Source organism: Trachypithecus francoisi, unplaced genomic scaffold, assembly GCF_009764315.1.
Source record: "Trachypithecus francoisi isolate TF-2019V2 unplaced genomic scaffold, Tfra_2.0 Lachesis_group6, whole genome shotgun sequence".
NCBI classification, from domain to species: Eukaryota; Metazoa; Chordata; class Mammalia; order Primates; family Cercopithecidae; genus Trachypithecus; species Trachypithecus francoisi.
In genome coordinates, this window is record NW_022681471.1 from 25,538,331 (window position 1) to 25,682,509 (window position 144,179).

Below are 144,179 nucleotides of genomic sequence, written 5' to 3' on the forward strand. Positions count from 1 at the left end.
GCAGATTCCCATCTTCTCCACCAGTTGCTAGAATGTACTTAGACTGTTCTGTAGCAATCAGACCTGCTGGGCTAGATATCCCCCAACTCCCGCATAATGCAGTACCCAAACTGGCTGTTACTGGTAAGAAATGGAAAGATGGGTAATGAATGAGGGGGAGTGAGGGAGGATTAATGAGGAAACAAGAGGATAAAAGACAGAGTGTGGAGGGGATGGTGTAGAGAGGAGACATTGGAAAGTCAGAAAGCAACAAGGAGTATGGATTTTACAGGATCCAATAACTGAGGAGACTGAGGAAAGTTATAGTAGTATGGATATAAGAAGTTGAGTGTGGAGCTGGGTGTGGTGGCTCACGCCTGTAATCCCAGTACTTTGGTAGGCTGAGGCTGGTGGATCACTTGAGGTTGGGAGTTCAAAACCAGCGTGGCGAAAATGGTGAACTCCCATCTCTACCAAAAAAAAAACAAAACGGTGGGACATTGTAGTGCTTGCCTGTAATCCCAGTTACTCTGGAGGCTGAGGCAGGAGAATCACTTGAACCCAGGAGGCCGAGGTTGCAGTGAGCTGAGATTGCACCACTGCACTGCAGCCTGGGTGACAGAGCAAAACTCCATCTAAAAAAAAGAAAAAAGAAGAAGAAATTCAGTATGCATATTACAGAACCCAAGAAGTGGGCCTCTGGGAAGGCCTGGAGGGGCGGGACTTCTTGCTAGACCATGCTTACCACCCAAGTATCTCCATCCAAAACACACACATATGCAGAAATGTCATGATGAGGGAGTTTCCAGATCCTCCCACCTGTCCAGAGTTTCCAGATCCTTCCCTCTGCACCCCTCACCAACACCCCCAGCCAATGCTGAGCTGCTACCTCGGCTTAAACATGAGTTCCTCAGGCTAGTTAGGTCCTTTGGATTGAAAGGGACAGAGAGTCTCATTCAGGCTGCATTTCGAAAGTGTCCACCTCATGAATGAAAGAATCTAGTCAATGATGCCCAGTAGCTGCTAACATCACAAAAAGAGAGACAACCAGACATCATGCATCTCCTGATGACACTGTTGCACATAACTCCGTTTCTGAAGGAGTCTTGCCAGAAGGCAAATGTGAATCTCATCAAGCCTTAACCCAACTACCAATTTACAGGAAATGCAACGGACAGAGGAACACAGTAAAAGACATCACAGAGATGCAATTAGCAAGATCCAGACTATGGGAAACTCTACAGAACAAATGGTCTCATTTCTTCAACAAATAGATTGGATAGAGAGAGAGAGAGAGATGGAGGAAGGGGAACATATAGATTTTAAAAAATGCTTAAAATACATATCAACCAATCACAATATGTACAGCTTATTTTGATCCTGATTCTAACCAACTGTAAAACAATCTTAAATCCTACACCATTTAAGAGATAATTGGAAATTTTAACATTCATTGGATCATTTATGACATTAAGGATTTATTGTTAATTATTTCACATGTCATAATGGTGTTGTGTTTGTCTTTTTAAAAGACTGCTGTGTTTAATGTAAAGGTACACACCGCAGTATTCACAGATGAAATGATATGATATCAGGCGTTTGCTTCAAACTGCTCTAGAAGTGAATATTTATAATAACATTGTTCATAAGAGCCAAAAAGTAGAAACAACATAAATGTTCATCAACTGGTGAATGGATAGACAAAATGTGGTATATCCATACAGTGAATTATTCAGCCACAAAAAGGATTGAAGGGTTGATACATTCTATAATGTGGATGTACCCTGAAAACATTATGCTAAGTGTAAGAAGCTAGATGCACAAGATTACATGTTGTATTATTCCATTTCATATAAAATGCCCAGAAAAGGCAAATCTGTAGAGACAGAGAACAGATAAGTGGTTGCCAGGGGCTCAGGATGGGAAGGGGAGTGAAGGAAAATGGACATAGGGAATCTTTTCAACACGATAAAAATATTCCAAAACTGAATTGTGGTGATATTTGTGCAACTCTGTAAAGTTACTAAAAGACACTTAGAAGGGGTGAATTTTATAGTATGTAAATTATGTCTCAATAAAGCTGTTTTGATTTTAGTGCTCCAGAGATAGGAGGAGTGGGTGGGAATTAAATGAAACAAGATTGCCCATGAGTCAGTAATCACTTAAGCAGGGTGATGAGAACATGGGGTTTATTAAGCTATTGTCTTTAATTTTGCATATGCTTGAAAATTTCCACAATAAAAAATAAAAATTAAAAACTGAGATGAGGGGCTTGGAAGTTGAAAGTCATCGGGAACTAAGTGTTCTCTGGAGGCCTGCTTCTCTGTTTCTCTGCCTCATATGCCTCTCACGGTATCTCTACATCTCCTGCCTATTGCCTTCCCACAACCAACTGACCAAGCCTCTTGGCATTCTCTAGCCCAAATGGCAAGGCCACTGTTAAGCAAAACCCTTGGTGCCAGCCTAGGTAGGAATCAGATGTCCATTTCTGATCCAAGCAACCCACACCAAAATCAAAAACAAAACTCACAAACACAATGATGTGACCCCAGTTTCCTGAGTAGGTGGCTATGGAATAGGCTATTTCATCTAAAACCAAAAGTTAAGCACAGAAGACACTAGTATGCCCCATATAGCCCCTATTCCTAGCATCCCTAGCATCCATGGATCATAAAATGAGCGATATCATTTCTAGAAATGCCTCTGCTGGACATGGCTCCAGCAGTTGAATCTGAGACTGAGAGCATCACGTGCAAAACAAGAGTGAACAAAAGTCATGGAAAGTGTCCCCAGCCAGTATTGGAGAGCAAAGATGCGAAGAGAGGTCTAAGAAGAAAGAAAGGAAAAATAAAAAACTTCTAGGCTGGACATGGTGGCTCACACCTGCAATCCTAGCACTTTGAGAGGCCAAGGCGGGAGGATTGCTTGAGTCCAGGAGTTCAAGACCAACCTGACCAACATAGCGAGATCCCATCCCATAAAAAGAAAAAAAGACATTTAATTTTTTAAAAAACAAAAACTTCGAAAGGAGCAGGCCTGTCTCTGCTTACTTGTGGAGTGGCAAGTAAGCAATAGTGAGTGGATCATTAGCAGCAGTTCACCCCCGCCACCTCCAAAGTGATTGATTTTAAACCGTTCCCGCGGTTATTTCCCCATGAGCGCATCCACAGCCACCCACAGAAACAGCATGTTGCCCTAGGCAAAGAAAAAGCTACATTTGAGCAAGGAAAGCTATTCAGCCTCCAAGCCCCATTGGTGTGTCCCACCTGAATACACGACTGGAAAAGCAGCACTCCTTCTGTCACAATTACACTACAGCTGTCACTCCTGCTCTTGGGATGGGCCAATACCAAGAGTAAATTCATGATGCAAAGTGGATGCCCAAGGCTGACACAATTAATTTCAATTAGCTGACCCCCTTTTCCTCTGCCTACTGTCTCCAAAGGAGCCTTTCTGTAATGGTACCAGACTAGCCAAAGCTCTTTCACAAACTTCTTGTCTTAGATCGTCACTCTCCATAATTGTTCACCACAGTGGTGTGTCCATCCAGCAGTCAACTCAGCTCAGCCTTTAGAAAGGACATTCTGTTGCAAAATGGACCAAGCCCAGTTATATTAAAGATGATCTGCCTACACACACAACACCTCAGTGCTTTTTGCCCAGCTCCTTCAAATTTCCACTCTCTGGATCCCAACATCCCTCTCACATTTCTCCCACAGCTCCATGACACCCACAGAAAATCATGACATCTCCATCAAGAAATAAGACACCAGGGTGAGAGAGGTTCCCCCTAAGAACATTCCCTCTCCTCTATTGTTTACTTTTTCTTAGGCTCGCTTCTTTTGTAGGCCACTGGCTTTCTAAGTCTATTCATTTCACCCTCATTCAGACTGCCACTTTGCATTTCAACATACTTCCCCCTCAAATGAGCATTTATCTCACTGTTCACTTGGCTGTTTTTTAATAGATTTTGGTGGTTATAATGGAAAGAAGTGGAATCTCCTTCCAATTTGCCAATGACAAAAGCACTTGCCAGCCATTCCATGTCCACCAGGAATGCTTCCACCAGAGAAAGCTCCTTGACCTAAGAGGCTGTGAGAATCTACTCGTTTGGACCTCATTCTCTCTCCTTTTTAATTGTTGGCATGGCTTAGCATAACTTTTCAGCTATAGAATTACAGTCCAAGAGCCAATGACTCCTTCAAGAAACAATCAAGGCTCTGGATCAATTCTAGTGGTTTGTTGATCAACCACACTTGTTCTAGTCCATGAAGTCAGAGTATAACCAAGCTGCAGGGGAGGCCACTGAGATCAGTACAGGCTAGGAGCCATATTCTAGAGCAAAGGTTTCTAGCCAGGGTCCCTGGACTCCAGACTTCATAGGTCCATGAACCCCTTGCAATTGAGTGTGTGTGTGTGTGTGTGTGTCCGCATGCACATACGCTATGCCCACTTTTCTATAGCTAGAGTTCCTAGCTTTTATCATCCTCCCAAAAAAGTCCCTAATCCAAACATAAACTAAAAAGGCAAAAATCACTATTCTCAAGAAACTCTAAGCTTGGTCAGCAGTGCTTCCCAGCGCATTGTGGCAAGGTTAGAGAGCCAGAGTACAGGGCTGGCCTGGTGGAAATGGGAATTTTAGGACCCTTTTCTCCAGAGCCAGATAGTCCCATCCACCAACCCAGATATGAATCCAGCGCTCAGGTTTCCGATACTGGAGGGGTCCAAAAATTTTGCCCAGGGCTGAGTCAGTCTGAACCTAACTCCTTAGTTATGGGCACTAATGAACATTAACAAGGCGGTGATGCAAACTGAAGCACTGAGACCACATTTATATTTCCCCTTCCCTCCTGTAAGCCCGACCCCTCAATAAAATGAGGAAACTGAATCCAGAGAAGGAAAAGGACCTACCTTCTATCGTACAGACTGAATGTTTGTGTTTTCCCGAAGTTCATGTGTTGAAATCCTAATCCCCAATGTGATGATATGAGAAGGTCATTAGGAGGTCCTTTGGAGGTCATTAGGTTACGAGGGTTAGGCCCTCATGAATAGGTTTAGTGTTCTTATAAAAGAGAACCCAGAAAGCTCTCTATCTCTCTTTCCACGATGTAAGGATACAAAAAGAAGACAGCAGTCTGCAACCCAGAAGAGAATCCTCCCCAGAGTTCTGTCATGCTGGCACTGGGATCTCAGACTTCTAGCCTCCAGAACTGTGAGAAATGGATTTCTGTTGTTTATAAGTCTCCCACTCTATGGTGCTTTTTAATAACAGCCTAAACTGACTAAGACAGTGACTGAGACAGGCTAAAAGCCAGATTTTCGAACACCATACATGATCTCAAAGCACCCACTGGCTTTATCCATCCTCTTCCTGGGCTCCTATGAAATACGGAGGCCTATGATCAGTAATAGGTACTCATCAGGTTAATTGTGAATAAAGTCCTCAAAAATGCTGATCCCAGCACAACCAGGGCGAGCAACCCAGTGGGAAAGGGAAAGTCAAAGAAATCCACCATATGCTTATTTACTTCATTCTAGCAAATAGAACCTTGACCAAATGTAAACATTAGGAAAGAATTGGAGTTAAACAAACAAGTCAATAACCACAAGAGGTCTGTAGACAGTTTTTTAAAAAGCATCTTACTGACAATCCAGGGTATGCCAAGAGTCCAAAATCCCAGAAACCTGGAAACAACCATCTTTGAGCAACTAAATAGCCAACTGAGACAGATGAGCATTGTGAAAAAGCTCATATAGAAATGTGGCTCAAGCAGAGGGAACGTAGACACTCCCCACAAGTAGAAAGTCAAAGGCAAACTAAAAATCAGGGAACACCAGTGGAACTGGAGAAGAACCAGGCAAGGTACCTGAAAGCCAAAGCCTAGAGCCCACTGAGGTAGTCTAGGGAGAATGCCAGCAAGGCACTCCATCAGTGGGAAAAATCAACAGCTGGGAAAGCGGCTATGCTTGGCAGGCCAGGAAGTGACGGATACCAAACTGGATATCACTGGGATGTCCATTTCTCATAGCTCATTGGAACTGTCCATGCACTGAACCAGATAGGGGCAAATGCTGTGGATGTCCAAGACCTAAAGAATAGCCTAAATATGCACCCTTCACTAGGACTGAGGGCTAAAATGTTCTCATGAAATTAGGTCAATAGGTACAGCTTGTCCTTACTGAGGGCCCACATGACAAAGACTGGAACCTTGCCAATATGAGTTCCATTCATAAGATAGATTTCTAAAGAGATTCCAGGGTACAATCTGGCAAACGTGTGATTTTTGTAACAAAAGATGGGCTCAATGACCACTTGGACAACATTTTACACAAGTGGTAGTCATGCCTGACCTATCTATCGAAAGTTTTAAATGGTGAAAACACACATAGATAAAAAAGGGAACATGAAAACATAGTGCCAAATCATTATGGGATTGAGGTGTGGTTGTATCATGAATAAGCAACGGGCATAGGGACAGGGAACAGAGGAATAAATCTGATCTTCTCTAGGGAGAGAAGTGTAGACACTATGGCCTCCCATCAAAGACTGGTGGAGAGATGTGTCTTATTTGATTTACTCAAAAATTATGTGGAAGATAATCAGCCTAGTAAAAATTTCAGGTTTCCAGGCAACACTCAACCTTTCTGGGTAGTAACATGTTAAGCTCTTTAGATTAAACTGCAGGAAGATGCTGAGAGGCTGTGAGTGGGCTGGAGAGTAGCAGGTGAGCATCAGTGTAGGCAAGTGTAACATAACGCACTGAGAAAAAGAATCCCATTAACCACTCAAAATAACACACCAGGCAATCAAGCCTCCTTTATACAAATCCTCAGGAAATCTGCATCAAAAATGAAAGGGCCAATTTTTCTGTTAGACAAATTGAGTAATACAGAGGTCATCCAGCTCAGACTCCTCCCTTGAGAGACGAGGATATGAAGACCTAGAGCAAGAGCCAGGATTAGAACCCAGGCCAGAACACTTTGCTCAAGACCACAGTCCCTGGAGGAGATTATCAGCCTTTAAGCATCAGCAGACAGATTAAGGGTCTTGGAAACAGTGGATGTAATGGAGGGATCATGGGTTGCCATGTCAGATAAATTCAAATCCCAGCCCCTTTTCTAGCTATGTACGAGTTAAGCAAGTGCCTTCATCTCTGTGTCTCAGTTGCCTCAACTGTAAGATGGGAATCATGACACACACTTTGCAAGGTTGCTATGAAGATGAGAGATATTTTTAAAGTGCTCTACCAAAGGATCTGAATAGATATTTCTCCAGAGAAGATACACAAATGGCAACATGCACCTGAAAAAATGCTTGGCATCATTGGTCAGTAGGGAAATGAAAATCAAAACCACAATGTGACTCCATTACACATCCATTAGGATAGCTATAATATTAAAAAGTGGAAACCAACAAGTGTTGGTGAGGCTGTGTGGAGAAGCTGGAACCCCCATACATTGCAGGTGGGCATATAAAATGTGGGAAACAATTTGGCAGATCCTCAATAAGTTAAACAGAATCACCGTATGAGCAAGCAATTCCACTCTTAGGCATATACTCAGAAGAATTGGAAGCAGGTGCTCAAGCAAAAACTCATATATGAATGTTCAAAGCAGCACTATTCACAATAGCCAAAAGGTAGAAATATCCCAATGTTCATCAATTGATGAATACATAAGAAAAAGGAGGCATATCTGTACAATGAGGCAGGGTGTGGTGGCTCAGGTCTATAATCCTAGCATTTTGGGAGGCCAAGGCAGACAGATCGCTTTGAGCTCAGAAGTTCAAGACTGGCCTGGGAAACATGGTGAAATCCCATCTCTAAAAAAAAAAAAAAAAAAAAATTAGCCGGGCATGGCGGCACACACCTGTAATCCCAACTACTCAGGAAGCTGAGGTAGGAGGATCTTTTGAACCCAGGAGATGGTGGTTGTGGTGAGCTGAGACTGCACCATTGCACTCCAGCCTGGGTGACAGTGAGACTCTGTCTCAAAAAAAAAAAAAAAAAAAAAGAATAAAGTAATAAAGTAAAGTAAGGAATAAGGGACCACATGCTGTGGGTTCCATTTCTATAAAATGGCCAGAAAAAGAAAATCCATGGAGACAGAAAGGATTAGTGATTGCTGGGGGCTGATGGGTGTGGGATGATGGGGGCCATTAGCTGAAGGGTACAGGGTTTTTTTTTGAGATTGTGAAAATGTTCTAAAATTGACTTTAGTGATGATTCCACCTATCTGTGATTATACTAAAGTCAGTTGAATTGTACAGTTTAAATGGATGAATTGTATGGCATGTGGATGATGTCTCAATACCGTATATAAACAAAATGAAGTGCTCTACAGAGAGCGATGTGTTGGTAAATGTTTAACATCTGGCTCTCAGATGACAAAAAGTCCTGATTGTAGTGTTGGATGCTTTTCATGGTGAAAATATTACCATGGCCAATGTCAAGCAACCAATGTGCCATTGGTGAATGTGGAGCTGGGAAGAAATGTATAGAAGCTCACTGTTGTAGATTATTTGCATCACAAGATCACAGATAATAATAAAAGGTGATAAAAATATTAATTAAGAAGTGATATGTTTTGAGTATTTATTACCTTTGTTTTAATGTAATTTATTTAACTGCAATTTTGTCTAATTCACATTTTAACAATCGCTTGCAAAATTCCTGAAAATTAACTTATCTAACCAAAATGTAACAATCAGCTCTACCAACTGGTATGGCAGGTTCAGGCCATTCTCCTGCCTCAGTCTCCTGAGTAGCTGGAATTACAGGTGCCCGCCACCATGCCCAGCTAATTTTTTGTATTTTTAGCAGAGATAGGGTTTCGCCATGTTGACCAGACTGGTCTCGAACTCCTGACCTCAGGTGATCCGCCCACCTCAGCCACCCCAGTAGTGTGTGGTTAACCTCAGAGCCCACTCCTTGTAGCTGCTTTGCTTACTGTCACCTCCAGGTCCATGGCAAGAAAGTCAAACGCGCTCATCTCAGAACCATGCTTGATCTTCTCCCATCTACTTGCCCAGAGGCTCAAGAATTTCACAACATAACTTTGGTGTGGTATCAGGTGCTGGGAGCATTGGAATGGCCTACCTTGTTCTACAACATGTATTTCTTGAATGAGGGACTGGATGGTTAGAACTGACATATTGCTAATCGATATTAAATATTCAAAGTATCAAACACTGCAAACCTCCCATGGCTCTATGTTAAATAACAGGGACTGCGGGGCTTTAGAAGGCTCGTTTATATATTGTTTGTCATTGAATTAGGATGTTCGGAAGTTTCACTTCATAAAACAGTACAAGAACTGAGATTGATGGCAGTTATGAATCAGGAGAATGCCCTGGAGCGAGTGAGTTAACCAGGGAAAGGTGATCCATCAAGTGTGCTCAGGTGCTTTGCTTGAACTGTTGGTGTTGTTTGTTGGCTGTAGAGATCTTGCCAAAATGCCTCAAAATGGAGACTACAGAAAATAGGATTATGTTTCCACATTTAGGCAAATATTTCTGCCATGCTCAGATATTAGCATTAGAGGTGGAAAAATCAATCTGTCTAAGCCAAACTAGAATGGCCACATAAGTTTTGAGTTTTCGCTCAGAGGAATGCAAAGGGTGGCACTTTTCTAGAAGATGCTCATGTGAAATTCTTCAGAAAGACTGGTCTGTGGTCACAGCAGCATTGTGCCTGGAGACAGTCCATACCAGTTGGTGAGAGCTGATTGTTACATTTTCAGGAATTTTGCGAGCGATTGTTAAAATGTGAATTATACAAAATTGCAGTTAAATAAATTACATTAAAACAAAGGTAATAAATACTCAAAACATATCACTTCTTAATTAATATTTTTATCACCTTTTATTACTATCTGTGGTCTTGTGGTGCAAATAATCTACAACGGTGAGCTTCTATACATTTCTTCCCAGCTCCACATTCACCAATGGCACATTGGTTGCTTGACATTGGCCATGGTAATATTTTCACCATGAAAAGCATCCAGCACTACAAATCAGGACTTTCTGTCATCTGAGAGCCAAATGTTAAACATTTACCAACCTCTTAGGAGGTGGAAGTTGTAGTGAGCCGAGATTGTGTCATTGCACTCCAGCTTGGGCAACAAGAGCAAAACTCTGTCTCAAAAATAAATAAATAAATAAACAAACAGACAAACAAAAAAATCCCTAGGATAGGAAAGCAAAATAGAGTAGCAGCTAAGCATCCAGGATTTAAAGTCAATGTCAGTCCTAACTTCAAAATCTAGCCTGTGTGTTCCTGAGTGACTCTATGTAAACCATTACGCCATTCTGATCCTTGGTCCCCCATTCATAAAACAAGGCTAATGATGACAGCATCTATCTCACAGCAGTCATTAAATGAGCTGGGAGAGGTCAGGTACTAGGTGAAGGGTAAATACTGAGTAACTGGGAGCGATTATCTGCCATGAGGGGATGACCAAAATTTTGCAAGCATTCGGGATGAGCTCACATTGCATTCCCGTCACAGAATGAAAATGGAAAAAGGATGCTGATTACTACAACACAGCAGTACTGTACTAGAACACAGAGTAGACTGATGAGAGCCAAGACAGATGTGATCGGTGGCCTATGGTCCTCTCAGGGAAAAGCCAGTGTTCTAATACCAGGAATAGGATCCTGGACATGCGAATCATTGGCTTCAGGATATTTTTCCCCCAGTGATTTTTTTCTTTCAGTTTTATTTGGGTTTAATACAAGCAGATTAAACTGAACACATCTAAAGAGTGCAGTTTGATGAGTTTTGAAATAGGTATACACTAACACAGCCATCATCACAATCAAGATAATGAATGTTTTTAACCACCCTAAGAAGATTCTTTATGACCCCCTGTAATTTATCTTCCTCCCTCTCTCTCTTCCCTCATCTCAAGGCAACTACTGATTTGCCTTATGTCACATTAGATTAGTTTGAATTTCTGCAATTTTACATAAATAGAATCATACAGTATGTACTCTTTTTTGTCTGGTTTCTCTCATTCTGCATAATTATTTTGAGATTCATCCTTGTTGTGTACATTAATAACTTATTTTATTTTTTGGCTGAATATTATCCCAACATGTGGATATTCCATTCACTTGTTGATGGACATTAGGGTGATTTCTAGTTTTTATTTGTTACAAATGAAACTGTTATAAACATTCATGTACATCTTCACATGGACAGAGTCATATGGTAGGTAGATGATTACCACTTTTTAAAACTGGCCAAACTTTTTAGTGTGGTTAGTTATACTATTTTCCATTTCAAAATCAGTGTATGAGAGTTATAGTTTCTCCAAATGCTTTCCAAAATGTAGTGAGGATTTACAGAGAAACTACAAGCATTATGATGTGGCCTGGTATGGTTTTCTTCATATTTCTTGTGCTTGAGTTTTGTTGAGGTTTTCGGATCTGTGGGTTTATATTCTTACTATATTTGGAAATGTTTCAGTCATTGTTTCTTCAAATAATGTTTCTGCCTCCCTACTTATTTCTGGGACTCCAATTAACATATATTAGGATACTTGAAGTTATCCCACTACTCACTGTTGCTCTTCTTATTTACTTCTATCTTTGTTCTTTCTGTTTCATTTTGCACAATTTCTACTACTGTGTCTTCAACTTCACTAATCTTCTCCTCTGCAGTGTCTATCATGCTAATAATGTCGTCATCCAGTGTATTTTCTATACTAAACGTATTTTTTACCTCTAAAAGTAAGATTTGAGTCTGTTTTATGTTTTTATATTTTCCATGTCTCGCTTTTACATGCCCATACTTTCCTCTACATTCTTGAACATATGAATTATAATTTAAAATCCATTTTAATATCCGTGTTTAGCAATTCTATCATCTGTGTCTGTTTCTATTTAAAAATTTATCTTCTCATTGTGAGTATATTTTCTTACCTTGCATGCCTTATAATCTTTTATTTGATTTCACATTTTGCAAATTTTAGTTTATTGGGTGCTCCATTAAATATTGTTGTATTTAAATTCCTTTATGTATTGTTGAATCTTGCTCTCAGTGCACTAAAGCCACTTGGAAACAGTTCGATATTTTCAAAACTTGTTTTTAAGCTTTCATATGTGGGACCAGAGCATACTTGACACTAAGGCTAGTTTGGCTCCACTACTGAGACAATCCTCCTCTGAGCACTTAGTCTGATGCACTGTATATTATGAAGTCTCTTCTCTCTGACTACTGGGAAACTGAGCTATTCCCAGTCTTGTGTGAGCTCTACAAATCACTCCACCTACTTCTTTTGAGTGGTTCTATCCCAACCTTGCATACCTTACATGCATGCACTGATCAGTATTCAGCCTTGAGGGAAATCTTTTACAGAGTTCCGGAGTACTCTTTCTGTGCCATGCCCCTCTGGTACCTTGCTCTGCAAATTCTGCCCACCCTCACCTCCTTGAATTCTGAACTCTGTCTCCTAAATTTAGGCAGACTTCCAGGCTCAGCCTGGGTTCCTTCTTCCTGCACAGAGGTCTGGAAATTCTCTCTAGGTAGTAAACGGAGGCAATTGTAGGGCTCACCTCATTTGTTTCTCTTCTCTTGAAGATCACTGTGCTGTACTGTCTATTTTCCAATGTCCAACAACTATTATTTTATGTATGTTGTCCACTTTTTTAGTTGTTTATGATAAAAAGGTAAATCCTGTCACTTATCCTTTCATGGCCAGAAGGAGAGTCCAGCTTTCAGTTTTTTAATATTTGGGTCAGATTAGTTTGGGGGTTCTTAAATAACACTCAGATAGAAAGTAGATGACATCAAAGCTCATAAACTGACAGGATCCTTAGAGACTACCTAACATCCAATCCCTAGCCCCACGACACACACACATTCATTTGGTGGATTACAGAAGTGAAATCAGAGAGAGGAAGGGGATCTTCCCAAAGTTACATGCAAGTTAGCCACAGAATTAGGGCTAGAATTCAAGTCTTCTGCTCTCTAGTTTTAATCCATCGAGTTATTTTCTGCTGATTTTCTCTTCCAAATCAATTTATTTGGATAGACATAGCTTTGAAATCCAGAACTTCTGTACTGCCCAAGCCCACAGAATGTGCAATATTAGCTCACACCCAGATGGTACTTGATTTTGTTTGAGTTTTGCAAACACAACTTCTAGGAGTTGGCCTGAAGTGAATTCCAGAGTAACACATAACACTGAAAAATTTAAAACACCCCCATGGGTAGGCACTCCTGAACAAAACCATATATTTTTCCCCATTGACTTATTACGAACTAGCTAAGCAAAAAGGAGTGTGACTTAGAATTTAGATCAACTGATTTAGTCGTTTTACCACCTATGGGAACCATGTGTCTGTCCAACAAAAAGGAAGCATTACCATTGCAAATACACTTGTCTTTTCACAGTTCTAGCAATTCCTAGTACCCTTTCACCTAGATTCAAAAATTTTATCTGGTTTGGGTCTCGGAGCCCTTCTGTCTTGTCTCTGCACTCTTCCTTGATGTAGCCTAGGAAATGCCCCTGCTTTGGAGTCAGAGCAGGCTTTAACTCTCAGCTCCAAAACGTATTTGCTGTGTGACCTTGGATAAGTTACTTAGCCTCTCTCTAAAGACAGGGATGGTGCTGTCTTACATTAATTCTAAAGCACAGTTTTTTTTTCACATTCTAGCATCTTTGAAATCAAGATGTATCTTGTTAGCCATGGTATGATGGTTAAATTTTCAGCATTTTTTCCATTTTCTAGTAGTATATACGGTGTCAGGCTTTCAGAAAATACAGTATTGATTCCTAACTTGCCCAGCTTCCTCAAGGATTTAACACAATACAGCAAGCATAATGTAGGCACTCAAGTACTCTTGCACCCATTATTACTAGAATGAATGACTAGAACTAATACCTGGCTGAGTCTTGGGTCTCCCAACTTTCCTCATCTAGCTATTGGTACAGCAATTGGGGCAATTGTTCTGACAGGGTGAACAAGCCTGAGGCCGGCACACTACTGACCAGTGTTGCAACATGTGGTTGTCATTGGGCCTTTGGGCCCTTTCTTGTTGGTAGCTTCTTGCCCTCTAGCCCTGGCCTATTAATATCATCAGCTTGATCGTACCTCTGCTGCTACTGAATTATGAAGGTAAGGAAATGGACTAGGTGACTTCTTAAGCCATCATCCCAAACTCTCCCTCTTTCATCCCAAAGAACCTTCCCAGAATGTAATGAGGCTTGTCAGTTGAAGGGTTCCTTCAAGGCTATCAGAATCAGAGCCTGAAGGGCTAGAAGCCAAATCCACATTCCCCAAAGCTCTACCACATACTTCCAGTTGGGGAGCTGATATTTGGATGTCTTTGAAATCCCAGGATACCTACTCTGCTCACATCTGGAGGGAAAGAGAAGACACTTGAAGATTAACCACCCTCAAACATCTCTCTGTACAGAAAAATAGCTGGTATTTATTTTCTAGCACTTCTCTGGCTTTTTTCCTATCTCTAGCTGGCAGGCTCATCTCAGTTGCAGAGGCCTCATCCCACCCAACCTCTTCCACTCCCTATCATCCCCCTTTGTGCCCAAAAGTGCAGCTGCAGACTCCATGAGCCCATCCCTCTGAGGCACCCATCTTTAACATGTGTCTAGAGGGTCCCCTGTTGGAACCTAGCAGTCTCGGGCATGCTCACAACCACAGTAAAAATAGGAAAGGTCAAGAAAGACTTGCCTTTGTCTCTGGCCACTCCTAGCAGCTTCACTGCTAGCACAATGTAGGCACTTAAGTACTCTTGCACCCATTATTACTAGAATGAATGACTAGAACTAATACCTGGCTGAGTCTTGGGTTTCCCAACTTCCCTCATCTAGCTATTGGTACAGCAATTGGGGCAATTGGTCTGACAAGGTGAACAAGCCTGAGGCCGGCACACTACTGACCAGTGTTGCAACGTGTGATTGTCATTGGGCCTCCCAAGTGATTGTAAAATCATTGAGTCTGAACAAACTGCCGCTTGACAGTGCATGCCACCCAGGATTCTGTATCATGGCCAGCACAAAGCTAGGAATTAATAATTGTGAGTGATTATCATGGAAACTGTCTCTAGGAAAAATGACCAGGTTTTTACCATTCAACCTTGGGGAGATAAAATCAGGCCTAGCAGAAAAAAGACAAATGATCTAAGAGCAAATGCAGGACTCCAGATCCAAAGAGCATTCTGAGGCCTGATTATACACCTGTCTCATCTCCCTGTCTCAGAGGCAGGTGATGAGAAGGGGAGGGGGTGTCTCCATCCAGCCCATCAACCAACTCCAAACCCTGTGCTCATTCTAGACCCTCCCCAACACCTCCTTGTACTTATTCCCTGTCAATTTTGCCTCTCTGTAGGTCTCTGTTTGCCCCACTCTGTGGGACCTGTCAAGACCCTCCTTGTCTCCTGCCACAACCTCCCTTCAGCGTTCTCCATCCAACACCAGCCCTGATTCTAGAGCATCGCCCTACCTAAAACCCACCAATGAACAAGAATGGCTAACTATTTACCCTTGTGAAGTCTGGGTAATGGGAACATGGAGGATTATTTTATTATTCTCATTACGTTTGTGTATGCTTGAAATCTTTCATAATAAAACGACTCTCCAACGGCCTCCAGGGATCTCAGGGTAAAGTCCGAAGTCCGCAGACTGACATTCAAGACCCCTCAAGATCTGCCTCTACCCAATTTAACCAGTTAACCTCCTGGCACTCACCATGCTGCAGCTTCTTTATTTTCCCAACCTTTGGAACCCAACTCTCTCTTGCAGCCCTGGTTTTACCCCATGCATCTTCTTCTTACAGAACACATTTCCCCTTGTGCCCTGCCTAGAAAACACCTCCTAATCCCTTGGAAATCTAATGCAAATGATCCCTGGTCTGGGTCACCTTCCCTACCCTCTGGGGGCAGGGAAGAGGGTGCCTCCTCAGGCCTGATATACAACAAATACCCAATATGTGTTTAAGAGAGACCAGAATGTCTTGGTTAATAGAATGTGTGCAATATTTACTTGAACTTAGGCAAGTAGGGTAATCTTTCTTGGCTTCTGCTTCTGTCTCTATAAAATGAAGACAATAGCGGTACTTACCTCACAAGGCTGGGGTAACGATTCAGCGGTATTCTCTGTGTAAACAGTTTAACACAGTACCGGACAGAGAGAAGGGAAGAAAGAGGGAGAGAGAGAGGGAGAGATGCTGACTGACTTACAGACAGACATACTTCAATCAAAGAATATAGTGGATAATTATGCAGCTTGTCTTAAATGAAATGCTTCCAAATCCTACAGGGAAAGCATTGCCACTTAGCTCTTCCTGGGAGCTAGAGAAATTCGTGGAAAACCGTTGATATTAAAGTCACGATTCCTTTATCGGGCTCAGGGGCTATTCATACTTTGGAGGCTTTTCAGAATTCGAGGGGAGTCCTGGGCCCTCCTATTTGGAAGAATCTACTATTTGGAAGGATAGTGCAGGGTCTGTGCCTGGGAGCTGGCTCGAAATCCGGGAGGTTAGGAGGGCACGGGGTTTGCACGAAAATCAGCCCCGGTGACAATCCCCAGTCTGTGAGGTCTCCGTGGGCTCGGGGCCCCAGGGGTGGGAACCTGGAGTGAGAAAATCTGAGTGGGGTCTGGTGCAGGGCCCCCCACCTGCCAGCCCCCTCCCCTGGGCCACCGTGGCCTCGTGCGTCACCGGCGCGGGCGGGGACCGAGGGGAGGGCGGTACCGCAAGGTGAGGGCACCGCGCTGCCTTAAGACGCCGCGCGCCCCCGCTGCCTCTTCAGAGCTTGCAGCGCGGCGCGCTGGCCGGACGTGCGGGCACAGACGCTGTGCCCCGCTCCTGCTGCGCCCGCAGAGCCCGCTGCCCGGTGCCAGCTCGCAGCCGCCCGCGCCCGGAGAGGCGGCCGGGACAAGCGCGGGGAGCCCCGAAGGACCCGCACGCGGCGCCAGCGACGCCACGTCCGCAGCAGCAACAGGTAAGCGGCCCGGCCCTACTCCGGGCTCCGTGGCCCCCAGCACCCGGCCGGGCCCCTAGCCTGGGATCCCACGACGCCCCCTCTGCAGCGGCCGGACGGCTGCTGAGTAACCAGGCTTGGTGGCCCGCGGTGCGGCCCCTTCTCGCCTTTCCCTAGCCATCCTCCCGCCCTCGCGTTTTCCCTCGCACTTTTTCTCGTGCGTTCTTCCCCCCATCCCTCCCCATTCTCTCGTTTTTTCCTCATCCTTTCCCTCTTCCTCAGCTTGTTCTCTTTTCTTATTCTCTTTTTTGCTTTTTCTGTCTGCGTCTCTCCCAGTCTGTCTTGCTCTCTCATTCTCTCTCACTCTCACGCTCCCATTTCTTCTTTTTTCTTTCTGTCTCTCTCCCTCTCTGTTGCTCACTTTCTCTCTGTCTCTCTGTATGTATCTCATTCTTTCGCTGTCTCTGATTTTCTTTTTGTCTCTCTGCCTCTCAATCTCTCTGTCCCAGCCTTTCTGACTCTCCCCACCACCCTGCACCCCTGCCTCTTTTCCCTTTCTCCCCAGCTCCTCCCCCCACTCCCCTCGGCTGCCACCAATACCGAGCAGACCGGAGAAAGCAAAGAGGATGCTGAATTGGGGATGGGGATGGGGATGTGGAGAGTGAGGGTAGGGGAACTCAATGGGCATCCTCCCTGCATTTTCTAGTCGCCATTGCACTGCTGAGAAACTAAGGGTTTTATAAGCCAAAGTCCGCGGTGGCCAGGGCGGCAGGTGGTTTCCACGGCAAAATAAAGTCTACAGGGAGACAGAGATCCAAAGAGACAGAGATTCAGCCAGAGAAAAACCGAGGTGAGGGGCCGTGAGAAAAAGATGTAGAGAAATAGAGATGCGCACACACTCAAAGATATAAAGCAAGTGTTTAGCCAGAGTTCTGGGGTGACAGGAAAGTGAAGGACAGAGAAACCAACTAGAGAGTGCACACACTAAAGAGATAGCTTGAGAGACAGGTGAGACAAGCAGTAGAGTGTTAGAGATCAATGGAGAGAGAGGCAGAGCAATGCAGAGAGAACTTAGGCAGGGAGAGACAGAAACCACATGGAGAGACACAGAGACAAGAGGGTCTGAGAAAGACAGAGCAAGCGCACACGTGCCAGGGAGAGATAGAAGGAGACACCTAGAGAATCCGAGGGAGACGCGGAAACAAGAGAGTTGGAGAGACACGGAGAGGGCAGAGACACAGAGGGCGACATTGAACAGGTGCGCTAGGGACCCACAAAGATGAACTGCTAGGGAAATAGAGAGAAATGAAGAGACAAGAGAGCATTAGGGAAAGACGGAGACACACACCAACTAGCCAGCGACACAGTGACAAGCAGAGACACAGAGAGACAGAACTGATCAGAAAGAGACGGAGCGAGAGACAAGGGCAAGACTGTGAGAAAGACAGGGAACGAGAACGCGAGCCCTGCAGAGAAAGTGCGCTAGCAAAAGAGACACACACAGACAGACTGAGAGACAAACAGAGTGGAAGAGAGAAATGAGAGTAACAGAAAGGAAAGAGACAGCATAGCATGCACGTGCTATCGAGAGACGGAGAAACAGAGACAGACATGAGTGAGAGACAGAGATGAGAAAGAATCAGGAAACGGTGAGACACATAGAGACACACACCCCGAGAGATACGGGAAAAAAGTGCGCTAGCGAGAGACACTGGAGAGAGACAGAAACTGACTATCGTAAACAGACAGAAACAGAGAGCGCACGCGCATGCGCTAGCGCTAGCGACCAAAACTCCCGAGAGCCAGAGACAGCTTGAGAGACAAGCAGAGAAAGCGCGCGCACGCACGCGCCAGCAGGAGAAACAGATGAGAGAAAATCAGAGCCCCGGAGAGAGACAGGCAGACAGATCTAAGAGTGCGGAAAGGAGCCATAGAAGCTGCCTGTACTGCGGATGGGGTTGTGCGGGAACCCGGGGTAGCGGGTCCTGCAGCACCCTTGCTGGGCGCGGAGGCTTCTCCCCTTGACGGGTGACTAACCCTTCCTGCGTGTTTCTTTTGTCACCAGCATAGGCACTGAGTGCGGTCTGTGCACCCCTTTGCCACCCACCAGTGCCGGCGCTGAGCCTGCACCCTGTCTCACGCCCTCTGGCTGTTGCCATGACATCCACCTGCACCAACAGCACGCGCGAGAGTAACAGCAGCCACACGTGCATGCCCCTCTCCAAAATGCCCATCAGCCTGGCTCACGGCATCATCCGCTCAACCGTGCTGGTTATCTTCCTCGCTGCCTCTTTCGTCGGCAACATAGTGCTGGCGCTAGTGTTGCAGCGCAAACCGCAGCTGCTACAGGTGACCAATCGTTTTATCTTTAACCTCCTCGTCACCGACCTGCTGCAGGTTTCGCTCGTGGCACCCTGGGTGGTAGCCACTTCTGTGCCTTTCTTCTGGCCCCTTAACAGCCACTTCTGCACGGCCCTGGTTAGCCTCACCCACCTGTTCGCCTTCGCCAGCGTCAACACCATTGTCGTGGTGTCAGTGGATCGCTACATGTCCATTATCCACCCTCTCTCCTACCCGTCCAAGATGACCCAGCGCCGTGGTTACTTGCTCCTCTATGGCACCTGGATTGTGGCCATCCTGCAGAGCACTCCTCCACTCTACGGCTGGGGCCAGGCTGCCTTTGATGAGCGCAATGCCCTCTGCTCCATGATCTGGGGGTCCAGCCCCAGCTACACTATTCTCAGCGTGGTGTCCTTCATCGTCATTCCACTGATTGTCATGATTGCCTGCTACTCGGTGGTGTTTGGTGCAGCCCGGAGGCAGCATGCTCTGCTGTACAATGTCAAGAGACACAGCTTGGAAGTGCGAGTCAAGGACTGTGTGGAGAATGAGGATGAACAGGGAGCAGAGAAGGAGGAGTTCCAGGATGAGAGTGAGTTTCGCTGCCAGCATGAAGGTGAGGTCAAGGCCAAAGAGGGCAGAATGGAAGTCAAGGACGGCAGCCTGAAGGCCAAGGAAGGAAGCACGGGGACCAGTGAGGGTAGTGCAAAGGCCAGGGACAGCGAGGAGGTCAGAGAGAGCGGCACGGTGGCCAGCGACGGCAGCGTGGATGGTAAGGAAGGCGGCACCAAAGTTGAGAACAGCATGAAGGCAGACAAGGGTGGCACAGAGGTCAACCAGTGCAGCATTGACTTGGGTGAGTACGACATGGAGTTTGGTGAAGACGACATCAATTTCAGTGAGGATGATGTGGAGGCAGTGAACATCCCGGAGAGCCTCCCACCCAGTCGTCGTAACAGCAACAGCGACCCTCCTCTGCCCAGGTGCTACCAGTGCAAAGCTGCTAAAGTGATCTTCATCATCATTTTCTCCTATGTGCTATCCCTGGGGCCCTACTGCTTTTTAGCAGTCTTGGCTGTGTGGGTGGATGTCGAAACCAAGGTACCCCAGTGGGTGATCACCGTAATCATCTGGCTTTTCTTCCTGCAGTGCTGCATCCACCCCTACATCTATGGCTACATGCACAAGACCATTAAGAAGGAAATCCAGGATATGCTGAAGAAGTTCTTCTGCAAGGAAAAGCCCCCGAAAGAAGATAGCCACCCAGACCTGCCTGGAACCGAAGCCGGCACAGAGGGTGGGACTGAAGGCAAGATTGTCCCTTCCTACGATTCTGCTGCTTTTCCTTGAAGTTAGTTCTAAGGCAAACCTTGAACTGTCCGTAACACGAGAAACAAGAGCAGATTTCTTTTCAATGGACCCACAATCCATTAATGCCAAACCATACCATTTCAGGCAAAGGTGTTGCACACACATGCTCTTCATCACGAGGTAGATAAATATATAGAAGAGGCAGGAACTGGGGTCTTTCCTTAAAAGCATGGACTTGAGGATTCTGACTGAAATTTTCCCCCCAAAGATTATTAGGCTCTAAATTTCTTAAAGCAACAAGGGCTATCCATTTTGGACCTGTACTTGGTGTTCTGTCTTTCCAGAGCTACAACATGCCAACTTTAGCTCTGAAGGAAAGGAAGATGATGCTTGTGAACTTAAGGACTTTTCCGCCCTTGGGTCGGGAGCTCATGGGCCAGAGCTACAGCTTATGTTCAACTGAAAGAAAGGCAATGGACCAAATCATTCATGGAGCCCAAGAAACAGAACCTAATGGACTGATCAACATACAAGCCAAATTCTGAACTGAACAGCCCCACAGCCGGGTGCAAGGACTGTTATGCGAACTAAAACAAAGGGCCTCCTGCAGTTAGAATCTCCAGAATGTTTCTAGATCCCGTAAAGGGATCCAGAAAAGTAGAAGGACATGTATGAAATGGGAAGCTAGTCCAAGGGAAAAGATCGAGAAATAACACACATTCGGGGGGCTAAACAGTTGATTTTTTTATATATATAAAATCTTGGGTTTATGCATGGGCTGGGACTAAGGTCATTAAGTGTAAATTGCCAATTGACACAAATATTTTCTGTCTCCTGTTTGAATAATAGTGGGGCAAAAATCATGCAACTGTTTTACAACTTCCCTTATGTGACTGAATTGAGATGCTGGTAGGAATTCTTCAGATCTCTGCCAACCTTGTGTTTTCTTTTGGTTTGTTTTTGTCAAATAAGCCTTTTTATTCAAACAGTATTTATAGAAAAAAAGAAATTCAACTAAAAGTGGCCTAAATCCTACAAAATTCATAATGTCACTGAGGAACGATTTGTTCATCAGAAATATATTTTGTGTCCATGAGATCATAGACAATAAATGTGATCTCCACATGGGGAGCAAGGAAGGCAGAATGAACATTTCTCTTCCTTCAGGCACACCCATGTGTCTTTTCCACCTGTGGCTCTCTTTAAAGCTTTTAAGCTCTCTGTAGATGTGAGAGAGAAATATCAGAGAGTCAGAAATGACAAAGAGGATGGTTTCACAATACCTGGAAAACATCTAATCTATTCCAAACAGTCCTAAAATCAAAGCATTCAGGTCAGACATATCCTAATTAATGCTGTTGAAATAAATCACTTTGGGAAAACTTTAACAATATCTAAATTATCCCTAGGGTCAATTCACAGGAATATTCCTCAAATCCCAAACTGCAAAATAACTTTGGACAGGGATATACGTACATATCTCTGAGGGCATGGGCCGTATGTATGTGACCAAGTAACATGGAACCAAAAAAAACAGTCAAGCTAGTGTTTTTTTCCTCCTATAGAACAAGTTAAAGCAACTCTAAAGTCAACCAACTGTTCATGCAGAAATCCACTGTCAGTATGGGTGGAGGGAGTGTTTGGTTGAAAATGGTTAATCAGGTAGTTGTATGATGTAAGATGACCATCTTGAGAGTTTAACCTCATTCTTGTGTGATTGTCATGCTTTTATTAGAACTCATTCCATTTAAATAAATGCCCAGCTCATTTATATTTTTTATCTCTTCCTCCTCACAGATTTCAACATGAACTTCTCAAGGGGGAGAGGTAAACAGCAATGTATTTGGACTGTGGATAACTCCGCATGGGAATTTGGGATTGCCATGTTCAGAATTTAGGAAAGGAGAGGGAATAGAAACAAATAATATAGAGCTGACCCTTCAAATAAAAATACCACGATAACCTTATTAATTCCAACTCCATTAATTTGGAACTTGTAGTTAATCAGACAAGGCATGGGGGCTGAAGTTTACCCTTACACTATCATTTATTTTTCTATCAAAATGCATAAAGTGAATTAACAGTCATAAATTTTTTCTACCAATTTATCACCAAACTCTTGTATTGACCTGTCCTTAAAGGATATCTGGGTAAAGAAATGGCCTATGTGATCAATCTTCCTATGGGGGAGGGGTAGTGCCTTGCGGTCTGTTCAAATGGTCAAAGGAGTTCAAGGTAGCTATAGCTTATCCTTTGAGTAGAAATGCTTACTTGGGTAGGAAACAGGATTTCAAATATAAGTGTCTCAAAACATTGTGTTAAAACTGAACTTCTTGTTTTATTTTTAAAGTTCACCCCCTTCAAAGTGTATCAGAGAAAATTGTTTGCCAAAATCCCAAATCAAAATGGAACCACAACCTGTACAAGTATGGTAAGTCCATTTAACAGCACACACAACATTCTCAAGGGCACCGAGATTCCCTGATTTCCTTTTTGAAGTTCCTCTTCTCCGTATTTTAGTAGTTGTCCATTATTTTGGTAAATTGGATCCTCAAAAGTGAAGACCTTTTGAAAATATGAACCTGGAAAAGAGGACCTTTTAATTAAGAGTGTTCTGCTTTGATGACATTTTCTTCTAAATGAACAGTAAGGCCCATGGTTAGCTTGGAGATAGCAAGTACTTGAAATTTTTTGCTATTTTGAATAAAGCACTATCAACTTAATGAGGTTTTACTGCACATACTGTTTTGTCATTTGAAAATCTGAAAGCACACAAAAAAAGTCATCATTAGCCTCACAGATCCTCATGTGCAATAGCTTTCCCTGAATGTTTTTAAAGGACGTATTCTTTTGCCAAGGCCACTTCATATGTGCAGTAAAAAAAATCCCATTAAAGTACAGGGGCCAGACAAACCAGACTATGAAATGATGTGATTTTAAATTTAATGATTTTCCTTATTTACGAATAATAGAGCATCTAGTTTGCCAAGAAGTCGCAGGTGCTTTAACTAACACACCAATTTCCACAAGCTTGGGAAGGCAGTAATAAGGAACAAGCCCTGGGCTTCCATGATTTCTATGATGCTAGGATCCCTCTTCTCTGAGACACCACAAGTACCAGCTGCTTAGAAGGCCTCTGCACTTCTAGCTCCCTGCCTACCTCTTGCCATCAGCCCACTGCCTTCACCTGCCTCACTCCCTCTCCCTCTGCTGCACTGGCCCTTCAGGAATAGTCCACGCTTGAAGCTCTGCATGTTCACCTACTCCCCATTCATCCCTTCCCAACCCAGAGCTGACAGATTCACAGGGACCTGGGGGCCTGCGGAAGCAGGGAAGGAGAGAAGTGAGCCATAGGAGTGACCAGCAGTGAAAGGTATTTTTCTGTCTCCTACCCAACTCCACACCAATTTAGAGATGACGGGATACCTACTTCAAATTCAACAGGTAAGGAAAAGTGCCAGTTATTATTTAGTAGAAGGTAGGCGCCTCATTTTTTACCAAAAAAGCACCCGATATTACGCATCAGTGGGGGAATAGTCAATCCTGTAGATACTGTCCAATTATTTCAGCAAAAATAAAACACTAAAAAATCTTTTACCTACAAAATTATAAGATGCCTAACATTGCCTTATTTTATACATAATTAATCAATTAAGCCAGGTAAAGTTACTTCAAAAAGATTTTTTCATACTACCTGAAGGATAATTTACATGATTAAACTAGGCTTACTTAGACTTTGCCAAAAAGCTTTTAAAAGTGTCTGAAGCACATCATTTGGAAGAAAAAATAATAATACACATCATCTGGTAATTTGAACTCTCAAGATAAAACTCTCATGAGTTGTTGGGATAAAAAAAAAAGAGTAACAATTTAAACTACTGGACTGTATTTTTCTCTCATAACCACCCTGCCCAATATTTTGAGAAGAAAAAAACAATAACGTGTTTTCCCCTCATAATGTCTCTTCTGTTGTATTCCTCTTTGAGGCAGACCTCATGCTGTCAGGAGAGGTTTCTCTAAGCAAAATGCCGTTTCCTTCTAGAGCAGACAAAAGATTACAAGAACAGTTGGCTGTTAGCCAGTGGCCAAGATAAGGAGAGAAAATCTGGCCAGTCAATGGCTTTTAACCCTCTCCCTCCTTATCTCTTTCTCTTACTTTCCGTGGGCTGGACTAGTGATCTCGGCCCTCAAAGCCCCTCTAAACTAAGGCATGAGGAGACAGAAGCAATGAGCTGGAAACAGCAAATGTGATAGTCTAAAATCCAAAAAGAAGAGAAATCCTTGTCATAAATTCTTTCCAATTACTTAGCCATGATCTCTTCCTCTACGGCAAATGCCCAGCTTGCTTATAGCTGTCTTTTGCCATAAGCAACAAAACTGGCTAGAGGAAGAAACAGGGAAGCTAAAATCCACTGAAAGAGGAAGAAACAGGAAAGCTAAAATCCACTGAACCTGGCCACAGATTGCCAGGTCACTGACAAGTTCACTGCTCTTTGGTAAATAGAATAAGAATCCTCAAGGTAAATGAAGGTTGCTAATAGGTGTCAAGTGTTTCCATCATTGCCTCCCAAAGCCTCCATATCTCAGAGTACACACACCAAGGGAAAACCACAGTGACTTAGACACTCAGCAGGAGGTTTACTGTGTCTGAGGAATAATTACTCTATCTGTCTTGTTCTAAAATGTAGAGAAAAACAAGATTGGTTTTAGTTTGATGTTTCAAACGTAAGGTGGATTTTCCCCCCTCTTCATCTATGCTACAACTTTGATGTTAAAAGTTTGGTATTTTCGTCTTGTTTTAGTGACGTAGTATTTTTTGTAGTAATTCTCCTAAATGTAAACTATAACTGTATATAAAATGTAAGTGTTCTTGGAGATACGGTGCTAGATATTAGATTGTATGTGTTTGTAGATAGTGTCGTCCTCAAAGGTAGTATGTACATGTAAAGTTAGTTAATAAAATGCATGCCAAATTCTATGTGTGACCTACACTTTGGTCAGTTTCTGATGTAGAACATAGTACACTTGTTTTTTAAATTTATTTTTAAAGTGTATACTACAGGATATGTAAAATGGCGCCAAGGTGGGGTGGCAGGAAGTGGTGCCTTTCATTCCTTAAATCCCTAATATGATATATGACAGGTGAGAACTTATTCTGGTACAATTGGTCATTAGTGTGAACTAATCATCTTGGCTGAAGTCCTTGCTGACAGTTTTTCACAACACACTTGGCACTGGTATGCCTGTTTTCTATTCACTGAATATATAGAATGCAAACTCAAAGAAGATCATCCTTCTCCATTAAAAAGGAAGGACTCCAGGATAAGCAAGTAGAGTCCAGTCAGCAGGACGAAAGAATACTGCACTCTGAAGACCCAACCAACACCTGACCGTGAACTGACAGGTTTTGTGCTTGGCAGATCCATAATGTGACCATCCATGCCCTCCTAAAGCAGTAACAAAACCCAGAAAAAGGCTGCTCTGTTTTTCCCCCTTTGGTTGATTGTCTGAGAGACAAGATAGAGATAGCATGGATGGCTAGATAGAGAGGTAGTGGGACTCCTCTATGAGGTCACAGCTATGGTGTTTGATGGTTACAGTACTATATCAATGGAATTTGTGTCAGACAAGAAAGGAAAACTATAAGATGATTTTGCTGTATTTTCAGAATAAATATTACAACTTAAAAAACTATATATACTCTCATTAAATTGTTTCTAAAACTGCCTTTAATACCAAATTTTGTGTACTGCTTTGAAACTGAAAACGGAAAAATGTATTTAATCAATAAACAGTTCTCTTTAATATTTTAACGTTTGAATTTAAAAGTTTCATTTTTCTTTAAAAAAAAAAAGAATTTGTAATTGAAAAGTGCCTTTTCAAAGGATTGTCAAACTACAGTCCTGGGGCCAAGTTCCGATTGGCACGACTTATCTTCAGGTGCACAAAAGGGGTAGGCTTTATCCTCCTCCCCTCAGCAAGAAGAGAACCCCACTCACACCCCAATCAAATTCATAAATCAACACTGTTACATGGGCCAGTAGTCCCAGAGACTCTGCCCAAGGCCAAGGTTTCACATATTGGTTGACTTTAATTGGATCCTTTCTAAAATGGTTACAATGCCTTTTTTTTTTTTTTTTTTTTTTTTTTTGCTTTTGCTGGAAAAGAATAACGGACTCCTGCTTGGAAATGTGGAGAAATTGATGTTTGTGATTTAACTAAGTATTATTAAGTGATGTTTGTGTTTCTTAAATAGGTGCTGTTATTCTATCCTTGGTATATTCCTCTTAAATATTCTAAATAAAGTCAATTTTATGTGTGTATCTGGTTTTTATGCCAAGATCCTTGAGGAAACAGTGAGAGAGACACATACCTTGGTCTCCATCCCTTCTCTTTTGCTTGAATGGAGGAGACAGGGATGAACAACTAACTGCATTACAAAGTAGAATGAAATATATGGGCTCTAATATTTCATATTCCAGTATTCTAATATAAGGAATATGCAAGGGATGGAGGGGGTTCAGCAGGAAGGGCTTGCTGGAAGAGCATAAGCCTGGTCTTCTACGAATGGAAAGGATTTCAAAAGGAGGGAGGGGGTGGGCAGAGAGAAAATCTGGGGGCCCAATGGTTTGTGGGACTCTCAAATGCCCAACTTTATTCTGAAGACAATGAAGTCTAGGGGCGATGGATCGGGGAAGAACAGTGAGTAACCTTTGTCTTTAGGAAACAGTACTGCCTAGCACCCAGGTCACCGCCACTGGGCTCCAGCCCCTGCTGTCCTACCACTCTGGCACAGGCCACTTCCCTCCACACAACTCAGCCCAGCCTGGCCTAGTTCCCACACACACCTTGGTTCAGCCCCAACTCACCAGGGTTTATGAAACAGGAGGGCAAGAGCACGTTCCCTCAAACCCTCCTTTCAGAAAATGGTTATACCTCTATTGCAACCATTACATGTGAAACTACTGTACACAGATGAGATAGGCAAATATGTCTAAAATCTAAGAGCCCCTAGTTCCTATTGAGTTGAAGTGCTTGACCTACTAGCAGCTCCTCTTCTGATACTCTCATTGGTAGCAGAGCAAGGAACTGCATGCCTCCTGCCTCCAAAGTGGTATTGGTGGGCCCACACTGGGAGGCTCAGGGAGCTATTCAGCCCCATTGCAATCCAAGTAAAGTGTTCTTCTCCATTTTTCACTCCAAAATCAAGCTAAATGCTGACTTACTATTTCAAGATGTTCAAAGATGGTTGCCATGAGACCTGCAGGTGACTCCCTTCACTTTACTCTGTGAACGCCATCTAGGCAATCACATTTTCCTGCTGCAGAAATAAATGTGCCTTTCTAGCAAACTACTACCATCAATGCAAATAAGTGGGCTTGGGAGCTCAGATAAAACAATTAAGCGGCCAAGCTGGTGGGAAAAGAGGTCCCTGAAGCTCAGTATACCACTACTTAGTTCAGAGTATTTACAGGAGAATAGAATTGGCTCCAATAGGCCTCATAACAGCAGTTTCTCCTGTCAAGCAGGGCTAAGGGCTCAGCCCTAGGTTATGAGACTGAATAGGAGAGGATTTAGAGGAGGTGAAAATTCCACTGTCGAGAAACCTTCTGTAGTCTTCTGTAGCCATTCCCTGCCCCACTAGGCTGCTCTAGGCCCCAGGCCCATTTGCCACCAGTCATAGCCCTGACCCTTCCAATACAGACACATTACTGGCTAGTGAATTATTTTCTTCTTCCATGAGGTAACTAGTAAACTCCTTCTCCTCGTTTCACTCTCTTTCAGAATGCAACTCTCTGACCCTGTCCCTCCTCATTCCAATCTCCCATCCAGGGGCAACATAAACTCTTTGATCCCTGCACAGACAAACAAGTACTCCTCAGCTTAAGGATGGCTTTGAGAATAACCTTTAATTGAAGGGTATATGTAGACATTTTTCAAACATTTTCCTAAATGAGACCCATATTTATCAATACAATTTGATATAGAAAATGTGTGATTTTCATGGCTGCTCCCCCAAAACTACAAGCTAGAAGAATATTTGCAATACAAATTCCCAGCATTTTAGGAGATGTGATACCTGACTATTGTTTAGGCAAAGCAAATAAACCCAAGAAAACTGACTCCAAAGATTTATTATTTAAACACAGCTAAGTCAAATTTGAACATTCTCAGCCCCCCAAGGAACAGCAAATAGAAATAGACAACTAACAACTAGAAATGTGCAGATTTCACTAAGGAATAAGAGCATTATCTGGCATTTCATAAACTCTATGTGCTAAGCCAATATGCATTTTTAAATGGTCACTCAGATACAAAGGTGTAATACAGTTTGTATAATCAACCCCCATTAGAAAAATACACATTTTACATAAAATTTATTTGACAATAGTTCTGATGGAATTAGATGCTCTGAACAATATGAAGGAGAAAAAGGAAAAGAAAGAAAACTTCATCTGAAAAACCAGTGTGGTACTCAACTTTAATTTTTTTAAAGAAATATGCCTCCCTTCCTCTAACTGCTTTAATTTAAATCTTTTTATTGTAGCTTTTCAGGAAAATATGATGTAGAATAAATCTGTTTCCCAACCTGTTTTCTTCCATACAATCAGTATTTTGTGTCATACAAACTGAGGCCAAACAATGAGATTTTATATTTACATATATATGCTTAAAATTATGTAATTAGAAGCACACACATATATATCTCAATTGATGTTCATATAGATATACAGATATTCAAGGGCAAGGGAGATGTGCTTGGAACCCTTTGGGGAAATACTTTACTCCACCTTCAGCACACTGTAGATTTTAGCAATTAACCAGAAACAGGAAAAAAATCCAACTGTCCCTGAAACAAAATGAAAAAGATCTTTGTTAGCCAGACATCATAGCAAATGAAGGTAGCTTTCTCAAAAATACAAAGCATGTCAGTTTTGAGGTGGGCTACTGATTCTCCAACTCTCAAGATTTGTACATTTATCAAGTAAAAACCAACAGGCTCTCTTGCTGAGCAAACAGGATGAGCAACAGGGCCGAGGCAGTCACCTGCAAACAGGTGTGAGAATCCATCTGATTGAATTCTGCAGGTCTCTAACCAAAGCAAGAAAACAAAATTAGTAGCTTAACTTCTCCATTTCAAAACGAATAAAAGAGGTCCAAGCCTATTTCTGATACAAAAATCTTCTTATAACTTGCTTCAATTTAGAAAACGTAAATAACCATTATCACTACAGATAGACAAAGGGGGTAATAATCTTATGTATTTGCATATCCAGAGCATACATTCGTTTTATAAATCAAAGTTTTGTATCATTAAACTTTAAAAACTTTATTAAACTTTTTTTTGGAGACAGTCTTACTCTGTCACCCAGGCTGGAGTGCAGTGGTGTAATCTCGGCTCACTGAAACCTCCACCTCCAGGGTTCAAGCAATTCTCCTGCCTCAGCCTCCTGAGTAGCTGAGATTACAGGAGGCTGCCACCATGCCCAGCTAATTTTTGTATTTTTTGTAGAGATGGGGTTTTGCCATATTGGTCAGGCTGGTCTCAAACTCCTGACCTCAAGTGATCTGCCCGCCTCGGCCTCCTCAATGCTGGGATTACAGGCATAAGCCACTGTGCCTGGCCTTAAGCTTTATTTAAACTCTAAAACCATCTTGGAGTCAGGTGCACTGGCACGTGCCTGTGGTCCCAGCTGAGGAGGCTGTGACGGGAGATCACTCGAGCTCACGAATTCAAATGCAGCCTGGGCAACACAGCGAGCCCCATCTCAATAAACAAATGAATAAAGAAATACATGAGAAAAAAATCTCATTTGGAAGGATTTATCCTAAAGAAATGGCCCCATATTCAAAAAAATTACATGCAAAATGGTGATCATAATACTATGATTTATAATATTGAAAATTAAAAACAAACCAAATGCCCCCCAAATAGGCAATTAGCTAAATTATGTCCCAAGTGCTCAATGAAATAATACAAAAATGACAAATGTAAAGACTATATAGCAGCAAGAGGCAATCTTTATAATATGGTGTCAGGTGATAAAAGGCCTTAAATGATTCCTGGGTATCATACCAGTGTGAACATAATATAAGCATAAATATGTGGATCAGATAGAGCAGAGCATAGATAAAAGAAGGCATCTTTATATCTCAGGATGATATAATTATGAGCAAATTTTTCTTTAATACATGATTTCATTGATTTTTATATCATTAAAAACAATTTTCAGATGATATTATGGTTCAATGACTTAATCAAAGAAAATTCCAGATTCTACAGTCTAATGGTGCACCCCAGGACAATTCATCTAGGAAAACATCTTACTCAATAACAAGATTGCGGAAAGTTTTAGGCAGCGGTTGGTACCTTTTTCCTTGCCAGATTCCAAACTTAGGATAACTTTCCATCCAATATATCATCATACCCTTCCTTCTACTCTTCATTGCTCATCAGGAATCAGTATGGTATAGTGATTAAGACCATGGGCATAGAGTAACACAGATCTACTCTGTTGGTTTACTAGATGTCTGATCTTGGGCAAGTAACAATCTTGCCAAGCGTCAGTTTTCTCATCTGGAAAATGGGGATGATAATACCTATTCTTACTCTAAGCTTCCTTCTTTGAATCCAACATCAAAGGTTCAGGAGATGGCAGGTGTATAGCTAACACATGTCTCAGAATCTAAAACATCTCTGATTTTGATTTGCTGCCTATTTTCCCCATAAACCATTGAAATGTTTATGAATTCTCAACTTTTTGATGCTTTACATAAAATACACAATTGTCTCCTACCTAAAACACAAAAATCCACCAACCCTCACACTATTTTGGTAGTCAGCTGAGCTACAGAATCTGGACTTTGGAGTCAAGCAGACACTTAGCTATGTGACGTAGAACAAGCTACCTACCTCCTCTGTTTCTCAAATCTGAAAAGGAATTACACCCTCACGCAACTAAGGCTTTTCCTGAGAGAAAAAGGACAAGTTATATTAGAGTGCCTGTCAGAGTAGGCACTCAAGAAATGATAGCTATTATTAATGTTCTGATTTGGGGCTTGAAATTTATGATCACATGGGGTTTACCTGATTAGTGTGATCATTCTCAACATTGGCCGCACGTTGAAATTACCTGGGGAGATTTAAATACTACCACCTGGGTGACACCCCCAGCGATTCTGATTTAATTGATCTGGGATGCAGCCTGAGAGTCAAGATTTCAAAAAGCTCCCCTCTCAGCTAGTCTGCCCCTCCCTCTCTCTCTTCCTTCCTTCCTTCCATCTTCCACTGAACCAAAGGGCCACTGAACCTCACAAGTTAAAAGCAACTTAAAGGATCTGGAGAAATTAATTTTTTTCTACAGCTGAATGCTTGTATCACAATTTAAGAGTAGAAAACAGGAGATGAAACAAAAATGGGGAGAATTATCACCCTGATATCTTTGCTTACTTTTGTTTCAGGTCAGAGAAAGCACTAAAGCAATATTAAAAATGCCCTAGCTTCTTTCTCTTTCTTTCTTTCTTTCTTCCTTCCTTCCTTTCTTTCTTTCGCTTGTTTGACAGAGTCTCCCTCTTTCGCCAGGCTGGAGTGCAGTGGCATGATCTCAGCTCACTGCAACCTCTGCCTCCTGGGTTCAAGTAATTCTCCTACCTCAGCCTCCTGAGTAGCTGGGACTACAGACGCGTGCCACCACACCTGGCTAATTTTTGTATTTTTAGTAGAGACGGGGTTTCACCATGTTGGCCAGGATGGTCTCGATCTCCCGACCTCATGATCCACCTGCCTTGACCTCCCAAAGTGCTGGCATTACAGGCGTGAGCCACCACGCCCAGCCGCCCTAGCTTCTTTCTAAGCTTCAGAACCTTTTATAATGATACATAACCAAAAGACAATCCAACCACAGGATCTTGAATGAGACAGTCCAAGAAAAGCAGAGAAACCCATTTTTCCCCTTTCCCTTCCCTAATTGCAATTCTATAATGAAAAGGATTCTGTCTGATCCTGGGCTAGGTATCCAATGTATGTTTCTTCTAAGGGTTTCCCAATGTGATCATATAACTACACTAAAAAAAGAAAAAGAAACTAGTTAAATAAAACATTTTGAAAGTCTACTACTTTCTATTCAACATAAACAAATCTTTTGATGGGGATGTGGTGGTGCAGACCTGTAGTCCTAGCTACTAGGGAGGCTGAGGCCAGCCTGGGCAATGTAGTGAGATCTCATCTCAAAAAAAAATCTCTAAAGAGTCTTTCCACAGCCACTGTGGAAACTAAATTCCAAGAACTTGCAGCAGTGAATAAGACGTGCAGGAAAAAGATTGTCCATAAAGCTGGAATTTCAGCCATTGTACAAAATAATAAAGGGAAAGCTTACTTGGGAATAAGGGTCCTGAGGGTCTTAACTCCCTTTAGCCACATTTGATTTTGTGTTCACTAAGCACTTTCTCTGGACCTGGCACTTGCCAGGTAGTGTGAGGGATAGAAAAGGAGTTCTTGTAGAAAATAATCTCAGTTGGTGGCTGTGCTACACATCACTATTGATGTAGAGGTCAAAGTCGGAGACCTGGAAATCACCCTTAACTCCTCTCTCTTTTGCACCCACATATTGTCAGTTACCAAGTCCTGCAAATTGCAACTCCTTAATAGCCTTCGAATCCCTCTCCTCCATATCCCTCTGTCTATCTCCACAGCCATGGGATATTAAGCCATTCCCTCTTCATCTCTCACTTAATCAACTGTTTGTTGACTTCTCTCCCTACCTCCAGTCTTCCTATCAAATCCATTCTCTACTCTGTCAGTGTGATTGTGATATTTCCAAGCCACAAAATTTGATTGTCATGCCCTTAAAAACCTGGCCAGGCATGGTGGCGCAAGCCTGTAATCCTAGCACTTGGGGAGGCCAAGGTGGGTGAATCATCTGAGGTCAGGAGTTCAAGACCAGTCTGGCCAATATGGTGAAACCTTGTCTCTACTAAAAATACAAAACAAAAATGGCTGGGCATGGTGTGGGGGCGCCTATAATCCCAGCTACTTGGGAGACTGAGGCAGGAGAATCACTTGAGCCCGGGAAGCAGAGGTTGCAGTGAGCCGAGATCATGCCACTGCACTCCAGCCTGGATGACAGAGCCAGACTCTGTCTAAAAAAAAAAAAAAAAAAATACTTCCCCATAGCAAAAGTACTCAAGCTCTGGAGTGTATTAGGAACTGGTTAAGCCATTAGAAATACAGATCAACAGGGGTTCTGACCCAGAGGCTCTTGGATGGTCCCTGGACATCAGATTTGTTGGTTTTAGTTAATGTTAAATAATTGCCACAAGTGACTTTGATGCACATCCAAGCTTTATCTGGCAAAAATTCCAACTCCTGGCCAGGTGTCATGACTCCTGCCTATAATCCCAGTGCTTTGTGAAGCTCAGGTGGGAGGATTAACTGAGGCCAGAAGTTTGAGACCAGCCTGAGCAACATAGCAAGATCCTGTCTCTACAAAAAATAAATAAATTAATTAATTAATTAGCTGGGCATGGTGGTACATGCCTGTAGTCCTAGCTACTCTGGAGGCTGAGATGGGAGGATCACTTGAGCCCAGGAGTTCAAGGTTACAGTGAGCTATGATGGCACCCATGCACTCAAGCCTGGGTGACAGAGTGAGACCCTGCCTCTAAAAAATAAAATAAATAATTACAACTCCTTAGTGTTGGCACACAAGGTCCCCCAGAGTCAGGTCATGACCTACTCCTTCAAGCCTTGTTCCTGCCAGTTTACACCTTAAATTTTAAACTCCAGCAACCCCAAGTTATCTAGAGACATCTGTATGCCATGCCTTGCTCAGTTGTCAACTTTACTTTCTACTTTTAAGATTAAGTCTTCCCTCAAAACATAAGACACATCTCTATCATTTTCTACAGAAAAGTCTTTCCTTCCCTCTTTCCCTCTCCCCAAGTGAGCTAAGTGCTCTCCTCTGTGCTTTCACAAAACCCTGGGCTTCACTGTATCAGGCTCTGTGCCACCATGCATGGAGATGATCCATTTAGGGGTCTTCACTCTTAAGACTATAGCCTTGAGGCTAGGGATTAAGTCTTAATCTTATGCCCCCAGTGCTTAGCATAGTGTTGGGCACATTGTAGGTGGACAATGCATATTTGTTAAACTGAACTATTTAAATTAACTGCTTAGCAATGTAAGCTCCATGAGGATCAGGATTTTTATCCCTTTATAGTTTTGCTCACCACTAAAACCCCAGCCCCTAAAGCAGAGCCTGGCACACAGTTGTCGTTCAATATGTACTTACTAAATGAATGAATGGTGGGATTTGGAGAAGGCATCATAGGGAAAAGTCCTATAAAGCTGGGTTCAAACACATTTGAGGATGGGAGACAGCTATTCCAGAGAGGAATAAAGTTCCCATAAAGGCTTAAAAAAACACTCAAAGCCCTGGCAGTTTTAAGGAACAGTAAGAACCATGATAGAGAGATTGGAGCATTAAAAGTGTAAGATAGAGAATTAAGGGAGCATTAAAGAGGGCATATATGCCTCTACTCCTAGGCACTTGGGAGGCTGCAGTGGGAGGATTATCTGAACCCAGGAGTTCCAGGCTGCAGTGAGCTATGATAGCACCACTGCATTCCAGCCTGGGTGACAGAGTGAGATCCTGTCTCTAATTTATTTATTTATTTATTTATTTTTTTTGAGAGAAATCTCGCTCTTGTCCCCCAGGTTTGAGTGCAATGGCTTGATCTCGACTCACTGCAACCTCTGCCTCCTGGGTTCAAACGATTCTCCTGCCTCTGCCTCCCAAGTAGCTGGGATTAAGGCGCCTGCCACCACACCCGGCTGATTTTTGTATTTTTTAGTAGAGACAGGGTTTCACCATGTTGGCCAGGCTGGTCTCGAACTCCTGACCTCAGGTGATCCGCCTCGGCCTCCCAAAATGCTGGGATTACAGGCATGAGCCACCGTGCCCAGCCTAATTTTTTTTTAATAGAAGAAAAGACTGCAAGAGTAGATAAGGGGCCAGATATTGCATGCCAAGTTAAGAAGTTTGGATTTGACCATGTGGGCAACTGGGAGCCAGTGAAGATACATAAGCCATAGAAAGACAATCAATTTGTATTTCATGAAGATAATGAAGATGATAATAATAATTAGCTTTTACTAAATTATTATATGCCCATCTCTGAGTTACAGGCTTCACATGTGTGATGACATTCAGTTGTGTTTTTCTGAGGCAAGTACTATTATTCCTCCATTCCACAAGGAAATGGAGGCTCAAAGAGGTGAAGTGACTTGCCTTACAATACACAGCCAATAAATAGCACAGATAGGAGTCAAAGCCTATTCTGCCCTTGACTGTTCTAGGAAAGATATCAATATGGGCTGAGGTGACCAGAAACCACTTTGTGCAGAAAGACCTCAAAAAACAAGCAGCAGTTAGACAGGAAAAGGTAGAGAGACCAACCCAGGCATGAGATGCCAGAGGATGTAAAATGCACAACACAAGAATGCCAGAGAATACAGCTTCTGATTACCTCTGAGGGAATAGAACGCCTCTTTAAGAGGAGACTTTCTGTTGAAACTTTTTAGTATGATACTCAAAATTCGAAGAATACTGACCACCACAAGGCCCATAGTTAGTCTACAGCTACTTGCACTGAGTAAAAGAATAGGACCCAGAGGTTTTCTGTATCCTTGAGAATAGGGATGACTGTGTCCTGTTCTCCTACAGAACCTACCGCTTTCTTTGGTCCATAAGTGTAAACTGAGATCAAAATAAGCTGGAATTGAGGATGTAATGGCATTATTCCAGAGGTTACACTAGTCTTGACTCCGTGTATCCCAGAATCATGTAGTAAAACAGAAAGGGTTGTTTTTTTAAAGAAGGGCTGAAGGGTCATAGGAAAGACCAGAGATATTCTATTGTCATCCTATATTCCTGAGGGTGATATTGTATTGCTTTACATGCACCAGTCTTAGTTCCCCCAGTTAAGAGCAGTCCACTTGGTCAAATAGAGGACTACAGAGCAGATTTTGGAGGCACCCGTTAGTTGTTGGTTTGGCTCTAGCTCGAGAAAGTGCCTCTTTCTTGAGGAGGACATACAGAGTTGTACTTTGAAAGAATGAGCTTTGAGGTCAGGCCAATCTGGGTTTGAATGAATCATGGCTCTACCACTTACTGGCTGACTGGCCATGAACAAGTCCATCTCTCTGGGCTTCAGTTGCCTTATCCATGCAATGGAATAAGGTGACCTACAGCTCATGGCAATTCTGAAAATTAAGTGAGATAAATGTGTGCAAATAGCTGGCATATAATCAACTCAATAAAAATAGTATTATATCTTAATGTTTCCATATTCTCAATTAATATGCTACCAAGCCCAAAGAAGACACTTAATAAATGCTTACTTGTTGGTTAACAATCAGCATTAATATATTTTTATCTCTTTTTGATCTTTCAGCCTTTAAAACTGAAGATTTTAATAAGGTAGAGCTAGCAACAACTAGGTATAATAAAATACAAAATGGCCATTATAGCTAACATTTGTGTGTTAAGATAATTAGACATTTCCTTCAGTATACTATATTTCATCTTGCTCTGTGTGAAAACATGAAATCTTCACTTTAATTTAGTGATAAAATGTTACACAGTAGACTGTCTCAAAATTGCTGAACTTCATTAGCTTCTTTTAATGAATAAAAATATATTCAAAGCACAGACAGTGAGAAAGCCAACAGAAAAGCACTCTTCCTTTGGCTAATACTTCTTCTGGGTCTTAAAAGCTCTTTGTAACACACTGGCTTCAATCACCACCCAGTGATTGGTGGTGCAGAGTCTCAGACTCTAAACAAATCTCTCAAAATGATCAAAAATGTATTCTGAAAATAGCATTAACTCCCAAGTAAATGTAAGGTTCAAAAATAGTTCACTCTAGAGCAGGATTTATTGACAGTAGCACTATTGACGTTTTAGGCCAGATAATTCTTTGTTGTGGAAGCTGTCCGGCACACTGTGGCATATTTGGTGGTGTCCCTGACGTCTATTCACTAGATCTCATTAGTATCCTCCCGTTATGACAATCAAAAATGTCTCTATACACTGCTAATGTTTCCTGGGGGAGTGGGCAAATTGTCCTGGTTGAGAACCACTGCTCTAGAATAAGAGACTGTAGCTAAATGCAAACATTTTTAACTACTTCCGTAAAATATAGATAATTGTATAAAATATTAAATTTACTACCCAATGGCAATGGCAGCCAATTTTTTTTTTTTTTTTTTTTTTTTTTTGAGACAGAGTCTCGCTCTGTCACCCAGGCTGCAGTGCAGTGGCACAGTCTCAGCTCACTGAAACCTGTCTCCCAGGTCCAAGCGATTCTCTGTCTCAGCCTCCCAAGTAGCTGGGACTACAGGTGTGTGCCACCACACCCAGCTAATTTTTATATTTTTAGTAGAGACAGGATTTTGCCATGCTGGCCAGGCTAGTCTTGAACTCCTGGCCTCAAGTCTTGAACACCTTGGCCTCTCAAAGTGCTGGGATTACAGGCATGAGACACCACACCCAGCCCAAAGTTGATAATTAACTACAAATTCCATTATTATAGTACTAGACAGCTTTTAGGCTTTAAGACGAGGAAACCCAAGTGTTAGATCTTATTTGATTATTGATCTTAAGTCCATTACATCAAAATAGAAATACATTATTTTAATTCACTTTCTTAAGATTTTAACTCATTTGTTGATATCTAAAAATCCTGAATCAAATAAAAAATCACTAACTATCCTCTAAATCCAAGCACTTTGGGAGGCTGAGGAGGGCAGATCACCTGAGGTCAGGAGTTCAAGACCAGCCTGGCCAACATGGTGAAATCCCGCCTCTACTAAAAATACAAAAAATAGCCAGGCATGGTGGTGGGCACCTGTAATTCCAGCTACTCTGGACGCTGAGGCAGGAGAATTACTTGAACCTGGGAGGCAGAGGTTGCAGTGAGCCGAGATTGTACCACTGCACTCCATCCTGGGTGACAGAGTGAGACTCCGTCAAAAGAAGAGGAAAGGAAGAAGGAAAGACAGAAAGACAAGGAAGGAAGGAGGAAGGAAGAAGGAAGAAGAAGGAAGGAAGGAAGGAGGGGAGGGAGGGATAGGGAGGAAGGAAGGAGGAAGGAAGGAAGGAAGGAAGGAAGGAAGGAGAGAGAGGAAGGAAGGAAAGAAGGAAGGAAGGAAACTAATTAGGATTTGGGGCAAGTCATCCAACCTTAATTGAAATCCATTTTCATTTATCTATAAAAATATAAAATTTTATTCCTGGTACTCTTCTTGGTTGGTTGTGTTTATCCCCCTATTCCTGTCCCTTGAGTCATATTTCGACTTTTCTTTACACATCTGTAAGTGTGCTCTAAATAAAATTGGGTAGAGTAACACCAGCCAGAATACATACCACTTCCTTTTGCTCCAAAACTGAGAGGAAGAAAACAATGGGGTGCCATTTTAGACACACCTCATGAACAAAAAAGAAACTGCTTTTTCTTGTTTCTTTTTAAAATATACCAGTGCCAGTCAAGCTCAGCAGAAAGGCATTTTAAAACCATAAAAATATTCATGTTTTTTTGACCCTGTCATCCCGCTCACAAACTATCTTGAGGAAATAATCCAAATGGGGAAAAAAACAAGTTCAATAGTAAAGAAATAGTTCAGCAAAGTAATCTGCCCGATCAATTAAGTAGTCATAAATATGATAAATATGAAGGATATTGCACATGGAAAAGTACTTAGTATATAACAAAGTGTCTTCCTACAGTAACAATACTCAATATTGAAAGGTGACAGATATCAATAGTACAGTGCAGTGGCTCACGCCTGTAATCCCAGCACTTTGGGAGGCCGAGGCGGGCAGATCACCTGACATCAGGAGTTCAAGATCAGGCTGACCAAAATGGTGAAACCCTGTCTCTACTAAACATATGAAAATTAGCTGGGCGTGGTGACAGAAAGACAAGAAGAAGGAAGGAAGGGAAGGAAGGAAGGAAGGAGGGAAGGAGGGGAGGGAGGGAAGGCAGGGAAGGAGGGAAGGAAGGAGGGAAGGAAGGAAGGAAGGAAGGAAGGAAGGAAGGAAGGAAGGAAGGAAGGAAATGAAGAAAGAAAGAAAGAAAGAAAGAAAGGAGAAAGAAAGAAAGAAAGAAAGAAGAAAGAAGAAAGAAAGAAGAAAGAAAGAAAGGTGATAGCTATAAAGTCTGTACTTCTGCTGTGATGCTATGGATGAATTCAAGCACCAAAGGGGAATGTGGTGACCACAAGGAAGAGCTTCGAATGAATGCACAATTATTCTAAATAAGTTTGAATCAATAAGCATGAATAAGTGTGAAGCTCCTCAGCATGTTTTAAATGAGTAAGTATGCTAATTTTAAAAATGTCATTTTATTAAAAAATCACTTTCAGAAATGTTTGTCCACAGGAAGAAAGGGTAATCACAAATTAATAATTGTACTTTTGTACATCTATAGTCTCAAGGCTAGTTATTAAGGACTTCTTCTACACAAGTGAAACAACATGAAAATAGGTAATAAGCCTTGCTTCCTGCTATTAACCTCAACATATAATGATAAAATATAAAGAAATGCCATTTAGAGTCTGTAAGAAGACAGCTTCTTAAAGACAGTTCTAGAGAACAGATGTTAAAATCACAGTTCTTTATTTGTGTGTGTGATATGACAGTACCCAGAATTTACTTTGGAGGTTTCTCACACCCATGATTTAATTTTAAAACTGATATGCAAACATGATCCCATGATGGTATCCCTCTCTTCCATACGCTATGAAGTCAAGAAGAATATGGGCTTAGCTCTCTGAAGGACACAAAATAGGCATACAGTGTAGTCCCTGCTCTCAAGGAGATGCCAATCTAGTTGGGGAGACTGCTAAAAAAGTCAGGAGACAAGCTTGAACTTAGTGAGTAGTTTAGCTTTCAGAGGCTTAGAAAACACACTGAATAACGAGCAAGACCACATTATGGAAGCTCCCAACACCAGGTGAGCTTAGACCTTGACGGAGGAGGAAGTATGATGCTATTACAATTTTTGAATAGGGAAAGTGGCATTATCACCCTGTTTATTTTGTTTTATTTTATTTTCATTTTATTTTTGAGGCAGGGTCTTGCTCTGTCACCCAGGCTGCAATTGCAGTGGCACTATCTTGGCTCACTACACCCTGATCTCCTGGGCTCAAGTGATCCACCACTTCCTGGGTAGCTGGGACCACAGGCACACACCACCATTCCTCGTTATGTCTTTTAAAATATTTTTTGTAGAGACAAGATTTCATCATGTTGCCCAAGCTGTTTTCGAACTCCTGGGCTTAAGTGATCTGCCTGCCCTGGCCTCCCAAAGTGCTGGGGCTATAGACATGAGCCACTGTGCCCGGCCTATTACACTGTTTAAACCCTTCAACTTCCCATCACTCCCACAATAAAACAAAGTCCTTAATATCATTTACAAGATCTCATAAGATCTTACTGTTCCTTTCCTTTCCTTCCTGCCTGCCTGCTTCCCTCCCACCCTCCCTCTTTCTTTCCTCTTTTCTTCTCCTTTCTTTTCTTCTCTTCTCTTCTTCTTTGAGACAGGGTCTCACTCTGTCACCCAGGCTGGAGTGCAGCGGTTCAATGATCATGGCTTACTGCTGCCTCAACCTCCCTGGTCTCAGGTGATCCTCCCAAACTCAGTGTCCCAAGCAGCTAGATTACAGGCATGTGCCACCACACCCAGCTAATTTTTTGTAGAGACAGGGTCTCACTATGTTGCCCAGACTGGTCTCAAACTCCTGGGTGCAAGGGATCCTCACCTTGGCCTCCCAAACTGCTGGGATTATAGGCATAAGTCACTGCATCCGTCCTATTCCATACCTTTCTAACTTCACTATTGCCACCTAGTACCACCCTCCCTCCCTTGCCATGCTGGACTTTCTTTGAAGATGTCAAACTACTTCCCACTCAGGACTTTCAAACATGCTGCCACCTCTGCTTGGAACACTTGACCATCCACCTCTTGCTCAACATCACTTATTTCACAAAGCTCACCAAACCCGTAATTTTTCTTTAATATGTCTCCCTTCCACTAGAATAGAAGGGTCCATAAAAACAGGGAACCTTATCTGTCTTCTTTACCACTGTGTTCCCAGCACTCAGCACAGTGTCCAGCACAGTGCAAGCATTCTGTAAATATGAGTTGACCTGTTAAAAGTAATCTTGGGGCCAGACGCGGTGGCTCACACTTGTAATCCCAGCACTTTGGGAGGCTGAGGTGGGTGGATCACGAGGTCAGGGAATCGAGACTATCCTGGCCAACAAGGTGAAACCCCGTTTCTACTAAAAATACAAAAATTAGTTGGGTGTGGTGGTGTGCGCCTGTAGTCCCAGCTACTGAGGAGGCTGACTCAGGAGAATCGCTTGAACCTGGGAGGCGGAGGTTGCAGTGAGCTGAGATCACGCCACTGCACTCCAGCCTGGGTGACAGAGCAAGATTCCGTCTCAAAAAAAAAAAGAAAAAAAGTAACCTTGGACTGAATTGCACTATTTCGTTCTCTTTTTTTTTTTTTTTAATTATCCTTAAGTTCTGGCAGACATGTGCAGGTTTGTTACATAGGTATACATGTGCCATAGTGGTTTGCTGCACCCATCACCCATCGTCTACATTAGGTATTTCTCCTAATGCTACCCCTCCCCTTGCCTCCCACCCCACAACAGGCCCCAGTGTGTGATGTTCCCCTCCCTGTGCCCATATGTTCTCATTGTTCAACTCCCACTTATGAGTGAGAACATGCGGTGTTTGATTTTCTGTTCCTGTGTTAGTTTGCTGAGAATAATGGCTCCCAGCTTCATCCGTGTACCTGCAAAGGATATTAATTCATCCTGTTTTATGGTTGCATAGTATTCCGTGGTATATATGTGCCCCATCCTCTTTATCCAGTCTAACATTGATTGGTATTTGGATTGGTTCCAAGTCTTTGCTATTGTGAATAGTGCTGCAATTAACATATGTGTGCATGTGTCTTTATAGTAGAATGATTTATAATCCTTTGGCTATATACCCAGTAATGGGATTGCTAGGTTAAATGGCATTTCTGGTTCTAGATCTTTGAAGAATTGCCACATTGTCTTCCACAATGGTTGAACTAATTTACACTCCACCAATGGTGTAAAAGCATTCCTATTTCTCCACATCCTCTCCAGTATCTGTTGTTTCCTGACTTTTTAATGATCACCATTCTAACTGGTGTGAGATTGTACCTCATTGTGGTTTTGATTTACATTTATCCAATAACTAGTGATGATGAGCTTTTTTTCATATGTTTGTTGGCTGCATAAATGTCTTCTCTTGAAAAGTGTCTGTTCATATACTTCACCCACTTTTTGATGAGGTTGTTTGTTTTCTTTTGGTAAATTTGTTTAAGTCCCTTGTAGATTCTGGATATTAGACCTTTGTCAGATGGATTGATTGCAAAAATTTTCCCCCATTCTGTAGGTTGCCTGTTCATTCTGATGACAGTTTCTTTTGCTGTGCAGAAGCTCTTTAGTTTAATTAGATCCCATTTGTCAATTTTGGCTTTTGTTGCATTGCATTTGGTATTTTAGTCATGAAGTCTTTGCCCATGCCTTTGTCCTGAATGGTATTGCCTAGGTTTTCTTCTAAGGTTTTTATGGTTTTAGGTCTTACATTTAAATCTTATACCATCTTGAGTTAATTTTTGTATAGGGTGTAAAGAGGGGTCCAGTTTCAGTTTTCTACATATGGCTAGCCAGTTTTCCCAACACCATTTATTAAATAGGGAATCCTTTCCCCATTGCTTGTTTTTGTCAGGTTTGTCAAAGATCAGATGGTTGTAGATGTGTGGTATTATTTCTGAGGCCTCTGTTCTGTTCCATTGGTCTATATGTCTGGTTTAGTACCAGTACCATGCTGTTTTGGTTACTGTAGCCTTGTAGTATAGTTTGAAGTCAGGTAGTGTGATGCCTCCAGCTTTGTTCTTTTTGCTTAGGATTGTCTTGGTTATACGGGCTCATTTTTGGTTCCATATGAAATTTAAAGTAGTTTTTTCTAATTCTGTGAAGAAAGTCAATGGTAGCTTGATGATAGGAATAGCACTGAATCTATAAACTACTTTGGGCTGTATGGCCATTTTCACAATATTGATTCTTCCTATCTATGAGCATGGAATGTTTTTCCATTTGTTGGTGTCTTCTCTTATTTCCTTGAGCAGTGGTTTCTAGTTCTCCTTGAAGAGGTCCTTCACATCCCTTGTAGGTTGTATTCCTAGGTATTTTATTCTCTTTGTAGCAGTTGTGAATGGGAGTTCACTCATGATTTGGCTCTCTGTTTGTCTATTATTGGTGTATAAGAATGCTTGTGATTTTCGCACATTGATTTTGTATCCTGAGACTTTGCTGAAGTTGCTTAACAGCTTAAGGAGTTTTTGGGCTGAGACGAGGGGGTTTTCTAAATATACAATCATGTCATCTGCAAAGAGAAACAATTTGACTTCCTCTCTTCCTATTTGAATACGCTTTATTTCTTTCTCTTGCCTGATTTCCCTGGCCAGAACTTCCAATACTATGTTGAATAGGAGTGGTGAGAGAGGGCATCCTTGCCTTGTCCCGGTTTTTAAAGGGAATGCTTCCAGCTTTGCCCGTTCAGTATGATATTGGCTGTGGGTTTGTCATAATAGTTCTTAATATTTTGAGATACATTCCATCAATACCTAGTTTATTGAGTGTTTTTAGCATGAAGCGGTGTTGAATTTTATCGAAGACCTTTTCTGCATCTATTGAAATAATCGTGTGGTTTTTGTCATTGGTTCTGTTTATGTGATGGATTGCATTTATTGATTTGCATATGTTGAACCCGCCTTGCATCCCTGGGGTGAAGCTGACTTGATCGTGGTGGATAAGCTTTTTAATGTGCTGTTGGATTCGGTTTGCCAGTATTTTATTGAAGATTTGTGCATCGATGTTCATCAGGGATATTGGCCTGAAATTCTCTTTTTTGTTGTGTCTCTGCCAGGTTATGATATCAGGATGATGCTGGCCTCATAAAATTGGTTTGGGAGGAGTCCCTCTTTCTCTATTGTTTGGAATAGTTTCAGAAGGAATGGTACCAGTTCCTCTTTGTACCTCTGGTAGAATTTGGCTGTGAATCCGTCTGGTCCTGGGCTTTTTTTGGTTGGTGGGCTATTACTTACTGCCTCAATTTCAGAACTTGTTATTGTTTATTCAGTGATTCAACTCCTTCCTGGTTTAGTCTTGGGAGGGGTGTGTGTCCAGGAATTTGTCCATTTCTTCTAGGTTTTCTACTTTATTTGCATAGAGGTGTTTATAGTATTCTCTGATGGTAGTTTGTATTTCTGTGGGATCAGTGGTGATCTCCCATTTAACATTTTTTATTGTGTCTATTTGATCCTTCTCCCTTTTCTTCTTTATTATTCTGGCTAGTGGTCTATGTATTTTGTTAATCTTTTCAAAAAACCAGCTCCTGGATTCACTGACTTTTTTGGAAGGGTTTTTTGTGTCTCTATCTCCTTCAGTTCTGCTCTGATCTTAGTTATTTCTTGTCTTCTGCTAGCTTTTGAATGTGTTTGCTTTTGCTTCTCTAGTTCTTTTAATTGTGATGTTAGGGTGTCGATGATCTTTCCCGCTTTCTCTTGTGGGCATTTAGTGCTATAAATTTCCCTCTAAATACTAGCTGTGTCCTAGAGATTCTGGTACATTATGTCTTTGTTCTTATTGGTTTCAAATAACTTATTTATTTCTGCCTTAATTTTGTCATTTACCCAGAAGTCACTCAGGAGCAGGTTGTTCAGTTTCCAAGTAGTGGTGCAGTTTTGAGTGAGTTTCTAATCCCGAGTTCTAATTTGATTGCACTGTGGTCTGAGAGACTATTTGCTATGATTGTCGATCTTTTGCATTTGCTGAGGAGTGTTTTATTTCCAATTATGTGGTCGATTTTAGAATAAGTGTGATGTGGTGCTGAGAAGAATGGTATTCTGTTGATTGGGGTGGAGAGTTCTATAGATATCTATCAGGTCTGCTGGGTCCAGAGCTGAATTCAAGTCCTGAATATCCTTGTTAATTTTCTGTCTCGTTGATCTGTCTAATATTGACAGTATGGGGTTAAAGTCTCCCACTATTATAGTGTGGGAGTCTAAGTCTCTTTGTAGGTCTCTAAGAACTTGCTTTATGAATCTGGGTGCTCCTGCATTGAGTGCATATGTATTTAGGATAGTAGCTCTTCTTCTTGCACTGATCCCTTTACCATTATGTAATGCCCTTCTTTCTCTTTTTTGACCTTTGTTGGTTTAAAGTCTGTTTTACCAGATACTAGTATTGCAACCCCTGCTTTTTTTGTTTTGTTTTGTTTTGCTTTCCATTTGCTTAGTAAATCTTCCTCTATCCCTTTATTTTGAGCCTATGTGTGTCTTTGCACATGAGATGGTTCTCCTAAATATAGCACACCAATGAGTCCTGACTCTTTATCCAATTTGCCAGTCTGGGCCTTTCAATTGGGGCATTTAGCCTGTTTACCTTTAAGGTTAATATTGTTATGTGTGAATTTGATCCTGTCATTATTATGCTAGCTGGTTATTTTGCCCATTAGTTGATGCAGTTTCTTCATAGTGTCGATGGTCTTTACATTTTGATATGTTTTTGCAGTGGCTGGTACCAGTTTTTCCTTTCCATATTTAGTGCTTCCTTCAGGACCTCTTGTAAGGCAGGCCTGGTGGTGACAAAATCCCTCAGCATTTGCTTGTCTGTAAAGGATTTTATTTCTCCTTCACTTATGAAGCTTAGTTTGGCTGGATATGACATTCTGGGTGAGAAATCTTTTCTTTAAGATGTTGAATATTGGCCCACTCTCTTCTGGCTTGTAGGGTTTCTGCAGAGAGATCCACTGTTAGTCTGATGGGCTTCCCTTTGTGGGTAACTCGACCTTTCCCTCTGGCTGCCCTTAACATTTTTTTCCTTCATTTCAACCTTGGTGAATCTGACAATTATGTGTCTTGGGGTTGCTCTTCTTGACAAGTATCTTTGTGGTGTTCTCTGTATTTCCTGAATTTGAATGTTGGGCCTGTCTTGTTGGGTTGGGAAAGTTCTCTTGAATAATATCTTGAAGTGTGTTTTCCAACTTGGTTCCATTCTCCCCATCACTTTCAGGTACACCAATCAAACGTGGGTTTGGTCTTTTCACATAGTCCCATGTTTCTTGGAGGCTCTGTTTGCTCCTTTTCATTCTTTTTTCTCTAATCTTGTCTTCACGCTTTATTTCATTAAGTTGATCTTCAATCTCTGATATCCTTTCTTCTGCTTGATTGATTTGGCTATTGATACTTGTGTATGCTTCATGAAGTTCTTGTGCTGTGTTTTTCAGCTCCATCAGGTCATTTATGTTCTTCTCTAAATTGGTTATTTTAGTTAGAAATTTCTCTAACCTTTTATCGAGGTTCTTAGCTTCTTTGAATTGGGTTAGAACCGCTCCTTTAGCTCAGAGGAGTTTTTATTACCCACCTTCTGAAGCCTACTTCTGTCAATTCATCAAACTCATTCTCCATCCAGTTTTGTTCCCTTGCTGGCGAGGAGTTGTGATCCTTTGGAGGACAAGAGGCATTCTGGTTTTTGGAATTTTCAGCCTTTTTGTGCTGGGTTTTCCTCATCTTCGTGGATTTATTTACCTTCGGTCTTTGATGTTGGTGACCTTCGGATCGTTTTATTTTGTGGATGTCCTTTTACTTGATGTTGATGCTATTGTTTTCTGTTTGTTAGTTTTTCTTCTAACAGTCAGGCCCTTCTTCTTCAGATCTGCTGGCGTTTGCTGGGGGTCCACTCCAGACCGTTTGCCTGGGTATCACCAGTGGAGGCTGCAGAACAGCAAAGACTGCTGGCCTGCTCCTTCCTCTGGAAGCTTCATCCCAGAGAGGCACTCGCCAGATGCCAACTGGAGCTCTCCTGTATGAGGTGTCTGTCGACCTCTGCTGGGCAGTGTCTCCCTGTCAGGAGGCTCGGAGGTCAGGGACCCACTTGAGGCAGTCTGTCCCTTAGCAGAGCTCCAGCACTGTGCTAGGAGATCCGCTGCTCTCTTCAGAGCCAACAGGCAGGAACGTTTAAGTCTGCTGAAGCTGTGCCCATAGCCACCCCTTTCCCCCGGTGCTCTGTCCCAGGGAGATGGGAGTTTTATCCAGAAGCCCCTAACAGGGGCTGCTGCCTTTCTTTCAGAGATTCCCTGCCCAGAGATGAGGAATCTAGAGAAAGTCTGGCTACTGGGGCTTTGCAGCACTGCGGTGGACTCCACCCAGTCTGAACTTCCCAGCAGCTTTGTTTACACTGTGAGGGGAAAACCGACTACTCAAGCCTCAGTAATGGTGGACACTGCTCCCCCCAGCAAGCCTGAGCTTCCCAGGTCGACTTCAGATTGCTGTGCTGGCAGCAAGAATTTCAAGCCAGTGAATCTTAGCTTGCTGGACTCCATGGGGGTGACATCTGCTGAGCAAGACCACTTGGCTCCCTGGCTTCGGTCCCCTTTCCAGGGCAGTGAACATTTCTGTCTTGCTATTGTTCCAGGAGCCACTGGGGTATGAAAAAAAAAAAAAAAACTCCTGCAGCTAGCTTGGTGTCTGCCCAAATGGCCACCAAGTTTTGTGCTTGAAACCCAGGGCCCTTGTGGTGTAGGCACCCGAGGGAATCTCCCGGTCTGTGGGTTGGAAAGACCATGGGAAAAGCATAGTATCTAGGCCATAAAGCACCATTCCTCAGGCAAGGTCCCTCACAGCTTCCCTTGGCTATGGGAGGGAGTTCCCCAACCCCTTGTGCTTCCTGGGTGAGATGATGCCCCACCCTGCTTCTCCTTGCCCTCCGTGGGTTGCACCCACTGTCTAACCAGTCCCAGTGAGATGAGCCGAGTACCTCAGTTGGAAATGCAGAAATCACTCGCCTTCTGCGTTGATCTCGCTGGTTGCTGCAGACTGGAGCTGTTCCTATTCGACCATCTTGCCCAGGAACTCGAATTGCACTATTATAATAAGAAAAAAATAAGTTCACCTGAAAGCAGGTAGCATGAAAAGTATATTAGAAAAAGACAGACTAGAGTCCAGCAAATCAAATAAGAGGCTATTGCAATGATCCAAGGACAAAGAAATAAAGGCCTGGATTAAGACTGTAGGAGTATATACTGAAAAAAAGGAATAGATGGCAACAAGAGGTTTCTAAGAAGAATAAATAGGGAAGTTATGATTGATTAGCTATAAATCATGAAAGGTGATATGGTTTGGTTGTGTCCCACCCAAATCTCATCTTGAATTGTAGTTCCCATAATCTCCATGTGCTCCATGTGTCATGGGAGGGACTCGGTGGGAGGTAATTGAATCATGGAGGTGGTTACCTCCATGTTGTTCTCCTGATAGTGAGTTCTCACGAGATCTGATGATTTTATAAGGGGCTTTTCTCCCATTTCACTTTGCATTTCTCCTTGCTGCTGCCAAGTGAAGAACGTGTTTGCTTCCCTTTCCACCGTGATTGTATGTTTCCTGGGGCCTCCCTAGCTATGCAGAACTGTGAGTCAATTAAACCTCTTTCCCTTATAAATTACCCAGTCTCTGGTACGTCTTTATTAGCAGCATGAGAATGGGCTAATATAGAAAGGCTATATTAAGAATTTATTCAAAATAGGTCAAGGAGATCAGAGATTAGTGACGATGGTCAAAGAGGGAAAGAAATTAAGATAAGTCAGTTTGTAGAGCAGGAGGTGCTAACTTCATTTTGGGGGCGTGGTGACTTTGCAGTACCAGTGGGACATGGAAATGTTCAGAATTCAGCCAGATAGAGACTATGGTTAGAAATAGAGGTTGGGGAGCAGTCAGCATTGAGGAGATAAGTGAAGCCATGGGACTGAATGAGCTCTAAAAGGGAGAGTGTAGAAAGGAAGGATTGAAATACTGATAAAAGCTAGAGTTAAGTGACAGGAAGAGGAGGGAAAACAAGAAAAGGCACAGAGTGGTACAAGGAGAATCATCCAAATGATGTTGAAATGACTTCACAAAATAGATGTTGAGTGGTGTTAAATAAAGAAACCAAAGAAGACAAAGACTAGGAAAAGTCATTTAATTTGGCAAGAGATCACCCTTTGAGAGGCAGTGTTCAATGTGGTGTGGTGACAGAATCTAGAATGCAGGTGCTGGAGCCAAGGAACAGAAAAAGATTTTTGTGGGCAATATGACAATTCAAGAGTACATCTGTTTTAAAAGAAGCTGTTGTAATATAAGACTCCCAGAAAAAGGCAACCTGAGTCAAAGTGTTAGACAATGAGGAAAACAGAAGTCTGAAATTATTGTGCTGCATACATCCAACCTGCATACTACAAAATATAAAAGCTAGTAACTCACTGGGCAGGGTAGAAGGAGGATCTAAAACAAAAGACATGAGGGACACAGACTGCATCTACACACAGTGATGTAGAGGACTCTCACAAGCAATATGAAGGGCAAGAAACCAGCCACAAAAGAAATCAGACAGAAAAGAGTGTTATTATGTGGTGTTTGTAAATCTATTAACATACAATTCAAAGATGGGCCAAATTAATCTATACTGTTATGGGCTGAGGTGACCAGGAATCACTTTGTGCAGAAAGACCTCAAAAAACAAGAAGCAGCAGTTCACGCCACATTGAATACTGCCTCTCAAAGGGTGATTCTTGCAAAATTGAATGGCCTTTCCCTAGTCTTCACCCTCTTTGGCATCTTTGTTTAACACCACTCAACACCTATCCTGTGAAATCATTTCAACATCATTTGGATGATTCTCTTTATACCACTCTGTGCTTTTTCTTATTTATCCTCCTCTTCCTGTCACTTAACTCTAGTTTTTATCAGCATATCAATCTTTCCTTCCTACACTCTCCCTTTTAGAGCTAAGTCAAGATAGTGGGTGCCTGTGGAAAGCAAGTGGAAGTAGGCCCAACAGTGGCTTCAGGGCTGCTAATCATGTACTGGTTATTGGTGGAGGTGCTAGTTACAAAGGTGTGTTCACTTTGTGATAACTCATCAAGCTGTACACTTATAATGCATGCGCTTTTCCGTCCACAGGTTTCAATTAAAAGTTTAAAAAAAAAAATAAGCAAAAGGAGTCTACTTGGACTAGAATGGTGAGCTCTCAGACCTTCAGTTTTAAATAGAACTGCTGGTGGCTGAGAGATTAGAGTAAGACTACGTGGTCTCTTCTTTACTGAGTAGTTAAGACCAGTAGTACATAAGAGGTAATATATATGTTAGATATTACGTAGAAAAGGAACTACCACCAAGATGCCGGGTTTCTCAGATAATGTTTACATTTGTCTGAATGTCTTGATTTTTAACAAATTTCATTTTTTATTTTTATATTTGTTGAACCTGAGAGTTAAAATCAGAGAAAATCCTTGAACTTTTCCAATCTGACCTACACAAGTGATATGACTTGAGTTAAAGCCAGAATTTGACATGACACAGGCAGAAATGCTACTTTGTTTGTGTTCAGAAGGTCCCAGAGCTCTCCAACTTCATTATTTCTCCAAGTGGAGCATTTTATAAAACATTCCATTTTTTCCACCTGCTTCAAGCATTAATCTAGACAAAAGTTCCCATCACATATGAATCCAAATAACAACCCCAAATGAGTAATTCTGAGAAGTATACATCTTGTCCTTCACATATAATTGCTTATATGATGACATATTTAATTAATCTAATTTTACTAATTTAAAAGTTATCCAAGTAGGTTATTTTTTATGCTTGGAGGCTGTTCAAAGGTGATTACACATAACCCTTTCTGTGCTTTGGAACATATCCCTGTTTTAAAACATTCACAAGGGACAGTCTTGTAGCTAAGTACATAAGGTCCCTCCAGGTCCCTCGGCTTTGCAATCTTTTATCTCCAACGCATAAAAATGAACATGATGACTTTGTTCCCTTTTCCTTCCACTAATTGTTAATTGATGTTTATTACATTACGGCTATCTCCAAGACTCTTAAGAGAGTCTGAAATATTCTGAGTAATTCTGTAGTTACCTATGAAAAGGAAGAAAATCAACACAATGATCATCGTGTACCCAGAGTACAAAATAGAGCTCGCAATTTCTGTGATTTGGAGTTTGGCAGAGAAGTAATGAACTGCATATGTAAAAAGATAAACAGCTATAAAGCTTCTGGTTAAAAAGGATCGCCACCACCAATGATGATCCTGTAAAAAGAAGTAGAAAAAAAAATGACTTTTCAGATGAAATTTTAACCATAAATGGGTTAGCAGTTATAACAAGAACAAAAGATAAACTTCATAAAATAATGGATTAAAAGGAATAAAAGAGAAATTTGTATAAGAAATTTAATAAAATATGTAACGTATGTCCTGCTTGGGGTGTCCTAACAATTGTCAACTCTTTGTTTCCAGGGATACCACATGTGCCCTCTGGGATTGGACTTTTAATTTGTGCAGGCTGACTATCATAACATTGCCTCAGCCCTGGAAGGCATTCAGTTCAGCTTCTACATACTGGCCAGAGTTGTGCTATGCCTATTGATGCCTCAGGCCAGGCATTTTTTTAAAAGGGGGATAATATAGAATTTAGGCTAGACCTTGGGGTTAATAAGATTTGCTTTAACTGGCTCAATTCAGGACCCACGGATGGCATAACTGAGGTCAATGCTGCAGGTTGGTCTCACCCTGTTCCATGGACTCCTACTGATGATAATATATTTATTATTGCAAAGACACTGTGGCCAAGGACCATGGGGAAAGACAGTGGAGAAAAGAATTAACAGCAGATCTGAGGCTACTATCTTTAGAAAGTCTGCTTGCAAGGTTGGCCCTTGGCTTGCATCTGGGAATTTGGCATTTAGTCATTCCCTGATGATGTAGACTGGTTTGCTATGCCTAGACTGTACAGACAATGTGATTTATGGTGAATACTTGCTTTCCTTTGGGGAGTCTGGAATTTTGTAGTTGCTAGGCAGAGAGTGCCTATGTGACTACTCCCAATAAAAACCTCGGATGCTGAATCTCTAATGGGCTTCCCTGGGCAGAACATCGCACATTTATTACTGCATTTCTCACTGCTGGAGAAAGAAGCAAACTCAGTGTGCTCTCTAACGGGAGGGAGACAACATAGGAAGGCTGTGCCTGGATTTCTCCAGGATCCACCTGTCTTTTTCCTCACTGATCCTGTGGGCATCCTTTCGGTAGCCTACCCATGTATGCATCTGTATGCCTAGTCCCACGAGTCCTTCTAGTGAGTTACCAAACATGTGGGTAGTCTTCGGGACCCCCCAAAACATTTTCTTAGGAATAAAAACATATCTATTATATGCTTATTATTGTGTGCCTCATTAATGATTGCTGCAGATTCTCTACGGCAAAATGTACATAGAATTAATGACCAGATGATATGGTTTGGCTGTGTCCCCACTGAAATCTCAACTTGAATTGTATCTCCCAGAATTCCCGCGTGTTGTGGGAGGGACCCAGGGGGAGGTAACTGAATCATGGCAGCCTGTCTTTCCCATGCTATTCTCGTGATAGTGAATAAGTCTCATGAAATCTGATGGGTTTATCAGGGCTTTCCGCTTTTGCTTCCTCCTCATTCTTCTCTTGCTGCCATGTGAGAAACGCCTTTCCTCTCCCGCCATGATTCTGAGGCCTCCCCAGCCATGTGGAACTGTAAGTCCAGTTAAACTTCTTTTTGTTCCCAGTTTTGGGTATGTCTTTATCAGCAGTGTGAAAATGAACTAATACACCGGCTAAGTATACTACATAAGCATATTTAAATATACATACAGTTATATTTTGTACCTCTATACCAATAGCACAAGAAGAAAATGTCTAAGACAACATGTATATAAGAATCATTCCCCGAACTCTCCATTGTCTGTCATCCTTGAAGAGTCATATTTAACTACCAAAATGAAATGGATTTAGGGGATTTAAGAGAACAATGGACACTAACAGCTCAGTCATCCAGAATGATAGCGGGGAAAAATGGGACTGGGGTAAAAAGAACTATTTATGTCTGTGGTAACCAAAAGGCAATAAACTGAAAGAAGAGAAAGGACCCTTAGTCACAATCTCAAACCAACAAACCAGAATCTTGGCTTAAGCTGCAAAGAAAAAATTTAATTGTTAAAAAGAAAACATCGGCCGGGCGTGGTGGTTCATGCCTGTAATCTCAGCTCTTTGGAAAGCCAAGGTGAGCGGATCACTTGAGCCCAGGAGTTCGAGACCAGCCTAGGCAACATGGCAAAACCCCGTCTCTACTAAAAACACAAAAATTAGCTGGGTGTGGTGGCGGTCACCTGTAATCCCAGCTACTAGAGAGGCTGAGGCAGGAGAATCGCTTGAACCCTGGAGGCAGACATTGCAATGAGCCGAGATAGTGCCACTGCACTCCAGCCTGGGCAACAGAGTGAAACCCTGTCTCAAAAAAAAAAAAAAAAAGAAAAGAAAAGGGAAAAAAAAGAAATATCATTGAACTGATAAATATTAAATCAGTCCCTTATATTTTTCTGTTAACTGAATATCATGCAGCAATTACAATAACCAGCCAAAGAGAAATCACTTTCTATTTAAATTTTCCATCAAAGCAGCCTTAACTTGATAGCCACATTAAAGTCAAAATGTGTTAATAGGAAAACACAATGTAATACTGATCCCAAGTTGTAGAAACATGCAGTTATCATGTATTTCAATTCTTTTCTAAACACAGACTTCCAATTCCAGTAATGCAAGTATAGAAAATGTAAGATGCATTAGTTTCTTGTGGCTTCACCTCAGCACATAAATGAAAATAATACAGCAAAACTGTAACTTCTGAGCAAGTAATCACAAGACTTATAAAGACTAAGAAAAGGAAGTCAAACATGTAGTACAGCTAATGAGACCTGAAAATAAAAAGAGGTTTAAATAAACTTTAACTCAACAGTGCACACAGAAAGATCAATCCAAACCTATAAAACAGGCAGTCACACATTTCTCTAAACCTTTTTTTTCTTTTTTTTCCCCCCTAAACATTCAACTCTGTATTCCAAACCTTCACCTATCCATTAAGTACCAAAAAATAGTCCCTTACCTATGCAGTTTCAGAGTTTGGCCATATCTTCTCTAGTCAGAACCAGTGCTGCTACTTACTCATGTTTCTCTGTTCATATAAGTTAGTTCTCACTTGAGACTCATCAATATCACCATAATTTTCTCCATACATATTTAAAAACATTCTCTTTAGAAATGGAAGGCTGCAAGTGTCATAAATACCAACAACTACATCATAAAACAGAAAACCACAGATTCAAATACCACTTTTGCCTTAGAAGGCCTATTGACATTCAGCTTTTCCAAATATGTCTTTATAGCACAGCACACATAATTCTATTAAATATACTTTCAAACATGCATTTAAAAAAAAATCTGTGTGTAGATTACATCTAGGTGAAACTTTGAAAGAATGAAGTTAATTCTCTTGATTATTATAGACCTGAGCTAAGTTGGGATGATCAATGCCCATTCCAATTAATTAATTAATACTTTAGAGACAGGGTCTTACTGTGTCACCCAGGCTAGAGTGCAGTGGTGCGATCACAGCTCACTGCAGTCTCAACCTCCTGAGTTCAAGTGATCCTCCTGCCTCAGCCTCTCAAGTAGCTGGAACTTACAGGCCACCATGCTTGGCTAATTTTTTAGCCAAGCACGTGCCACCATGCAGCTAATTTTTTATTTTATTTTATTTCATTTGTAGAGACAGGATCTTGCTATGTTGCCCAAGGCTGGCCTTGAACTCCTGGCCTCAAGTGATTCCCCAGCTTCCCAAAATGCTGGGATTAAAGGCGTGAGCCACTACACCCAACCACAACATCCATTTTTAAAAGCCTTCTAGAAATAAAAAGAAACTGATGAACTGATCAATACCCCACCTAAAAATCTCATGTAAAATATATACCTGAGTATGAGAGTGAGGGATGAGGGTTGAGGAGAAGCACCTCTCTAGATAATAAATATATACAAATATATACAAAGTTGTATGCAACAAACACGTTGCTTCAAGACCAGCCTGGCCAACATGTTGAAACCCTGTCTCTACTAAAAATACAAAAATCAGCTGGGCCTAGTGGTACACGCCTGTAGTCCCAGCTACTCAAGAGGCTGAGACACGAGAATTGCTTGAACCCGGGAGGCAGGTAGAGGTTGCAGTGAACTGACATCACACCACTGCACTCCAGCCTGGGTGACAGAGTGAGATCCTGTCTCAAAAAAACAAAAATCAAAAATAAAATAAAAAACAAGCACACTGTTTTTCATTGAAATGAAAATTAATTGTCTGAAAAACCTTTTAGTTTTCATTGTAAAACTACTTTCCCATCAAGAACATCTGGAAAATATGGTTACTATAACCTATTTTGCAGCTTGTTTTTTTTTTGTATTTGTTTTTGTTTTTGTTTTTGTTTTTTTTAGATGGAGTCTCACTCTGTCACCCAAGCTGGAATGCAGTGGCATGATCTCAGGTCACTGCAACGCCCACCTCCCGGGTTCAAGTGATTCTCATGCCTCAGCCTCCCGAGTAGCTGGGATTACAGGCAGTCACCACCACGCCCAGCTAATTTTTGTATTTTTAGTAGAGATAGGGTTTCACCATGTTGGCCAGGCTGGTCTCAAACGCCCGACCTCAAGTGATCCACCTGCTTCGGCCTCCCAAAGTGCTAGAATTACAGGTGTGAGCCACCGTGCCCAGCCAAAAAGTAAATCTTTATAAATATTTCCATCAAAAAGTACCCGTTAAAAGTTGTGAATTCAAAAGGGTGACTATACTCAATAATAATTTAATTGTACATTTTAAAATAACTAAAAGAGTATAATTGTATTGTTTGAAACACAAAGGATAAATGCTTGAGGGGATAGATACCTCATTCTCCATAGATGTGATTATTATGTACTGCATGCCTGTATCGAAACATCTCATGTACCCCATAAATATACACACCTACTGTGTACCCACAAAAATTAAAAATAAATTTTTTTAAGTCATGAATTCAGTCTCAGTTCTCTAGGAAATTCTTCTAGGTCAGATTGTTATTTACTGGATAAAGTGGAGGTAAATGAAGTATTATCATACCAGAATTTAACCTCCTTAAAATATAGGAATGTTAATTTACTAAAAACTAACACTTTTAAGATTATGAAGATGTAACACTCACCAAATACTGTTCAGAATGAAAAAGAGTTGAATAAAAATACAACTGAAGGGTAAAATGCCACCAATTATGATACCAAGAAGTGGTTTTGTAAAGAAGTTCTATGGAGGAATCTGACAGGGGATCTGGTTTGTGTGAACTGGACAAGTAATCTGCTCGGAAAAAAATGAAGTGAGAATCAGAATGAAATGAAACTGAAAAACATCTATACAGATATTATCACAAAACAGAATCTTGAATCTGAAGAGGGCATGGAATATTTTACAGGAGCATTTTTCTCAAAGGCAGCTTTAAGAAAACAACAATTGTTTAAGAAAACAACAAAAAGCAGTCGTGTGGGCAGGAGCTAGGCCAGTGCTGTGCAATGGAAGTATAATGCAAGCTACATGTGTAGTTTTAAATTTTTTATTAGCCCCCTTAAAAAATTAAAAATAAACAGATGGAATTAATTTCAACATCGTATTTTATTTAGTCTAACATGTCCAAATATTATGATTTATACTTGTGTTAATATAAAATTATTGAGCAAATATTTTATATTATCTTTGTTATTGCTCTAAGTGTTCAAAATCTGGTATGTATTTTCCACATAGAGCCCATCTCAATTCAGACAGCCACATTTCAGGTGCTCAACAGCCACATGTGGCCAGTGGCACCATACTAAATGATACACAGCTAAACAATCAATAAGGATATTTATCCTTTTTTATAATTTCCAAGGGAGAGACTGGAAAGATTTACCAGTGACTATTCTAATGCAAAATAATCTAAAATGTCCAAAAGTTCTCTCTTAGAATTTGTCTGAGAATGTGTCAATAGTTTTCAGAAAATTTTCTTTTTGCTGCTCTCTGTGGAACTCCACCTCCCATTTTGACTTTTCCAACGTTTCTTCTGCAATCTCATGCTATATCCTTGAATAGTTTTTTGGTTGTGTGGCCTCATTGAGACTTTTCGGTATCCTATACCTTTTTCTGATATGTGGAATAGGCTAACTTCAAATCTGTAAACTGAATAGCCCCATTTCTTGGACTATATCTTGACTGTCTTCTCCCACTGTATAATCCTATTAGTTTTCTGAGTTGGCTGATGTCGGCCTTTCTACAATATGTCCTTTTAATTTGTTCATCAGAAGTAAAAGGAAATATAACAATTGATAATGTAGGAAATGCATTAATATCTTTGAAAGTGTTACTGTCTTTTACTTAATTTTTTAAAATATATTTTACTCCAAAATGATTATTCTCTGTAATTTTCTCCAGTGGGACTTTTTGTATTTCATGTGCAATATATACACCGAGGTATTATTTCAGCTATCGCTCAGTGGCCAAAAGCAGTATTTTAAAAGTTTACCTTTTCCTTATTTCCAATATATGCACCAAAAAATGTTAGTGGTACTGAAATTCCAAACCAAATTGTAAGGATATCTAGCAGAGTAGCAAAGGAGATGGTAGCTGATGACCCTTCCATCCAGAGAATTTTAGTCCTGATAAAGAGATCAGCAAAGACAATTCTGAATGGAGAAAAAAGTCATTAGAAAACAAGGGGTAGGGAGAGATTTGTTAAAGGCCACAAAATTACAGCCAGATAAGAAAAATAAGTTCTAGCATTCTATAACGCTGTAGGATGACAGGAATTAATAATAATATGGGCCGGGCACGGTGGCTCAAGCCTGTAATCCCAGCACTTTGGGAGGCCGAGCTGGGAGGATCACGAGGTCAGGAGATCGAGACCATCCTGGCTAACACGGTGAAACCCCTTCTCTACTAAAAAATACAAAAAACTAGCAGGGCGAGGCGGCAGGCGCCTGTAGTCCCAGCTACTTGGGAGGCTGAGGCAGGAGAATGGCGTGAACCCGGGAGGCGGAGCTTGCAGTGAGCCGAGATCGCGCCACTGCACTCCAGCCTGGGCGACAGAGCGAGACTCCGTCTCAAAAAAAAATAATAATAGTAATAATAATATGTTATATAGTCTCGAGTAGCTAGCTAGAAGGAGGATATTAAATGTTCCCAACACAAAGAAATAATAAATTTTGACATGATGGGTATGCTAATTATCCTGATTTGATCACTACACATTATATGCATTGAAACATCACTATGTGCCCCAAGAATATGTACAAATATTATATGTCCATTAAATTTTAAAATTTTTAATTTAAAAATGTATAGTGTACAACAAAAGAAAACAATATACCTTCAGGAAAATGTTATAAACATAACTTTTTTTGAGACAATGTCTTGCTCTGTCACCCAGGTTGGAGTGCAGCAGCGCAATCATAGCTTACATTTAGCTTCAACCTCCTGGACTGAAGCAACCATCCCACCAAAGTCTCCTGAGCAGCTAGGACTACGAGTGTGTGCCGCCAGGACTGGCTAACATTTTTTGTAGAGAGGAAGTCTCACTACCTTGCCCAAATTGTTCTCAAATTCCTGGGCTCAAGTGATCCTCCCATCTCAGTCGCCCAAACCACTGGAGTGGTGGGCAAGAGCCACCACACCTATGAATATCCAGACATTCTTTTGGTAAGAAGGATATCATAAATCACAATGTTAAATCCTAGAAGAATATTAAATCACAATTTGTAAACCCAGTCATTGAGCTATGACTTAAACTTGATACCATATAAGAAAGAAGATGGAAGTTTCTTATAGGATATAATTTCCACAGCCTACTCATTCTTGTACCTGCAAACTCTAGTAGAAGGTAAATAAGGTGTGAAGCAGTAGACCATGGAAAAAAACTCAATATGCTATATAGTGAACACAATCAAGAAATAGCATACATGGAAAACAGATTTTCAAATCCTAGGCTGAAAGGGGCCATAAGATGCCTTCAAGTTAGACAGGTATTCACTTAAGGAGTTTTAAACTGATTGCTCAACATCAACAGGCCAACTTTTAAGTCTACTGGATACATCACCAGGCAAGCCTAGCTGCTGTGTCCCTACTTATTTGGTACACCAGACAAGTTTCACCAAAGCTACAAGTGGGGATGGGTATGGATATGGATATGAGTGTTTCAGAAAGCCTAAAAAATAAGGTTGAAACAGTAGACAGAGGCTAGACTGTGGAAGACTTTGATTTTCTCCTTTTGGCATTAGGAAGCAACAGAAGAGTTTTTACAATCAAAACTCTGATACACAGTGCAGTTGTTTGGGAAGATGAACCCACAACATTGTGGAAAACAGACCTAAGGGACAAGATGATAGAAGAAAGGAGCCCAGATAGGAAGTAGTAAGAAGCTGTATAATGTGGTGATAGTTAAAATGAAAAGAGATGGATATACAAGACATGAAGAGTTAAGAATACCCATGAAACAAATGTGCACGTGTACCCCTGAATGTAAAATAAAATAATTTAAAAAAACAAAAAAGAATTAAGAGACTTTTGGTTAAAGATGGCAGATTTAACTCACACATTTTGCTCTGCTCCTTCCTCAAAACCGTGATAAAATTACAGTAAAGGAATTCTAAAAGGGCATAAACACACAAGATAGGAGAATAGAGGAGAAAAGATATAAGCAACAAATTTTGGAAACTAGATAGCAGCTGAACAATAGTAACTGAATTACCAGAACTGAGAAACCTGCATCCTAAGTCATCAGTAGGGAAAGCTGAAACACAAATCCATTTATACCACAGAATTCCAAAAGGGCTCAGGAACTTGTAGTACCAGGTATCCCTATAAGTAGGCATGAAAGAGAGGTAATAACCAGGAGGACTGCTTGAAAGTCAGCCTAGGTAGCTGACTTGCAGATTCCTTGCCCTGTTCTGCAGGGCCAAATAATTTCCCTTCCCAACACCAGCAGAATACGGAGGTCTGTTCTCTTGGGGAAGATCCCTGAAGCTCAGAAGGAAACTTTTAAAAAGAAAACCTATCATTGACATCCTTGGAGAGATTAGAGGAGATATTGCGACCATAAAGCAAGAAAAAGAAATTTTAAAGACTATTGAGAAAACAAAGGAGCCCTTGGGAATTAAAAATATGACAAGAGGAATTAAAACCTCAATAAAAGGTTGGAAGATAGAGATGATAAAATGTCTTAGAAAGCAGCATTTAAAAAAATTGAAAACAGGCAAAAATATAGGAAAATTAGATGAACAAGCCAGACATCCGAAAAACAGGAGTTATGGAAGGGGACAGAGTTCCTTATTAATGTCTTTTAGGGATATTAAGTACTTTGCTCAAGGTCAAACCACTAAAAGAGGCAGAGCTGGGATTCTAAGTCAGGTGTGTCTGATTTGTTAAGTGCAAGCTTTTTCTCATTCCACTATGCTATATAAAGCCTCTATGATGAGGCCTCTATGATGATAACTCTAGAATGTTAATACGTGTGCAACAAATCTGTAACTATCCTCCAACTTCATGTTTTTACATTCTAAATATTTCTTCCTGGGTGCAGTAGCTCATGCCTATAATACTGGCATTTTGGGAAGCCAAGTGGGCAGATCACATGAGATTAGGAGTTCAAGACCAGACTGGCCAAGATGGCAAACCCAATCTCTACTAAAAATGCAAAAATTAGCCAGGAGTGGTGGCGCGTACCTGTAATCCCAGCTACTCAGGAGGCTGAGGCTAGAGAATCACTTGAACCCAGGAGACGGAGTTTGGAGTGAGCAGAGATCGTGCCACTGCACTCCAGCTTGGGCAACAGAGAGAGATTCTGTCTCAAAAATAATAATAATAATAATAATAAGCCTCTATGATTAGAAAATTATCCCTGAACCCACTCCACCCATTACATCTGTCTTCTCCCCTCCTAGACATTTTGTCAGAGACCAGAGAGAGGGAATGTGTTAATAGCCACTCGATGATATTACCAGTTTAGGCTTTGAGGTCTACTGTTCAGGGAATCTCTGGTTAGCTCTTTAGTTGTACGTTCTCCCAAGGTCCATTCCAAGTCTATCATTTTAATTATGCCATCATATTTGTCATCTCTTCTCAATTTCTTATTTAGGATCATTGCTTTGGATGCTTTTTCATCTCTCATTACAAGTGATTTGGCCTTTACTCAATCAACTTCAGTCATCTGTTCTTTCATTTTACTATTTCTACTTCACTTTTCCCCCTTGTGTTTACAATTTCTTCTGTCTACTAACAACTTTTTCAGTAGGTATAGCTATTCTGTTCTCCAAAGGCTCATACTTTGCTCCTGTTGGAGATGTAGCTTCAAGCTCTTTCAAACAAAACCAAACCTCCACCTTATGTCCCATCAGTTTCTGGCATCTTAATAAGGAAGCCTGGTTTTCCATGATTTAACTCCACTTCTCAAAATGTTTTTAATACCTTTCTGCTCTAATGAATTTGTTTAGCCACAATATTCCTCTGCCAAATTTCCTAGCTTTTGAGAGATTCATTTCAGCTGTTATCATTCCTTGGCCAGAAAAATTACTTCTCACTTGACAAATCATAACCTCCCTTTTTATATATAAACTCAATTAACCCGTCTCAACAATTTCCTTTTGAAAGTACACTCTAGAATGTTAATATGTGTTTAACAAATCTGTAACTGTCCTCCAAGTTCATGTTTTCACATTCTAAATATTTCTTCCTATGTCAATCTCTAATTATTTCTAGACCTTTTCATGGAATCTTAAACAACAAAACTAGAAGGAAACTTAATAGGTCACCTGAGTTCATCTCCGACCTGAAACATTTATTCACACATTCATCAAACATTTATTGAGTACCAGTGTGTTAGGTCCTGGTATCCAAAGATAAATAAAACAAAACCCTTAGCTCTGAAAAAAACTCAATCTAGTGGGAGACAGATATAAACAAATAAATTACAATACAACATGGGAAGTGCTATAGCAGAATGATGAACACAGAGCACTAAGAACCCAGAAAAAAGGAGTGACCAAAAATGCTTTGTAACTCACAAAACAGTTTCACAATCCATTAGTTCATTTACTTCTCTAAACGCCTCTGTGACATAGGCATTACAGGCAAGGAAATGGACAATCAGAAATGTTATAGGACATTCCCAAAGTCACTCACCTAATATTGAGTGCTGAAATTCAAACTTTCTTCTTTCTATTTTAAAGTTTCAGTGCATACTCATCAAACTCTGCTGCCTCTTCCCTTCCCTACCTACCACTTTGGGGGTTACATGGAGGAAAAGTACATTGTTTAATAAACTTTACTGTCTCCACATTCTTTTAGGGAATATATATGTTCATTAATCGCTTCTCCATCTATAAGTTGGTGCAAAAGTAATTGCGATTTTGTAGTCAAAAGGAATTGCAAAAACCACAATTACTTTTGCACCAACCTAATAAATCCAGATCCATTTGTATGCTGTGAGGCACTGAAATTCTCTTTCAGTCTACCACATTTTGAGAAATAAGAATCCCAGTATCTTCTGACTCTCCTATTCACCTGAGAAAGTCCATAAAACCACTTAAGGGAAGTGTATCATGCTTGGTTTATTGCTTTAAAATGGCATTCAGATCTACTAACAGAACTAGGAAATTCAATCTGTTTTGCATTTTTAAATTATTCACGTTATTCAGTGATACAGTAAACATTTACTGAGCACTTACTCCATTATAAGGCACTGAGTTACACACTGTGAAAAATACTGAGATGAAGAAGACATAGTATTCACCCTCGTGAGTTTTAAAATATAGAATGAGAGATAAGACATATTACAAATAACTACAATCTAAGGAAGACTGTGATAAGTGTTGTAATAGTGATAATAGATACTGTACAAGTTAAGAGCATGGAAGTGGTGGTATTTGAGAATGAAAAAAAATTGTCATAGGGAAATTGGAAAGAAGAAATTACAAATAGGCCAGGCACCATGGCTCACGCCTGTAATCCCAGCACTTTGGGAGGCCGAGGCAGGTGGATCACTTGAGGTCAGGAATTTGAGACCAGCCTGGCCAACATGGTGAAACCTCATCTCTACTAAAAATACAAAAATTAGCAGGGCATGGTGGCAAACGCCTGTAATCCCAGCTACTCAGAATACTGAGGCATGAGAATCGCTTGAACCCAGGAGCTGGAGGTTGCAGTGAACTGCGATCACGCCAGTGCACTCCAGCCTGGGCAATAGAGTGAGACTCTGTCAAAAAGAAAAGAAAACAAAACAAACAAACAGAAAAACAACGAAATTACAAATAGATGGAACATCATGAGCAAAGCACGATGGTAAAATAAAATAGTAACTAATAACCACAGCTACCATTTATGGAGTACTTATTCTGTGTTAGGCACTGTTCTAAATGCTTTACATACATTATCCCACTTAATCCTTGAAGCAACCATACAAGGTAAATAATATCATTATATCCATACTGCAGATGAGGACATCTAAGTTTAGAGAAATTAAAGAACTTGCCCAAAGTTCCATGATTAGCAAATATTATTTGTTTGAAACTCCTTTGTTGTATATCTAATTTAAAAGACAACTGCATAATGCAATAATTATACATCCATATTGATGGACATGTGAAGTATAAAGGTATCATTTGTATGACAATAACAGCACAAAGGAGGGGGAGGGAAAGAGCTGTAGAGGAGCAAAGCTTTTAATACTGAAATCAAGTTGGTATTAATATGAGCTACATTGTTATAAATTAAGATATTAGCAATCCATGAAACAACCACTAAGAAAATAACTAAAAAGAAAAACAGTAAAAGAAATGACAAGGGAATAAAAATGGTACGCTAGAAAATACCTACTTAACACACAAAAAAAGGCAGTAATGAAGGAATAAAGGAACAGAAAAGACATAAAATATATAGAAAAAATAACAAAATGACAGATGTAAATTCTACTTTATCGATAACTACATTAAATGTAAATTGATGAAAATTAAAAAGAGATTGGAAAAAGTGTTCAAAAAATTATCCAAATATATGATGTCTACAAGAGGTATAATTTTGATTCAAAGGCACAAATTAAGTTGAAAGTAAAAGTATAAAATGTATGTGTGTGTGTGTGTGTGTGTGTGTGTGTAGCAAACAGTAACCAAAAGAGAGCTGGAGTAACTACACTTCTATCAGGTAAAATAGACTTAAAGACAAAAAGTGTTATGAGAGATAAAGGACATTCTGTGACAATGTAAAAGTCAATACATCAAGAATAAATAGCAGCCGGGTGCGGTGGCTCACGCCTGTAATCCCAGCACTTTGGGAGGCCAAGGCAGGTGGATCACAAGGTCAGGAGATCGAGACCATCCTGGCTAACATGGTGAAACCCTGTCTCTACTAAAAATACAAAAAAAATTAGCCAGGTGTGGTGGCAGGTGCCTGTAGGCCCAGCTACTTGGGAGGCTGAGGCAGGAGAATGGTGGGAACCCAGGAGGCGGAGCTTGCAGTGAGCCAAGATCACGCCACTGCACTCCAGCCTGGGCGACTGATCAAGACTCCGTCTCAGAAAAAAAAAAAAAAAAATAGCAATTATAAACATATATGTACCTAACCACAGAGCCCCCAAATTATATGAAGCAAAACCTGACAGAATTGAAGGAAGAAATAGACAACTCAACAATAATAGTTGGCAACTTCAGTACCCCACTTTCAATAATGGATACAACAACTAGACAGAAGATCAACAAGAGAATGAAAGACTTGAACAGCACTACGAACCTACTAGATCTAACAGACATCTACAGAACACTCCACCAAACAAGAGCAGAATATACATTCTGCTCAAGTATATATGGAACATTCTCCAGGGTAGACCACATGTTGGGCCACAAAAACGTCCCAATAAATTGAAAAGAACTGAAATCATACAAAGTATAATGTCATTGAAATAAATTAAACAAGGCCAAACAAATGGAAAGATATCCTGTGTGCATGAACTAGAAGACTTAATATTGCTAAGATGGCAATATTCTCCAAATTAATCCACAGATTCCATGCAATATCTATCAAAATCACAGCTGGCTTTTTTGTTTTATTCTGTTTGGATTTTATTTTTTGAGGTGGGGTCTTGCTGTTTTGCCCAGGCTTGCCTTGAACTTCCTGGGCTCAAGGGATTCTCCTGCCTCAGCCTTCTATGTAGTTGGGACTATAGGCACGTACCACTGCACCCAGCTTACAGTTGACTTTCTGAAGAAATTGAAAAGTTTTTCCTAAAATATATATGAAAATGCAAACATCTAGCCAAAACAATCTTGAAAAAGAAGAATGTTGGAGAACTCACACTTCCTAATTTGAAAATGTAATACAAAGCCACAGTAATCAAGATGCTGTGGTACTGGCATAAGGATTAACATATAAGGATAGACCAATAACATAGGATTGAGAGTCCAGGAAGAAACCCATAGATTTATGATCATTTGATTTTCACCAAGGAACTCCAGACAATTAAATAGGGGAAGAACAGTCTTTTTAACGAATGGTGGCAAGACAAACTGGATATCCACATGCAAAGAATGAAATTAGACTCCTATCTTGTGCCATATACAAAAGTTAACTTGAAATGGATCAAAGACTTAAATTTAAGACATAAAAATATAAAACTGTAAAACATAAAATAAATGTTAGTGACCTTAGATTAGGCAATGGTTTCTTAAATGTGACACGAAAACCACAAGCAAACAAAGACAGACTTTATCAAAACTTAAATTTTGTGCTTCAAAGAACTCAATCAAGAAACTGAGGCTGGGCACGGTGGCTCACGCCTGTAATCCCAGCATTTTGGGAGGCCAACGAGGGTGGATCACAAGGTCAGGAGATCGAGACTATCTGGGCTAACACGGTGAAACCCTGTCTCTACTAAAAATACAAAAGAAAAAAAAAATTAGCCGGGCGTGGTGGCAGGCGCCTGTAGTCCCAGCTACTCAGGAGGCTGAGGCAGGAGAATGGCGTGAACCCAAGAGGTGGAGCTTGCAGTTGGTGGAGATGGCGCCACTGCAGTCCAGCCTGGGCAAGATTGCGAGACTCAGTCTCAAAAAAAATTAAAAAAGAAAGAAAGAAAGAAACTGAGAAGACAGTCCATGGGATGGAAAAAAAACATTTGCAAGTCACATAACTGATAAGGATTTAGAATCCAGAATATATTTTTAAAACTCTTAAAACTCAACAATAAAAAGAAAAATAATTCAATGCTAAAATGGGCATTTTAATAGACATACTTCCAAAGAAGATATGCAAATGGTCAATAAGCACATGAAAAGATGCTCAATATCATTAGTCATCAGGGAAATGCAAATTAAAACTATAAAATAGGCCGTGCACCCTGGCATAGGGAGCGATCTCTGAGCGAGAAGGCAAGATGCATGTGGGATTCTTCCACCGATCAAGTGGAGAACAGGATAATCAGTTCTGCAACAAACAGAAGAAGCTACTGAAGCAGCTGAAATTTGCAGAATGCCTAGAAAAAAAGGGGGACACGAGCAAAGTAAATTTGGAAGTTATAAAGCCTTGGATAACAAAAAGAGTAATGGAAATCCTTGGGATGAAGATGATGTTGTGATTGAATTTATATTCAACCAGTTGTAAGTGAAGAACCCAGACTCCAAAATGATGCAAATCAACCTGACTGGATTTTCGAATGGAAAAAATGCTCGAGAATTTGTGGGAGAACTGTGGCCCCTGCTGCTAAGTGCACAAGGAAACATCATGGGAATTCCTTCTGCTTTCCTAGAACTGAAGAAAGAAGAAATAAAACAAAGACAGATTGAACAAGAAAAATTGGCATCTATGAAAAAGCAAGACAAAGACAAAGATAAAAGGCATAGGGAAGAAAAAGAAAGCAGCAGAGAAAAAAGGGAGAGGTCTGGTAGCCCAGGAAGATGTAAATCTCCTTCCCCTAGAAGACAATCTTCCCCTGTTAGAAGAGACAAAGCGCAGTCATTATCGATCTCCCGGTCACAGAACCAAGAGCCAGAGTCCTTTTGCTCCAGAAAAGAAGGAAAAAACTCCAGAGCTCCCAGAACCTTCAGTGAAGGTAAAAGAACCTTCAGTAGAACAGGCCATTTCTACTAGTGACATTCTGAAAGTTCCCAAACCTGAACCTGTACCAGAGCCTAAAGAACCTTCTCCGGAAAAAAAAAAAAAAAATCCAAAAAAGAAACGCAGAAGGAAAAGACCTGACCACGATCTCGGACACGCTCCAAATCAAGATCCCAGATGCGGTCCCACTCTCTTTCTCATACTCCACCTAGACGGTGCCATAGATCCTGATCAAGATCGTATTCACCTAGAAGGCGGCCAAGCCCAAGAAGGCAGCCATCTCCTCGAAGAAGAACTCCACCGAGAAGAATGCCTCCTCCACCAAGGCATAGAAGTAGTAGATCTCCAGTAAGATGAAGACGACGTTCGTCAGCATCCTTGTCTAGGAGTAGCTCATCATCCTCTTCATCTCGTTCCCGGTCACCACCAAAGAAGCCTCCCAAGAGGACATCCAGCCCCCTCGAAAAACGTGTAGGTTATCTCCTTCAGCAAGTCCTCCAAGGCGAAGGCACAGGCCATTTCCTCCTGCAACTCCACCACCCAAAACTCGGCATTCCCCAACACCCCAGCAGTCAAACCGTACAAGAAAAAGTCGTGTTTCCGTATCTCCAGGGAGAACTTCAGGTAGTGACAAAACATAAAGGTACTGAGAAAAGGGAATCCGCTTCACCAGCGCCGAAGCCTAGAAAGGTAGGGTTATCTGAATCGGGAGAAGATAAAGGTGGTAAAATGGCTGCAGCAGATTCTGTGCAGCAGAGATGCCCATACAGACGACAAAACCAGCAGTCTTCATCTGACTCTGGCTCCTCCTCCTCCAAAGAAGATGAAAGACCCAAGAGATCCCATGTGAAGAATGGTGAGGTTGGCAGGCGGCGGAGACATTCCCCTTCCCGGAGTGCCTCTCCATTACCACGAAAGCGCCAAAAAGAGACTTCCCCTCGTGGTAGATGGAGAAGAACTCCATCCCCACCACCCACCAGAAGGTGACGGTCTCCTTCTCCTGCCCCTCTTCCTCGACAGCGCAGTTCTCCACCACCACCACCACGAAAAAGAACTCCTTCTCCTCCCCCACATCGGCGCTCACCTTCTCCTAGAAGATACTCTCCTCCAACAGAGAGGAGATACTCTCCTTCTCCAACTCCAAAGAGAAGAACAGCTTCTCCTCCTCCGCTTCCTAAACAAAGAGCATCACCATCTCCACCACCAAAGCATTGGGTCTCCCATTCTCCACCTCCCAAACAAAGAAGCTCCTCAGTCACCAAGAGATGTTCACCTTCATTATCATCCAAGCACAGGAAAGGGTCTTCCCCAAGCCGTTCTACCCACCAGGCCCGATCACCACAATCTAACAAATGGCATTCGCCCTCACCACAGCCTCGAGCTCCTCAGACCTCCTCAGGTCTTCCACCCATTCGAATAGGAGGGTCATCATCACCCCAAAGAAGGCAGTCCCTGTCTCCAAATACTAGGCCCTTTAGGAGAGTCTCCAGGACTCCGGAACCTAAAAAGATAAAAAAGGCTGCTTCACCAAGCCCACAGTCTATAAGGAGGGTCTCATCCTCCTGATCTGTCTCCGGGTCTCCTAAGCCAGCAGCTTAAAAGCCCCCAGCACCTCCATCCCCTGTCTGGTCTCAGTCACCATCTACAAACTGGACACCAGCTGTACCGGTCAAAAAGGCCAAAAGCCCAACACCAAGAGCATCACCACCAGGAAATTCCGGTCAAGAAGGAGGTGGGAAGAAAAAGAAAAAGGACAAGAAACACAAACAGGATAAGAAGCACAAGAAGCACAAAAAACACAAGAAGGAAAAGGCTGTGGCTGCAACTGCTGCAGCTGCTGTGACCCCTGCAGTCATTGCAGCTGCCACAACCACATTAGCACAGGAAGAACCAGTGGCAGTGCCAGAGCCGAAGGAGACTGAAAGTGAAGCTGAGGATAACCTTGATGACTTAGAAAAGCACCTGCGTTGGCCAGGCGCGGTGGCTCACGCCTGTAATCCCAGCACTTTGGGAGGCCAAGGGGGGCGGATCACGAGGTCAGGAGATCGAGAGCATCCTGGCTAACACGGTGAAACCCCGTCTCTACTAAAAATACAAAAAACTAGCCGGGCGAGGTGGCAGCGCCTGTAGTCCCAGCTACTCGGGAGGCTGAGGCAGGAGAATGGCGTGAATCCGGGAGGCGGAGCTTGCAGTGAGCTGAGATCTGGCCACTGCACTCCAGCCTGGGTGACAGAGCGAGACTCCGTCTCAAAAAAAAAAAAGAAAAGAAAAGCACCTGCGTTGGCCAGGCACGGTGGCTCACGCCTGTAATCCCAGCACTTTGGGAGGCCGAGGGGGGCGGATCACAAGGTCAGGAGATCCACACCATCCTGGCTAACATGGTGAAACCCTGTTTCTACTAAAAATACAAATAAAATTAGCCAAGCGTGGTGGTGGGCGCCTGTAGTCCCAGCTACTCAGGAGGCTGAGGCAGGAGAATGGTGTGAACCCGAGAGGTGGAGGCTGCAGTAAGCTGAGATCGCGCCACTGGCCTCCAGCCTGGGCGACAGAGTGAGACTCCATCTCGGAAAAATAAAAAGAAAAAAGAAAAGCACCTGCGTGAAAAGGCCCTGAGATCAATGAGGAAGGTCCAAGTGTCCCCACAGTCTTAGGCGGAAATGTTTGTTATGATGTAAATTTTATTTGGTTTGTATGCAGTTCAATTTCAAAATTGCTAAAATGTGTTTGAGCTTTAGACTATAACATTTGTTGTAATAATTGCTAGGTTGAAGTTCACCATGTAAAACAAGGGGCATGGATTTACATTGCAAAAGTTGTCCACACTGTATTAGTGACATTCTTTCACTGACAGCTGACATAATTCATTTAGAGTGAAATATTTTAAGCCAAAAAAAATCCCCTTTTTAAAAAGGGGGGTTTAAATACTATTAGCATTTTCATGGTTCCTTTAAATGCCCTGGCTATTCCCAGAGCATTTTTTGTTTGTTTGTTTGGTTGGTTGGTTGGTTGTTTGTGGTTTTCTTTTTGTTTTTCTTTTTCTTTACATTTTTTTCGTTTGAGTCTTAGCACCCATTTAACTTATGCTTCTGACCTTGTATGTTCTGTAAGCTTGCCCAGAAATAAGACCACTGTTTTGAACTATCACAAAAGTATAAATGAATATCTTAATGCCATAGTCTTTCCTGTTGCCTGTGGAGTCTCTGCTGAAATGAATCAGGATTCAAGCTCTAGGATGAGACAGAAAATGAAAGCATGCTGTTTGCCAGGACACTGTGGATTTATATTGATGTGTAACAAGTTGATTTGGAACACTGGACCCTCATTCTGTTCTTCTGGTTTTGTGTTTTTGTTTTGCTTTTTCTTTTGTAAAGGCAATGAGCTAGTCCCAGGAAGGATCCTTCAGTTACATACAATTTTGTTTAATGAAATGTCATGGCTCTGTTCATATTTTTCTCTTGTTCTTCCAATCAGTATATAAAACTTTCCGAGCTCTTGTATTTGGAAGGCTGGAAGGGCCTAGACTTTGGAACAGTGTCTTGGTTTCACTGTTTTTGTTTTGATTTTTTTTTCAGTTTTTTTTTTTTTAATTAAAGCTATGTAAAGCTTGTGGATTAAACAGAATAAATTTCTAAATTTAAAAAAAACTAAAATAACACTTCATACCCACTAGGTGGCTATAATAAAAAAAAGAAAGAAAGAAAAGAAAGGATAGTAACAAGTGTTGGTGAGGGTACGGAGAAACTGGAACCCTAAAACATTACTGATAGGGATGTAAATGGTGCAGCCAGGTTTGAAAACAGTCTGACAGTTTCTCAAAATAATAAACATAAAGTTACCATATGACCCAGTGATTTCACTTGTAGGTATACATGCAGTAGAATTGAAAGCATATGTTCACTCAAAACATTGTACAAATATGTTTATAGGCTAGGCACGGTGGCTCACTCCTGTAATCCCAGCACTTTGGGAGGACAAGGCAGGCAGATCACGAGGTCAGGAGTTCAAGATCAGCCTGGCCAACATAGTGAAACCCTGTCTCTACTAAAAATACAAAAATTAGCCAGACATGGTGGCATGTGCCTATAGTCCCAGCTATTCAGGAGACTGAGGCAGGAGAATCACTTGAACCCAGGAAGCAGAGGTTGTGGTGAGCCGAGATTGCACCACTGCACTCCAGCCTAGGCAACAGAGCAAGACTCCGTCTCAAAAAAAAAAAAAAAATGTTTATAGCAGTGTAATTCAAAATATCCAAAAGGTAAAAATAGCCCAGATGTCCATCAAACGAAAGGTGGTACATCCATACAAAGGAATATTATTCAATCATAAAAAGGAATGAAATACTGATACATGATACAATATGAATGAACTTTGAAAACATTATCCTAAGTGAAAGAAGTCAGACACAAAATGTCACATGCTTCGTGATTCATTTATATTAAGTGCCCAGAATAGGCAAGTCCATAGAGATAGAAAATAGATTAGTAAATTCACAGCCAAGGGGATGGGAGAACGGGGAGTGTCTGCTAATAAGAACAGGACTTTTTTTTATTTTTATTTCAAGTTCCAGGGTACATGTGCAGGTTTGTTACATGGTAAACATGTGCCATGGTGGTTTGATGCACCTATCAACCCATCACCTAGGTATTAAACCCAGCATGCATTAGCTATTTTTCCTAATGCTCTCTGTCCCCACAACCCACCCCCCAAAAGGCCCCAGTGTGTGTTATACCTTTCCCTGTGTCCATGTGTTCTCATGAAGAGGGTTTCTTTTGAGGGTCATGAAATGTTCTGGAATTAGGATAGTGGTGACAGTTTTATAACTTTGTGACTATACTAAAAACCACTGAATTGTAGGCTTTAAAAGGGTGAATTTTATGATATGTGAATTGTACATAAACATTTTAGAAGAAAGAATAAAGGGTAATGGTAAAACTAAGAATGAATACGGTTTTTAGCCTATGTGACCAAAACAGTGGTGATAATATAAACAAAAATAAGAATTTCATGTGGGACAATTTGTTTGATAAAGAGAAATAAATAAATTCAGTTCTAAAGACATAGTACTTGAAACTGATCGTGAAAATGGATGCCATCACTCAAGGAGAGAGCCTGCAAAAATCAAGAAAAAGAGGAAGAGGAGAGAAGAAGAATGGGGAGGAAGAGAAGGAGAAAGAGAGGGAGAGAGAGGAAAGAGAAGAACCAAGAGGCGAGGATATAACTAGGAAGAAAGTCCACATTTGATAGTCAGGAGGATGACAGAAGGGAGTTAAGAGAAGGGAAAAAGAGGTGGAAGAACTAGAAGAGTACAATGACAAGAATAGTGAAAGGGAAGAACTTTTCATAAAGATGAGTGTAGCTGACCAGGCACGGTGGCTCACGCCTGTAATCCCAGCACTTTGGGAGGCCGAGGCAGGCAGATCACCTGAGGTCAGAATTCAAGATCAGCCTGACAAACATGGTGAAACCTCATCTCTACTAAAAATACAAAATTAGCCGGGCGTGGTGACGCATGGCTGTAATCCCAGCTACTCGGGAGACTGAGGCAGGAGAATCTCTTGAACCTGAGAGGCGGAGGTTGCAGTGAACCGAGATCCCACCATTGCACTCCAGCCTGGGCAACAAGAGCAAAACTCCGTGTCAAAAGAAACAAACAAACAAAAAAAAAAGAGTGTAGCTAATAGTCTGTCAAATGTTACATACTGATCAAGGAGACTAAGAACAAATGCAATGAATTTGACAAGAAGAAAGGTCATCTGTCAACTTTCAGGAATGCTTTTCAAAAGAGATCCAAACTGCCAGTATTAAGAAGAATGGGTCATAAATATAAAGAGAGATGATTGAGAAAGGAAGAGAAATGGGACAGGAACATGAAAGGATGTAGAAGGACAATAGCAGATAAACTGAAGTGCACAAAACCTGACACAAAAAGACATTTGTACAAGCATAATCTATAATTAACATAAAATACAAACAACCTAAATTATCTAACAATGTGTAAAAAATAAATGATTGCACAAATATAGAAGCATTGTCTGGTATCATGATTAAGAGAACAGACTCTCAAGCCAGACTGCTTAAATTTGAATTCTTATTTATTTATTTATTTATTTAAGACAAGGTCTCGCTCTTTCACCCAGGCTGGAGTGCAGTGGCACAGTCTCAGCTCACTGCAACCTCCCCCTCCTGTGCTCAAGTGACTGTCTTGCCTCAGCCTCTCAAGCAGCTGGGACTGTAGGCGCATGCCACCACACTTGGCTAACTTTTTTGTATTTTTTGTAAAGACAGGGCTTTGCCATGTTTCCCAGGCTGGTTTCAAACTTCTGGGCTCAATCCCTGATCCACCCACCTCGGTCTACCAGACTGCTGGGATTACAGGTGTCAGCCACCACGCCTGGCCGAATTTGAATTCTGACTCTACCACTTACTAGCTGAGTGACCATGGGCACTACTCTGTGCCTTATTTCCTCATTGCAAAATGGGATAATAACAATAATATCTACCTCATAGTGTGATGGGAAGATTAAATGAGTTAGTATTTGCAAAGCATTTAGAAGAATATCTGACATATAGTTAAGTACTATATAAGGGTGAATTATTATTATTAATACAATAGAATACCTGTGGTTGTTAAAAATGATATCAGAGAATTTCCAATGATTACCCAAAATATTGAGACTTAACATTTAACAACACATTGTTAAGTGAATACAGCTGGAAAAAATTGTATACATTATGTGATCATAATTTACACGCACAGAAAAAGACTAGAAACATAACAGGTCAACACGAGTTCACTCAAAAAGATGGGACTGTAGGGGATTATTATTTTAATCTTTATGCTTTTCTGTATCTATAAATGTTCTATCACAATAATTTATTATAGGTGGAAAAAATAAACATGAAAATAGAGAATTCTAGGCTAAAATGGCTGACTGAATATATATATATCTTTAATCTTTCTTCTGAAACCACAGGAAAATTATAAAAAAGTATTTTTAAAAAAATCTTCACAGACAGGGAGAACAGGAGAGCAGATAGCAGAAAAAAATAAAAGGAACCCAGAAACTATTGCAGGCAGTGGAGAAAGCTGAGAGGCAACCCAATTTACACTACAGGATCCACAAAAGCTCAGAAACCAGCAGCAACAGGTAATCTGTGAGTAAAGTGTGGTGGGGTGACTAATGGAAGAGAATTTTGTGAAAGCTTTTTGAGAAGCAGATACATCTATCATCTCCCTCACTCTAACTATAGCATATATCTGGAGGTTATTCTCCAGGTTGGAGAACATCAGACATGATTAAGGGCTTGGGTACTATATGCAGCTACATGGCACATGTCAAGACACCTGGCTCCTTTCCCCTAGACACCTCCCAGAATGCTGGCAGCCAGACGTTAACCCTTCAGCCAGGAGATTAGAATTTCCAGGTTTTCTTTGAGAAAAGTTACTATCCCAAGGCTTAAACCGTAAAGATATTGACAGAAGAGGGTCCACTAAAAACAGTGCACCTAGATCAGCAAACAGTGAAGTTCCAAGTCTATAAGCTTCCTACACACTCATAACATTCATTTAGTATTTTATTCTTACACTTTTAATCATATGCATACATACAACCAGCCATTGCCAGACCTTTGAGGAAATCTTGTAGCATGAAAGATAGAAATGAAAACAAAAAGGGAAAGTCAGCCTGAAGAAAATGATTCATTGAGAAAAAAATACTTATCATTAGTAACCCAAGAGAGGTATAATATGATACTGCACTCATGAAACACTGACAAGATGCTTTTTCAAAGGAACATTAAGAAAACAAGGCCAGGTGCAGTGGCTCATGCCTGTAATCCCAGCACTTTGGGAGGCCGAGGTGGGCAGATCACTGGAGGCCAAGAGTTCGAGATCAGCCTGGGCAACATAGTGAGACCCCGTCTCTATTAGAAATACAAAAAAATTAGCCAGACGTGGTGGCACAAGCCTGTAATCCCAGCTACTCCGAGGCTGAGGCACAAGAATATCTTGAACCTGGAGGTGGAGGTTTCAGTGAGCAGAAATCGCACCACTGCACTCCAGCCTGGGTGATGGGGCCAGATTCTGAAAAAAAAGAAAGAAAGAGAGAGAGGGAGGGAGGGAGGGAGGAAGGAAGGAAGGAAGGAAGGAAGGAAGGAAAAAAAGAGCTCTAGGGAGCTAAAATCTAACAGCAATAATGACAAAAATCAATATAAAATTCAAAATCTAGAAAGTAGAGCAAAAATACAGAGATAAAAATTACAAGAGAAAAAAATGAGAAATTTAGAGACAGTCCAGGAGTCCTCAACAAATACAGATGCTCCTTGATTTACAACTGTGTTACATCCCAGTAAACCCACTGTCAGTCGAAAATATTGTAAGTTGAAAATGCATCTAATACACCTAACCTACCAAACATCATAGCTTAGACTAGCATGGGCATTTTGTAGACATGGTGGAATGCAAAAACATAAAACACAACATCCAAAAATGCTAGCAACACAGTACACTGTAGAGTGTCTGTTGCTTGCCCTCATGTTGTGTGGCTGACTGGAAGCTGCAGCTTGCTGCTATTGCCCAGCATTACAAGAGAGTATCATACAGCTTATTGCTAGCCCGGGAAAAGATCAAAATTCAAAACTCAAAGTACAATTTCTACTGTAAGTATATTGCTTTCACACCATCATAATATCAAAAAACCATAAGTCAAACCATCATAAGTCAGGGACTATGTGTATTAGCAAACCAAATCCAGCCATATATAAAAAGAATAAAAGCCATGACAAGGCTACTCAGAGCATTTTACTTGTATTTATATTATATTACATACCCTCAAGTACCACTTCTTATAATATTAACTTTAGAGTTTTCTTGAAAATTTAATGATAACAAGCATTGAAATTAATCCTGGGAATGCACAACTGGTCAAAAATAGAAATCAAATCAATGTAATTCACCATATTAATAAACTAAAAAAAAAAGAAAACCATATGATCATCTCAATAAATGCAGAAAAAGCATCTGACAAAATCCAAAATCTATTACTGATAAAAAGTTCTCAGCAAAGGAAGAATAGAAAGAAAACTCCTCAACCTGACAGAGTTCATATATGAAAAATCCTCAGCTAACATACTTAGTTGTAAAAGACTAGATGCTTTCCCTCTGAGATCAGGAACAAGGCAAAGATATCCATTCTTACCACTTTTCAACATCATATTAGAGGTCTAGCCAGTGCTATACAGCAACATCAACACAAGCATCCAGATTGGAAAGGATGAAATACAACAGTCTCCATTCACAGCTGACATAATTACATACACAGAAAATCACAAAGACTCTATAACAAATCAGTGAGTTTAGCAAGGTGAGAAGATACAAGGGCAATATGTTGACACCAATCATATTTCTATACGCCTGCAATGAATAACTGGAACTTGGTTTGCAAAATGCCACTTATAGCACCAAAAAAAAGAAAAGAATGAAAAGGAAGAAAAAAATATGTAGGTATAAATCTAACAAAATATGTGCTGGAGCTACAAAATGCTGATGAAAGGCACTAAAGAGGACCTAAATAAATGGAGAGAAATACTGTATTCATTGACTGGAAGGTTTCATATTATGAAGCTACCAATAGTCCACAAATTAATCTATAGATTCAATGCAATCATAATCAAAATCTCAGCAGGACTTTTTGTACATATTAGCAAGCTGATGCTAGAATTTATATGGAAAGGAAAATAAACAAGAATAGCCAAAACAATCTTAAAGAAAGAACAACAAAGTTAGAGGACTCACATCACCTAATTTCAAATTTTGTTACAAAAATTTAGTAATCAGTCTGTGTGCAGTGGCTCCTACCTGTAATCCCAGCACTTCGGGAGGCCAAGGCAGGCGGATCACTTGAGGTCAGGAGTTTGAGACCAGCCTGGACAACATGGTGAAACCTCGTCTCTACTAAAAATACAAAAATTAGCCAGGTGTAGTAGTGGGTGCCTGTAATCCCAGCTACTTGGGAGGCTGAGGCAGGAGAATCGCTTGAATCCAGGAGGTGGAGGTTGCAGTGAGCTGAGATCATGGCACTGCACTCCAGCCTGGGTGACAGAGTGAGACTCTGTCTCAAAAAAAAAAAAAAATACAGCAATCAAGACCATATATTTGTGAGCTGATAGACACATAGATCGATGCAAAAGAACAGAGTCCAGAAACTGGCCAAACATATATGGGCAATTGATTTTGACAATGGTGCCAAGGTAATTAATGGAAAAAGAGCAGTCTTTTCTACAATTAGTACTGAAACCACAGGGTACCAATAAACAAAATAGAAAAAAAAAAAACTTTGAGCCACAACTCACATATACCCAAAAATTAAGTCAAAATGGATCACAGGCCTAGAGATAAACATAAAACTATGCATCTTTTACCAGAAAACGTAGAAGAAAATTTTGTGATCTTGGATTAGGCAGACTTCTTAAATACAATACAAAAAGCATATCCATAAATGAAAAAAAAAATGATAAATAGGACTCATCCAAATTAAATCCTTTCATTCTGCAAAAGACTCTGTTAAGATATTAAGAAGATAAGCACCGAGAAAATATTTGCAAATCACATATCTCACAAAGGACTTGTTTCCAGAATATATAAAGAACTCTCAAAACTCAACAATAAGAAAACAAACTAGCCAATTAAAAAACAAGCAAAAGATCTGAACAAATAAAAACATGCAAAGATGTTAAACATCATTAGTCATTATAGAATACAAATTCGAACCACAATGAAATACCAGTACACACCTATTCAAACGAGTAAAGATAAAGAAAACTGACAATACCAAGTGCTGACAATGATGTGAACAAACTAGCATTCTCATACATTGCTGGTAGAAATGTAAAATGGTAACAACCACTTTGAAAAATAATTGGACAGTTTCCTCCCTTCCTTCCTTCCTTCCTTCCTTCCTTCCTTCCTTCCTTCCCTTCTTCCTTCCTTCCTTTCTTCCTTCCTTCCTTTCTTTTTCCTTTCTTTCTTTCTTTTCTTTTTTTTAGATGGAGTTTTGCTCTTGTCACCCAGGCTGGAGTTCCGTGACACAATCTCAGTTCACTGCAACCTCCACCTCTTGGATTCAAGCGATTCTCCTGCCACGGCCTCCTGCGTAGCTGGGATTACAGGCATGAGCCACCACGCCCAGCTAGTTTTTGTATTTTTAGTAGAGATGGGGTTTCACCATGTTGGCCAGGTTGGTCTCAAACTCCTGACCTCAGGTGATTCACCCGCCTCGGCCTCCCAAAGTGCTGGGATTACAGGCATAAGCCACCACGTTTGGCCTAGGCAGTTTCTTATAAAGTTAAACATACTTTACTTTTTTTTTTTTTTTTTTTTTTGAGACAGAGTCTCGCTCTGTCGCCTGGGCTGGAGTGCAGTGGCCGGTTCTCAGCTCACTGCAAGCTCCGCCTCCCGGGTTTATGCCATTCTCCTGCCTCAGCCTCCGAGTAGCTGGGACTACAGGCACCCGCCACCTCGCCCGGCTAGTTTTTGTATTTTTAGTAGAGACGGGGTTTCATCGTGTTAGCCAGGATGGTCTCGATCTCCTGACCTCGTGATCCGCCCGTCTCGGCCTCCCAAAGTGCTGGGATTACAAGCTTGAGCCACCGCACCCGGCCAAGTTAAACATACTTTTCATATGACCTAGCAATTCCACTCCTAAGTATTTACCCAAGAGAAATGAAAACTTATGTTCACATAACAACCTGTTTTATGAATGTTTTACAGCAGTTTTGGCAACATTTATTCATAACCACCAAAAACTGGAAATAACCTAAATGTTCTTCATCTGCTGAATATATAAACTATGGCGCATCCCATACAATGGAATACTACTCAGTAATAAAAAGTAAGAAGTGAAATAAAACAGATCCAAAGGGCTCTATTTGACTCACTCTATGGCTTATTTATATGACATACTGAAAAAGGCAAAACTCCAGGGGTCGAGAACAGATCCACGGCTACCAGGGTTTCAGGTCAGGGAAGGGGTTGACTACAAAGGGATAGCATGAGGGAAGTGTTAGACTGATGGAATCTTTCTGCATCCGGATTGTGGTAGTGCTTCCACAACTCTATACATTTGTCAAAACTCAAAAGCATTGTACACCAAAAAGAATGAATTGTTGAAACAAATATATATTTAAATAGCATGCCTGCATGCGGTTCTTTGCATTATGTGATAACTGCAACATTATCTCAGGAATAAAATATATAATTATTTTTAAATTTACAAAAAAATTCTAAAAAGCGTTAGTGGTGGGCCCAAGGGGTATAAAGGGAAGAGCAGAATATATTTATAAGCAGAAAAAAGGGGCCTCAGTGGAGAAATAAAGTAGATATGCAAGAAAGGAGCAGTAATGAATTGAACAAAGCTGTGAAAGAAATGGAAGGGAACAGAATCAAGCACAGAAGCGGCCAAGTTCTAACTATCTTTCAAATCATAAATTAAGCATCATTACCTCCACAAAGCCTTCCCAGGAGCCCCAAAGTGGAAATTACCTTTTCCTCCTCTGAAACTCCACATCATTTTAAACATACTGTCTGATAACTCTTCCTAATTACTGTGAGATAGAATTATTAATACTTTACATGTCTTATCTCCTGTTCCTGCCCCAACAACCCACTAGATTATAAATTATTTGAAAGCAAAGTTTCAGGAGCAATTTATACTTCTTTCCTCCACAGTGCCTTGCATTGTGCTTTAAATATAGTAAAAACAAAACTGCAAAACCCACAATAAGGATGTTGAGTAAATCATGCAGAGAGTAGTAGTAGATGGTTTACTGATTGATTCTTGCATGTGATATTCCTTGTATTACAATCCAGTATAATGACTTTTGCACAATGGCACTTTTGTTATCAAACGTATTCAGTTATGGATTCATCTGAGTCTTGAATTTGAAGCAATAAATGTTCGAAAAAATATCAAGGACATCAGTTACTTACAAAAATATATTTAAAAGTTCACCTTGGCCAGGCGCAGTGGCTCACGCCTGTAATCCCAGCACTTTGGGAGGCTGAGGCGAGTGGATCACCTGAGGTCAGGAGTTCAAGACCAGCCCGGCCAACATGGCAAAACCCCGCCTCTACTAAAAATACAAAAATTAGCCTGGCATGGTGACACATGCCTGTAATCCCAGCTACTCGGGAGGCTGAGGCAGAAGAATCACTTGAACCTGGGAGGCAAAGGTTGCAGTGAGTCAAGATTGCACCATTGCACTCCAGCCTGGGTGACAGAGCAAGAGTCCGTCTCAAAAAAAAAAAAAAAAAAATCACCTCAGGAAAGACCACCCATTCTAATTCCCTTGAAAAGTTATAGAAAAAGCAGATGGCTCTACAAGATTGGAGGTGGGGGGTGCAGGGGGTGCATTAGGCTCATTTTAAGTAAGTCAAAAGTATAATTTAAAAAAAAAATTCTGGCCAGGCATGGTGGTCTCATGCCTGTAATCCCAATATTTTGGAAGGCCAAGGCAGGAGGAGTGCTTGAGGCCAGGAGTTTAAGACCAGCCTGGGCAACACTGCAAGACACTTTCTCTACAAAAACTTAAAAAATTAGCCAGGCATGGTGGTGCATACCTGTAGTCTCAGCTACTTGGAAGGTTGAGATGGGAGGATCGCTTGAGCCCAGGAGGTCGAGGCTGCAGTGAGCCATGGTTGGGCCACTGCCCTTCAGCCTGGGCGACAGTGAGACCCTGTCTCAAAAAAAAAAAAATTCTGAGGTACATGTATTTAATGTGCAAGTTTGTAATGTTCAATTATATCAATGACCTGTTTTTTCTTTCTGTACATATGCTTACTCATCTTTCAATGACCTTATTTATTTCCATGGAGTTTAGGGATAATAAGCCATATGTAGATAAAATATTATCAGTCTACTGAATATATCACTGAATTGCATCATCGATGGCATACTCAGTTACAGAGCATTATGAATTCATCTACTCTCATTTTGTCACTGATATACTCATTTTGGATATGATATACTCAATCAGTATATCACGCACATGTAAGTGAATTTACTCTGTAAAACTTTTAGTGTAGGACCTCTTTTCCTATGATGATACACTTCCAGCGTTAAAAACGTGGAAATTTTGTTACAAATAGTAAGTTAAGTACCACATAACAATTAAGATATAATTCATTAGTACTTCCTTAAAAACAAAACAAAAAGACTGTCCTTCAGAACATGCCAAGGAAAGAATTTTTTTCTTTCTATGAATGAATGAAACATGATATGGGAATGAGTTGTGCACATCCCACCCCCCAAATTCATATGTAGAAGCCCTAACCTCCAATGTGATGATATTTGGAGACAGGGCTTTTCAAACCCAAGTAGGTCCCTATGATGGGATAGTGCCCTTATAAGTAGAGACAGTGGCCGGGCGCGGTGGCTCACGCCTGTAATCCCAGCACTCTGGGAGGCCAAGGTGGGCGGATCATGAGGTCAGGAGATCGAGACCATCTTGGCTAACACGGTGAAACCCCGTCTCTACTAAAAATACAAAAAATTAGCTGGGCGTGGTGGCGGGCACCTGTAGACACAGCTACTTGGGAGGCTGAGGGAGGAGAATGGTGTGAACCCGGGAGGCAGAGCTTGCAGTGAGTCGAGATTGCACCACTGCACTCCAGCCTGGGCGACAGAGCGAGACTCTGCCTCAAAAAAAAAAAAAAAAGTAGAGACAGCACTCTCCGTCTCTCTGTGTGTATCAGTCTCTCTCTCTATCAGTCTCTCTCTCTCTCCCCACCCCCAGCCCTGCCATGTGAGGACACAGGGATAAAGGCAACCATCTGCAAGCCAAGAAGAGAGCTCTGACCAGAAGCCAACTACGCTAGCACCCTGTTTTTAAGCCACTCTGTCTACGGTGTTTTGTTATGGCAGTCCAAGCTGACTAAGACAAAAACATATCAAGGAATTTGGAGACAAAACCCTAAGCAATTCAGCACTTTATCAGTGAAGTACTGCAGGAAGAGGAATAGATAGGATGCAGGAGAGGGGACACTGAGGTATATACAGCCTGGCCCTTTTACTGACTTCAGGTGAGACCCAGAACAAGTTGGTCTTTACTTTGTAGTTTGGCTACAGATTCTGCATCTATATAATTACAGGACTGGATAAGCTACTCTGACAGCCACTGCACAGCACCACTCCCACCCTCACTTTAACTATGACTGTACCTTGAAACTGCAGTCACTAACGACGCTGCAGTGACTAGGTGAGACAGGAAGAAATAATCACTGAAGGGAGCAACAAGGAGAATAACAAAATGTCGTGCATAAATTGCAACTCTAGCATGACAGAATGCAAAATGTATAACTGAGATAAACATTTATGAAATCTGCTTCAAAAACAAAGATCAAAATTGAATACTGGCCGGGAGTGGTGGCTCATGCCTGTAATCCCAGCACTTTGAGAGGCCAAGGCAAGTGAATCACCTGAGGTCAAGAGTTCGAGATCAGCCTGGCCAACATGGCAAAATCACATCTCTACTAAAAATACAAAAGTTAGTTGGGCATGATGGTGCCCACCTGTAGTCCCAGCTACTGGGGAGGCTGAGGTGGGAGGATCACTTGAGACTGGGAGGCAGAGGTTGCAGTGAACCGAGATTGTGCCACTGCACTCCAGCCTGGGTGACAGAGTGAGACCCTGTCTCAAAAAAAAAATTGAATACTGCACCACCATCACCATCTCTTTGTACTAAAGCTTAAGATGTACAAAAAAAAAAAAAAAAAGAATGCAGATACAACAGAAAGTGAATGCTGCGACTACACAAAGCACAGTGGTCATTCATGTCCTTCCTACTCTTTGTTATAGTATACAATGATTTTTTTTCCAAGATGAAGTATAAGGAAGCATATAATTGCATAGGGAAAAGAGAATGTGAGATACTAACCCCGGACATAATAGTGCTGTCAGCAAGGCATTTGTCTTCCACTTAACACCTCTAAATGCTGATGAAGTAAAAAACAGAACAGTTACTTTAGCAACTTGATTTAGTTCACTTTACAAATACTTTAGAGTAATCAAGGCACAATTACATTTTCATAGGTTGGCTAAAATTCCCCTACGCATTTTTTTTTTTTTTTTTTTTTACTTTACAGCCTTTTAATTTCTACATTTAACACAGCAACTTCCTGGAATAATAACAGTTGAAATGCTTACTCTTATACATTATAGCAGACACATATCTAGCAGGGGTTCCCAGAAGGACCCATAACACAGTGGCACAGGTCATTAAAGCTCCTCCATTGGCAGGGGAAGGAAAACCAAGGCAGGACAGACCTAAAGGCACAAAAATGAAATAGAAAACCAGCAACAATAATAGTTTCAAAAGTACATAGGACTTTATAAGAAATTAAGCACAACCTTATTAAGACATTATATGAAACAGCACACAGGGAAATTATCTAATGGGAGTACTACAAGCAAGGGATGCTACAAGCAAATGTTATTTGCTTGGCTAAGTACTTGACACTTTCTCTTAATGAAAAGGTCTGATTTTCCATTCAAGGTAAGTAGAAGTAAGTTTTCATAAGTTGAATTAGTCTTAATTTCACTGTCTAAATCAAAATTACACAAAATATCTCCCCCTTTCCCACTTCAGTAGTCACTCCAAAAACAGCAAGTCTTTTTTCCCCAAAGAAATTTCCTTCTGTTTCCTTTTATTCAAGGTGAGGAATGAAAAAACTCAAAGTGAGACTTGGTCTCAGGAAAATATAACCCTAAAAGCTGATTTTTGAAATTATCATTGACATCTGAAACACCTAATGAGCCATTTTTTACAGCAGCTTTGTTTATGAAAATCACTACTCTGGCTATCGAAAACTGACAAGCTCCATGTTTAGTTTATAAATGAAGGCCCTAGAGTTCATCAGCCATTGTGAGCCCACTACAGATGCCATTCCACTTATACACTTAAAGACCAGCACTTAGGCTTGCTGTAGCATTTCAAAATGCTAGCTTTTGAATCATGAACTCCCTTAGCCCACTTAAAATATGATTCTACTCACATACTGATTTTAAGAATGCATTTATTTTGCAAAGCAAGGAATATACGTATTGGAGTTTACAATAAACTATTCAAAACTAAAGAAGCTATGGAAGGTGCTTGATATAGGAAGATACTTAGACTCATATCCTTAATTTGAGAAGACAGAAATGTAAATACTATAAAACGCAGATTTCCATAAACTTTGGGGTATAATTTTCCAAGTCCCTTTGTACAAAGGAATCAAAGTTTAACATATGCCGGCAGCTTACTATGCATGTTTAAGACATATCTGAGCGTACTCATTTAAAGTAATAAAGGTCATAAACAAAACTTGTGTTCCTTGACCCAGGAAGGCTGACAGCAACATTATGTTCTTTGGGGGCCTGAAAACAACTGCATGAATCATCTTCCAGCCAAGCCCCTACTGGGCATCCTCCTACACATAAGAAAGTCTCTAATAAGCATACAAGTTACTATGACAGAAAGTTACAAGACCTCTGAAAGTTAGTTGAAATGGAATTTTCCTTTAAAGGCAGACTAACCAGAAATCAGTGGCTCATTATGAATTTAGCAGGTCTCTGGAAGGTACATGATCCTGCCACGCAAATGAATCACTGCCTTACTCAAAGTTTTGCATCCGAGGGAGTGTGTTAATTACATAAAACACGCAACTGATTTGCTTTTCATGAAGAAAGCAAAATGATTTAACCTACATAAGGAACTTGACCAATGTAATAGCAATTAAAAATTGACCAATACACAAGTGGTCACAAGAGTCAAAACAGTATAAATAGTATAACCTATAGTATTTTGCAATGTTTGATATTGTTATCTCATACTTCCAATCAATGAAAATCTTTAATAATGATATTTTGAGAGTTCAGAAACACATAAAAAAGGATATAACCAAAAAGTTGATAATAAACAACTCTCTAATAAATCTCCCTGTTATTTTAAAAAAATTTACTCAACTCTGTACTTTCTGATTTGGTATAACATACAAAATCACTAGGCATAAAAAATGTGTTGTATTCAAGGTGCAATACTCTAAGTAGAAATATAACATTGATGAAAACTGGGCAGAATAGGCACTTAAGTATTTGTTGAATCAAATATATGCATTTTTACTTGTGGGAGAATTCATCTTATTATATCTGATAATATCTTTATGGAAAGTCCTTAATATGATGTTAGCCACCGTTCCAGATAAGAAAAGAATAACAATAAAGGAATTCACCATAGTAGAAAATTTAAGAAAGAAAAAAAGAGAAGTTAAATCTCAAAATTTCCTAATTGAGCACTGAGAAAAAAATGCATGTACCTATAAAAGAAAGACATTCAAATTATCATTATGTCAATCAGTTTTCTAACGTTAAATTTCAATTAGTGACTGAATGCATCAATATATTAAGTGAACTTAAAGTTAAAGCAACACTATTCTTAAGGTTATTTTTAGAAAACTTTAAGAGTACCTTCTCAAAGAGAAATAAGAAGAAGTAAATAAGATCTGTAACACAAACTTAGTTTGGGAGCATGGAACTGACAACCTAAGTTCAGGAGACACAGGTTGAACTAATGGCTGACTGGCTTCTTAGCCAACGGATCAAGGCCATAGTCTTTAACTCTATTACTCTATGAGCGTCAGGGCAAAGATCCCAAGGACCACTTATCTATATCTACCAGTTCTTACTGTTTCTAAAACTAAAACTTAAAAACTATCCCCAAAGCAAAGCCAATGCCTTCTGCCATCCCATCTCCCCAGCCAAACCCATACACACCCAAAAAAGTTTCACCAGAATCTATGAAAAGTCCAACACTGTTTTAGCGAGATGCCAATAAGAAGACTGACGTCTAAATGTCTGTTAAATGTTGTAAGTAAATTAAGTCATCACAGAAACTGAAATACAGTACATTTGTTGTTACATTACTACTACTAGAAATTAGCCCTCATAATCCATCTAGAGGCCCTTCACTTTCACAATCCCTTTGGAGAAAACATTTAAATAAATTGTATCTGAGGAGACTTCTGGGTGGTGACAAAATGGGATTGGAACTGTTGCCCAAACAGAAGCCTCTCTGGAAAAGCTACCATAGGAAGAAGCAAGAGGACAAAGAGGAGGAGGAGGAGGAGAAGGAGGAATAATAGGAATAAGGAAAGGAGAGGAAGGGTATTTTCATTTTAAAGTCAGTGGGAGTATAAGGAGAATCATCATTCCAGAAGACCATGCTCATAGTATCACAACATTCCTTACTTTCACTTTTTTAATTTTTAATTTTTATTTTATTTTTAGAGACAGGGTCTCTTCATGTCGCACAGGCTGGTCTTGAACTACTGACCTTAAGTGATCCTCCCACCTCGGCCTCCCAAAGCCCTGGGATTACAGGTGCGAGCCACCACACTGGGCCCTTACTTTCATTTTTACTTTTGTAATCTCCTTTGACCCATGATTGCTTTATTACAGGATATAAAGACAACAAGGAATAAAATACTATACAGACAAATTAATTTCTTTTTGACCAGCTTCTCTGTTCAGTCTCCTAAGTTACTAACTTCACATCCTACTCCCACTCTCAGCATTTTATCACAGCCCAAATCATTAATTATGTTATCAGTTGGTCCATCCCTCAGTGAGTCCATCCCATGTGAAACGACTCTTTCTATAGTCACGGACTTCTAATTCTGTGGCTTCATCCTGTTGAAGATTCCTGAGGAATCAAGTCCTTTCACTCTGCGTCCACTAGAATGTACCTTCAGGCAAGCAGAAGCCTCCTCTGCCTTATCCACTGTTGAGCTCAGAGCCTACCATAGCATCACAATAGGGACTAAAAAGAGTAAATGGTCCTTCACTAGCAGACATTATTTCCATACCATCCTCTCCTCTATATGATCTGCCTTGATTACACAGCCACTTGAAGTTGTGGGTTTGTCATAAGAAATCCTTTCACCCTTTTCTCACCCCTTCCCAGATTTTTATAACATCCCTACCTTCCTCTACTCCAGCTGGTTACTATTTTTCCTAACTCTCTACTGTGCCTGAACTTTTTGAACCCACAAACAAAAGCTTCCATTCCGTTTTATTTTTCATCTCTTGCACAGTGTCAACTTCCACAGTCATATCTCACTGACTCCCCACCCCAATATTCATTCCATGCAGACGTAGTATCTCCATGACATTTCAGGTTGCTCTTTCCCTTCAGCATAAACATTAACATATTTAAAACACATTTATCTTTTTTTTCACTGTGTATGTGAGGAGTGGAAGGGAGAAGAGGAGAGAGGAAACTACAGTCACAGAGAAGGAAAAAGATGTAACCCAAGATCATCTGTGATAACAAAATATGTTAATTTAAATATATGTATTTACATTTCTACCTCAAAATTACTTACTTTTTGCTACATTAAGTACTTACCTAAACCACTGAATATTAGTATGAGGCACGGACTCCAAAATCTAATCCCACCTAGAAGCCCACTTGACAGTTTTGTTTTCCTAAAATGGGAATATAAAATCATATAACCAAACATTAGTTGAGTTTTTGCTGGTTATAATCCTAAAACCAATGGAAAAACGATTCTGTGTGTACTTTCTCCATTTCTTTACTTCTAACTTCATGGAATGATGTGATCTACTTTGACATTTTTTAATTTTCTTTTTTGTTTTTGTTTTTTGTTTTTGTTTTGTTTTTTTTGAGATGGAGTCTCACTCTGTCGCCCAGGCAGGAGTGCAGTGACACCATCTCAGCTCACTGCAGCCTCTGCCTCCTGGGTTCAAGCGATTCTCCTGCTTCAGCCTTCTGAGTAGCTGGGATTACAGACGTGAGCCACACCCAGCTAATTTTTGTATTTTTAGTAGAAATGGGGTCTCGCCATGTTGGGCAGGTTGGTCTCGAACTCCTGACCTCAGGTGATCCACCCGCCTCAGCCTCCCTACGTGCTGGGATTACAGGTGTGAGCCACCGTGCCTGACCTTCTTATTTTCATTTCCTAATATTCTACCTAATTTAAAAGAGACTAGGAGGAAATAATTTTAGCTTGCTACTCTTCACCAATAATAGCATCTCTTTGCTACTACTTTTTTGTAACCCTAAATCCACCCCATACTTCATTTCATTTTGTCCCTTTTGTCCTGATCATATTTCCATCTGCAAAGGTACACAAGGGTATATATAATGAGAGTCACTGTAGCTTTGTTTGTAAATTTAAAAACCTAGAAACAACCAAATATGCCCACCACAATGAGAATAAACTATGGTAATCCATGCAAATAATATGCAACCATTAAAAAGAATGATGTACATCTATAAGTGACAATATGTCTATGAAATAGCATTAAGTGAAAAAAGAAAGGTGAAAAGTATGTGTGGCAAGATTCCACTTTTTCCCAAGGATATGATATACATATCTTGTAGGTACAAATATTTTTCTGGAAGGATAAATAAGAAAAAATAATGCTTATACTGTTAGATGGAGAGAGTAGGAATTGGAGGGTAAAGGAAGGGAGAAATTTACTTATACCTTTCCTATTTGGTTTCAAGTCTTCACCATACACAAATATGCAAATGTTATTGATATTATTACTTAAATTCAACTAAAAGACAACTTGCTTCACTGCAACCCACCAACTCCACCCTCTGCAAGCAGGTTTGTTATTAGGGTATTTTGTTTGATTATAAAACCTTGTTTAACTACTTAACCCATCATTTGTTTTTTGTTGTTGTTGTTGTTTGGTGGTGGTGGTGTTGTTGTTGTTGTTGTTGTTGTTGTTTTGAGACAGAGTCTTGCTCTGTCACCCAGGCTGGAGTGCAGTGGCACAATCGCGGCTCACTGCAGCCTCAACTTCCCGGCTCAAATGATCCTCCTACCTCAGCCTCTCAAGTACCTGGGACCACAGGTATGTGCCACAGTGTCCAGCTAATGTTTTAGTTTTTTTGTAGAGATGAGATCTCGCTATGTTGCCATGGCTGGTCTTAAATTCCTGGGCGCAAGCAATTTGTCTACCTCAGGCTCCCAAAGTGCTGGGATTACAGGCACAAGTTACCATGCCCTGCCCATTTCTTATATTTTACATTTTTTGTATGTTAAGTATTTTGGTGGTGAGTGCCTATTGTCCTAGCCACCCATGAAGCTGAGTTGAGAGGATCACCTGAGCCAGGGAGTTTGTGGCTGCAGTGAGCTGTGACTGTGCCACTGCACTCCAGCCTGGGCAACAGAGTGAGACCCTGTTTCAAGAAAAAAAAGATTTTCTTTTATGTTGTAGTTTTCAGTACTGAAAAAAACATAAGAAAACACAATTATGAATGAAGTTGTTTCTGCTGATGTGTGATCAAATTCAACTTGTCAAGAGCTTTAAGATATTGCCAATATATTATTATCTTTTTTTTTTAATTATACTTTATGCTCTAAGGTACTGTTCTCTCTCATAGGTGGGAATTGAACAATTAGATCACTTGGACACAGGAAGGGAATATTATTATCTTAAATGATAATCCCCGGCCACGCACGGTGGCCCATGCCTGTAATCCCAGCACTTTGGGAGGCCAAGGCAGGTGGATCACCTGAGGTCAGGAGTTCAAGACCAGCCTGACCAACATGGAGAAACCCCGTCTCTACTAAAAGTACAAAATTAGCCAGGCGTGGTGGCGCATGCCTGCAATCCCAGCTACTCAAGAGACTGAGGCAGGAGAATAGCTTGAACACAGGAGGCAGAGGTTGCGGTGAGCCAAGATCGCGCCATTGCACTCCAGCCTGGGCAACAAGAGCGAAACTCCATCTCAGAAAAAAAAAAAATTATAACCCCCAATAAATACTTAAGCCATTATTGCAGTGTTATTATCCCTCAAGTCCATGGCATGATCTTAGCAAAAGAAAAACACAGGCACAGATTGACCAAGCTATGCTTGAAATATCTTTGGATTTTTTTTTTTTTAATGAAGTTTGGGGCACATGAAGAAAGTCACTATATGTTGTTTTTTTAAAAAATAAAAACCCAAATGAAAGATTTTAATTAAAATGAGTTTTATAGGAAGGAAAAATAATCCAGAAAAAAAAGATTAAAGAAACAAAAATTTGGAAAAAAATTATTACGAATTTTTTTTATCTTTTTATTTTTCTTTTTTGTGACAGGGTCTTGGCTCTGTCACCCAGGCTGGAGCGCAGCGGCTCAACTTCCCGGGCTCAAGTGATCCTCCCACCTCAGCCTCCCAAGTAGCTGGGACTACAGCCATGCACCACCACTACTCTTAGATAATTTTCATGTTGCCAGCGCTGGTCTTGAACTCCTGGCTCAAGCCATCCTCCCACTTCACCTTTCCAAAGTACTGGGATTACAGGCGGGAGCCACCGCACCTGGCCTAAACAAAAATAAATAAATAAACAAATAAAAACATGAAAAAAGCCTTTTTAAATTGGGCTTTAATCCTACAATAGATTTGAGGTAAATCCTGACGAGCACATGACCATCGTTAACGCTACCAATGACGGGACAGGTTAGCATCATGTGCCTCCTCATGTATTCCTACCAAGAATGCAGGCATCTGGTCATGAGGAAACATCCTTAAGACTCAAGATGATAGTCATCATACAGAATGTAATGTCTGTACCCTTTAAAAATTTCAAGGGTATGAAAGACTAACGAACTTAGTCTAGATTGCAGGAGACCAAAACCATAATCCTGGATAGGACTGTGAACCAGAAAGGGAAAGAGTAACACTGTTGACCAGCTGGCAAAATCTGCATGGATGGATGTGGATTGGACAGTATTGATTCCTGATTTGGAGGGTTGTATGCTGGTAGGAGAGAGACCTCGTTTTGAGGAAGTACCCTCTGGAGTGTTTAGGGGTGATTAGACAACCTCTAGCTCTCAAAAGATTCAGAGAAAGACTAATGATAATGCACACCCACACAGAAGAATGAACAATGAAGCAAATGAGGTACAATGTTAACAGTCGGGATATCTGGCTAAAGGGACTACTGGAATTCTTTGTACTGTTCTGGCAATTCTTCTGTAAGTCTGAAACTGTTTCAAAATCAATTATTTTTTAAAAACCTATAAGAAAATAATAATTTATAGAACTGATAAATCAAAAGGTAAATACTTCATGAACGAACTTAGCCATCTATTAAAATATTGTTGCATTTTTCTAGGAACTCCTTCTTTAAAAAAATATTTTTGCAACAGTAAAATGTGAGTTATTTTGTGACCATTTGAATTACATGCACCTCTTTACCAGCCTATCCATTGGTTTAACTGAGTTAATTCATATCAAGTCATAAAAAAAAACAGAGCAATACTTTCAAATATGCAGTATGAAGTCTGGATTTTAAGTACAAAGAGAGACAGGGCAATCTGCAATTGCTATACAGTCATTTTTTTGCACCAAACATTGCCATCTACTGGAAATAACAGACCACAACACGTATTACTCTTCCCTAGGAAAGTAAAAAATTATTTAAAAATCGTAAGGCATATTTGAGAACGAAATGACAAATACGAAAAGATAACTAAGTGGTAGAAACCATTTTTAACCCATTTAAAATGAATGAATTATGCTGCATCTTTGCATTCTAGAGTTTCAAAATCTTTTATAAGACAGCAATTCTCATAAAATCATATGAGGTAAACAGGTCTCTAACGCTGGTAATAATGGAGGCACAAGAAACAAATGTAGAAACATACAAGACTTCTTGATCCACGACACAGTACCCTATGATAGGTCTCATTCAATAAAAATTCATGAAGGGGCCGGACGCGGTGGCTCACGCCTGTAGTCCAGCACTTTTGGAGGCCGAGGTGGGTGGATCGTTCGAGTTCAGGATTTTGAGACCAGCCCGGGAAACATGGCGAAGCCCCGTTTCTACAAAAAATACAAAAATTAGAGGGGCATGGTGGCGCGCGCCTGTGCTCCCAGCTACTTCGGGGACTGAGGTGGGAGGATGGCGTGAACCTGGGAGGTCGAAGCTACAGTGAGCCAAGATCGCGCCACTGCACTCCAGCCTGGGCGACAGAGTGAGACCCTGTCTAAAAAATAAAATAAAAATTTAAATTTAAAAAAAAAAAAAATTCATGCAGGGACTCAAAAAAGAAGCCGGCTGGCAATTCTATCTTCTAGTCCAGTTGTTCTCAACGAGAGGAGCAGCACCCTCTGGGGGCAGAATGAGAATGTGCGGCGACGCTGCTGGTATTGAGTAACGGAGATGTCCTGCAAGGCACAGGGAGACCCACACAATGGAGAACTGAGAACTGTACAGTGTCTTACAACTCTTTCAAATGCCCCACTCAACTTTCATGTGGATGCAAAACTGCGTATGATTACCTGAGCCTAGATTCTAACTCAGCCACACCTTTATTTTATTTTATTTTATTTTATTTTATTTTATTTTAATACAAGGCCTCTGTCTGTTGCCCAGGCTGGAGTGCAGTGGTGCAATCACTGCTCACTGCAGCCTCGACCCTCCAAGCTCAAACGATCCTCAAACCTCAGCCTCCTGAGTAGCTGGGACCACAGGTGTGCCACCACGCCCGGCTAATTTTTTCTTTCTTTCTTTCTTTCTTTTTTCTTTTTTTACAGACAAGGTGTCACTCTGTTACCCAGGCTGGTCTTGAACTCCTGGGCTCAAGTAATCCTCCCACCTTAGCCTCCCAAAGTCCTGGGATTATAGGCGTGAGTCACTGCACCCAGCCCTAACTCCCTTTTACAGATAAAGTATTTTTACACGGTTTCGATATTCGCTGATATTTTTTCCCAAGAACACAACTACCATGTCAATTGAAGGAAAATGGTACTATGTTTGGCTTGGAATTTTGCCAAAATTAATCATTTAGAGTTATGTGGTATTTGAGCCACCAGTGCATCCTTTTTTTTTTTTTTTTTTTTTTTTTTTGAGACGATGTCTGCTCTGTCGCCCAGACTGGAGTGCAGCGGCACGATCTCGGCTCACTGCAAACTCCACCTCCCGAGTTCACACCATTCTCCTGCCTCAGCCTCCGGAGTAGCTGGGACTACAGGCACCCGCCACCATGCCCGGCTAATTTTTTCTGTTTTCAGTAGAGACGGAGTTTCACCCTGTTAGCCAGGGTGGTCTCGATCTCCTGACCTTGTGATCCGCCCGCCTTGGCCTCCCAAAGTGCTGGGATTACAGGCGTGAGCATCCGCGCCCGGCCGTGCATACTATTTTTATATGCATGTGTTGCCACATTTACAAAAATTATACCCATGGATGCAAGCATCTGACAACGACTGAAATATACACCTATTACAAAATTTATTAAAAGTTACCTCCCTTTTGTTTCTCCTTTATATTGTAGTTAGGATGTTATATTGATGTTTGTTGAAACTATGTATATAGACAAGTTTCATTATCTCTTACCTATTAGCCTCATTTTAGAATAGTAAAAGGAGAGTTATAAACTATTTGTTATTAAACGAGGACATTGGCCGAGCGCGGTGGCTTATGCCTGCAATCCCAGCACTTTGGAGGCCGAGGAGGGTGGATCATTAGGTCAGGAGTTTGAGACCAGCCTGGCCAACATAGTAAACCCCGTCTCTACTAAAAATACAAAAAAAATTGCCAGGTGTGGTGGTGGGCGCCTGTAATCCCAGCTACTTGGGAGGCTGAGGCAAGAAGAATCGCTTGAACCTGGGAGGCAGAGGTTTCAGTGAGCAGAGATCACACCACTGCACTCCAATCCAGGTGACAGGTGACAGTGCGAGACTCTATTGCAAAAAAAAAAAAGGACATCACTGTGATTGGGTTGAGAATTACCAATCGAGTTCAACTCCTTCAATTTATTATGGTGAAACTGAGATCCAGAGGGGAAATTTTGGAATTCTCAATTCAGTTCATGGTCCATGCTGCCTGAAAATCAGAAATACATTTTCCAATAAAAGCAATGCTCTTATTGAAAAAAGCAATGCCTTTTTTTTTTTTTTTTGAGACAGAGTCCCACTCTGTCACCTGGGCTGGAGTGCAGTAGTGCAATCTTGGCTCACTGCAACCTCCATCGCCTGGGTTCAAGAGATTCTCCAACCTCAGCCTCCCGAGTAGCTGAGATTACAGGACCCCACCACCATGCTGGGCTAATTTTTGTATTTTTAGTAGAGGTGGGGCTTCACCATGTTGTGCAGGCTGGTCTTGAACTCCTGACCTCAGGTGACCACACCTGGCCACAATGCTTTAAATTTAGCTAGAGTCCCAGGCTAGCCAACAAATGGAGCTTATGTAACTCAACTATATAGCTAACATTAATGTGATTACTACGAAACCAAAAAGTCTTTGTTTGGTGATATAAAAACAGTACATTTTTGGCTGGGCGCAGTGGCTCACACCTATAATCCCAGCATTTTGGGAGGCTCAGGTAGGTGGATCACCTAAGGTCAGGAGTTCAAAACCAGCCTGGCCAACATGGTGAAACCACACCTTTACTACAAATACAAAATTAGCCGGGCATGGTGGCGCATGCCTGTAATCCCAGCTATTCAGGAGGCTGAGGCAGGAGAATCGCTTGAACCCAGGAGGCAGAGGATGCAGTGAGCCGAGATCATGCCATTGCACTCCAGCCTGGGCAACAAGAGTGAAACTCTGTCTCAAAAAAAAAAAAAGAAAAGACGGTACATTTTTAAAGCAAAAGTATTATGAATAGAAACACCTTATCATGGCATTCAGTAATTCATAATAGACATTCAGTGTTCATAATTCATAATAGGCATTCAATAAATTCATAATAGGCACTCAGTTCATAATAGGCACTCAAGAAACATTTATTATATAAATTGATAAACAAAAGGTCTTCACTCAAATGTTAATCTTTATGACTCATCCCTCCTGAACAAATGTATTATAAATTCCAAATTTTACACCCATTTGGGAACCTATATTATTTTCTGAAAACATTAAAGTGCACTTTCAAGACAGTTAATTAAAAAACAAAATAGGGCCGGGCGTGGTCACTCACGCCTATAATCCCAGCACTTTGGGAGTCCGAGGTGGGCAGATCACCTGAGGTCAGGAGTTGGAGACCAGCCTGGCCAACATAGTGAAACCCTGTCTCTACTAAAAATATAAAAATTAGCTGGGTGTAGCAGAGGGCACCCGTAATCCCGGCTACTCAGGAGACTGAGGCAGGAGAATTGATTGAACCTGGGAGGCAGAGGTTGCAGTGAGCTGAGATCACACCACTGCACTCCAGCCTGGGCAACAGAGGGAGACTCCATCTGAAAGAAAAAAAAAAAAAAACAGGCCAGGTGCAGTGGCTCACACCTATAATCTCAGCACTTTGGGAGGCTGAGGCAGATGGATCACTTGAGGTCAGGAGTTCGAGACCATCCTGGCCAACATGGTGAAACACCATCTCTACTAAAAATACAAAAATTAGCCAGGCATGGTGGCCCATGCCTATAGTCCCAGGTACTCGGGTGGCTGAGGCACAAGAATCACTTGAACCTGGGAGGTGGAGGTTGCAGTAAGCTGAGATCATGCCACTGCACTCCAGTCTGGGTGAAAGAGTGAGACACCGTCTCAGAAGAAAAAAAAAAATTCAAACTAAAAATTATTATATTGCCTCTGAACTTCTCTGTGTCTAGGCTTGATCAGGGCTCAGACCCACAAGCTCAGCTGATGATTATAGGCTCTGGGTCCAAACAGCAGTTTGCAGGTGACTGCAGCAAAGTGGTAAGACAGGTACAGGAGAATGGAGATCGTAATCCAGGTGACTGAGGAGCCACAACTGTTGCATGGCTCTGACATCTATAAGTGGTTCATCATGCGCATAGAGTTCAGCTTCCTGTTCACGTTCCCCAACCCCAACCCTGTGTCAGGATTGCGTCTCCTCTCTACTGGCCACATGAATGTCTTTGTGTGCCATAGCCAGGCATGGTGGTGCATGCCTGTAATCCCAGCCACTTGGGAGGCTGAGGCACCAGAATCACTTGAACCCGGGATGCGGAGGCTGCAGTGAGCCAAGATCACATCACTGCACTCCAGCCTAGGTGACACAATGAGACTCTATCTCAAAAAATAAAATAAAATAAAAAGAAGAAGATGTCTTTGTGCACCAGAAGCACGTCTAAGACAGTGTATTTCTCCCAGTCAAGGGCCTAGAATCAAACAGAATCTGGTGAAATTTTCTGTATTGGAAATGAGAAGCAGCAAAAGGCGGGGGCAGGGTGGGGGGAACATGTAGAAGCACAGAGGAAAGGGAACAGATGCTACACATGAGGTGGTTTAGATCCATGCCAATATGGCAGCCACTGGTCATATGCAGCTCTTCAGCACTTGAAACGTGTCTGGTCCTAAGGGGATAAGCTATAAGTGAAAAATACGCACCAGATAAGATATTTCTGTGCCCCAAAAGTGCTATATAAACACTGTACTCTAGTGAATGAATATGTTTCTCACAAGGATATGTGTTAGCAGTTCTGAAACTACATGTATGCTAGGGTTGAACAAACAAGTCAATGCATCATAGATGATGAGAGCCAGGTTTCTCACTTTCAGGGAAAGAAATTACAACTAAACCAGGGGAGAAGGCTAGAAGAAATGCTGTGGTGCTGGATGAGGGTCTGAGATACCGTATGAACTCATGTTTATTTACTTATTCGCTTTTATATTTTCCCATTAGCAGCTAGCAAGTAGTCTGTAGGATGATACTACAGGCTGTAGGGTGTACCGTCTATAGAGTGATACCTTGCCACTGTAAGAATAACCAGTTTCCCCAGCACTCATTCACCTACAATTTTAATATTCATTGATCATATTGACCTGAATCAATATTTAATTGGAGGTTGAAAAACTAGTGATTTTCAAATTCTATCATTCCCACTGAAATAATTCAATAAGTGATGACTAGGTACCCAGCTAGTTGACAAAATCCTTCATAGCCCATAATGCAGGTTAAGTTATTTTATACTGATAGTTACCAAGATATGAAGCTTTGCTTCTCATTTGCACACTGAACGTTTGAGGTATGTTGCAGGTTCTGTAGGATTTTGTGAGCTACTCTGAGACACAACCACCATGGGTACCTGGGGTAGCCAAAATGGCATCCACAATGGGATCTAAATGCTACCCTAAGAGAGTACTCCAGGCCAGGCACAGTGGCTCATGCCTGTAATCCCAGCACTTCGGGAAACCGGGGTAGGTGGATCACTTAAGACTAGGAGTTTAAGACCAGCCTAGCCAAAATGGCAAAAGCCCATCTCTACTAAAAATACAGGGAAAAAAAAAAGCCAGGCATGGTGGCTCATGCCTGTAATCCCAACTACTTGGGAGGCTGAGGTGGGTGGATCACCTGAGGTCAGGAGTTTGAGACCAGCCTGGCCAACATAGTGAAACCCTGTCTCTACTAAAAATACAAAAGTTAGCCAGGCATGTTTGATCACACCTGTAATCCCAGCCAGCTACTCGGGAGGCTGAGGCAGGAGAATCGCTGGAACCCAGGAGGCAGAGGTTGCAACCAGGAGAGATCGCACCACTGCGCTCCAGCCTGGGCAACAGAGCGATACTCTGTCACAAAAAAAAAAAAAAAAAAGGAAAGGAAGGAAAGAAGGAAGGAAGGAAGGAAGGGAGGGAGGGAGGGAACTCCAGAGTCAAATACGTTTGTAAAATGCTGAGTTAGGCTCAGTCAAGACATTTCTTTATTATGAATGAGATTAGGAGACTTTTAAACACTTTACTAATGTGTTTTCTAAAGCTGAGAAAGGAGGCAGTAGAAAGTAGCATTTTCCAAACTTATTTGACTAGACTAGTGTTCTACATAATGCACTTTGGGAAATGTTGATGTGTACCATTATAATTTTTTTTTAAAAAAAAAAAAAGCATTTTTCCGGCCTGCGTAGTTCACCCACTTTCCTTTCTGCCTCTACTGCCGCCATGGTGCCCATAAAGAAGCTTGTGGCGAAGGAGGATTAAAAAAAAAAGAAGAAGCAGGTTTTGAAGTTCACTCTTGATTGCACCCACTCTGTAGAAGATGGAATCGAGATGCTGCCAATTTTATGCAATTTTTGCAGGAAAGGATCAAAGTGAGCAGAAAAGCTGAGAGTCTCGGTGGAGGGGGTATGACCATCGAAATGAGCAAGAGCAAGATTACTGTGACTTCTGAGGTTCTTTTTACCAAAAGATATTTGAAATATCGCACCAAAAAAAATCTAAAGAAGAATCACCTGCTTGATTAGTTGCACATAGTTGCTAACAGCAGAGAGTTAGGAGTTACATTACTCCCAAGTTAACCAGGATGCAGAAGAGGAGGAAGATGAGGATTAAAATTCACTTATCTGGAATATTTTGTATGACTTCCTGAATAAAACGGGAATCAAAAACAAAATAAAGCATTTTTCAAACCAAGACAAGAAAATAAAGAAAGAGCACTATCAGAGATATATGTCATTACTCTCCCTTGCACCCTCCCCCCAACTATAACAGCCACGTTTTGGCACTCAGATAAAGAATATCATGGCTTGGTATGTTCTCACTGCATAATCATCTCTCTGCATGCATGAGCTATTGTTGTATGAGACATTTATAAATCAACTGAACCTATATTGGAGAGAAGGAGGAATAGGAAACATTATATGTGTACTACTTGCTAGGCACTGTGCTAAATATTTCGTGTTAGCTCACTTCACCCTGACAGCAATCACATGGGGTGAATATTTTAGCTCCATTTTACAAATTTGGAAATACAGGCTCAAAGTAACTTAACCAAGTTCATACAGCAGTAAATGGTAGAGCCAAGATTCTAATTCAACTGTGTCTGGTTCTTTCCAGTGTCACACCTCTGGAAGCCAAGGGCCTTCTAGGTACACTAAATAAGTTTCTATGGGAAAAGAAAAATTCCTCTTCTGGAACTGTTTCCAAGATTAGACTTGACTGTTGAGGAACAAGGGGTTGAGACCTAACCTGAAATAAGGGGATTTTCCAAATTTTCCCATTTGGTATGGCTTTTTTTTTTTTTGAGACAGAGTCTCACTCTGTCACCCAGGCTGGAGTGCAATGGCATGATCTCGGCTCACTGCAACCTCTGTCTCCCAGGTTCAAGAGAGTCTCCTGCCTCAACCTCTCGAGTAGCTGGGACTACAGGCATGTGCTACCATGCCCGGTTAATTTTTGTATTTTAAGTAGAGATGGGGTTTCACCATGTTGGTCAGGCTGGTCTCGAACCCCTGACCTCAGGTGATCCACTCGCCTCTGCCTCCCAAAGTGCTGGGATTACAGATATGAGCCACAACGCCCGGCCCCTTCAGAGTGCATTTCATTCCTTTCCTCAGATTACACTTCTGTATTTCATCCAAAGATTAGAAGACTGGACTATATTTATTGGTCTAGTAAATTGCCTGTTTTCACCAATTGTACTTTGGGTAAACTGCAGGATGTAGGATCAAGAAATCCTGACCTCTAACTAAATGATTCAAGGCACACACACACATTTCTAACATAAATGGTTCTCATTTTCTTTACAGTGACTCTGTAGGCAGAAAATATAATAGACCCTCAAGATAGAAAGCCAGAATGGTATAGTAGAAAAACTATGAGTTTGGGGGCCAGACAGACCTGGGTTTGAATATCACTTGCACCACCTGCTAACTGTGATCCTGAGAAAATTACTTGCTGGGCTTCAGTAGCCTCATTTATAAAATGGAGATAACCACTAAAGGTGATACATAGGGACAAAAGCGACGTATTCCTAATGTGGAATTGCTTTCAGAATGAGATTAGGAAGAATCATTTTATAATGGCTGTCAGGCCATCTACAGAAATGACACAAACCAAGCACAATTTGTAAATGTTCGAGATTTGAGACCTAGCCCCAAATACGGTGATTAGGATTTGGTCTCAGGAAAGAATATCTGAAGCTATAAAAAATAAGCCTTAGATGAAACTGAGTATAACAAAAGCTGAATCAAAAATATGATATACAGCTGGGCACAGTGGCTCACGCCTGTAATCCCAGCACTTTGGGAGGCCGAGGTGGGTGGATCGCCTGAGGTCAGGAGTTTGAGACCAGCCTGGCCAGCAATGGTGAAACCCCATTTCTACTAAAAGAAATACAAAAATTAGCCGGGTGTGGTGGCAGGTGCATGTAATCTCAGCTACTTGGGAAGATGAAGCAGGAGAATCATTGAACCCAGAAGGCGGAGGTTGCAGTGAGCCAAGATCATGCCATTGCACTCCAGCCTGGGCAACAGTGCGAGACTCGGTCTCAAAAAATATATATATATATACACACACACACACACAAACACACATATACATATATACACACATACATATATATATGCACACATATATATATGATACACAGTCTTAAAAAGACTAAAAATGTAAATACATAGATCTACATAGACATAAAAGGTTTTCCCTATTAAAAGAACAGCCTAAAATCAGTCCTTTGGTGAAGCACCACTAATATAGTCCAGGGCTAAGAGTCCCTGACACACGAACACAAACATCTGGTCCGGGGGCAAGTAAAGCACTAGAGTGTCATGAATATCATCTTTTAATATGTCACTTCTGGCCAGGCGCAGTGGCTCATGCCTGTAATCCCAGCACTTTGGGAGGCTGAGGTGAGTGGATCACCTGAGGTCAGGAGTTCGAGACCAGCCTGGCCAACTTGGTGAAACCCTGTCTCTACTAAAAATACAAAACTTAGCCAGGCGTGGTGGTGCACGCCTGTAATCCCAGCTACTTGGGAGGCTGAAGTAGGATTGCTTGAACAGAGGCGGAGGTTGCAGTGAGCCGAGATCTCACCACTGCACTCCAGCCTGGGTGACAGAGCAAGACTTCGTCTCAAAAATAAGAAATAAAATAAAATACCAAGCAAAATAAATATAATAAGATACAACTAGTTAACAAAAAACCCATTGTGAAACACAGCCATCACAGAATATTCACTAGAATGTTTATAGTATATATATCTATAGCTAATGTTTATAGTGTATCTATCTATATCTTTTTTTTAACCAAAACTACACACAATCTTTGTAAAAAGAAAAATTATTTGTGAAAGAAAAAAGTCAAGACATACAAACAATGGTGAATGCCATGTATTGGGAATCTACTCTGTGTCAGGTACCATGCTAAGGGCTTTACATATTCTGAAAATGAGAAGTAAATGACATGAGAAGAAACCAAGACTCAGACATCATGTGACTTACCTAAGCTCACACAGCTAGTAAGTGGCAAAGGTGCAATTTGAATCACAGGTCAGTCTGCCATTGTCTGCGTTCTTTACGCTACACTGTGTCTCTTCCACGTGATATTCTTCCTTTAAGGTCCCACTTGAGCAGCCAGCCAGCGTGCCAACCCCAGAAGACGTCCCTCTTGTTCCCCATGTACCTCTTTCAAACCTCAAACTTTTAATATGAAGTAAGAGAAAGTAAAGTAGCTGGCACAGTATCTGAAATGTAGTAGATTTAATACAGTAATTCCTGTAATGACTGTCCATTAAATTGTTGGAACAGAAAGAATTTACGTGCTTTCTTGGGTTCTTAGCTGTGTTATACAACTTTAAATTAAGGAAAATGTGTTATTTAATATTATGTACATGATATTTATATACTTGCTTTGGAAAAAAATTAAGATGATGGCACGAAGTACTTACTTCAATCTCACAGAATAAATGTAAGTCACATTCAACTTATCCGTATATTCTGCAGGAATTTCCACAGGGGGTCCATTACAAGTGACAGGGTTTTCATCTGAATGCTTACAGCTAATAAAAGAAAAAAGAGAAGGGAAGATAATTTTTATATGAAACTGACATTGTAAAATTTCCAATTCATGGCTATTCAGGCATGTAATAGGCCAAAAAAATAGGCTTTCCATTATATTCTACATTTAAAACTCTTTATGATTTAAAATTCTTTTGTATCCAAATGTCCTCAACACTCAAATGAGACTCAATATACTACCCCAAATTCAAAACTTAGGAACTTTCCCTGTGTCTAAAGGTAGAAAGAGGAAAAAAAAAAAAAAAAACCTTCTGTCAGCAAATGGTTTTGTTTTTAATATTTCATATCATTCTTTTTTATATACTAAGTAACACATCCCGTAACCTTAACTGCATGGCTAGAGAATTAGATGAAGCAAAAATCATATTTATAAGCACCCAAAGATTTGAGGGCCTACTGTGTATAAAGCAGCATGCTTAGAAATGAAAGATACTGAAAATATCATCTACATGACCTTTTTGTCTGAAAAAAAAGTATTAAAAATAGAAGATGGAAACAAACTAAAGAAGTCTGAAATCAGAGAGGAGTGATGCAGCTAGCAAATGCCAGTCAGGGATGTGGAGACTCTTTTACTACTCAAAATGTAAAAAGGAATAAAGGAAACATAGGAGAAAAATCAAAAGGAGAAACAGTGATGCTTCCCTTTTGATTTACTTACTCAGCATACAATTTATGCCTTGGCTTCTGTGTAATGAATAATAGGCAATCCTTATGGAATTGTCTATACATGTGTGTGCATAATAAAACCATTCACTCACGGTTGGGAAAATTACTGATGTGCATCTCTTTCTATTTGTTTTTGTAACCCTAGTGCCTGGTACATAATATGCCCTTATAAGTGTTTCTAGAATGAATAAATTATATTTAAAGCCAAAAAACTTTATTTTATTATTTTATTTTATTTTAAGACAGAGTCTCTTATTTTGAGATGGAGTCTCACTCTTTCGCCCAGGCTGGAGTGCAGTGGCGTGATCTCGGCTCACTGCAACCTCTGCCTCCCAGGTTCAAGCAATTCCCGTGTCTCAGCTTCCCGAGTAGCTGGGATTACAGGCGTCCGCCACCACACCTGACTAATTTTTGTATTTTTAGTAGAGATGGGGTTTCACCATGTTGGCCAGGCTGGTCTGGAACTCCTGACCTCAGGTGATCCGCCCGCCTGGGCCTCCCAAAGTTCTGGGATTACAGGCGTAAATCACAGTGCCTGGCCCAGAACACATTTTAAAACAACTATAAATTTTTAAACTTAATGATTTTTTTTTGGTTTTTATTGTTTGTTTTTAATTCTCTTTAGCTTTATAGCCATGAAAAAAAATAATGATTCTTAGGCTACAGATCAAAATATAACACTAAAGAGAACAATTAAATTACTGCATGATAATCCACATTATGGTTTACTGTGTAAGTACAGGCCTTGAACCCAGTACAGAAAATATCTGCATTCGATATGAGAAAGATTATGCAGCAAAGATTGTGTTAAGAACTCTCACCAAAGTAGAAGCACTCTTTTACTATAAACCTCTGGTCTTATATATGGACTGCATAAGGCTTTGTAGGCCAGTTTCAGAACTTTGGCTTTTACTCTAAGTAAGATGAGAAGTCAATGGAAGGTTCTGAGCAGAGGATTGAAATGAGCTGACATTTCCAAAGGAATGCTCTGAATACTGTATTGAGAACAGACCCCTAGAAGACAAGGGTAGCAGCAGGGAGACTAGCTAGGTTTTTGCAATAATCCAAGTGAGGTAAAATGATATCTTGGACCAGATGATAGTAGTAGAGGAGTTGAGAAGTGGTGGATTCTGAAATACTTCGAAGGGAGAGAGCCATGTGGTCTGTCAAAGGATTGGACTGAATAGGGGGTATGAGTGAAGAGTGAAAAAGAGGAATCAAAGGTGATGCCATGATTTGGGGCTTGAGCAACTGGAAAGATGGAGTTGCCACTTACTGAAAAACACCAGGGGAAGCACATCCAAGTGGTCATGTCCTGGCCAGGCACGGTGGCTCATGCCTGTAATCCCAACACTTTGAGAGGCCAAGGCGGGCAGATCATTTGAGGTCAGGAGTTCAGAACCAGCCTAGCCAACATGATGAAACCCTGTCTCTCCTAAGAATACAAAAATTAGTCGGGTATGGTGGTGCGTGCCTGTAATCCTAAACTACTCAGGAGGTTGAGGCAGGAGAATCGCTTGAGACTGAGGCAGGAGAATTACTTGAGCCTGGGAGGCAGAGATTGCAACGAGCAGAGATCGCGCCACTGCACTCCAGCCTGGGCAACAGAGCGAGACTTCATCTAAAAAAAAAACAACAACAACAACAAAAAAAAAAAAAACAAGTAGACATGCTAAATATACAAGTCTAGAGATCTAACAGTCATCACGGTAACACCATGAGACAGGTAAGACTACCAAAGTATGAGTATAACTAAAGAAGATAAAAAGTTCAGGCCGGGCGCGGTGGCTCAAGCCTGTAATCCCAGCACTTTGGGAGGCCGAGACGGGCGGATCACGAGGTCAGGAGATCGAGACCATCCTGGCTAACACGGTGAAACCCCGTCTCTACTAAAAATACAAAAAAAAAAAACTAGCCGGGCGAGGTGGCGGGCGCCTGTAGTCCCAGCTACTCGGGAGGCTGAGGCAGGAGAATGGCATAAACCCGGGAGGCGAAGCTTGCAGTGAGCTGAGATCCGGCCACTGCGCTCCAGCCTGGGCCACAGAGCGAGACTCCGTCTCAAAAAAAAAAAAAAAAGAAGATAAAAAGTTCAAAGACTGAGTCTAAGGGCTCTCCCACATTAGGAGTTTACAAAAATGAGGAGGAGATTAAGAAGTGACCAGTGAGACAGGAAACCAGGAAAGCTTGGTAACCTAAAACTCAAATGAAGCAAGTATTTTAAGAATAAGAGGCCAGGTGTAGTGGCTCACACTTGTAATCCCCACACTTTGGGAGGCCGAGGTGGAAAGATCAGTTGAGGCCAGGAGTTCAAGACCAGCCTGGGCAATGTAGCGAGACCCCCATCTCTACAAATAAAAATAAAAATACAGCCAGACACAGAGGTGCATGCCTGTAGTCCCTGCTACTCAGGAGGCTGAGGTGGGGAGGATCACTTGAGCCCAGGAGTTCAAGGCTACAGTGAGCTATGATGGCACCACTGCACTCCATCCTGGGTGACAGAGTGAGACCCTGTCTCTTAAAAAACAAAAAAAGAAGAAAAGAAAAAGAGATGATTAACTATGGTTAAAGTCAGGGAAATTATTAGCCAGCCTCAGTGCCTAAAATAAAACACAAATTGTAGACCTAGGAAACAGCTAGGTCTAACTCACTTCCATGGCCTTGGGCAGCTTGTTTAATTCTGAAAAAGATAAATTATAACACAGTCCTTGCCCTCGGGTGGCCTACATAAATGACCTTTACAGCAATTACATAAAAGTTTGATTGTATGTACACATAAACTATGTCTGTAGGCAGTGTAGAATAAATACAACTGTAGAAGATTATTTTCTTGGCTTTTTTCCTCTGAGTCTGAGAATATGAGATGTGACTACAAAGCATCAAGTTTGATTCTCACATAGCTGGTGAGATTAGCTTCCTGTACAATCACTTCGTTTACTACCTTTTTAACCAAATCCCTTCAAATATGAGCAAACAGCCTGAGTCAGACCTCACAGTTCATCACCCTAAAATTCTCTTTCCAAATGTGGAAGTGACATAAACAAAAAAGCATGAGTGATTGTCCTTGACATTGGTAAGGTATTTCCTGACATCTCTTAGAAGCTATGTTGACTCCTGTTATTTATAAATATGCCCTAAACCTTTTAATTCCTCTTTTATTTCTCATTGGCAACACCTTGTGGAGATAAATAAGCTTCAATTGTTTTTGGTTTTTTTGTTTTTTTTGTTTTTTTGTTTTTTTGAGACGGAGTCTCGCTCTGTGGCGCAAGCTGGAGAGCAGGAACTTGATCTCAGTTCACTGCAACCTCCGCTGCCCATGTTCAAGCGATTCTCCTGCCTCAGCCTCCCGAGTAGCTGGGACTACAGGTGCAGGTCACCATGCCCAGCTAATTTTTGTGTTTTTAGTAGAGATGGGGTTTCACCATGCTGGCCGGAGTGGTCTCAATCTCTTAACCTCGTGATCCACCCACCTTAGCCTCCCAAAGTGCTGGGATTATAGGCGTGAGCCACCGCACCCAGCCAAGCTTCAAAATTTTTAACACAGCCACTAATTTTAAAAGAATTTCCGGTGGAGCGTGGTCGCTCATGCCTGTAATCCCAGCAACTTTGGGAGATCGAGGCAGGCAGATCACCTGAGGTCGGGAGTTCAAAACCAGCCTGGCCAATATGGAAAAACCCTGTCTCTACTAAAAAATACAAAATTAGCCAGGCGTGGTGGCGCACGCCTGTAATCCCAGCTACTTGGGAGACTGAGGCAGGAGAATTGCTTCAACCCGGGAGGTAGAGGTTGCGGTGAGCCGAGATCGCGCCATTGCACTCCAGCCTGGGCAAAAAGAGCGAAACTCCGTCTCAAAAAAAAAAAAAAAAAAATCCTTTTACTAAAATCAGACAGAATTGGAAATCTCTAATCATCAGGGAAATGCAAATCAAAACTACAATGAGATATCACCTCACACCTGTTAGAATGGCTGTTATTAAAATCAAGAGGTAGGCCGGGTGCGGTGGCTCATGCCTGTAAACCCAGCACTTTGGGAGGCTGAGGTGGGCGGATCATTTGAACTCAGGAGTTCGAGACTAGCTTGGCCAACATCGTGAAACCCCGTCTTTACCAAAAATACAAAAAAATTAGCCAGGCATGGTGGCACATGCCTGTAATCCCAGTTACTCGGGAGGCTGAGGCAGGAGAATCTCTTGAACCCAGGAGGTGGAGGTTGCAGTAAGCCGAGATCGTGCCACTGCACTCCAGCCTGGGCGAAAGAGTGAGACTCTGTCTCAAAAAAAAAAAAAAAATCAAGAGATAACCAGTGTTGGTGAGGGTGTGGAGAAAAGGGATCCCTTGTGCACTGTTGGTGGAAATGTAAGTCAGTACAACCATTATGGAAAACAGAATGTAAATTCTTCAAAAAGTTAAAAAATCGAGCTACCATATGATCTAGCAATCCCACTTCCAGATATATATCTGGAAACCAATAGCAATTGTGAATAATAACTAAGATATGAAAACAACCTAAGTGTCCATTGAGGGATAAATGGATAAAGCAATTGTGGTACATACAAATACACACATGTACACACAGAAAATGAAATACTATTTAGCCTTTTAAATGTTTTAAAAAAGAAAGAGATAGTGTCATTAGCAACAATAAGGATGAAGGCAGGAGAATCACTTGAACCCTAGAGGACATTGTTAAGTGAAATAAGCCAGCCACAGAAAGAAAATACTGCATAACCTCACTAATCTATGGAATCTTTACAAAGTTAATACATAGAAACAGAGTAAAACAGTGGTTATCAGGGATAGGGAGGGAAAGGAAATGGGGAGATGCAGGTCAAAAGGTACAAACTTGAAGTTATGTAGGGAGAATAAGTCTAGAGATCTAATATACAGCATGAGGATTATAGTTAATAATATTGTACTATATACTGAAAATTTGCTATGAGAATAGATTTTAGGTGCTGTCATCACAGAAAAAAAAAGGGTAACCATGTGAGAAGATGGATAAGTTAATTGGCTTGACTAGTAATAATTTCATTATGTGTATGCATATCAAAACATCAAATTGTAAACCTTAAATGTATACAATTTTTTTAAGTTTTACTGAGAAAAAAAGAAAAAAAAACTACGACATAAAAAAGGAGTTGGAAAGTACCAGTGTTCTTAACTATTATGGGACTGTTTATGTAATGAAATTTATGGACTCTTTTCCTCAGGAAACTACACGAATAAAAATTCCCAGGAGTTGATGCATCAGGTTCCACATTAAAAACTCCTAATTCAGCCTTCTCATTTTGCAGATGAGAAAATTAAGTCTATAAAGATCCACACAGGCTGGGCACAGTGGCTCACACCTGTAAACCCAGCACTTTGGGAGGCTGAGGCAGGTGGGTCATCTGAGTTCAGGAGTTCAAGACCAGCCTGGCCAATATGGCAAAACCCCGTCACCACTAAAAATACAAAAATTGGCCAGGCTTGTTGGCAAGCGCCTGTAATCCCAGTTACTCGGGAGGCTGAGGCAGGATAATTGCTTGAACATGGGAGGCAGAGGTTACAGTGAGCCGAGATCATGACACTACACACCAGCCTGGGCAACAGAGCAAGACCCCATCTCAAAAAAAAAAAAAATCCACACAATACATTCTCTAACTGTTCTTTCCCTTGGTCCATCAGCTGTTACAATATGGAACAACTTTGGCTAAAGTAAAATAGCCTAAAAACAATGAAGGTGGATTCACTTTTATAAATTCAGGATTGCTTTCCAAAATGGAACCAGCAGAGATGAGACTAAACTCCAGACTTCCTAAGTCCTTGTTTCATGTTAAAAAAAAAAAAAAAAAAAACACCTGGCCGGGCACCGGTGCTCATGCCTGTAATCCCAGCACTTTGGGAGGCCAAGATGGGCAGATCACGAAGTCAAGAGCTCGAGATCATCCTGGCCAACATTGTAAAACCCCGTCTCTACTAAAAATACAAAAATTAGCTGGGCGTGGTGGTGCGCGCCTGTAGTCCCAGCTACTCGGGAGGCTGAGGCAGGAGAATCACTTGAACCCGGGAGGTGGAGGATGCAGTGAGCCAAGATCACGCCACTGCACTCCAGCCTGGGTGACAGTATAAGACTCTGTCTCAAAAAAAAAAACAAAAAAGAAAAGAAAAGAAAAGAAAACATACCTGCCTCATTTAATATATTAATCCACTTCACTTAAGTTTCAAGGGATAATTTTCTCCATTCTAATATTTCAGGCTTTGTAATACCTTGCCCACAGTGGATCATGATTTTATACATTGTGTGATATAGTCCCCTCTTTACCTTTCTTAATTGAAGAATAGGGCCGGGCATGGTGGCTCACACCTGTAATCCCAGCACTTTGGGAGGCCAAGGCAGGCAGATTATTTGAGATCAGGAGTTTGAGACCAGCCTGGCCAATGTTGGTAAAACCCCGTCTCTACTAAAAATACAAAAAGTAGCTGGGTGTGGTGGCATGCGCCTAAAGTCCCAGCTACTCGGGAGGCTGAGGCAGAAGAATCACTTGAACCTGGGAGGCAGAGGTTGCAGTGAGCCAAGATCATGCCACTGCACTCCAGTCTGGGCAAAATAGGGAGGCTCTGTTTAAAAAAAAAAAAAAAAAGGAGTAAGTAATAATCTTATCTTACAGTTTAAAGAATCCTAGAATTGGAATGTTAAAGGTCACCTGTCTGATCTCGATCTTATACCCAATGCAGAATTGCCCTTACAATTCCTTGCTTAATAGGTACTATGCTGAATGCCTAATTGTGTTATCTCTAAGAGCTGGCTCATCCAGGCTCTTCCTACGTACGTCCAGGGATAAAGTACTCACTAATTCTTGAGGTTGCTTGTCAACTGCTAGAAGGCTCTAATCATCAGCAGACTCAGCTGATACCTTCCTAATAGATTCCACTGATATTAGATCTGTCCTCTGAAGAAACACAAATCTAAATCTAACCCTGTGTCATATGACAGCAGCTAAATGAAGAGAGTTAGGATACCCTCAATAAGTCTATTCTCTTCCAGACCTATCAGATCTTCCTCACATTGCATGGTATCCGGATACTTACTATAGGTAGAAGGAGTAAAATTGCCCGTTTGATTTTTCAAAATGTATGCTTAAAGTTATATCACATATACCAAAAGTGAAGATTCTAGTTGAGAATTGCTATATTTTGAATTAATTTTTAAATCATTGGAGCTAATTAAAAAGAAACTATAATTACCTTTGGGGTCAAGTTTAGCAGTAACCAGTCTTACAATACCCCAATTTGTATCACTTTCCCTGTGATATGTAATAGGAATGTCAACATGGTTGAATAGGTAGAAAGTATTCTTTTTGTTTAATACAGACTACAAAAAAAAAAGAAATTTTAAAGTTTGAACTTTTCTTAGAAACTAAAAAATATAAACTCATAATAAAGACAAGATACACTACTTCTAAGAAAATTAAGCTACAAATTAAGCATACTGAAGAGTAAACATGCTTTTATCAGACTGAAACTGCAGCCATGATCATCTGGCCTAAAATTAAGGTGTTAGTTGATTCTATAATCTTAGTTGTTACAAGGGAATAATATTGCAAAATTGTAAAATTCATAAATACACATATTTTCCTGGGTTTTAACCACACAAAACTGTGAAGTAATACAAATTAACTAATAAAATTGTATCAGTATATAAAGTTTAAGCATATTAAGAATTTGGGCTTTATCTATGGTAAAAGTAAGGAAGCAATAAAAATAGGAGGAAATGTTTCAGAATGTTAGCAGTGGTATCTCTAGGTGGTGAGATTATTGTCAATAACGATTCTGCTGTTTCTTTATACTCTTCCGCACTTTCCAATTTTTCCATAATGAAGATATATTTACATTTCTAATTGGAAGCATCAAAGACAAAAAATGAATTTAACTCTCCCTACCAGGCAGGTGTTCATCAGATTCACCCCATAGTAGCCACAACCTAAAGATAATTGTTCAAATTCCCTAGATTGGTGCTTCTTAAACATCAAAGTGGAGAAGACCGGTCAGCCTGGGCAGCCTGCACTGAAGATGCTGGGAAGACTCCGTAGTAATGCTGGTTTGGAATCAGACACCACAATGAAAAAAGTGGAGACATTATGAAAGCAAACTGAAAAGAAAGAGAAAAAAGAGAAGTCAAAATCTAGTAAGACTGAAGAGACAGCAGAAGAGGAAGAAAATGTTTCCCCCAAAGCTAAACAAGTTAAAAAGAAAACAGAGCCTTCTGAAGTTGACATGAATTATCCTAAATCCAAAAAGGCAAAAAACAAAGAGGAGCCATCTCAAGATGACATTTCTCCTGAAACCAAAAGCTTGAGAAAGAAAAAGGAGCCTATTGAAAAGAAAGCGGTTTCTTCTAAAACCAAAAAAGTGATAAAAAATGAGGAGCCTTCTGAGGAAGAAATAGATGCTCCTAAGCCCAAGAAGATGAAGAAAGAAAAGGAAATAAATGGAGAAACTGGAGAGAAAAGCCCCAAACTGCAGAATGGATTTCCTCATTCTGAACCTGACTGTGACCCCAATAAAGCTGCTAATGAAGAAAGTAACAGCGAGACAGAGCAGGAAATACCTGTGGAACAAAAAGAAGGCGCTTTCTCTAATTGTCCCATATCTGAAGAAACTATTAAGCTTCTCAAAGGCTGAGGAGTGACCTTCCTATTTTCTATACAAGCAAAGACATTCCATCATGTTTACAGCAGGAAGGACTTAATTGCACAGGCATGGAGAGGAACTGGGAAAACATTGTCCTTTGCCATCCCTTTGATTGAGAAACTTCATGGGGAACTGCAAGACAGGAAGAGAGGCCGTCCCCCTTGGGTACTGGTTTTTGCACCCACAAGAGAGTTGGCAAATCAAGTAAGCAAAGACTTCAGTGACATCACAAAAAGGCTGTCACTGGCTTGTTTTTATGGTGGAACTCCCTATGGAGGTCAATTCGAATGCATGAGGAATGGGATTGATATCCTGGTTGGGACACCAGGTCCTATCAAAGACCGCATACAGAATGTCAAACTAGATCTCACCAAACTTAAGCATGTTGTCCTGGATGAAGTTGACCAGACGTTGGATATGGGATTTGCTGATCAAGTGGAAGAGATTTTAAGTGTGGCATACAAGAAAGATTCTGAAGACAATCCCCAAACATTGCTTTTTTTCTGAAACTTGCCTTCATTGGGTATTTAATGTTGCCAAGAAATACATGAAATCTACATATGAACAGGTGGACCTGATTGGTAAAAAGACTCAGAAAATGGCAAAAACTATAGAGCATCTGGCTATTAAGTGCCACTGGACTCAGGGGGCAGCAATTATTAGGTCATCCGAGTATATAGTGGTCATCAAGGACGCACTATCATCTTTCGTGAAACCAAGAAAGAAGCCCAGGAGCTGTCCCAGAATTCGGCTATAAAGCAGGATGCCCAGTCATTGCATGGAGACATTCCACAGAAGCAAAGGGAAATCACCCTGAAAGGTGTTAGAAATGGTAGTTTTGGAGTTTTGGTAGCAACCGAAGTCGCTGCACATGGGTTAGACATCCCTGAGGTTCATTTGGTTATACAAAGCTCTCCACCAAAGGATGTTGAGTCCTACATTCATCGATCTGGGTGGACGGGCAGAGTTGGAAGGACAGGGGTATGCATGTGCTTTTATCAGCACAAGGAAGCATATCAATTAGTATAAGTGGAGCAAAAAGTGGGAATTAAGTTCAAAAGAATAAGTGTTCCTTCTGCAACAGAAATAAAAGTTTCCAGCAAAGATGCCATCAGGCTTTCGGATTCCATGCCTCCCACTGCCATTAGTCACTTTAAGCAACCAGCTGAGAAGCTGATAGAGGAGAAGAGAGCTGTGGAAGCTCTGGCAGCACCACTGGCCCATATTTCAGGTGCCATGTCCATAGACCAGCGCTCCTTGATTAACTCAAATGTGGGTTTTGTGACCATGATCTTGTGGTGCTCAATTGAAATGCCAAATATTAGTCATGCTTGGAAAGAACTTAAAGAGCAGCTGGTCGAGGAGATTGATTCCAAAGTGAAGGGAATGGTTTTTCTCAAAGGAAAGCTGGGTGTTTGCTTTGATGTATCCACCGCATCAGTAACAGAAATACAGGAAAAATGGCATGATTCACCACGCTGGCAGCTTTCTGTGGCCACAGAGCAACTAGAGCTGGAAGGACCACGGGAAGGATATGGAGGCTTCAGGGGTCAGAGGGAAGGCAGTCGAGGCTTCAGGGAACAGCGGGACAGAAACAGAAGATTCAGAGGACAGCGGGAAGGCAATAGAGGCCCGAGAGGACAGCAACCAGGAGGTAGCAACAAAAGTAACAGATCCCAAAACAAAGGCCAGAAGAGGAGTTTCAGTAAAGCATTTGGTCAATAATTAGAACTAGAAGATTTATATAGCAAAAAGAGAATGATGTTTGGCAATATAGAACTGAACATTATTTTTCACACAAAGTTAAAAGCACGTTGTGCTTCCTTTTGACCACTTGCTGAGTCCCTGTCTCTTTCAGACACAGACAAGCTTCATCTAAATTATTTCATGTGATCATTATCATTTATAACGTTATTGCTGCTTCTTCATCAGTTTTTCTTTTCTTTTTTTTTTCTGAGACGGAGTCTCGCTCTGTCGCCCAGGCTGGAGTGCAGTGGCCGGATCTCAGCTCACCGCAAGCTCCACCTCCCGAGTTCGCGCCATTCTCCTGCCTTAGCCTCCCGAGTAGCTGGGACTACAGGCACCTGCCACCTCGCCCGGCTAATTTTTTGTATTTTTAGTAGAGACGGGGTTTCACCGTGTTAGCCAGGATGGTCTCGATCTCCTGACCTCATGATCCGCCCGTCTTGGCCTCCCAAAGTGCTGGGATTACAGGCTTGAGCCACCGCGCCGGCCCAGTTTTTCTTTTTGAAAGGTGTATGAATTCATTACATTTTTATTCTAATGCATTATTTATAAATTAGAAGATAAAATCAAGCATGTATCTGCCTATACTTTGTGAGTTCACCTGTCTTTATATTCAAAAGTGTCCCTTAATAGTGTCCTTCCCTAAAGTAAATACTTAAGGGAGTGTAACAGTCTCTGGAGGACCACTTTGAGCCTTTGGAAGTTAAGGTTTTCTCAGCCACCTGCCAGTTTCTCATGTGGTCCTATTATTTGTCTACTGAGACTTAATACTGAGCAATGTTTTGAAACAAGATTTCAAACTTAGCTGGGTTGTAATACAGTTTATACCAGTGTATGCTCTAGATTTGGAAGACCGTAGCATGTTTGATATAGATTACCTATACTTATGTGCATTTTGATACATTTTTAGCTTCTCATTATAAGGTGATTCATGCTTCAGTGAATTCTTCACAGATAGGATATATAAAAGTACATTTTAATAGAAAGCCAGCGTCTTTAAGGAATTTCAAATGTATAAGGTAGCTCCATAGCTTTCTTTGTAAGAAGTCTGGATAACTGGTGCTTAAATGATAATGTACTCTGCTTCTTCCTATTGGAAGGTTAACATTCTTTACCAAGAAGGACTTAATAAGGGAGTAGGGGGCACAGATTTGCATTGCTGAAGAGTATGTTAAAAAAAAAAAAAAAACCATTGGAAATAATCAAATGCAAAAAGGTAGCAAATTCATAACTGGAGAGCAAAGAGAAGAACAAGTATGATTTGCATGATAAAGCATTGTTTTAATGGTGAAAACCTCACAGATCACTAATGTTTCTAGAGGTTAACTTCAAGTGGGCAAGCTGGGGTTTTTAGGTAGTCAATGGCCTAGTTCCTAAAGCGACAGTACAGGATCTGTTTGTTAAACTGAATCTCTGTTGAAAGTTTGTTTTAGCTGCTTGGATGCTTCCTTTTAAGACAAATTGTATGTGGTTAAGTTGTTTTGAGGGAACTGAAGAACTTGATGTACCCCCTGGCCAGATAACTCTGCCTGATCTCTCAGATATTATTTCTCTGGGAAACATTCTACATAGTACAGGAACTTAAGAGTCGCATTATCTTCTTGCCTTAATTTCCAGAGATTCTTTCTGTACTGGGAATCCTGGAACATACTATGCTAGGAAATTTAAAGCCACATGGTCTGTCTTGTTTTCATTTAATTATTGTGAACACCTAGAATCTTTCTAGGTCTTGGTTTCTCTTCCTTAATCCAGTCTTTAATCTCTAACTGCCCCTTGTTTGATCACCACATACTAGGGGCTCTGATAGCCAGTTCAGTTCCTGATCCTTGAGGCAACATCCTTTTTCTATTTGAACCTCAGTTCTGTCCTTGAATCCTGACTAGATGTTTCTTGCCCTCTGGTCTCAGAATTCTCTTGGCTTTTATCCCTTGATCCACTTGCCAGTTTTATCACTTTACCCTTGTTCCTCATGGCTTCCCATCAAGCCATGGGTATTAGGTGACAGTTTAATTTATTAGAATCTGGTTTTGCCCAAATATTGGGCATGCTTTAATAACAACCGAACCATTTCATTATTTGGATAGGCATGGGTACCTTATCAAACAGATTAAAAGGATATGGTACCCGTCCTTTAGGAAAAAACAGCTAAGCGCCGTGGCTCACGCCTGTAATCTCAGTACTTTGGGAGGCCAAGGCGGGTGGATCATGAGGTCAGGAGATAGAGACCATCCTGGCTAACATGGTAAAACCCCGTCTCTACTAAAAATACAAAAAAATTAGCCGGGCCTGATGACAAGCGCCTGTAGAACCAGCTACTCGGGAGGCTGAGGCAAGAGAACGGTTTGAACCCGGGAGGCAGAGCTTGCAGTGACCCGAGATTGCGCCACTGCACTCCAGACTGGGCAACAGAGCGAGACTCCGTCTCAAAAAAAAAAAAAAGAACAGCTAAAACCTTGTTGTGGATTATGGATTTAGCTTAAAGAAAAATAATCAGGCATAAATTAAGACTAAGAGGGAAGATCAATAGAAATTTCACTTCACATAACTTAAAATATGGCTGTTTCAATAAATGAAACTAAAGTTTCTCCTGGATTCCAGAATTCAACTTTATTTATAAGTGTATAATGTGTTTAGCTACTATGTGGTTTAAATGAACTTGTTGGGCTACCTTGGTAAATGTTATAATTTTCACTATTTTCTACAGATAAAATATTTTCTTTTTCTTTTTTTTTTTTTTGAGACAAAGTCTCGCTTTTGTCCCCCAGGCTGGAGTGCAATGGTGCGATCTCGGCTCACTGCAACCTCCATCTCCCGGTTCAAGCGATTCTCTTGCCTCAGCCTCCCGAGTAGCTGGGATTACAGGCGCCTGCCACCATGCCCAGCTAATTTTTGTATTTTTAGTAGAGACGGGGTTTCACCATGTTGGCCAGGCTGGTCTCGAACTCCTGACCTCAGGTGATCCACCTGCCTCGGACTCCCAAAGTGGTGGGATTACACGCATGAGCCACCATGCCCAGCAAAACATTTTCTAATTTAAGTTGGAGCTATCTGTGCAGTGGTTTCTCTACAGTTGTACATATATGTTTTTGCTATAAAATGAGCTAATGTATAAAATACTACTCTATACCATAATAAAGATGGTAATACTTTGAAAAACAAACAAAAAAAATCAAAATTCATACAAATCACTCAGGGGTCTTGCTACAATGTAGATTCTGATTCATTAGATCTGAAATGAGGCCTGAGATCCTGTATGTCAGGTGATATCAATGCTGCTGATCTCAGAACACACTTTAACAACTATTCCTGCAGGTCAGGTGCGGTGGCTCACACCTGTAATCCCATAATTTTGGAAGGCCGAGGTGGGCGGATCACCTGAGGTCAGGAGTTCGAGACCAGTCTGACCAGTATGACGAAACCCCGTCTCTACTAAAAATACAAAAATTAGCCGGGCGTGGTGGCACATGCTTGTAATCCCAGCTACTCCGGAGGCTGAGACAGGAGAATCGCTTGAACCTGGGAGGCAGAGGTTGCAGTGAGCCGAGATCAAACCACTGCACTCCAGCCTGGGCAACAAGAGCAAAACTCCATCTTAAAAAAAAAAAAAAAAAAGTATTGCTCTAGTTCAAAAGAAAGAACTCTTTGGCTGTTCTTGATGGGAGTGGTTAAAGAAGAGTGAACAACTATTTTTCCATGGCGATTTGAGGAGAGTTTTGCAATAAGAGTTGTTACGGGTTGTATTGTGTCCCCTAAAGAGATGTTGAAGTTTTAATTTCCAGTACCTATGAATGTGACCTTATTTGGAAATAGGGTATCTGCAGATACAATCGTGTTAAGATGAGGCTGTTAGGGTTGGCCCTAATCCAACATTATTGTTGCCTTTCTAAGAAGGGAAAAAGACCATGTGAAAATACAGACATAAGGCCGGGTGCGGTGGCTTACACCTTTAATCCTAGCACTTTGAAAGGCCAAGGTGGGTGGATCACTTGAGGTGACCCTGGTCAACATGGTAAAACCCCATCTCTACTAAAACTACAAAAATTAGCCAGGCGTGGTACTGGGCACCTATAATCCCAGCTACTCAAGCGACTGAGGCAGGAGAATCACTTGAACCTGGGGGATGGAGGTTGCAGTGAGTCGAGATCACACCACTTCACTCCTGCCTGGGAGAAAGAGTGAAATTCCGTCTCAAAAAAAAAAAAGAAAGAAAAAGAAAATAGAGACATACAGTGCTCACATGACAACAGAGGCAGAGTTTGGAAAGATGTAGCTGCAAGCCGAGGAGCACCAAGGATTGCTGGCCATCACCAGAAGTTAGGAAGGAGGAATGGAACAGTCTCCCTCAGAGCTCTCAGAAGGAATCAACCCTGCTGACACCTTGGTTTCAGACTTCTAGCCTCCAGAACTGTGAAACGACAAATTCCCATTGTTTGTTGTTGTTGTTGTTTGTTTGTTTTTGTTTGTTTGAGACGGAGTCTCGCTCTGTCACCCAGACTGGAGTGCAGTAGTGTGATCTCAGCTCACTGCAACCTCTGCTTCCCGGGTTCAAGCGATTCTTCTGCCTCAGCCTCCCGAGTAGCTGGGACTACAGGCACATGCGACCACGCCCAGCTAATTTTTGTATTTTTAGTAGAAACAGGAGTTCACCATATTGGCTAGGTTGGTCTCGAACTCCTGACCTCGTGATCTGCCCACCTCAGCCTCCCAAAGTGCTGGAATTACAGGCGTGAGCCACCACGCCCAGCCTTAAATTCCCATTGTTCAAGCCACCCAGTTTGTGGTATTTTGTTATGGCAGCCCTAGCAAAATAATTAATACAAGGGTTAAGAATATAAGCATTGGCCCAATGCAGTGGCTTATGCCTGTAATCCCAACACTTTGGGAAGCTGAGGAGGGAGAACTGCTTGAGCCCAGGAGTCGAAGACCAGCCTGGACAACAAAGCAAGACCCCATCTCCACAAAAAAATTAAAAATTAGCCAGGTGTGGTGATGCACACCTGTAGGCCCAACTACTTGGGAGGCTGAGGTAGGAGGATCGTTTGAGTCAGGAGGTAGAGGCTGCAGTGAGCTGTGATAGTACCACACTGCACTCCAGCCTGAGTGACACAGTGAGACTCTGTCTCAGAAATATATATATATAATATGCCTTGCAATCAGTCAGCTGTTTACTAGCTATATGACCATAGACACATCATTTAAGTCTCAGTTTCTTCATTTTAAAAAAGAGGGACAATAATAGAATTGCTCACAGGATTGCTGAGACAATTAGAATAATGCATGTAAAGTACTTAGTAGAGTGCTTGATATAGGAAACCTTCAATAAATGTTAACTACTATGTCACCCTGGCCTTCAATCCTTAGAAAATGAGTACAGCTGAGTGCTGTGGTTCATGCCTGTAATCCCAGCACTTTGGGAGGCCAAGTCAGGTGGATCACTTGAGGTCAGGAGTTCGAGACCAGCCTGGCCAACACGGCGAAACACCATCTCTACTAATAATAATAATAATATGAAAATTAGCCTGATGCGGTGGCTCACACGCATAATCTCAGCACTTTGGGAGACCGAGGTGGGTGAATCACTTGAGGTCAGGAGTTTGAGACCAGCCTGGCCAACATGGTGAAACCCCTTCTTCACTAAAAATATAAAAATTAGGTGGGCGCAGTGGCATGTGCCTGTAATCCCAGCTACTCGGGAGGCTGAGACTGGAGAATTTCTTGAACCCAGGAGGCAGAGGTTGCAGTGAGATCGTGCCACTGCCCTCCAGCATGGGCGACAAAAGGAGACTCCATCTCAAAAAAAAAAAAAAAAGTACAAATGAGCCTTGCCAATTACCACATTGAGTAATCTACAATATATAGAGCCCTGAGATTAAGAATTATGGCTCTGCAAATCTCAGAATTTAGGGTGATGGCCCTGAAGGAATTTTGGAAATCAATTAATACAGTAATGATAAAGGAGAAGGGAAGAGTGATCATGTGGGAGGGTGTCCAAATCAGCTTGAGTTGGGAAGTAAATACTCCTCACTGAAGCACTATGTGTAACTGCTAAAAACTAGAAACAACTAAAAATCTCTATCAATCCAGTTAAATAAATTATAGTATAACCACACTGAGAAATAAAATACAGCTAGTAGATTTGCATACACTAGTATGAAAGTATATCCATACTAATAGAGAGAAAAAGCACAGCATAGTGTTAGGGATGTGGATCCATAGTCAAACTTCCTATATTCGGCCAGGCACAGTGGTTCACAGCTGTAATCTCAGCACTTTGAAAGGCCGAAGGGGGCAGATCACACGAGGTCAGGAGTTTGAGACCAGCCTGGCCAACATGGCGAAACCCTGTCTGCACTAAAAATACAAAAATTAGTTGGGTGTGGTGGCATGTGCCTGTAATCCCAGCTACTTGGAAGGCTGAGGCAGGAGAATCGCTTGAACCTAGGAAGTAGAGGTTGCAGTGAGCCGAGATCACACCACTGCACTCCAGCCTGGGTGACAGAGCAAGACTCCGTCTCAATTTTTTAAAAAAAGGTCAAGCGTGATGGCCCAAAGGCTATAATCCCAGCACTTTGGGAGGCTGAAGCAGGCGGATCACAAGGTTAGGAGTTCGAGATAAGCCTGGCCAATATGGTGAAACCCCATCTCTACTAAAAATACAAAATAATTAGCCAAGCATGGTGGCACATGCCTGTAATCCTAGCTACTCGGGAGGCTGAGGGACAAGAATTGCTTGAACCTGGGAGGCAGAGGTTGCAGTGAGTGAGATCACACCACTGCACTCCAGCCTGGGTGACAGAGTGAGACTCGGTCTCAAAAAAAAAGAAAAAAACTACCTATATTAAAAGCTCAGGTATGTTCTGTACTAGCTTGTGTGATCTTTGCCACGTTGTAACCTCTCAGTGTATCCGTTTCTGTACTTGTAATGTAAAGATGATAACAGTACCCATAGGATGCTGTGAGGATTAAATCAACCCAGGCAAAGTATATCAACCACTGCTCAGCATAAACCAAGTACTCAATGTAATAGGTAAAGGTCCTTCAGTATCTGGATCCCGCCTTTCTCTCCAGACTCATCGCACGTGCCAGCCTCTACTTCTAACCTGCTAAATTACTAAAGAGAATTCTGTACTCTGTGTTCTCACAGCACTCAGCTCATATCTGTATTGTCACTTACATCAAATCATAGTTGTGTATTTACACATTTATACCCCCTAGTAAATTGTGTTCCCCAGTACATCACAAAAATCACAAAATTAAGAACTCTGTTTGGGTCATTCTGAGAAGGAGACCACTACTACTCCTGCTGCCCTCCTCCCCCAAACTTGCCTAGTTCACAAGACAGGAGAAAAGAGAGAAAGCAAAAAGTTGGAAAGAAACAAAAGTAAGATAAGTAGCCAGATAACCTTGGCACCACCACCCCGCCCTAGGAGTTAAAAAAAATGATAATAGGCCGGGCGCGGTGGCTCAAGCCTGTAATCCCAGCACTTTGGGAGGCCGAGACGGGTGGATCACGAGGTCAGGAGATCGAGACCATCCTGGTCTACACGGTGAAACCCCGTCTCTACTAAAAAAAAATACAAAAAAACTAGCCGGGCGAGATGGCAGGCGCCTGTAGTCCCAGCTACTCGGGAGGCTGAGGCAGGAGAATGGCGGGAACCTGGGAGGCGGAGCTTGCAGTGAGCCGAGATCACGCCACTGCACTCCAGCCTGGGCTACAGAGCGAGACTCCGTCTCAAAAAAAAAAAAAAAAAAATGATAATAATAACATCAACCCCTGACCTAAACTACTTGTGTTATCTGTAAATTCCAGACATTGTATGAAAACGCATTGCAAAACTTTCTATTCTGTTAGCTAATGCATGTAGCCCCCAGTCACATTCCCCAAGCTTGCTTGATTTATCATGACCTTTTCACATGGACAGTTTAGGGTTGTAACCCTTTAAAAAGGCCAAGAATTTCTTTTTCAGGGAGCTTGGCTCTTAAGACACCAGTCTGCTGACGATCCCGGCTGAATAAACCTCTTCCTTCTTTAATTCGTGTCTGAGGAGTTTTGTCTGCAGCTCGTCCCACTACATTTCTTGGTTCCCTGACCGGGAAGCGAGGTGATTAACGAACGGTTGAGGCAGCCCCTTAGGCAGCTTATACCGGCTCTGTAGAGCATCCCTGCGGGGGACTCCAGCCAGCTTGAGCGATGCAGATCCTGATGAGTGCTCCCAGGTAGGCATTTGCCCCAGTGGAACGTCTCATCAGAGCGGTGCATGGCAGGCCCCCGTGGAGGATCAACACAGTGACTGAACACTGGGAAGGAATTGGTGCTTTAAGTCTGGACATCTGAAACTTGGTAAGACTGGTCTTTGGAACTTGCCCACTCCATTTGAGTGGAAGCGTGGCCTGATCACCTATGGCGTGCCTGTACTGGCACTTTGGGTTTTGTTTTGACTTGACTTGGATTGCTTGATACTTCGGTTTTAGCTTTGATTTTGACTTGACTTGAAATGCCTGATAAACAGGCGTGCCTTTATTGGCACTTTGGTTTTGGTTCTGATTTTGACTTGGCTTAAATTGCTTGATGAACAGGTATGCCTTTAATGACACTTTGGTTTTAGGTTTGATTTTGATTTAGTGTGAATTAGATGAGTGAGTGACTTTTTACCCTTTCCTTCTTGTAGTCTGAATGTTGTTTTGTCTCAAGAGAAAAATAGGTCAGACACAAAGTAAGCCCACTCCGCTAGAAACTGTGTTAAAAAAAAAAAAAAAAAACAAGAAAAGAAAAATAAAAGGAGCCGGGCGCGGTGGCTCAAGCCTGTAATCCCAGCACTTTGGGAGGCCGAGACGGGCGGATCACGAGGTCAGGAGTTTGAGACCATCCTGGCTAACACAGTGAAACCCGTCTCTACTAAAAAATACAAAAAAACTAGCCGGGCGAGGTGGCTGGCGCCTGTTGTCCCAGCTACTTGGGAGGCTGAGGCAGGAGAATGGCGTAAACCCGGGAGGCGGAGCTTGCAGTGAGCTGAGATCTGGCCACTGCACTCCAGCTCGGGCGACAGAGCAAGACTCCGTCTCAAAAAAAAAATAAATAAATAAAATAAAAAATAAAAAAAGAAAAAGGAAAGTCATCAAATCACCAAAACTTACTCTATTAAAATGCACGTTACAGAACCTTAAGAAAGGTTTTGCAGGGGATTATAAAGTTAATCCCCCAGAGGTTAAGAACTCTGTGTGAATTATAATTGCCCTCTTTTGGTGTTGGATGGCCCACCGAAGGAACTATAGACAGGGAACAATGGCCATGTATTTAAGGTGGTGACAGGGGTCAGAGGACAGCCAGTATACCTAGATCAATTCCTTTATATTGACTCATGATTAAATATAATATAGACAAAATCGGCATAAATTAGCCCCGTTTAACAGCTTTTTGCAAAAAAAGCCAAAAGTAAAAGTAAGAGCAGTTTCAGCAGCAGACACCCAGTTAAAAAGGGAGTGCCAGAAACAGCAAGAGAAGCCAGTTTTGCAGGAACCGCCAGAGATAACAGAAATTCTTTCTCCATATGTCCCAGCCTACCCCCTTTACTAAGACCAACAGCCCCCTCAGACACCAGATTCAGGAACTAACACGCGAAGGGGAGGATCGGAGCCTCAAGAGGCCAGGAAGGAAGTCAAGATAGCCAAGTGGGCCGTCTCAGATCTGGTCTTGCTCGAGCTATGCAAATGCCTCTCAGGGAAACACAAGGGCCTGTCTATTACAATGACCAGGCCCACATCTGGGGGGGCAACACATTTTCATCTATCAGCCCTTTTCAACCATTAATCTACTAAACTAGAAACACCCTGAACCCGCCACCTTGCTCCCAGCAGTTAGAATCCTGTTGAGCATAACTGTGTGGAGGTGTTGGACTCAAGTTTACTCTAGCAGACCTGACCTCTGGGACTAGCCTTGGGCATCAGTAGACTGGGAGTATACGTGGACGGGAGCAGCTTCAACAACCCACAAGGAGATAGATGTGCAGGATACGCGGTGATAACCCTGGACACTGTTGTTAAGCTGAGCTCCTTGCTTTAATTCGGGCCTTAGAACTCAGTGAACGTAACACTGTAAACATTTACACGGACTCTCGGTATGCCTGTTTCACCCTCCAAGTGCATGGAGAATTATAGAAAGAAAAGGGCCTGTTAAACTCTAGGAAAAAGAGGAAAAAGACCCAGAGAATGCAACTCAGCTTCAGCGTTTGCAGAGGTACTGAGAAGCACTTCTGCAGAGGCTAAGAGTTGGTAGAAAAAAAGCAATTAAGGCCGGGCGCGATGGCTCAAGCCTGTAATCCCAGCACTTTGGGAGGCCAAGGCAGGCGGATCACGAGGTCAGGAGATCGAGACCATCCTGGCTAACCCGGTGAAACCCCATTTCTACTAAAAAATACAAAAAACTAGCCGGGCGAGGTGGCGGGCGCCTGTAGTCCCAGCTACTCGGGAGGCTGAGGCAGGAGAATGGCGGGAACCCGGGAGGCGGAGCTTGCAGTGAGCTGAGATCCGGCCACTGCACTCCAGCCTGGGCGACAGAGCAAGACTCCGTCTCAAAAAAAAAAAAAGAAAAGAAAAAAGCAATTAATATAAAAAAGATTTCAGAAGTGCTTCAAGAAGCTGACAAGAGCCTAAGTCAGTTTTATAAGAGACTCTATAAAGCATTCTGGCTTTACACCCCATTTAACCCTGAGGCTGCTGAAAATCAGTATATAGTGAATACTTCATTTGTAAAGCAAGCCCAGGGTAACATCAAACAGAAGCTGTAGGCATGAATATCATCCAGTCTATAAAAGTGGCCACCAAGGTGTATGTTAACTGTGACCAAGGAACAAAATGAGAAAGAGCAAAAGCAACAAGCGTGGCAGCTAGGCACGCCAAGGATTAAGTCCTTCTCCCCAGCCCGGCTCTACCTAAAAAAAGAAGGAGCCAGGGACTGGTGCTGGGAAAAGAGCAAAAGAAAAAGAAAGACTAAGAGTAAGTGTGAAAAAGAGAATTAGAAGAAAACAGGAGAGATAGACAGCAGTGCACGGGGGCAGGGCCCGTGCCGCCCGGCCCCGCCAGCTGGCCGTAGGAGCAGGGGAACTCAGGAAGGAAAAAAATAAATAAAGACTTAAGAAAAAAAGTAAATCTGTTAGCAACAGCTCTTATAAAAAGAGAGATTAGCAATGTGAGAGGACGTGGATGCGGATGTGGACGTGGAAGAAGTTAGGCAAGGATTCAAGAGCCGGACAACGCTAGAGACAGATTAATGTGCGAGATGCAAAAAGAAAGGACACTAAAAGGGTGAATGTTCAGAAGGCAATAAAGGAAATGGCCAAGGCTGCAAGACAAAGAGGCCATCAGCCAAGGGTTGCCGCACCTTGGAGGAACCAAATACTGATCTGATCAGGCTGGCAGGAGCTGAAGAATGTAAAGACTAGGGCAGACTAGGCACCTTCTCATTAGGCTCCCAGGAGCCCATGGTCACATTGGAAGTTAAAAGCAGCAGGATTCTGCCGTATCTGAATTCCAATTTCTCACTGATGGCTAAACCAGTAGATAGAGTTACAAAGGTGGGGAAGAAAAAGAACCCCTCCTCTAAGAAATTTAAACGGGAGAAAGAGCCATACCTTGTGAAAACTTGCTTATAGACTTTACAGAACTGCCTCATGCTGGAGGCTATCGGTACAGGCTAGTGCTTGTTTGCACCTTTTCAGGGTAAGTTAAAGTTTTCCCCACCAGGACAGAAAAAGTACAAGAAGTAACTAAAGTACTGTTAAAAGACATTATCCCCAGGTTTAGACTGCCTCTAACTTTAAAGTCAGACAATAGGCCAGCATTTGTAGCTGAAATAGTGCAAGATTTAACAAGACTGTTAAAAATAAAATAGAAGTTACACACAGCCTATTGACCACAAAGTTCAAGAAAAGGTGTGTTTGGACGAACGGAGGCAAGATGGTGCACTTCCAGGTTCTTCATCCCCCCCTCCAACTTTTCCCACAGGCGCGAAAATGCAGCCGGCGACCCGGGAAGGTGCAGATCAACTAGGCATGCGCCAGGTGACGTCAATCCGAAGAGACCAAGATTTACCTGATCGCACCTGCAGAACGCACCCCCCCCCCCCCCCCGACACGCCCGTGCCCCGCCTATTGCCCTCCCACTCCTAGAAAAGCCGCTCCGGAGGGACGCCACGCGCGGCCTTCTCACAGCCCCACTCCTGTCGGGATGTCGGGACTGTGGGAACTCCATCCGAGAGCCCCACCGGGGGACTCTGTCGGCCTTCTTTGCCGGAGGCCGACAGACCTCTTCCCCACACCTTAGGTGACCAAAATAAACTTGCAGTTTTGCTCCTACACTTGCCTAGTCGCTGGTTCTTTTGTGCTCGCTGGACTGGTCTTAGAAAAACAAATCAGTTGATGCCGAAGACCCGGGAGGAGACCCCTCCTCAGGCCTCTAAGGGTTGAGGAACCTCCTCCTGCTCCCACACGGCAGACGGACCAGGACCTGAGACCCGCTTCCCTCACTCTCATGGCCTCTCTGGGGTAAGTGCCCTTGTCTCCTCTTTACCTCCCTCGGCCAGAAATCCTGTGCAGGTCCGAGGTCCCTTTTGAGCCACCAAGTGGCTCGGGAGACCCGTTCAGGATGGAGACGTCCGCCTGAAGGTAATCTCCACTTTGGCTCCATGAGCCTCCAGTCTGTCTCTGCTGGTTCCAAAGGACGCTTTGAAGCCAGGCAGAGATCCACTTCCATTTCCATTGTGTCCATTGTGTAAGTAAAGAGGAAACAAACGGGAAACCCCCAGTCCAAATTTCCAAAGAGCACCGGCCTCTCTGGGGTAAGTGCCCTTGTCTCCTCTTTACCTCCCTCGGCCAGAAATCCTGTGCAGGTCCGAGGTCCATTTTGAGCCACCAAGTGGCTTGGGAGACCCGTTCAGGACGGAGACGTCCGCCTGAAGGTAATCTCCACTTTGGCTCCATGAGCCTCCAGTCTGTCTCTGATGGTTCCAAAGGACACTTTGAAGCCAGGCAGAGATCCACTTCCATTTCCATTGTGTCCATTGTGTAAGTAAAGAGGAAACAATGGGAAACCCCCAGTCCAAATTTCCAAAGAGCACCCCCTTAGGGTGCCTCCTAGCCAATTTAAAAACCTTACAGCTCGAACAAGACCTTAGGAGGAAGCGGTTAATTTTCCTTTCCACTGTGGCGTGCTCGACCTCAGCAATTTCTGCCAGCGGCTAGGCAAGTGGTCCGAAATTAATTACATACAAGGCTTTTGGGCCTTAAGCTCTCGTCCCTATACTCCTCCTTCTCTCCCCCCCCCCCTTCCTGCCCAGACTCCTCGTTCCTCCTCCTTATCTACTAGTAATCCACTCGGTCCCGTGCCTCCTTCGGGGCCCCCACTGGCTGTCTTGAGTCCCCTATCTCTGCCCACACCCTCCTACAGTGTTAGCACCTTTGCGAGAGGTGGCTGGGGCGGAGGGGGTAGTCAGAGTACATGTCCCTTTTTCATTGGCCGATCTTTCCAAAATTGAGAAGCGTTTAGGTGATTTCTCAGCTAATCCTACCATACACATAAAGGAATTTAGATACCTTTGTCAGGCCTATGACTTAACTTGGCATAACCTCCAGGTTATCCTAACCTCTACCCTAAACTGACTGAGGTTCTAACCCAGTATACCCGGTTAGATCCGGCCTCCCCCACAGGGGCCACCATTTTGGCGTCTTATTTCATTTCTGAATCAGCTCCTGACATTCGTAAGAAACTTCAAAAGGTAGAGGATGGTCCTCAGGCACCAATACAAGACCTGGTTAAATTAGCCTTTAAGGTCTATAACTCCAGAGAGGAGACGGCAGGCTCGCCTTAAACAGAAGTTACAGCTCCTAGCAGTGGCTTTACAGCCCAGTCGTAACCCCAGGCCAGAGAGTACACACTCCGCAGACTCCAAGGCTACGAAAGGAGCCTGCTATAAGTGCGGCAAGGCAGGACACTATGCCAACAGGTGTCCGCAAGGTCCCCGAGCCCCAACGCAGCCTTGCTATAAGTGCAAGGCGTCAGGACATTGGGCCAATGAATGTCCTAACCCTCGTCCACCAGCAACCCCCTGCCCTGCTTGCTAGCAGGGAGGACACTGGAAGTCTGATTGCCCCACCCTGAGAACAGGTGCTGCGTCTCCACGTGACCCCCTTTCCCAGGATCCTGGGAGCTCCTTCCAGCTCCTACATCTGGACGACAACTACAACTGAAGGTACCGAGACTCGGGGACCCCCATCACCCTCACCGAGCCGCGGGTAACTCTCCTGGTAGCGGGTAAGACAATTTTTTAATCAACAGCGAGGCTACCTATTCTGTTTTGCCGTCCTTCTCTGGACCTAGCCTTCCATCCAATATCTCTGTAGTAGGAGTAAGCGGAAAGCCATCCACTCCACAAAAACTCCACTCCTTAATTGCTGCCTGGCCAACAACTACTCTGCACACTCGTTCCTCATTCCCAGCTAAAAAGGGCCCCTACCGAAAGCAATCAGTGGAAATCAGTTTGGCTTTCCCCCACTCGCCTCAAACTTACTAAATTTTCTTAACTATCTCATACTCCTCAATCTTGCTGGGACCTTCCTTCTGGGTTTTGCCCCTATTCCAACAAATGCTTCCATTCCTCATTCCTGTACTAATACTGTGCCTTATTTTATTCTTCATCCGTACGTCCAAATACCAACCATGGGCCCCGACCTTAACGACGCCCCTTAACAGCAGGAAGTAGCCAGACAGACCACGGCGCCCCTTATCACTATTACCAATAAAAGGTTGGACTGTTTGGACGAATGGAGGCAAGATGGTGCACTTCCGGGTTCTTCTTCACCAACTTTTCCCGCGCGCGCGAAAATGCAGCCGGCGCCCAGGACGGTGCAGACCAACTGGGCATGCGCCAGGTGACGTCAATCCGAAGAGACCAAGATTTACCTGGTCGCACCTGCAGAACGCCCCCCGACACGCCCGTGCCCCGCCTATTGCCCTCCCACTCCTAGAAAAGCCGCTCCGGAGGGACGCCACACGCGGCCTTCTCACAGCCCCACTCCTGTCGGGATGTCAGGACTGTGGGAACTCTGTCCGAGAGCCCCACCGGAGGACTCTGTCGGCCTTCTTTGCTGGAGGCCGACAGACCTCTTCCCCACACCTTAGGTGACCAAAATAAACTTGCAGTTTTGCTCCTACCCTTTGCCTAGTCACTGGTTCTTTTGTGCTGGCTGGACTTGTCTTAGAAAAACAAATCAAGGTGGAACGCATGAACTGGACACTCGAGCAGCTACTGAAAAAATATTGCCAGGAAATACATTTAAGATAAAATCAGCTTTTTGCCTATGGTCCTCCTCTGAGTCAGGTGCACCCCCACCAAGCAAACTAGGTATTTGCTCTATAAGATTTTGCTTGGTCGGCCACCCCAAAATCACAGGTCACATTAGGTGACCTCCAGCAACTAAAGGAATTAACCTTAAAAAAGCAAATGCAGGCTTTAGAAATAGCCATACAAAGTGTTCATAATTAAATACATGCAAATGCCTATAAGCCTGACACCACTTTAAATCTAGTGACTCTGTTTAAAGTAAAAAAGTAAAATCTAATTTTTCTAAGACCATATAGGATGGGCCCTATACTGTAATCTTGTCCACTCCCACTGCTGTTAAAGTTGCAGGTGTTGTGTCTTAGATCCATCACAGTCAGTTAACACTGGCAGCTCAGGACGAGTAGACCAGCCAGCAGGACGCAGACCATCCAACCCGGCTGATCCTGAGACGAGACCAAGCTGCTGCTGAGGACGACAGCCCTGCTCTGGTCATTCCTGAGGCTGATCAGGCTACGCACAGCTGAAGCTTGAAGAAACAACAAGTTCTGCTCTAGTCACACACCAGCAGCTGACTAGTCTACTCACGGCCAAAGCGTAAGGACTCACCAAGCAAGTGATGTAGTTAAAAATCTTAAGACTAATAGTTTTCCTGTAATACTAATTGTTTTCCTATTGTTCTGTTGCTGTATTCAACCTTTTTCCCAGGTAAGGACCTCTTTTGTCCTTGCTGGATATGAATATGCTGTACATTGTTCTGCTGTTGTTACCCCCCATAACCATGCTAGAATAAACACCTATATAAGTATCCCCACTGTACACATACTACTTAGTCAGGAAACCCAGACCCGTCCAGCCCAGCAACAATTCTGAGTCTTTAAGTCATTCTTTAAACATATAAACCGGAAGTTACCAGAGCCGCCTCCTTTAGCAAAAAAAAAAAAACCTATTTGCTCAGCTGGCTGAAAACATTGCTGGCAGCCTACACATTTCCTCATGTTATGTTTATAAAAAGGCTAACATAAGAGACCAATGGCCTTGAGAAGCAAAAGAGTTAATGCCTCAAGATAACTTTACTTTAACTAACTCTTTCCCCAAACAGACGCCACAATTGCAAGCGTCTGGCTCTTAAAAACTTCTGTTATTAAGAAATACCGTGTTACTCGCTAGAAAAAAGCTTTCAAGACCCAATAAAAGAACTAACCTGCTTAGGACATGACAAAGTTGGTACATGTGCCTGTACAGGCTTAACACAGGTTTGATCCTAGGTCTACATTTAGAAAATAGTTTCCAGCTATAAGAGAATTTAAAACCCTCATTATAAGTATATTACTAGTAATAGAAACTTGCTTGCTGCTCCCCTGTGTATTACGCTTGCTCCTTCAAATGATAAAAGGTTTTGTAGCTACCACGGTTGGTCAGAAAACTTCAGCACAAGTGTATTACATAAAACACTATCGCTCTGTCTCGCAAAGAGACTCAGGAAGTAAAAATAAAAGTGAGAACTCCCACTAATTAGTGAAATTCTCAAAGAGGGGCTAAAGAAGGAGACCGGTACTACTCCTGCTGTCCTCCTCCCCCAACCTTGCCTAGTTCACGAGACAAGACAAAAGAGAGAAAGCAAAAAGTTGGAAGAAACAAAAGTAAGATAAATAGCCAGACAACCTTGGCACCACCACCTGGCCCTAGGAGTTAAAAAAGTAATAATAACAACATCAACCCCTGACCTAAACTACTTGTGTTATCTGTAAAGTCCAGAAATTGTATGAAAAGCATTGCAAAACTTTCTGTTCTGTAAGCTGATGCACGTAGCCCCTAGTCACATTCCCCAGACTTGCCCGATTTATCACGACCTTTTCACGTGGATCCCTTAGAGTTGTAAGCCTTTAAAAGGCCAAGAATTTCTTTTTCAGGGAGCTCAACTCTTAAGACGCAAGTCTGCTGACGCTCCCGCCTAATAAACCTCTTCCTTCTTTAATCTGGTGTCTGAGGAGTTTTGTCTGTGGCTCGTCCTGCTGCAATTCATTCATTTACTCACTCATTTACTCATTCAGCATATATATATATATATGTGTCTGTGTGTGTGTGTGTGTAATATGTGTGTGTGTGTGTATATATATATATATTTTTTTTTTTTTTTTTTTTAATGGAGTTTCACTCTTTTTTTTTTTTTTTTTTTTTTTTTTTGAGACGGAGTATTGCTCTGCCGCCCAGGCTGGAGTGCAGTGCCGGCTCTCAGCTCACTGCAAGCTCCGCCTCCCGCGTTCACGCCATTCTCCTGTCTCAGCCTCCCGAGTAGCTGGGACTACAGGCGCCCGCCTCGTCGCCCGGCTAGTTTTTGTATTTTTTAGTAGAGACGGGGTTTCGCCGTATTAGCCAGGATGGTCTCGATCTCCTGACCTCGTGATCCGCCCGTCTCGGCCTCCCAAAGTGCTGGGATTACAGGCTTGAGCCACCGCGCCCGGCCGAGTTTCACTCTTATCACCCAGGCTGGAGTGCAATGGCATGATCCTGGCTCACTGCAACCTCTGCCTCCCGGTTTCAAGTGATTCTCCTGGCTCAGCCTCCTGAGTAGCTGGGATTAACTGTGCCTGCTGCCACGCCCAGCTAATTTTTGTAGTTGTAGTAGAGATGGGGTTTCACCATGCTGGCCAGGCTGGTCTCAAACTGCCAAGCTCAGGCGATCCACCTGCCTCAGCCTCCCAAAGTGCTGGGATTACAGGTGTGAGCCACTGCGCCCTGCCTAATTTTTGTATTTTTAGTAGGGACGGGGTTTCACCACATTGGCCAGGCTGATCTTGAACTGCTGACCTCAGGTGATCCACCCGCCATGACCTCCCGAAGTGTGGGATTACAGGTGTGAGTCACTGCACCCGGCCCAACAAATATTTTTGATCTACTATATGTCAGGCACTTCTTAACTGTATCCTCAAAGCTGAGACCTTGTAGGTACTCAAAAAATACAAGGCGTAGTTTCCTATAGTAGAAAGCAAACAGAGCTGGGTTTGCCATGTGGTGGTACATGCCTGTAGTCCCAGCTCAGGAGGCTGAGATGGGAGGATCACTTAAGCCCAGGACGAGGAGGTTGCAGTGAACCAAGATCCTACCAATGCACTCCAGCCTGGGTGACAGGGTGAGACCCTGCCTCAAAAAAAGTAAGCGAAAGAAAAGAGAAGAGAAGAGAAGAAGAGGAGGGAGAGGGAGAGGGGGAGGGGGAGGGGGAGGGGGGGAGGGGGAGGGGGAGGGGGAGGGGGAGGGGGGGAGGGGAGGGGAGGGAAGGGAAGGGAAGGGAAGGGAAGGGAAGGGAAGAGAAGAGAAGAGAAAGCGAAATCTGGATAGAAAAACACTGGACTGGGCCAGGCGTGGTGGCTCAGCACTTTTGGAGGCCAAGGCCCAGGAGTTCAAGACCAGTCTGGGTATCATGGCAAAATCCCGTCTCTACAAAAATATACAAAACTTAGCCAGGCGTAGTGGTGCATGCCTGTGGTCCTAGCTACTCGGGAGGCTGAGGTAGGAGGATCACCTGAGCCCAGGAGGTCGAGGCTGCAGTGAGCCATGATTGTACCACTGCACTACAGCGTGGGTGACAGAGTGAGATCCTGTATCAAACAAAAACAAACAAAATATTGGGCTGGAATTGAAAATTTGCCACATGCAATCTTTTGTATGTCAATTAATCTTTCTCAACCTTATGGTTTTTTTGGCTGTATCATATGAGAAGACCCAACACAGCTCCTAGTACGGAATAAGAAAGTAAATAAATGTTCATTTCCTTCCTCCTATAGTAGGTGTGTGCTTTAAAATTTTAACTAGATTTCCAATTTCAATCTTATTTGGGACAAATCTCCTGCTGAAAACTACAAGTGCGAAATAAAATACAGCGCATATCTCCCTAAAAGCAACATCAGCTGACAAGAAAATAAGGAACTACCATGCAAATTTCTAAAGGAAAGCAGACCAGTGAGGCAAGCTGGGTAGGGAGCACTGATGCTGCTATTGCCCTGAGGATACCTGCTGATCAGGACAAACTTGGACCTCAGTTTTGGTGGCCTCATGGGATGAGGAGGAAAGAACTCAGGGCCAGGGCCCTTCCAGATGAAAACGCTAGTATGAGACCCTCTGTACGTGAAGCTGAGACTGCCCACCTCTCCCAAAAGGCAACACCCTCAAGGTAAAGGTGAGCCAGAAGTAAACCTGCTCCATGCCTCCAATGAACTTAGGAAGACTGCCCTGATGCTAAACAAACAAGAGGGTGGCCGGGAGAGGGTGAAGGAAGAAAACTGGCCTTGAAAAGTTTTGGCCAGGCCAGACACCGTGGCTCACACCTGTAATCCCAGCACTTTGGGAGGTCGAGGTGGGTGGATCACTTGAGGTCAGGAGTTCGAGACCAGCCTGGCCAACATAGTGAAACCCCATCACTAAAATTAGCCAAGCATGCTGGTGTGTGCCTGTAATCCTGGCTACTCAGGAGGGTGATGCAAGAGGATCGATGGAACCTGGGAGGCAGAAGTTGCAGTGAGCAAAGATCACACCACTGCACTCCAGCCTGGGTGACAGAGTGAGAGGAAAGAAGGAAGGGAAGGGAAGGGAAGGAAAGGGAAGATGGGAAGGGAAGGGAAGATGGGAAGGGAAGGGAAGATGAAGGGAAGGGAAGGGAAGATGAAGGGAAGGGAGGGAAGATGAAGGGAAGGGAAGGGAAGAGGAAGGGAAGGGAAGGGAAGATGAAGGGAAGGGAAGGGAAGATGAAGGGAAGGGAAGGGAAGATGAAGGAAGGGAAGGGAAGATGAAGGGAAGGGAAGGAAGATGAAGGGAAGGAAGGGAAGATGAAGGGAAGGGAAGGGAAGATGAAGGGAAGGGAAGGGAAGGGAAGGGAAGATGAAGGGAGGGGAGGGGGAGGGGAGGGGAGGGGAGGGGAAGGGAAGGGAAGGGAAGGGAAGGGAAGCAAAAAAAAAAAAAAAAGAAAGAAAGAGAAAGAAGAAAGAGAAAGAAAGAAAGAAAGAAAGAAAAAAAGAAAAGAAAAGAAAAGAAAGGATAGGATTGCCAGAGACCGCCTGTAACAAATTTATAGGTTGGATTCATATCACCTAGGTAGCCCCAGGAATTTCAAGTTGTGAATTTGTTTTAAGATGGTCCCAGACTGGTAATCCCCAAAGACACTTTGGAGAAGTCAACGAAAGTCCTCTCTGGAGCAATGTACTTTGACCCTACAACTTAAAGAAACCGCACAAACAATTTTCAAGGACAATGAGTATGTACTCAAAATAATGAAGCACAAAAGGAAAAATGACATCATGAGCAAGAACTAGAAGAAACCTGCAAAGATTTCAGATACAGCAATTATCAGAGGCAGATTTTAAATGAACTAAAGTTAATATATCTAAAAGAAATAAAAAGGAAGTGTGAAAGCATATGCATGAAAAAGAGAAAATAAGGGCCGGTTGCAGTGGCTCACACCTGTAATCCCAGCACTTTGGGAGGCCGAGGCGGGTGGATCAAAAGGTCAGGAGTTCGAGACCAGCCTGGCCAATATGGTGAAACCTTGTTTCTACTAAAAAAAAAATTAACCAGGTGTGATGGTGCATGCCTGTAATTCCAGCTACTTGGGAGGCTGAGGCAGGAGAACTGCTTGAACCCGGGAGGTGGAGGTTGCAGTGAGTCAAGATCACGGCATTGCACTCCAACCTGGGTAACAGAGCAAGACTCGGTCTCAAAGACAAACAAACAAACAATATGTTGTATGCAAGAGATATATCTAAAACAAAGAGATTCTGAAAACTTAAAAATAGAAGGATGAGTAAAGTTATACCAAGCAAATGCATACGAAAAGAAAGGAAGGCAGGGTGTGGTGGCTCACACCTGTAATCCCAACACTTTGGGAGGCCAAGGCAGGCAGATCACCTGACGTTGAGAGTTCGAGACCAACCTGACCAACATGGACAAACCCCAGTCTCTACTAAAAAGACAAAAGAAGCCAGGCGTGGTGGCACATGCCTGTAATCCCAGCTACTCAGGAGGCTGATGCAGGAGAATCGCTTGAACCCAGGAGGCAGAGGTTGCGGTAAGCCGAGATCGCGCCATTGCACTCCAGCCTGGGCAACAAGAGAGAAACTCTGTCTCAAAAAAAAAAAAAAGGCAAGGTGGCCTGATTCAGTCATTCCACAATGCACACATATATCAAAACAGCATGTTGTACACCGTAAATATAAACAATTTTTGTCAACTTTAAAAGTAAAAATTAAAATTAAAAATAAAACAGGCCGGGAGCAGTAGTTCACCCCTGTAATCCCAGCGCTTTGGGAGGCCAAGGCAGGTGAATCACCCGAGGTCAGGAGCTCAAGACCAGCCTGGCCAACATGGCAAAACCCCATATCTACTAAAAATACAAAAATTAGCCAGGCATGGTGTCAGGTGCCTGTAGTCCCAGCTACTCTGGAGGCTGAGTCACGAGAATCACTTGAACCCAGGAGGCAGAGGTTGCAGTGAGCTGAGATTGTGCCAATGCACTCTAGCCTGGGCAACAAGAGAGAAACTCCATCTCAATAAATAAATAAATAAATAACAAAAATATGTTTTTAAAAAAAGAAAATAAGGAGGTTGGACTTCCTCCTTGGCCCAACACATAGTAGAATAACAAAGACAAGATTTACCCTCCTACTTACACAACTCAAAAAATGAGTAAAATATGTAAAGCAACAGTTTCCAGACATTGGACAACAAGAAATAGAAGAGTGATCACCTAGGGAAGGGGAACAAATAAGATAAGCCCACTATTGCCTCCAGCTTACTTCATAGATAAAATTTCCAGGCTGTGACACAGGGAAAAGGTATCCATGCAGAGCCCTGCAGTCTCCTAAGGTTGAGAAAACAAAGTTCAAAGTCCAAGGAGGCCAAAGGCGCTAGAATTCATGGAGCAGAGGACCACAGAGAAGAGAGCTGCACACAGATAAACTTCGGAAATATGTAGCGATTTCCTTATCTGGTCAGGACATGCGTGTAAGGTATATCTGTTATTGATACGTTGCCTCTCATTCCAAATTCATGAGTTTTGCCCCCCATGAAAATAATTCAGGCCCTTTAAATAGTTTACCTCTACAAACTGGCACTAAAGAGGCTTGGTCAGTAGAGGGCGCTGGAGAGACATCGCAAGGGAAAGGGTTTTATTTCCTGGTTGATGTCCACTCACTCCACAGGCTTCTGTTTTCTTTAAGCATGCTGCAGCCCCTAATGAATGAATGGACCCAGGTATCACAACAAAAAAGAGAGACAAAAAAAATCATGTGCCTCCTGATGAAAGAACACAACTGCCACCTCACCTTCTCAAAGAAACCAAACCTGAATCTGATCAAGTCACTGGATCCAGCTGCTAATTTGCGGGAAATAGAGGACAGAGGAACATGCACAATGGATTGGATTGAACCATACAGGGATGGACAGATGGATAGATATGTGATAAATCAAATAGAGCAAAATGGTAACTGTAGAATATAGATGTTGGACACTCAGATGAGTGTCCACTATATAATTTTTTCTTCTTCTTTTTTTTTTTTTTTTTGAGACAGGGTACCACTCTATCGCCCAGGCTGGGGTGCAGTTGTGCTATCACGGCTCACTGCAGCCTCAACCTCCTGGGCTCAAGTGATCCTCCCACCTCAGCCTCCTGAGTAGCTGGGACTACAAATGCATGCCACCATGCCCCACTAATTTTTAAAAACTTTTTGGAGAGATGGGGTCTTGCAATATTGCCCAGGTTGGTCTCCAACTCCTGGGCACAAACGATCCTCCCACCTCAGGCCCCCAAAGTGCTGGGATTATAGGCATGAGCCACTGCGTCTGGCCCACCCAAGTTTTCTGTGTGTTTGAAAATGCTCCTAATAAAATGTTGACAAAAGACACATAAAAATAGTCAAATCTAAACTACAGTGTGGCTAGGTGTGGTGGCTCACACCTGTATTCCTAGCACTTTGGGAGGCCAAGGCGGGCAGATCACCTGCGGTCAGGAGTTCAAGAGCAGCCTGGCCAACCTGGTAAAACTCCATCTCTACTGAAAATACGAAAATCAGCCAGGCGTGGTGGTGTGCACCTGTAATCCCAGCTATTTGGGAGTCTGAGGCAGGAGAATCGCTTGAACCCAGGAGGTGGAGGTTGTGGTGAGCCGAGATCGTGCCACTGCACTCCAGCCTGGGCAACAGAGCAAGACTCCATCTCAAATATAAAAATAAAAATAAAATACAGTGTCTAGGGAAGTATACTTGGGTGGTGAAACTACAAAAGAAACTCAAGGAAGTGATTAGTATAAAAGTTAGGATAGTGGTTACTTTGGGAGAAAGCAGCATGTTGTAAATGGGCAGGGACACATGGAATCCTTCTGAGGTAGCTAGCCAAATTCTATTCTTGGCCCGGTTGCAGTTTACAAAGGTGTCCCCTTATAATTATTCATTAAATGCTATTTCTGTTCTGTGTGGCTTTCTGTCTGCATTTTACAACAAAAGGGTTGTTTTTTTAAAGTCCGTACCCTTTGACCCAGCAACCACTTTAGGATAATTACTAATTACTAATTATCCTAAAGTAATTATCAGTAGAGAATCGTTTAAGCCCAGGAGTTGGAGACCAGCCTGAGCAATATTGCAAGACCCCATCTCTACAAAGTCCATATCCTTTGACGCAGCAAATAATTAGTAACTATCCTAAAGTAATAATTCAGACTACATAGATGGCTGTACAACAATAGCTGTCATTTATTGAGTGCCTACTATGTATTAAACACTGCTCTAGCACTTTACAAGTATTATCCTATTTATCCTTGTAACAACCCTGCGTATTATAGTACACACGATTCCTTTTTTTTTTTTTTTTTTTTGAGACGGAGTTTCGCTCTGTTGCCAGGCTAGAGTGCAGTGGCGCAATCTTGGTTTGCTGCAACTTCTGCCTCCCAGGTTCAAGCGATTCTCCTGCTTCAGCCTCCGAGTAGCTGGGACTACAGGTACGTGCCACCACGCCCAGCTAATTTTTATGGTATACACTATTATTATTTCCATTTTACAGATGAGACTAAAGAGCTGAAAGAATGTTGACCACAGCATTATTAATAAAATGTATGGGTCAAGCACGGTGGCTCATGCCTATAATCTCAGTACTTAGGGAGGCCGAGGCAGGCAGATCACTTGAGGTCAGAAGTTCGAGATCAGCCTGGCCGGGCCGGGCGCGGTGGCTCAAGCCTGTAATCCCAGCACTTTGGGAGGCCGAGACGGGCGGATCACGAGGTCAGGAGATCGAGACCATCCTGGCTAACACGGTGAAACCCCATCTCTACTAAAAATACAAAAAACTAGCCGGGCGAGGTGGCGGGCGCCTGTAGTCCCAGCTACTCGGGAGGCTGAGGCAGGAGAATGGCGTAAACCCGGGAGGCGGAGCTTGCAGTGAGCTGAGATCCGGCCACTGCACTCCAGCCTGGGCGACAGAGCAAGACTCCGTCTCAAAAAAAAAAAAAAAAAAAAGAAACTGAGATCAGCCTGGCCAACATGGCAAAACCCTGTCTCTACTAAAAATACAAAAATTAGCTGGATGTAGTGGCACACGCCTGTAATCCCAGCTACTGAGGAGGCTGAGGTGTGAGAATCACTTGAACCCCGGAGGCAGAGGTTGCAAGTGAGCCAAGATCACGCCACTGCACTCCAGCTGGGCAACAGAGCAAGACTCTGTCTCCAAAAAAATACATAAATGACAAGTATGGATATAGATATAGAGACAAAATATGTGTATTATAATATATATGAACATGGAAAGAAGTCCATCATAAACTTCTCAGTGAAGACATAAAAGATCACAGAAATATATATATAATATAATCTCACATTAAAAAGCTATACACAGTATACATAAAAAGAATCTATTAAAATTGGAGAGGATTACGAAGAGATTCTCATTTAGTACTCTATATCCCTGTTTTGTAGGAGTTTTCACAAGCCTATACTATTGTAATTATAAAAAACCACAATATATTTCATAGTAAGGAGGTGTGAGGTGGGGGGACTCAAAGATCCAGAGACCTACTGGATCTCTGGCATGGTAGGCTGAATAGAACAAAAGTAGGTGCCGTGACCATGGGCCTAAAACTCCTCATCTTAGCATCTCAAATCCCCAGAAACACTTCCATCTGCTCAGCCAATAGATATGAGGAGCAACGTTTTTAAAAGTGACAGGAGAGGTCAGTTGCGGTGGCTCATGCCTGTAATCCCAGCACTTTGGGAGGCCGAGGCGGGTGGATCACAAGGTCAGGAGACTGAGATCATCCTGGCTAACACAGTGAAACCCCGTCTCTACTAAAAATCCAAAAACTTAGCTGGGCGTGGTGGTGGGTGCCTATAGTCCCAGCTACTAGGGAGGCTGAGGTAGGAGAATGGCATGAACCCGGGAGGCAGAGCTTGCAGTGAGCCAAGATCGTGCCACTGCATCCAGCCTGAGCAACAGCGCGAGACTCCATCAAAAAAAAAAAAAAAGTGACAGGAGTAATTGCAAATGTTTGCACTGATCATATCTTGAGGATGAAGCTATTTATGTTGGCATGAATTTTGAAAAAACGACCTCTAATACAGTGCTAAAACAAGAATGCAGAAATAGCAAATCAAAGTAGATGTACAAACTGGAATTGTATTGCCACAATTCCATAAGCTAAAGTGGCACATGGTCAGTATAGAAAAATAAGCAGAAGGTCGGACGTGGCGACTCACGCCTGTATTCCCAGCACTTTGGGAGGCCAAGGCAGGAGGATCACTCGAGGTCAGGAGTTCAAGACCAGCCTGGCCAACATGGTGAAACCACGTCTCTACTAAAAATAAACAAAAATTACCGGGGCTAGGTGGTGCGTGCCTGTAATCCCAGCTACTCGGAAGCCTGAGGCAGGAAAATTGCCTGAACTCTGGAGGCAGAGGCTGCAGTGAGCCAAGATCACACCACTGCACTCCAGACTGGGAGACAGAGTGAGGTTCCCTCTCAAACAAGAAACAAAAAACAAAAACAAAGAAAAACAAGCAGAGGTTTCACTTAACCATAGTTATTGTTCTACAACACAATCTTACTAACATAACATAGTCAGCTGAGGGTCACAGTGGACTCTCCACCAACTGAGCCTTGCCAAGAGCTAGAGAGCTCTAAACACACTCACAGGATGTGTATATTGGCAAGCCTTTGCAGGTTATCTGGAGAATGAATTCCTAGCAGTGGAATTACCAGGTCAAATAACATGTATCTTTTTTTATTATTTTGTTATACATATATATATGTTGTTGTGTGTTATTCCTGTTTTTCTATTACTACACATTATCACATTTATTCTATTTTACTAGCTACAGCCAAATGTCCTCCAGCAAGACTTTATCAATTTACTATAACAGTGTTGTTCCCTACATCTTAGCCAGCACTAGGCATCACCCTTTAACATGCTTGTAGATCCGACAGATGAACAATATTGCTATTTGGCTGGGTGCGGTGGCTCATGCCTGTAATCCCAGCACTTTAGGAGGTTGAGGCGAGTGGATCACGAGGTCACCAGTTCAAGACCAGCCTGACCAAGATGGTGAAACCCTGTCTCTACTAAAAATACAAAAATTAGCCGGGCATGGTGGCAGGCTACTTGGGAGGCTGAGGCAGGAGAATCACTTGAACCTGGGCGGCAGAGGTTGCAGTGAGCCGAGATCGAGCCACTGCACTCCAGCCTGGGCAACAGAGTGAGACTCAGTCTCAAAAAAAAAAAAAAAAAAAAAAGGCGGGCGCGGTGGCTCACTCACTTTAGGAGGCCAAGGCAGGCGATCACGAGGTCAGGAGATCGAGACCATCCTGTGAATGGTGAAACCCCATCTCTACTAAAAATTTAAAAAATTAGCCGGGCATGGTAGCGGGCGCCTGTAGTCCCATCTACTCGGGAAGCTGAGGCGGGAGAATGGCGTGAACCCAGGAGGCGGAGCTTGCAGTGAGCCAAGGTTGTGCCACTGCACTCCAGCCTGGGAGTCAGAGCGAGATTCCGTCTCAAAAAAAAAAAAATGCTTTTCAGTGTTGTCTTAATTTGTATCTCTTTAATTATGGCTGCAGTTGAGGATAGGTTCATGTTCTTTGTCCATTTGCATTTACTTTTCTGTAAAGCAGACTGTAGCCTTTGCCCATTTTCTTTTGGTCTGTTTGCCTTTTCCTGATTGATTTGCATATGGGCTCTGGATGAAAGAAATCAATCCATCATCACCCCCAAATCACAAATAGTTTTCTTGGTATATCAGCTACATTTTGACTTTGCTATTTGCCATGTAGAGGATTTTATTTTGTGTTTATTTTACAGAGCAGATTCATCCGTCATTTCCTTTATAGTTTCTGGAGCTTGTACAGTACCTGCCTCCTCATTCCGTGTTTTCTTCTATCTTCTTTTTTTTTTTTTTTTTTTTTTTTTTTGAGACGGAGTCTTGCTCTGCGGCCCAGGCTGGAGTGCAGTGGCTGGATCTCAGCTCACAGCTCACTGCAAGCTCCGCCTCCCGGGTTCACGCCATTCTCCTGTCTCAGCCTCCCGAGTAGCTGGGACTACAGGCGCCCACCTCGTCGCCCGGCTAGTTTTTTGTATTTTTTAGTAGAGACGGGGTTTCACTGTATTAGCCAGGATGGTCTCGAACTCCTGACCTCATGATCCGCCCATCTCGGCCTCCCAAAGTGCTGGGATTACAGGCTTGAGCCACCGCGACCGGCCTCTTCTATCTTCTTAATGTTTAAAGTTTTAATTCCCTTGTAGTTCATTTGGGTATAAGGACTGAAGTATAGACCAAGATCATTTATTCCTGTCCGAAACAGTTGTCAGTCCCCACATCATTTATTGAACTGTCTTTGCTAATTTGAAACACATCCTTTGGTGGGGCGCGGTGGCTCACGCCTGTAATCTTAGCACTTTGGGAGGCCGGGGCAGGTGGATCACCTGAGGTCAGGAGTTCGAGACCAGCCTGGCCAACATGGTGAAACTCCGTGTCTACTAAAAATACAAAAATTAGCCGGGCGTGGTGGCATCGCGTGTTATCCCAGCTATTTGGGAGGCTGAGGCAGGAGAATTGTTTGAACCTGGGGGATGGAGGTTGCAGTAAGCCAAGATCGCACCACTTCACTCCAGCCTGAGTGAAAGAGTGAAACTCTGTAACTCCATCTCAAAAAAAAAAAAAAAGGCCAAGCGTGGTGGCTCACGCCTGTAATCCCAGCACTTTGGGAGGCTGAGGTGGGCGGATCATGAGGTCAGGAGATCGAGACCATCCTGGCTAACACAGTGAAACCCCGTCTCTACTAAAACTACAAAAAAAAAAAAAAAATTCAGCCGGGTGTAGTGGCAGGCGCCTGTAGTCCCAGCTACTTGGGAGGCTGAGGCAGGAGAATGGCATGAACCCAGAAGGCGGAGGGTGGAGGTTGCAGTGAGCTGAGATCGTGCCACTGCACTGTAGCCTGGGTGACAGAGTGAGACTCTGTCTCAAAAAAGAAAGAAAAGAAAAAGAAAAGAAGGAGGAAAGAAGGAAAGAAAGACCACCTTTATGATAAACTGAAATTCCCATAAATAATTCCATAAATATTTGTATCTTTCTGGACTCTATTCTAGTCCATTGTTCTCTGCTACTATCTTTTATCTAATAGTTCTCCAAATAATTATCAAAACTGACTTTTAGTGCGCTAAAAAGGAGTTTTATTTTTTTTTTTTTTTTTTTGAGAGTCTCACTTAATCCCCAGGCTGGAGTACAGTGGTGTGGTGGTGTGATCTTGGATCACTGCAACCTCTGTCTCCAGGGTTCAAGCGATTCTCCTGTTTCAGCCTCTCAAGAAGTTGGGATTATAGGTGCAAGCCACTATGCCCAGCTAATTTTTGTGTTTTTAATAGTGACAGATTCAGCATGTTGGCCAGGCTGGTCTCAAACTCCTGACCTCAGGTGATCCACCTGGCCTCGGCTCCCAAAGGGCTGGGATTACAGGAGTGAGCCACTGTGCCTGGCCGTTTTTACTTTTAAATTGATTGGTTTTAATTAAAAGTATCTTAGGTTTTGATTACAATTAATCAAGGTAGCAATATTTGTACAACAATGTGAATGTACTTAATGAATTTTAAAACAGAAAAACCTTTGTTGTTAGACACCATGATTGCCACTTTGATTCTAGGCATCTAACTCAGAAGTTCTCAAATGTTTTAGTCTCTGGACGCTTACCCTTAAAATTAGAACCCTGAAGAGTTTTTGTTTATGTGGGTTGTATCTACCTACATTTACTGTGTTAGAAATTTAAAATGAGACATTTAAAAACACAGAATAGGCTGGGCGCGGTGGCTCACACCTGTAATCCCAGCACTTTGGGAGGCCAAGGCGGGCGGATCATGAGGTCAGGACATCGAGACTATCCTGGCTAACAAGGTAAAACCCCATCTCTACTAAAAATACAAAAACAAATAGCCGGGCGTGGTGGTGGGTGCCTGTAGTCCCAGCTACCCAGGAGGCTGAGGCAGGAGAATGGAGTGAACCCGGGAGGCAGAGCTTGCAGTGAGCCGAGATTGTGCCACTGCACTCCAGCCTGGGCAACAGTGCGAGACTCCAAGAATACAGAAGCACACATTCCATTAGCCCTCAGAGTGACGACATCATCTCACTTCATGTAGCTTCTGGAAATTCCACTGTACACTCATGAAAGAATGAGAGTGAAGAAGGACGTAACAGCTTAGTACTACTAAGAAAATAGTTTGGACCTCCCTGAAAAGTTCTCAGAGGCCCCAAGACTGCATTTCAAAATAATTGTATAAACTATTCCCACTGATATGATCAATGGCACTATAAACAATTTTTTTTTTTTTTTTTTTTTGAGACAGATTCTTGCTCTGTCGCCCAGGCTGGAGTGCAGTGGAGCAATCTCAGCTCACGGCAGCCTCCACCTCCAGGTCCAAGTGATTCTCCTGCCTCAACTTCCGAGCAGCTGGGATTACAGGCGCCCAACACCACACCTGGCTACTTTTTTTGTATTTTTAGTAGATAGGGTTTCACCATGTTGGCCAGGCTGGTCTTGAATTCCTGACCAGGTGATCCGCCCACCTCGGCCTCCCAAAGTGCTGGCATGAGCCACCATGCCCAGCCTATAAATTTTCTGAAACTTGCCTGAAACTTTCATTTTTCAATGAAAAGGAGCCTATGTGTCAGGGAGAAGGGAGGAGGACATCAGTATCTATCTAAAATAAATATCTTTAAAATAAAAATAGGCTGGGAGTGGTGGTACACACCTGTAATCCCAGCACTTTGAGAGGCTGAGGCAG

General features: G+C 42.0%; 1 protein-coding gene, 1 long non-coding RNA gene and 4 pseudogenes across 3 annotated transcripts; 5 read left to right on the forward strand and 1 right to left on the reverse strand.

Annotated features, from left to right (window-relative positions):
* The first annotated feature begins 19,085 nt into the window (after window positions 1-19,085).
* Window positions 19,086-20,618, forward strand: GPR101 (G protein-coupled receptor 101). Its single transcript, XM_033201861.1, has one exon. The coding sequence runs from the start codon at window positions 19,086-19,088 to the stop codon at window positions 20,616-20,618; it is 1,533 nt and encodes a 510-aa protein (XP_033057752.1).
* An 8,245-nt stretch (window positions 20,619-28,863) lies between these two features.
* Window positions 28,864-102,631, reverse strand: LOC117077868 (annotated as a pseudogene).
* Window positions 67,026-70,592, forward strand: LOC117078399 (annotated as a pseudogene).
* LOC117077869 lies at window positions 98,614-99,003 on the forward strand (annotated as a pseudogene).
* Window positions 102,632-109,696: 7,065 nt separating the features above from the next.
* On the forward strand, window positions 109,697-113,532 carry LOC117077867 (annotated as a pseudogene).
* Window positions 113,533-124,787: 11,255 nt separating this feature from the next.
* Window positions 124,788-130,515, forward strand: LOC117077870. Of its 2 annotated transcripts, XR_004434850.1 has the most exons (3): window positions 124,788-125,480; window positions 128,819-130,280; window positions 130,384-130,515. It is a non-coding gene; the product is annotated as an uncharacterized LOC117077870 (long non-coding RNA). The 2 variants fall into 2 exon arrangements; XR_004434849.1 differs by having other exon boundaries at window positions 124,790-125,480; window positions 128,819-130,515.
* Window positions 130,516-144,179: the final 13,664 nt, after the last annotated feature.

What these genes read in the sequence shown, in the direction of transcription:
- GPR101 (XM_033201861.1), top strand. Translation starts at nt 19,086, where the DNA reads ATGACATCCACCTGCACCAACAGCACGCGCGAGAGTAACAGCAGCCAC.